Below are 144,179 nucleotides of genomic sequence, written 5' to 3' on the forward strand. Positions count from 1 at the left end.
TGTGACTAAGTCTCTTCCACCCAAAGTTAATTTTTAATGACACACTTTGTTATGTGGGTCCATAGGGGGCCCTTAGTGGCTGTGCTTTAATAAAGAGAGTCTCACTGCTGGCTCCCTTCTGAGAAGGCTTCATTAAAACCAGTGACGGGAAGAAAAAAATAAGGTCTTTGAAGTCCCAGATTTGAGCCTATCTAAACTTTATATTTCTCTGTCCATCTGTCTGTCTGGTATTTTATGAGTTTATTTTCATTTTTACTTCAATCCTCGCAATAAACAAATAAGATATATTGAAGGACAGATGAAGTGACCCCCTAAGGGCCACTTCATAACTATAGAGGAGTGAGTGTTTGTGTTATGTTGGTCCATGGAGGGTTGAGATAGAAAGACAAGGTGCACATACCATCAATCTTCATCAATAATCCTTCATCGTTATGATATCCCAGCTCATCAGAACAACCGTCTACATCTCTCAATGACAAAATCAGTAGACGTATGACATTGCTTTTGAAGCTGAACTCCTTTGATTACAAAGCTGCAAACAAAATGTATATATTATATTTAATGTATTAATCAAATGACTCCCTATTGTGGGAGATGAGACCCGAGGCTGGTTTCATAAAGATCTTAGTCCAGTCTTAGTTTGGGCTGGCAAATTTCTCAGTTGCATGAAAATAGAAAATAAAGTAAATAGTAATTCTCTTTTTTTGGATATTGGTTATATTTGTTTTGAAGCTAAGAAGAGAAAGTAGAAACTGACCTCCCGGACTAGAGTAAATCTCAGACTGGCTTTTAGTCCTTGGCAAGAACTTCATGAAATATAAGGCTGCAAACCAGACGCCAAGCTGCCTTCTTGCTGTTGGACTGGTCAGTAATGTTAGCTGGCTTGCTATGTCTTCTGTTGTTGCACTCTTTGATGTTTGGCTGTGTTGGAAAAGTTGCTTAATAATATCTCACATAGTGCTTTAAAATTAAGTTTTATTTATGGCATTTCAATGACTATATTTTCAATATGTAACAGATTCTACAAAAGTTGGAGATATTTCTCAGCAAAAGTGGTAAAATAGTATAATCCTTACTTATTACAGTGTTATTGCACAGATTTCCAACTGAGATGTCCCTATATCAATTGTCTCTAAAAACTCAGATGACGCTACAAAATAGTTCTAAATAGCAGATTATGTGAAAAGTGAATGATTTCAGATAAGTGAACCTTACAGGACCTGCAGGAATTTCATTGTATGCTACTATGGAAACAAGTGGCCTTCAGTTTCAGTGAGGATTGGTCAGAGGGGGTGAATCATCCTCGCTGTTTTAAATGAAGTGAATGGGCAAAGTGCCAGTTGAAAGACAAACTAGCATCACAGCCATAGCCAACCAGTCTGACTGTGTTTAACTGCTAGCACGAAACCTTATCCGACATCCTTTTCCTCCAAGTCAGTGTAATCTACTATTAAACTACTACTACTGAATAAAGTTGGGTCATGTAAACTGCAAAAAAAATTAGGTTAATCTCGAGCCTGGGCACTCACAATATTAGATACTGGTTGCTCTACCTGTTTTTAATGATGCAGAGAGAACTTTGAAGTTGAGTGGAGCTGCTAGTAATTGTTCTCTATTGCTGTGAAGACTTGTACTTCTGTTCCCTGCCAGAATGAACACCTGGCTCTTGGCTTGTCGCTATAATAACCAGGGGAAAAAGAGGCTGCAGCTGTGCTATAGTCGTATTTAGCCTGTAAATTAATAAATATCTTCTAAAGGCTACAACTGCCTTTAATTGCTGAAATTGATAAGACAGCTTATCGGATGTGTCTCCTTTCTCTTCTCCCATCTGTGAAAAGATGTAATTTTCTTTTCCCACACTTCTCCATCAAGAAAATAATTACTGAACAGAGTGATGAGAAAACTAAATGAATGCTATCAGTAAACTGGGGGAGAAAATATCATTATTTCTGGACTGGACAACTGAGTGGTCTAAATGAACTACCATACATGGGACTAGTTAATGCTGGTAAAAACAACGGTAGCAATAATGGCACATTGGAGCACATGATTCTTCATTATAACCTAGCCTTTGGTAGACTCTATAATCTCATGTAAATCTCCGGCATGGCCAACATGGGAATTACAGAATAATTAAGGAAACAACAGAGGTTATTTTATGTCGCAATTACAGAGCCATGCCATATTTCTGCTATGGTTTGGAGACATAGTGGTGGAAAAAAATCTGCCTAAATCAAAGCCCCCTACTGAGGTACAGTCAGTCATGTAGTGCAGGGTATACAGAGTAAATTCTTTCTACAGTAGCCCAGAACAGACAAACCCAAAACCTTTTGTGTTTTGAGGCCACCGTAGCTTCTCCCTTGAGGTTGGAAGGGGAGGGTGAAATGAGTGAGGTGCAATCTGCAGCCACACCACTAGATGCCGCTACATTCTACACATTGAATCTTTCAGCGACAATGTGCAAATACTACTGCTCCATTTTTGGGTGAACTAAATGTGCAAGAGAAGTTTCACATGTTGGCATGGGCCGCTTTAAAAAAAAGTAATACGGGGGCATAAATTAAGAGTAGACCACTTCTCCAGGCACACTATACAACTAGGTACAATAAATTCTACAACAGCATTTCTTAAAATTACATTTTTGTGTTTTGTATATACAAGTCTCACTGCCTGCTGAAAGTGAAAAAAAATATAAATCATGCTTTTGGTAAAGAGATCACAGACCAGAATTTTACTGGTGGAATCTCTGAAGCAGCTGTACTTCAGAGGAAAAATGTTATGGATATTCAAGCAAACACAAGGAATGACAGATCATTCTTTACTATCTTCTACACTATAAAGCAGAAATTCAACAGAAAGATGTTTTCTTGATGCCCATCTTTCTGCCTGCTGGACACAAGAACCACTTTTGAGCTACACTTTAAGAAAGAAAGAATAGACTTAAAGAAAAGGGTAATTTATGATTTTCCAGGTAGCAGCTTTTCAAAGGATGAAATCCAATTAGCCATCTTCTCAGAAGCTCTTTTCAAAATTACAAAAACATGGACACTTTTATGTCAATTATGCTAAAGAATTTCATTATGCTGCAGGGGACCTTTTCAATTTCAATTCTTGATCTTTTAGAAGGATATAAGTAATTTATAGCGTAAGCTCAGTAGTAGGTAATGATCTAACAGGGGGGCATTTGAATGATACCTGTGTGTGCTAAAGCGGCCGTGTTCTGTGTACTCCATTTGTTTCATGTAATTTTGCACTCCTTCCTCACAGGAGGGGAAGAGCTCATTGCAGTGTTCTCCCTGTCTTTTTCAATAAGCCCGGCACTGTCGACTTCTCTTTGACTCAAACTCATGTGTGGAGTGACTGTCAACCCGCCAAGGCCCATTCACTCCAGCACACACCACATCAAAACTCCCTGTGCTCTGTCTGCATCACAGCTCCTCCCCAGCTCACTCTCAGCTCACAGTCACGTTCTGCAGCTTTGAACTTGAATTCAGCTCACCTCCAGTCTCTCCCCCACAGCCCCTTTCCACTTCCCCATCCCCACTCTCCTCCCAATCTTATAACCACCCTCCTCCTTCCCTCCAGCTCCACTCGGGGCTACATGATAACACACTTTGGAGGGAACCGCTTTCCCCCAGAGCAGCCCAAACTGTGAGCATATTCACTCCATCATAACAGCACTGTAGCAAAACTGCTGTCACGCTGAGTTTGCCATGCTAATGTGGCTCTAGGCGCCTCTACCCTTCCCTTAAAGTACTGTGATAGAGGTGTGTGGAGTGTTTTGTGGGTGCTGGAGGGAAAGGGGGTTGTTTGGAGAGGTTAAATGGCACAATGTATGGTTTCAGGGGTGAGACAGTGAATGTATGGAGGATTGGGGGGAAAGAGGCTATGAAGACAGTTCCCACCGAGGGAGCAGTTGGTCTTATAGCTGAGAGCTGTTTAATTCCCAGCAAGGAAAAATCTGCTCTGTGAATGGCAAAATGTGAGAACATTGAAGCTAGCTCCTCCTGTTCTCCGCCATACACCCTATGAGAGGGGTGAGAGAAGAAGCTTCAAAGGGTTTGATTGACACCTGGTAATGCTTTGAACTATGTCCTTGGACTGTCATACGGAAAGACAGACCCTCCCTTTAATCACCCACTTACAAACACCATGTATCAAGACAGATGTACTCAGATGGTACCAGCATCTCAGCATCGCCTCGCTCTTATCCCAGCATGCACACACCAACACGCACATAGACGCACACAGCGTGTTCTCTGCAGCAGCTACAGCAAGGGACTGATGAGACTAACAAGGATCTTACCTTCCTCCAAATGAGCAATAACTTCCTACTGGCAATGTGTTGCAGTTGTAGGCAAAATCATTGCGACACCAAGGAGGGAAATCAGCCAATTAGCATTACCACATTTTTCCAGGTTACAGGCTCCCATTTATTCAAAGGCTGATTCCTCCTGTTTGCTTTGTCTCTAATGTTTCATAAAACTGAGATGGTGTGTCAAAGGGATGGTGGCTGCTTTGTTTCTCATGTATGGGGTTCAGAGACCTGTCACCTTGTAACCTGGACTAAGGCCACTCCGTCCAAGGCTAACAAGTCATTAATTAACATGTTATATCTTGTTTGCAGGGTTGGGTCAGATTAAGTTGAAATGTTACTGAATTGGTTATTGTTAAAAGATTGCCATATTTTAAAGATGTGATCAAACATGTAATCAAGTAATGCTGGACAATATGACTTTTTACACAAATTATCAAATGTAATCTGGCCTGTTACTTATTTTTGTAATCTGGTTATGTGAACTCAACCAGGCAAAATTAACTCAAAATAGGACTTAAAGCATTTTTAATTAATTTATCTGACTGACTGATTTGCACAACAAAAAAAACTGAAGGAATATGTATACCCTGTTGTGACGTCATCATTTTGCAGGGGTAGTCACGCCATGAGCTGTACAGCAATGTCTCCCAATGGAGTCTTGACACGGTGGTGATGAAAAAGTGAAAAAACAATAGGTGAAGATCTGGATGGATGTGATGTGGAGAAGAATTTTTGATGAGTTCGCCAGAAGGACTCACTGGACAGCTTGTTCTGATCAAAACTGGAGTTGGGTCGCATGTGACAGTGAAATGACATCTGACAGCAACAGTGAAAGTGACAGTTTGACAGCGATAAGATGATTGGCTCACAGAGGTTGTGGCAAAATCTGATTGGCTTAAGTGAAAAGTGCGTACACCCTCAGTCAGATTGATTTGGAAGTGGGAGCAGGGGCAGATCTAGAGAAATATTCATCGAGTGGCAATAGGGAAGCATGGAGACTGTTAGGGGTGGCAGAAATATGCTGATTTTATCGCAGACAATCACATATATCAATATTTGTCTGGAAACCCCCCCAAATGAGGATATTTTAATTTTAAAACACTATATTATTTTAAAGCATGGAATAGAAATATCTAAAGGTGGCATTAAAAATCAATAAATAGTTTTATTTCCAAATCTTCAGACATTTTTCTAAATACATTGACCTTAAGACTATCACAGTATGGCAGTAACAGATCCTTATATTATATGTGTTAATTTCTGTTTGACACATTCTTTTTTTTAATGAATCTTAATGAATGTGTTAAATTTAACAGAATTTGACACCAAACGAGGATGGCAGCTGGGGCGGCAGGGCAATTAGTTTCGCCCCTGAGCAGGATAGGACAAGAAAATAATGTAAATCAATAAAGTAAGCATGGTTACCCTTGACAGTTTGTTAAGTTTTACAAAACCTATTTAGTAAAAAAAAAAAATATTCAACATCTTTCAGTGGCACACACAGTTTTCTTCCTCACCAACAGCATGCAGGACATCGAATGGCTCTGCATCAAAGGTCTCAACCTCATCTGCTCACTCACATCAACTCTTCTGCATCACTGCTCAGCTACTGCCAGTGTCTGCCAATAGTATTTTTCTGCAAATAATCTAATTTTAATCTTCAGTTGGTCTCCTATAGTTGAACTGTAGCTTTAGATATAGTGCAACAGTATTAAGACTCACATTGTGTCCTTTCTATCTCCATACGTTGACATGTGAGGTTCCCACTTCCATTGTCTGTGTGTTGGCTTGATGTACAAGTAAAACCAGAAGAAGGTCAGGAGTGAAATCAGCCATCAGGTTGTTGGTGTGATGGAAAATAAACAATTGTTAATTCATGTTGCTGATGAATAAGTGATCGGCTCCAGCATTGGGGGCCAGGCTTAAAGGCACGGGGCATATGGGGAATGAGGAGGGGCACAGATGCTCCTCGGGGCCAGAGGGCTGATAGGCAAACTTAAGAGGGACACAGAGAAGGGGAGAGGAGACACTGGAGCATGAGAGAGGAAGATAGAATATGAGGCAAAGGCAGAGAGAAAAAAGAAACATGCTTACCCCTGCCTCAAAAGCCAACTCTGGTCCCACTGTGCAGAACTAACCCTCTAACTCAGCCCCCGAACCCAGCCTCTGAAGTGCCAGTTCACCTCAGGGGCCTGAAGAGATGCTGCTTTAAGTAGTCTGCCTCTGAGCATCAGGTCCTGTCCTGCTCTGACCTCCAACAAAAGTAAACAGCTCAAAGAGGAAAAACTTCTGACAAGACTCGCCTCATGGGAGTGGAACAAAAATACAGACAACACACACACTGATATTAAAATTTCCATCTACCCCATTTAAAATGCCTTTAAAAATATCAATGTTCATAATCACACACTGACATGTACACACACACACATACACACACACACACACAAATGTACACATTCTGCAGAGCTACCCCTGGAGCATTGAGAGGATCTCAGCTCCATCTACTGGTGGCATTGTGAATAAGATGCTCCGCTGTGGCTGAGGGGAAGTAAACACCAACTCAGTTCCCTAAAATCATTTTCTCCACCGTCTTTGCCAAGCCTCCCCTTCCATTTGCACCTCCTTTAAGCCAAGAAACTAATCTGACATGATTAGTTACAGTTTGCCAGTGCAGCAGCACGGTATCTTTTATCATCCATAAAGACCTTCTTTTATACCAAAGGAGGAGGAAAGTAGTTTCAGATTAGATTCGATCCAAAATGTGATATCAGACATTGCACATGGTGATGCCTGTTAATAAAACATGATTGAATGAAACAAAATCCCCCCCAAAATTGAATGATTTCCACCAACAGAGAACTGGCTCTGTTCTGGTTCATGCACCTGTTAATAAAAAAAAAGGGATTGGAAAGTTGGTTCCCAGCTGGGACAAAAAAAAAAGAAGAAGCAGGTTTTCATTGGGAACCAAAGCAAAGTCTCCTTTTATTTGGAAATCTCCCTCTGGAAGATATTAGAGGTAAAGTAATATTCTCTGTGACAAGCAAGCTGAAATTGGTGTTAGAAATGGTTTAGTGTCCCTTTAATATAAATAAATGAATCACCAAAATAAATCTCTACATTTAAAGTACTTTCTCAATGTTTCCTAACATGACACTATACATTTCTTCTTGGAGGTTATCGTGTCTTTGACGACAACTTATTAAAAGAGTTCTTCGAGGATTATTGCAGCAAATACACGCCATACAAAACAACAGTGCGACACTGGAGGAGGTTTGAATCTGGTATCTCAATTATTTTGACAACACTATGTAGATGTAGTACTATTTCCAGTTACATTCTGCTGGCAGTGTGCTTTTCCTATTCTTATCACTGCCGACAGCTGAACAGCAGAATAATAAAATCTATTGTGCAGCTACTTGTAACTGCCCCTCCCAACAGCAAGGGCTTGTGGGCCATTTCCTCAGATTAAGTTTTTGGTTGATGTGGAAAAATATTGCATGACACTCAACATTTCAATGCAGGGGTTTCAGATAACATTCACAGAATATTTACACAGGTAAAGTGGGGGACGAGATAACTGTCTCTCTGAATCAGCATATAGCAGTTATGAGTCTGTGTATGCCTGCATGTGTTAAGTTTCTCCTATCATCCTACAATTACTGACAAATACATCACTTTGTTATCAATGGACACAGCTGCTCAAGGGCTGATTGTAAAATGGTAATAAGCTGCAAGGACCTGCAGAGAACGGTGACAAGACAAATCTTCCTCTTAGGAACGTCTTTTTAGAAACCACAACGTGGTCCCTCACCGCCACTATCTCCAGCTAGATCAGAAAATGAAGTGCGGCTGTACAAAGTGTAAAGCAACACACTGGTCGTCTTTATTATACATGATATAGAGCAACAACACAACAAGCTCTAAGAATGCTGTTCATGGCAGGATTTTGTCTCAAGGACGTTAGCTAATTTGTGTGCATATGAGGGTCTGCCTATTCCTTTTCTGATGAAGAAAACATGATGTACTGGTGGAGCAGAAATTTCCTTGATAACATCAAACTTTGACATCGCGCACACACACACACACACACACACACACACACACACACACGCAGTAACAGAGGGAGGAAGTGAGGGGCTAATAGCTTCTCTAAGGATGAGATCCAACCTAATTTACGCCACGCAAATTCCCTGTGGTGACTGCACCTACAAGACAACCATATTAATGTTCAGAGTGCATCTGTGGTTTCATGGAAAAAAATTAACAGTACATGCATGTTGCCTTCAGGGACAGAACAAGACTACAGACATGTGTACAAAGAAAGAGGGAGAAATAAAAACCAAAAAAGGGGGGAATGAGAGACGGAGACATCATGATGTTCTGTACCGGGCTGCGAAAAATGCTCAAATTATTCTTTTCGTCTTTTATTCACTACCTGCGGGACATCCTGACTTACCCTCTTACTGCTTTGCTCCTAGTCAAACTCCCTCCCCTCTCTCTCCCCCTCTCTCTCTCTCTCTCTCTCTGCTCCTCTCTTGCATTCCCCTCATTCTCTCATTTCCCATCTTATCATCCCCATGTGTGATATCTCACTACGGTCATGGCTTCACGAGTGATGACTTATTTACATAACGTACAGTGCAGTATTGGGGGTGGGGTAAAGAGGCAGCCTTAAGAGCATTAACATGTATGTTTTTTCATGATTATGATTAGCGGTAATTATGCACTGATGGAAGTAATGTCCATTTGAGAAATTAACTATGCAGATATTCCTTATTTAATGACTAGTAAATGGATTAGTGCCATTACATTATATAAGGACACTTAGTTTAAAAAGTAGTTCACTGTCAATATCTTATTATATTTTAAAGTCATAATGTGATTAAACATAAAACGTTGGGTTCAAAATGTATTCAATCATGACATTATTTACAAACCTATTTTCCAAAGAATGAATTCACAATTTAAGCATTTTCAATTCTCTGTTTTATTCATATGTTTCAGATTCTCATGGGTTAGTTAGGGTGAATTGGCTTGTCTTTATTTCAGGTGGAAGCAAAATATTTGATTGTGTTTACCGGTCATAATCTTGTGCTACTGAAAGGTTAATGTCATCACGCTGTTTCCAGTCCAGACTTTGACGTTAAAGAAGGCTTTTAACCACGGTGCAAATCCAGCTTGTGGGGAAATAAATCATCTTGAACAGCTTTTCCACTGCACATGCTATAGATGTGATATGATATAGATCCTGGGGAAGGATATCTTCAGGCTATGTTCCCACCGACTAGGAGAAGTTATCAAGTGAAAACATTCATGTATTTCATATAATTTTACACATTGACAGCTGTGTGAATATTGTAAGCTATTTTCTTTGCCTCAAGGTCTTACAGTCCAGTAACCCACCATGTGATCAATATTACACTTGAGTACGTAGAAACATGAGCATTTCTTCAAATGAACTTGAAGAACTTTTGTTTATTGCTTATGCTAATGCATCTGCTTTTTCTTCGATAAATGAAAATATTTCTTTTTAATCATTTTACGTTATTAAGTTTTACAAATTGTTGTTCTGGAGCTTTCAATCACATCACAGTGATCTGAATGAGCAGATGGAGTTTGCTCATGGATTGTAGAAATACACATTTCCATTTTTCTGCACTTTAAAAACTTCTCATCCATGTTGGCTAAAAGCTCAAATTCACTCTTGACCTTAGAAACAGCAGCTGAGAAAACACCTGAGGGGTGTTTCTTAAAACCAGATTACCAGTTTATTTCAGTAAATCAGGATTATTTGGGGGAAATTCTGTTTCATTAAGGAGGTTTAAATAGCCTGATCTACATTACCATGGAAATTTGGAAACTTATCTCGGGTACCAAGGGTAGTTTCCAGGCTGGGCTTTACCTCAGGCTGAACCAGTGTTATAATCAACACAGTGTTTCTCCAAAGTTCCTCCCTGCAGGTTCTCCTTTATTGCTGATCTGTGAAGATGAAGTCCAGTACTTGTTGCGTGCTTAAAATCTGAGCTCATATATTTTTCAGTCTAATTTGCACTGTATTCTAGACAACATACGTGTTTTTAAATGCATTGCAATTAAAGGACCAGTGTGTAGGATTTAGTGGCATTTAGCGGTGAAGTTTCAGATTTGCCACTAACTAACTGACCACTGCTTGCATCTGTATCTGATGATCTAGGAATGAGAACCAGTTGCGAAGTGTGTAGGATCTACAGCCAGTGTTTGACTTGTCCATTTAGGGCTAGTGTACAAACATGGCATGTCAACATGGTGGACTCCATGGAAAGCAACACACAGCGTCATAGATAAAAACATCTTCCTCTAAGGTAACATTTTCCTATATTCAGGTGATAATTCACTAATGAAAACATACCTATTAACATTATATTCCATTTTGGCTTTCCAATGTTACACAATGGACCTGTAAAGCGAATAATCAACTGCAATTGGCTGACACATTTTCACCATCTGATCTAATTTTGAATGTCACTTAAATAAAAGTCTTTTGAAAAATACAAGAAGGGCAGACAGCCAATCTGAATGATTTAAACAACACTGTTACCACAGAGAGACACATATGTCACTTGTGCAAATCAAGCTAATAGATAACTTTAATTTCTAGAAAATGCTAATAGTCTTGCTGTCAAATAAATTACCTGTCTGATGTCCTATTGGGTCCTGAGCTCACCGCTGGTCTACAACCAATAATTGCAGTGGTTCTTTTCATGTTTGCCGTTATGTGGTGTTGCTCAGTGGCTGGGAACTTTCTTCACTGTGAAATAATCAGTGCTTGATGCTTTGAGTCTTCCTGAAACAGTTTGTTAGGCTCATTCAAGGGCGGCTTTTCACAATAAGCCCTGAAACACACCTCCCAAGGTCCTCTGTATGGACAAACAAGGTTAATATAAGAGTAAATGTGAGTATATATACAGAAACAGTATGTCCAGTCTATCCTGCTGCAATTCATGGATGGAGAGTTTCACAATGGGAATTCAGAGGTCTGTAACAATGCAGTGAATCAGATGTGTGTAAATGTCAACTGCCTATTGTTGACTAACAGTCGATAAAAGCAGACATCTGAGGCATTTGGTCTTGTCGAGACCTAAGTCTAATTCAATAATATTCACACTTTCTGAGCAATTGCTATTGATGGCTACTGATGGTCTGACAATGAGCTTGCACGCAGTCTGTTCTGTAGATCTGCTTCTGAAGTGCATCAAGCACTATTTTTAGGTTGTTTTTTAGCTTTTGGCCAGCAATTCTTCAGTACAGTTTGATACTGTGTTGGATTCCCATGTGGAGGTGAGTGTATAAGGCTCCCCCGACAGTATATTTTGTCCACTTTATTGCACAATTTTCACAAAAGAAAAAATACACAAAAGCTCAAAGTAATATAGAATAGTCAGTGAAATTAATTTAAGTTTTTTTATTGAACAAACACTCACAACATCCACATAACTCCAAGACTGAACACAGGCCATGGTATTGTTTGTGATGTTTGATGAAATGGTGATTAATATCTTGGCTGGTAGGGTTCTCCAGTCCTTGTGGCATGTGGTTAATAAGCGGGCAACAATTTCTTTATAAATAATCCTCTTAAATTAAGACCAACACCGCAAGACAGTGTACACCCAACTTCACTCTCTCGGGGTTCGCAGAAGATCCCTCACTCGACTAAAATTACTTTTAGGCAAAGGGGAAATTAAATAGCAACTTATTACACATATAAATATATATATAAAATAACAGTAATGTGCTGTAAATGATAAAAAAAGTAATCTTCATCTGATTTCAAGGGGAATTGAGACTGTTTCATACCCAGATAAAAGATAGTAGTAGCTTTAAAGCTGTAGTAGGTAACTTTCATTAAAGAAAATAATTTAATTCAAAAGACATATTTTTCTGTGTCCTGTCAATACATGAGACATGAGAGTTAATCTGTGAAAAAATCAGGTTCCTCTGGCTCGTTCTAGCACTCCTAATGACATTTGCAAGAATCCACTGGGAGTGAACGAAAGCAACCAATCAGAGCTGAGAAAGATATAAAGACATTTTGGGTTGGAGGCTTGAATTTAGTTCATTGTTGAGTCTCACTCCCAGAGTCACAAAAGCATCTGTATTTGACTCCCAGGAAATCACAATCAACATTCAACACAATCACAATCAACTCTTTTTCTTGGCTCTGATTGGTTGCTTTTGTTCAGGCCAGGTGGACTTATGCAAATGCCATTAGGAGCACTACAACGAGTCAGAGAATCCTGATTTATTTTCTCACAGATCATCTGTCTCATGCACTCCTGTCAGGATATAGTGAAAGTTTCAGCAACTAAGACTGAAACTAATTTTATATAACCTACTGCAGCTTTAAGTAATTAGAATAACCAAGAATTGTGTGTACAGAACTTAAGCTTACAGTATCATAGTCATTATTTTTATTTGTTATTAGAGCACCTATTGCAGTGCAGCATGAATCTCCAAATGTCATGAGAAAAGGTTCAGGTCTGTGTGTTTTCAGATTCGAGGATGAGAGTATGATTTTTGTGCCAAAACACGAGATCCAAATAACTAATTCCATTAACCTTTTCTGCAGTTACAGAAGTAGTTGCCAATTCATAACCTATACTGTATGCTAGAAGCCTCATCTCATTTAGCCAACAGCACAGGTGTTTGTTCCTTTTCCAACTGTCCTGGCCTTCCTCTGCCGGGTCACATAACACCACACAGGCAGCAAGGACCTATCTGACAGGTGCATTACCCAGAAATCCCCTCTCACCTTGTTTTGTGCCTCTGTGTCCCTTCGGTGATGTACGTGTTGAGGCAAAAATATGTATGTGTCGCTAAGCTCCCAGCTGTGTGGGTGGCCCTCAGCCCTTTAACGCTGTCACTTCTGCAGCTAACAACAATCACTCTCGTCACTTACCATAATTAGAGAGGGGACTAGATGTCATGTCAGTCTGCCCACACTGTATCTGCTGTCTGCTGTGTCTGTAAATTCAGAGGTGTCACACATGGGAACTTGTGTTCTGTTCCATCTGCTGGAAACAAAAGGTAAAATGTATGATCTCTTGAGAACAAAGGTCAATTTTGATGACAGCTGTGCTAGACTGTGAAAAGTTCTGACAGCACTGTTATTTATCCTCTGCTTTCTATTGTCTAACTTTGTGCCAGATGCACTGATACCCAAAATTTGAAATTACAATTTGGCTTTGCTATCACTCGTATCAACTCTCACAATGCTTTTACTTGTCTTCCCTGGTAATATTTCTGGTAGTATAATGAGTTGCATATTGCACACATTGGACCTTTAAAGAGACACATTGCTGTATTTTAGAGAAGAAAAAAAAAACAGGATTTCAATAATTTGGTCAATCAAATATCACCTGAAGCAATTTTGTTTAACCAGGTTTAGCTACTAACTACTAACCCTGAGCAGATAAACCTCATGACCTCCAAAATACTGGCTCCAGCCCTGCTTGCACTTCGACATCAGTGGTGGCTTCATGTTTGGAAAAGGGGGTCGCATTCTGTCTAAGTTAACAAAACTGACCCTATGGTGTTTTGAAAAGCCTACACATAATTTGAAAAGTCAACCGGACATCATGTCATGATGTAACCTCTCAGCTGTCGTTTCTTCTCCAGAACACTTTGCCGTGTGTGACCTTAAAACTTCCATCAGGTGCAGCCTGACCCATGTGGTTAGACAGTTGGTGAGGTTGACAGTAGCTGGGACCTTCGCCATCCTGATGTCTGCTCATGAGATAGCTTCTGTCTTACCTTTACCCCCTGACACGTCTACAGGAAGGCATTCACTTGTTAATCTCATCTGTGACCACATGCACTTGTACACTGTCCACAAACTTGTGCTTACAGACAAAAGTCAACGATCATAGAGAAATATATTACTGACATTGTTGAGTTGAAAGAAATTGCAATATATGTATATGTTCCAATACATATTCAATTTTTGTCAGTGTGTTTTTAATATATTTTAATTACCTCAACACATACACATCTGAAAAGCCTTGAAAAACAAAAAACATGACAGAAAGCAACAGCAACAAATTAATATTTGCCTAGTGTTTAGAATGCAGCACATCTCCAACCAGGTCAGGCTCAGCCAGATGCTCATGAATACAGTTGTAACTTATGGAAGGGAAGTTATGTGTGGTGAAGTTTTGGAAAGCTCAAGGTCACTTCCTGTTTATTCGCACTTGGTCACATACTTGCTGTCAAGCCACTGACTACCTTGCTGACCCCCCCGTTCTAGCTGTGGCATATCAACATGACAGTTACTGTATTTCATTTTATATTCATTTGAATCATCATTTTTGTTTTTCAAACCTCATTAAAATTGAGAGGGCTATTGTAGTTGACTTAAATACTTAAATCTCCTTGGACTGTCGTCCACTGATTATACAAGGTTATCACACAAATAGACAAGTGATAAAATCAAAGTAATTTAACTAATCATTCATAGACTATAAAAACAATCTCACATTGCCCCCTCAGTCCCTCAACAACTGCAATCTGTCAGATAGTTTGAAAAGAAAAAGAAGAGTCTCAGTGCTGCTCAAGGTGACAAAAGCAAATGAACAGAAACTGAATTGCACATTCCTCAATGGGTAAAACAAATTCAACAGAGTCACTGTCCAGACCTTAAAAAAGGTGCACATTTATCACAGTGGAAATGCATAGCATGAATAGGTAGGAAATAGATGCCTTTGTGGATGTGTTGCAATTAGCACTGAACTTTTCTAAAGCCATAATTAGTCGGTGTCCGTTCTCACTTGCTTTATCCTCTCTGCAGTATCTTTCACCAGGTTCCGCAGGAAAAAAAAACCCACTCAGTAAAAAGAGAAGAATGGCAACCAAAAATAACATTTTCTTGTGATCATTAAAATGAGAAAGTGGAGGAACAGCTGCTTACAACAAAATAAACACATTAACACCAATGCTCCACAGTGTGCAATCAGAGGCCCAAAGAGACAGCTGTCCGCCTTTAATTACAATGACGTTCATCTTCTCTTTCAGCATTCTCACAACTTTCTAGACTTCTCTGATCTTATTTAGATCTCTGCGCAACATAATTTTTCCCTGTGTTGCTACAATATTATTCAAACTATAGTGTAATACATTTGTCCTTATAGGAAGGATTTTCACATAATGCATACTGAAACAGTCTGCTAAGCATAGGTCAGTTAAATTCTGAAATCAATATGGTTTGATATTTTGGGTAATACACTATATACACTACCTGCCAAGAGTTAGATGAGAAGATAGATACCACTCTCAGTGCTGTCCATTACATTTGAAGCTACAGCAGTTGGTTAGCTTAGCTTAGCATAAAGACTGTGAACAGCAAGCCTGTCTCTGTTCAAAGGTTTTTAAAAAATCCATCTACCAGTGCTTCGCAAAACTCATTAATTTACATGTTTTATCTCATACAAAAACTGAGGCGTACAACTCACAAGTTGTGTGTTTAATGTGAGGGACATACTCTTGGCTGAGCACAGTGATTTCCTGCTGTCAAGCTATATTTTCAGATTTAACTGACAAATGTTGAGCGGTATCGATCTTCTCATCTTACTTTCAGCAAGGAAGCGAATACGTCTATTTCCCAAAATGCCGAACAAAATTTGAAATCAAACTTAAAGAAACTTAAATTTAACTTAACTTAACTAACTAAATAAGTATCATATTTTTCATATTTTATTTCCCATCAGCAAATGCACAGCACCACAATCTACCACAACCTCCTCCTCATTTCCACCTCATTGTTACGACCTCTTCTTCAAGTTCAAAAATGTCGGGCTGAGATAATTTTATGAGGATTTTAAGATAGCGAACCCCACCCATTCTGTACTGTTTACCATTTTTAAAGAGCACTGTCTCTTTGGCATACATGTTGGCTGACTAACACAGGAAAAGCAGATTTTAAAGTTTCACAAGTTTCCCTGGGGTCTATAGAAAAGGAATGTGCTTTTGTGCAGCATATTGTTCCAAGTGAAAAAGCAGCCAAACGATGAACAGAGAGAATGACAAATGAGGAAGCGGCCTGTGTTTTACAGGAATGATGCTTAATTACATACAACGCTACCATTTAGAGTCCATTGTCCTGCCTGAATGTTGGCAGGCCTCAGCACAATGTGTTGACTGCATCCTTCCTTTCTCTTTCTTGATTTGTTTTTCTTCCCCCATTTTGAGGGTTACACAGCATAACCATTCTGAACCCTTTATAATTTCCCCAGTAATCAGTCTGTTCTTTTTTGTGGCAAAGCTTTAATCAAACATCTCATAGCCTCTACCAGCCAGAAATGTGTTATTCCGATAGAAACACAAAAAAGCATGCAATTACTCCCAGAGGACCTGTCCCTCCCCTCCGCTACAGCTGCAGAAAAGAGGGCACTATTCCAAACACGTCCTCCTCCTCCTCCTCCTTTTTTTTTTCCTTTCTTCTCTGCGTTGGAAAATAACATCACCCAGCCAAAACCGTAATGACAGACGATGTAAAGATGTGTTTAGTAATGTGTAGAAATACTCAATAGAACAGTAGGTTACTGCTCCCATCCTCTATGGAAACATCACCTTGTGATAAATAATGAGGATTTATCCTATAATTGCAGATGTCATTTGAAAAAAGGTTAACATTTGCAGTTTAAAATGATTACCCCAACCAAACAGTCATGATTAAGGTTCGGCCATCTAAGACTAACAATTCAATATATAATTGATAAACAGTTACACCTACAACCACCTACACCATGTATCAAGCCATTTTAAAGCAACTATACTGATAAAAAGGAAAATCATAGAAGAGGTCCTGTTTTGGTGGCACTGCATCAGAATTATCTCTAATATTCTTTGCTCTCTCCTGAAACATGTAAATATTAACTTCAACACCAACGACGGTGGGGGAACACAGGGGGGCTTCCAACTGACCCACACTGCAAAACAACAAGAAGATGTAAAAAGCTCAGTGCTCGCAAAAAGTGGAAGATGTAAACTTCTTCTGTGCAGAAAAACAAAAGCACACTAGAGCACAAACTTATATAGAGGACTGCATTTATAGCTTAGTGCTCTCAGCTCCAGTGAGCGAGCACTGGGCTTATGCATTGCCTGCTGTTGGTAATTTTACACACTACATGCTCTGTGTGAGCTGTTGTGGATTTCTGTGCCTAAGCCTCAGTAAATCTTTTAAACTTTCTGCAGACCTGTGGCTGTACCTCAAACAGACGATAGACAGATTATCGTTATTATTTTTCTTATCGGAAAATTGACATGTTTTCTCATATCATGTTTAGAGAGACTGTTGCCTAGGAGTACAGCTTTCTATTTGCTAGAAAAAAACATCCAGACAGTTGAGGGTGGTTTTCCCCCAAGCAACCATGTAACAGCTTTGACATAAGCTTAATATGGGGTTGTTTTGCTTGCTCATCTCGTGGTGAAGGTAAAAATAGACTTGCAGCATTAGCAGCTAGTGTGAGTCAGAACCATATTCTCATTTTTATTCAAACAGGCTTTTTTTTGGTGTTATTTTGGTCAAACGGCTATTAAAGTTTATCTGGTGTTAATTAAAAGGGTTGGCCTATTATTGTGATCACTTGGAAGACAAACATCTTAAAAGTAAAAGAAAAGAGAAAGATAAAATATATATATATATATATATATATATATATATATATATATATATATATATATATTGAGAAGTTAAAAGGAGAAGAAAACTGCTCTAATGCATACTCTATTAAACTATGGAAATAGTGACATGGTGAGGGAGCTCCTCAGGTCAAATATAAAGTAAACGTTACAGTGAGTAAGTGGCATAATGCGGGGTCACATTAGTACAAAATTAAAGTATGCTCTTGTAAAGATACCTATGACCCAACCCCACATATAACTACTGTTTAAACTATGATGTGGGAAGACCATATCACTTGGTTTAGTCTGCATGGTGTCGCTTTATAGGCTGTACACTGTGTGTTTTAAACGTGCTGCCCGTGAACACACCCCCAGCGTGCTGTCTCAGCGGTAGATTCGGATTGGACAGGCTGCTGGCGGAGGAAAATGGGAGACGACCTGGGGGACGAGTGGTGGGCGCACGAGGGTAAATCAGGTACCTTCCTTAACTCCACTATCTTTCATTTTTAGTGTTTCTGAGACTTGTGCTCCCGGAGGCTTTGGTGTATTTCCAAAAAGCGAACTTTTAAAGTGGCAGACGCAAGAAATATCGGTTGGCTAATGGCTAACTGTAAGCTAACGTTAGCGAGCCAGCGATGTCCAGTGAGTTGCTTTAGCAACGTTCTGTGATCCGTTAACGTCAGTTGCCATAGCGACTGTGTAAAACACAAAGTAGCGGTGGTTAAGTTGCTGTGTGGTTTAACTCTGACTTGTTGCGACAGGGAAAGTTAGCGTTGGTAGCATCAGTCGTTACAAGCAGAAGGCATGTAAACACGTGTGTGTGTGTGTGTGTGTGTGTGTGTGTGTCATCACAGAGAATAGTTTCGGTTTGTGTTCCTCTAACTTTGTCTGTCATGCCGCGTACCTTCTCCTAAACCTCATATTTAGACTTACACATAACTTATTTCTGCTGTGCCCATCCGGATCTAACTTACAAACATCAACAGCAGAAGTTCTTGCATAGCTTCATACACTCTGCATACCAACAGAGGGCAGCCATGTACTTTAAGGATTACTGACCCCATTGTGCTGGACAGTGCTGCTGCGTTACCGAGCAGGATTCATTTAGATGATGTGGAGGAGGTATTAAAGTGAAAGTTTTATATTCACCTTATTCTGACATGCACACATATTCTCTCTCTCTCTCTCTTCTCTGTCTCTCACTTACATACACACTCATGTATTTGGGCACATTTATGCAGAAGAGGACAGTGATTCTGGTAAATAAAATGTGATTAATATAAAGTGTTTAACAATTATTGGCATTTACCATTATTGGCCCCAACTGCACTAATCCATATGTTTAATGATATTATAGCCTCTGTACATTTTACATATACTGTCCTTTTACAAGTGCTCAGTTTTAATGATAGTGAGATATGGTGCTGTAATATGGATGCACCCACATTACCTGTTAAAATAAATGGTCTATGAGCTGTCAACCTGTTACATGTGAGCAGCAGAATAAAATTGACATATTTCAGATTGGTGTCTGGCATTACTAAGAGAACAACTCGTTTGTAACACGTCTTTTATTGTTGTGGAATCATTTATTTTTACTACACTTGATTGACATACACTGATACAACTGTCAGTTGTTTGACTTATTAGCTTTTGTTTCTGTTTTTTGTTGCAATAACCTCATACTGTCTAGATATCTGTATTATATTCACAATCCTTAAATATGATTTGCATATTTTTATAGCAAAATTATTTTATAACACTGGGCTGCAGTGCTAAACATGTTGTAGTCACAGTCCTGCTGGGCACTCTCAGGGTCATTTTTTCCCCTGTATGCACTGAAGGAAATTTTCCGTTTCTCTGTCCTGTATTGAGAGCTCGGTTGCTTCTTCTATTAGTTACTCCTTTGGTCTTGGGAATCCTTGTTGGAACAGGCTTCTTCAGCGACACTGGAGGAATCTGATCAAAGAAAAGAGGCATAATTATCTGGTAGTTAGTTGTTCACTTGGTGTTCACTCCTGCAGATGTATTTATTTTTTTGTGAAGCATTTGTTTGTGCAAAGATGTCTCAGTTTTACACTTTTAAAAGTGGAACATATGGCCTTTACCACCGATCTGGTATAGACGCTATAGCACCATGGTGCAATGGGCCGTGATTACAATGCATTGCACACTGTATGAATGACAAATATTGTGCTTATTTCCAACTCCAATATTGGAAAAATAATCACCTCCGTTTTCCAGCACTGGCACAAATTGCACTCAAATATCTATATGCTCAATGCAGCAGTATGGACAGCGAGTGGCTTCTCAATTCTGCGTCTCACATCTAGGATGTTCTTAGAAATAGACTGAGCTGCAGCGAGGCAGAGAGGCTTATCTTTGTTGCTTTCTTTATTTCCCTTACAAAAAAGGACGAATAAATAACAACAACAAAAAACAACGGTAGTGGCATCGTCTATTGGCCAAATTGTTATCTTAAACATTGGTATCAGTCCAGAATTTCACAATTGTTGCATCCCTATATAAAAGCATACCTATATAAAAGCATCCATACAAAGCTCCAGCCAGTTGTGCTGCACATGTTTTGCCATGCAACAAACTGACAAGACAGAAAAGGAGAGTTGAAGTCTGATAGATAGAGGACGGGACTGGCTTTGAAGCTTTAAGAATAAAGAGTAGATTCATGAGAAGCAGTATTACTTTTAAGGCGATGGGTCTTGTGGCTAAACACTCACACTAAAGACGAAGATTCTCACGGGGCCTCTGTCACGCTACAGTCTGTCCCAAACTGTCATCAAATGCCTCATCTGGCTTCCACCTTGCCAACCGGTGATGTCAGTGTGGTTAATGGTTCTCCATGTTTGTCATCATATACCTGCTATGTCGGCTCTATACCAGCCTCTCCTACCACAGGAACCCATATGTTGTCCCCCAGTACTGTCAGATAGTTTCTTATTTCGAGGACACAACTTTGGCAACTTGATAGAATTTATTTAAGCTATGCCTGTTGGTCTCTGTGGGCATTTATATCTGCCACACTATCTAACCATATATTTTGTGGTGTTGAACTTTCCAAAAAAAAAAGATCTCATGCTTGTTGTGATTAATGGTTTAAAACCATGAATGCTGTGATTAAGGTTTCAGGGTTGATTCTAGTCTCCAATTTATTTAAAGGACTTGGCTGGCCTAAATACAGATAATAGTAAAGTCAAGTCAGTTTATTTATAGGGGACTTTCAGAAACAACAAATGTTTACCAAAGTGCGTGACGGAAAGATGAGATTATTTGATGATTATAATCAAATGAAAACACAGAGTCAAGAGGATGTAGGTACATTTTTAAAAGCCTAGAATAAATTCTTTAAATTGGTAAAATTGAAATTAATTTGGTTCCTGTTGGTTAATTTTTTTTCCCCAAAAGGCTCTCACATCTTGGAAAATCCATCCCCTTTAATCATGTATGAGGATGAAGGTAATTACATTGAAACAAAATATTTCTCCAAAATCAATTCGCTATACTGTTCCTCAGTAGTAGGCTCACCTTCAGTTCAGTTCATTCTTGTTTAAACAATGTTGTGATTTGATGCACATTTTTATTTCTCATTATATTTGCCGACTGTATCCCTCTTACCTTTTTAATATTCTGGATAGATATTTTTCCTTTGCATGCCTTGGAAGATGCGATGTTTTTTAAAAAAAATATTTAAACAAGTTTTTTGTTTGTGTGGGATTATTTTCTACGTGACACTCAGACCACTGACCAGTTTTCCACTTGTGTACTTTCCTGTGTCATGTGCATTTTACAAACAAGAAAATCAGAGTAAACAGTAAAAGTAAACAGGAAATGTTCATAAAGTAAGCAAATCAACTATTTTATACCAACTATTTACAACTTAATGTGTTGTAAAATGATGCTGCGAGAAACTTTGCATCATTAAGAGGTTTAGCTAGATAACATGAGCTTGATGCTTTACCTGCTGCACACAGCAAAGTGTCTAACAAACCGAGACTGACCAGCACTGGCATGCTAATTGCTGCTCCATGGTTGCCTTGTGATTTTAAAGGGGTTACCAGGTTTTTCTTTTGACAGTAAACAAGTAAAAAGGCTGAGGAAATGTCTAAATGGATTTATGCAAAAATGTAATTGTATATCATTTGTCAATTTCAAATATGTTAAGGGTCTGATCATTACAATTTATAGTCAAAATAGAAAAAGGCTTTTAGTAATCCATCCACCATAAAACCTGAACAGCTGCACCGCCACTAGGTGTTCCGAGTTTTATTGTGTCAGAAAAACATGAGCTGAGTTTTCCAGTGCACACTTGAAGGAGGTTTCACACTTACACACACACAGTCGTGAGGAATTTTGCTGTGGTTGAGATAGTGGGTGACTAAATTTTTGTGTCAAACACATAAACATTTTCTATCCCAGTAATTCTTAGTTGTCTCCCTCATCTTGTGGCAGAAATGAACGTAATTAACAGATTAGAGTCCACCAAGTGTTTGATGTGTTGTGCTGTGCACTGTGGAGTTGGCTGTTGTGCATTTAAATTGGCTAGCAACCTGTTAGCTGTGTTGTTGCCAACCCTATCTCAAAAGTATTCAAGGTGAATAAATAAAAACAACACAACACTTTTAATGAACAGAAAAAAACATTAATGAAACAGAAAATGATCAGAAAGCACATCACACATTTGGTTGCTACGATATCTCACTTAGCTTTCATACTAGAAACACATGTCATACATTCAATAAAGGGTTGATTTGAAGTCAGAAAAACTAGAGACAGACTAACTAGATCAAATAGGGGTTACAAAGGGTCTTGTAGGACAAATACTACAAAGCATTTATTTGATGACTGACTCAAAATACAACAAACTGGGTTGTCATTAGAGGAAATGTATTGTTTTAATTGTCTAGTCTGGGAATGTGACTGAGAACATAATACTGTATGTTCAGAATATATCCATTTTCACCTAATCACAAAGGCCACTTACTGTAATATTTGAGGAATGTGAGGCTGAAGAGGTAGCAGGGGATATAGTGATGCTACTTGTAATCTTGCCAACACCTTTGACATGACAGCCATTGGCGAGCACTTGAGTCCTTTGCTCATGTCGGAGATAGTATGGGCCGACAGGCTGTGGGATGCTGTGGGTCATACCATTCAGGGACTGGATATATGGGCTCCCCAGATGGATGTGGATCTTGTTATCGTCTGAGGTGATGATACTGGGACTTGCGTCGGTGCTGTTGGACCTCTGATGCTGCCAGCTGTTCTGCCGCTCCGGTGTCTTGCTGAAGACAGTCTGATTGGCAACTTCTGTTGGCTCCGGAGAACAGGTCCTGAATGTCACAATCTGAATGGGGGAGGTGTTGTGGTCGGGTGTCACAGAGCGTGAGGAATTTGGACTTAACACCCGAGAGATGGGTGTTCCGTTAAGTGGGGAGACGGTGCGGTCAGGGCTGGAAGGGGGGGGTTTAGTATTAACTCCAGACAGAGCTGAGTTCTGGATGATGGTAATTCTCTGCTTAGGTGAGGCCCCACTCGTTGGAATGACGGCTGTGCTGGTGTAGGATGTAGCTGTGTCTCCGGTGGGGCTGCTAATCTCGAGTGTGGCTGTATTGAGTATATGGTGCGGTGTTACTTTGATGTGCAAGGGCTGCCCTGGAGTGTGTGTTAACATCATCACCTCTCCATTGACTGTTTGGTGCATATCTATGCCATTGGCTGAATGGCTCCTGTATTGGTTTATGTTATTATTTGCACTGTTCAAGCTATTGAGGTTGTTGACAAGAGAGCTTCTTCTTTTTATGACTTCTGTATTATGGTTTGGGTCCTCATCCTCATTTTCTTCATCTAGTTTCTCGCTGTGCTCGCTGTAGTCAGGAGGAAGGCTACACTGCTCAGTTTGAACCTCTTTGGTGGTCTGATGAAGGTCTGAGAGGTGTTGTCTACTTGCACCAGGTGTACAATTCTTGATTTGTCTGTACCTCTCTAGCTCACTACTCAGTTCCTTCATCTCTTTGGCCAGCTCTCTGTTCCTGGCTTCCTGCTGGGTCAGTTTTGTCTGCAGGGTGGAGTGATCCGTCTGAACCTTGCAGATGGACTCCTCAGTTCCCATCAGCTTCTGTAGTTTCTCCTTCAAGGTGTCTACCTCCCTGCCTAAGAGCCTGGACTTAACCTGCTCCTTCTGAAGACGGCAAAGGAGAAGGTGTTCTTGGTTGACCTCCTGCTTCTCTGCCTGGTCATACCTGGAAAGCTCCCTCTTTGCCACCTCTAGCTCCTCTGTTAGGGCATGGGACCTTTTCTGTTCATCCTTGAACCTCTTTTCCAGGGACTCAAAGTTCTCTTCTACCATCATTAGCTCTCCCTCCAACATCTCTTTATCCTGTAGTCTCTTTCGCAGCCTGTCTAGCTCCTGGGTCAATTCTTTGACTTTGTTGTCCTCTGTTTGGCAGTGATGGTTAGGGTTATTTGGAATAGAGCTGTTTGTGTACTTCTCTTCTTTTTCTTTCCTGTTTTCCAAGACCTGTAACCTTTTCTTCATTATGGTTATTTTACTGTGTAGCTCTCTGTTCCTCTCCTCCTCTGTTTTTAGTCTGTCATGGAGCTCATCTTTTTCCTTCGCTATGCCCTTAATCCTTTCCTCTAAATCTGCCTTAGACCTCAGTGTTTGCTGCCTCTCCTCTCTCAGTCTTTCTGTCATTGTTGCCAAATTGCTGTGCTCATTTCTCTTGCCCTCCTTTCTGTTGAGTTTTTCCTCAGCCTGTCGGAGCCTCTCGGCCATGGTCTTTCTGTCCTCCACCAACGCTACAGTCAGTGACCTGAGCTTGGCCAGGTCCTGTCTAGTCACTGCTTCACTCTTTTCCAGTTGGCCTTCGATGGCCTCTAGCTCTCTCACCCTAACTTTCAGAGTGTCAAGCTCACCCGACAGCATCTTGCTAACCTCTCTTTCTCGATCCAAGCTGCCCTTCAGAAAACTGCAGTCCTGTTTGCTCTTACCTAAAACCTCCTCTATCCTGTCCAATTCGTTAATTCTGCCATTGAGTTTATCCATATCAACTCTCAAGCTACGACAGTGGCTTGTCTCCCTCGCTAGTTTGTGGTCCAGGTCTCTACACTGGCCCCACATGCGCAGCAGCTCCTCATCCTTTCCCTCCATTTCCTCTACTCTTCTCCTCAGTATCTCAACCTCTGACAGCAGGCTTGGGGCTGTCATGGTGTTCTGGCTTTGATTGAGGATGGAAACTTGGTTATGGTGCTCCACCTCCAGATGCAGGGATTTGAGCTTCTCTTTTTTTGCACTGGGGTGAGCAGCACTGACCTCCCGCTCGATGTGGTCAGTGATGGCTTTCAGTTCTTTGACACAACGCCTCTGTTCCTCCAGCAGCTCGCTCAGATACTGTTGCTCCTTTACAACCAGCAGTGCAAAAGCCTTCAGCTTGGTCAGCTCGTTCTTTAAAGTTGATACTTCTTTTTCACGTTTCTTCTCCTTTATCTCCTGGTATTCCCTCTCCTTTACAATTAGGAGCTTGAGTCTGTTGAGAGAAAAAAAAAAAAACATCACGCTGATGTCAAACAGAGTGTTGTGGACTGGATTTATTGTGTAATTGCCTTCTATTTCAGCCTCCAAGGCCACATTTTCATGTTTATACTTAACCTCTTGGCCACAACCTTTAAACACTAATAATTTCCTAAGTTGTGTATTTCCAGCATAAACATTTATTTTCGTTTTCAGAATTTGAGTCACAGTTTCCTCCCTACTCAAACCTCTGCAAAAGCTAGGAATACTTTTTCTCCTTTGTAAATCTCTCTGTGTGTATATCTAGTTAGTGTGTGTGTCGGTGTGTTTGTGTGTGTGTGTGTTTGTGTGCGCGTGTGTGTGCGCCTACCTGTAAACCCTAAAACATGTAAATATGTCTATGTATATCCATGTTGTTTTGCACTTCTTTCCAGGCAGCATGCGTTCTATAGTATGTTTTGACTATCATGGCAGATGGTCCCTTGGCAGGGAGTGTTTGTTAATTAAGAAGTTCCTCTACCCTTGAGTACCCTCAACACTGCACACAATCACCCCCCTTCTGTGCACATCGAATACCACCCCATTTCCAGCTAGGAGAGGCAGGAATTCCCCCTGGTTCCATAAGTAATTACAGACGGGCTAGATTTACCAAGTGCTGTCACTCACATTTCCCCAAATGCATACCAGCAATGTACAAATGCAATACACGCTGTACATTTTGTGTCATGTGTTATTGCGACGTTGAGGCACATCAAAGTGATCTCTCGTCAGTCGATTTTTACTATTTAGAATCCGTCTCCTCATGTAAGTGCAACTTTTTTCTGCTAGTGTTGCATACTGGAGAGATCCAGTGCCGACATTTAGGTTTACTGGCATTTATGTTCTTTAAGTCTGCATATCATGTTTTCCATATAACTCTGTAGATGCATATATTCCTGTGTGTTCATATTGAAATGTATGTGAGAGTTGCTATTTATTTGTGGATAAAAAATTTTACATTTAGAACATTGGTACTTTTTGCTATTAAGATACATATAACTTACAACTATAATGTGTGTGTATGTGGGTGAATGGGTTAAATTAACAAAGATTGTATCTTCCGAAATAGAATTGATGAGAATTTATTGCTCTAACGCACAGAACAATTGCAAAAGTGAAAATTAAATGGCATAGGTTTTCAGTGTAAATGTTTCAAAGTAAGACATAGCTCTTTAGTCCAGTCCTCAAATATACAACTTAGGTACCCTTTGAAATGCACACTTTTGTTATTTTGTATCAACATAGCATTGTAAGACATTCTATCTATCAAACCTTTGCAGAACTGGACAGTACTTACTTTGCCTGTAACCTCATCTTGCAGTTAAAAAGCAAACTTTTAGGTGAGTTTTCAGTTTCTAAATGTACATTATATATTTTTGCTCTTCACCAGCTTTGACTGTTCCTACCTGTGCTGTGCTGTTGGCTGTTTGAAAATCCTCAGAGAATAAATTGTCTCTAGTCTTTCACCTCTCCCTTTCCCGGAGATCCCAGTGATGTGGACATTCCATCCGGAAAACCAAACATTATGAGAAGTGCTCTGCACACTGAGTCTCACTCGCAGTCAGTGGCGCCCATTACATCATCAGCAAGTCCTTATATGGGACTGTACAGGCTCTACTGCTGTGTGTGTGCGTGTGCATGTGTGTCTGCTTGTGTGTGTATGTATGTGTGTCTTTTTACTGGATTTCAGCCCATTCCAAATGAGGTCATTGTGTTGCCATGCCAAAGAGGCTAATGGGAAGGACAGAGTGTGTGTGTGTTGGTGTGTATGTCTGTCTGTGTGTGTAGGTAAAGAAAACTAAAGCTTCAAACACAATTCAAACTGGAAAGGCTAACACTCTCAGTTTCCAGGATTAGCCTAGGCAAACATGTTAACTATGCTACCCAAGTGCTGGGACTAACTTGGCATGTTGTATGAACTGTAGCTCATCTAGAAGTATGCATATGTTGTCTGTGTGTGTTGTGTTCCCATATGTTTTAAGAAGAGAAACATGTTTTGTGAGTCGTAGCTGCTTTGCCTGGGGCCTGATAACCTGACTGTGAGATGACATCATCAGTTCATCGGTCCTCAATTACATCCATATGTCTCTCTTTTGCGCACTCTCCTCTCTACGCTGCTTCTCTTTTTCTTTTTCTCTGTCATTTTGTTCTTCAGCGTACCTTCTTGCTTTTAGATATAATTTTTTTTTATCTGGTATTTTTACCTTTCTCTCGCCATCAGCAGTGTCTTATCCCTGGGTTGTCCTATACGGTGTTATTCAAGTCAAATCTATGTGTTCAGTGGAGCAGGGAGAGAGGACAGATTATACTCTCATTGTTCTCACTGGTAGTCTTGCGTCTTACAAGAAGAATGAGAAAAATCATAATTGAAAAATAAATTATATTTTAGCTTGCTCGATGATCGTACTATCAGTGATGCAGGAGAAAACAAACAGGTCTTTGTGTGACACATGTTCCCCTATGGGAGCACTTACTGACACTATAGCTCCAAGTTCCAGCTTTCACTTGAGAAATATACCTCTGGTGGTATTTCTTTCTGTCAAGCAAACCCATCCAGTCCACAATTAAAGGAGAACTATTTCCCCTGTGTCATGTTGTCATCACACAAGAATTTACAGCCTAAAAGACACACTTAAACTTCACTTTTTAGACATTTATGTTCTCAAGCATTTTAACTCCAGGCATGAAAATCCATGCAGCTTGTTCATATCTTTAAAGGAAGCAATGACAGCTTGCGCAATAGCGAATAACATTTGTGCAGCAGAAAAGACAGACCATATTAATAGACGTGGACTTTCTAATGCTGAAAGAAGGGCTCACGTAATTAAACAATTTAGATACATGTTAGAAACTATAACAAGCACACAGTTTATAAATGTGCAAACAATGTCTTCAGCAGCTCTTTTCTAACACAACACATTTTATAGGAGGAAAATAGTTTCCAAGCATTTTAAAGAAATATACTCATCTTGATCAGGTGTGGCTTTGACACCTTTTGTTTTTATTGCAAAGCACTTAAATATAAGCTTATTAAGCCAACAATTTAGTCAAAAGTTGAGAGTTGGCAGGGTCCAAAATGAACACCCACCAAGCGCCAAATGCCGGTAAATTTGGGGTTTGGACGGAAAATAAAATGGTCACTGGCCAGATGGCCAGTAAATAATTTGGAACCACAGTGTAGGGCCAGGTTTATAACCTGACTGTGCCAGATGGTTTGTTACACGGAACCATCTGGGAAGTCATTGTTGGAAACGGATGGGCATTTTCAGTAAATACTCGGCATTGGATAGATGATCTGTCTACTACCATCTATCACAGAGGAAGAGAAAAGTCACGAAGCTCAGTGTTTTTGCAAGCAGTGGTGTCTGACTGATGCAGGAGGCCCGAGATCCTGGGGGAAATATGAATCTCAAAACCATGATGATGATTTCTCAGTCTACCTGGCATTAGCAGTTGATCAAAAAACCTAATTTTGGAGGTCTACAGCAAACACTATATCCCAAATAAACTGTGTTGATTGTGTGTTCTAACATGTGAATTCTGTCAGACACTGTATGGCCTTGATCAATCTGGAGTTACTGACAGCAGTTACGTAAATTAATGATGTAATGTGTATTCGGCGCCTTGTTGGCATTCTTTTTAATCCCTTAATTGATTGATTAGAACAGTGACTGCCTGTTTTAAAGTCAGAGATCACCCTGACTTGTTTTTGGTTTGTAATGGCAATTACTTGTCATGGAATGCACTTACAGTAGCTGTTGCTTATGGTAAGGCTATCGTTGAGGAAGGTTATGATGATAAACTTTTCAGATAGGGGTTGATTCACCTTTTGTGGTGTTGTTGAAATTAATTACATTATACTCAGCTGCATTTTTAATATTTAGTCGACCCTCACTGATATAAACTGTAACCTTTTATGAATGTAGACTTTGCAGGGCTATTCTGGTTTTAGCTAGTAAATAAACTAGATGTGTGGTTAAATGGACTATCAAAACACACAATGTTATCTCCGACACAGGTTTAAAAAGGTTGCAACACTGGGAATGTCCCAAACTAATTTAGATTTTCTGATGAATCTTCATCGTAATGGCTATATATTTAGTTATTCAGGGTATGGTAGATAGCCATGGAAAGTGTGGTTAATAAATCAACCTGCTCAATTATTCTGCTTTGACCCTAAAGACTCTTTTGTAAGAAAATGTCTCAGTAAGATCAGATATTTTTCTGGTTGTGGAATGTGAGAAAGAAATCCTCCTCATTCCTTGCAATTCCTATCCACAGACCAACTCCCAAACCAAACTCATTTCCTTAGAGGAGGGGTTGGCATCTGAATCGCTTGTCCTCAATTACAAGCATGATCCGATCCCTCAAAGGCATTTCCAAGAAAACCCTCAAACATTGCCGATGTGTAATATGCCCCTTATATGAGAGAGGAGCACTCTGTTGTCATAGCTCCTATTTTAATCCAGGGGTGTAATTTAGCGATATTGAGTTCTTTTAGTTGCTGCCTTTGACAAATCCTGCAGTTGTACTAAGCACTGCTGTACAGGGTCAAAGAAAACACACATTGAAAGAAAAGCAGCTGCTCAGGCAGTTTGTCATAGCATTCTGCTCTTCATTTATCAGCACATTTAATACAACTGAAAGAATGACTAAACTGACCTCATATGCTCGGTATAGCTAATAAATGGGCCCAACAGCTTGTGATCAGAACAGCGGTTCTGCTCTGAAGGGATGCACTGCTAAACTCCTATGGTAATTTATGCACATCTTCCTGTGACACATTATTGGCTGAGCTGGCAGATGGTGGATTTGAGTGTAAGGGATGGACAGAACAGCTGTGGGTTTCCGCTACGGCACAGCCAAGTTTACTTTATCCTTTTACTTTGAGCAAAATCTACAAAATGTTTCCTCCACCATGTTTAACCAAGCCAGAGAGCTTTTCTTTTTATTGACTGCTTCTTAGCCGTGCTAGCAATGCATGCTGGCTCTAGGGATGGCAGTGTCATTTTGTCTGTCTCTTCGATCGGTCCACCACTTTGGCCCAGACTGGAATATCTCACTTCTCTTTGCATTGGTATCAACTTTAACTCAAGCCCCACCAGCATTCATGGTCTACAAGGGATGAATTCTGATGATGTTGCTGGTCCCCTGTAAAGCTGTCACTGTGAAGCGCAAGTTTTGTTGTTTTTTGCTAATTACTTTGTGAGGGGTACAACAGGATAATGTTCCATCTTAGTGCCTGCTTCTACTACTCACCTGCGCTCTCCGCCTCCTGCCTCCTGGGTCTGTGACCCTGCTAACTGGCAACTTTCCGTTGAATAAATTTGCCAGTTAGTTACCATATTCAGCTTAAAGTTGTCTGTTAACAGGGTTGCTTGTGTGCAAGTGCACACAAACCACAGCTGTTGCAAATTGTGATTATTAGCGGACCAATCTGCGTTTTCTACTACAAGACTGCTGGTTTTTCCAGAGCGAGTGAGGCGGAAGCTACACTAGTTTTTCTTGTGTGGTATTGTAATCCTGTGAATACTGAGTAGCACTGCATTTTAGACAGCGCTTCTGCTGTATCAAGTCTCTTCAGCCTAGCCCACTCTGGGGATGCCTTAGTCAATAGTCAGGGGAGTAGGGCTGTTGTGATAAAAGCAATAATGGACCCAATAATACCCCATTATCACCGTTATCACAACAGCCCTAGTCCCCTTACTTTTCCTCTAACCCCTCCATGAAGCTGGCATTTGTGGTTTTGAGTGAAATATCTCTATTTGATGGATTGCCATGAAATGTGGTACAGACATTCATGTTTCCCTCAGGATGAATTCTAACTTTAGTGATCCCCTGCCCTTTAACCAGCACCATCATTGGGTCAAACTTTAAATTTGTCCAACACTCAGTTTAACTGCCTGGGAATCAGACAAATCTGCAAGGTCATATTTTACTTGCTCTGGTAGATACGTCAATCTGATATTTTCACATTACAGATGACGAAGAAAGACATTAAAACGTGGTAGGTAGACTAAAACATTGATACTCACTAAGATGTGTTACCACCACAGGCACTGAACTGGAAAAAAGGGAATCTTTGTAGTTAAGAGTCAATTGACAGCCCATGTCACATGTTTTGTGGCTCTGTTTGGTTGTAGATCTATCCAATTGGTTCCAGAGGCATTCTGATTGGCGCCCACTGATAACACCCCTTGGAAATAAAAATGAATCGAGAGATACATTATAAACATGATGCTTACTTTGGAACAACAGCAGCATTATCACTGTGAGCATGTTAGCACACTGAGTACAGTAAGTAGAGCCTCACAGAGCCACTGGCATGGCTGTAGACTCTTTTTATTTATTTATAATAATTTTTAGATCATCTGCATTCCTTTCCTACATCTATAGCACTTACTGATGGTGTATTAATGAGGGGCTGGGGAGGGAGGGAAGACATGATAGAGTTTAAAAGTGGTTTGTGGGTGTAGGGTAGAGTGTAGGGCTGGGCGATATGGCTTAAAAATAAAATCTCAGATTTTTTCACACCAAACCCGATTTACGATTTTAATCGGTTTTTTTTGTAGACTGTTTTTTAGCGGGTGTTTGTGGGCTGCGGTCCTGTATATCTTGCAGAGAGCAACATTTCTCCCACTTGGCTGCATGCCTATGTTTGAGGTGCTGGAATAAATTGGTCGTACTGCTACCTTTGGTTGCAACAGCTTTCAAACAAACTTTGCAGTGGGTCGTGATTTGTTCGCTGTCGGATGCCACAAAACCAAACCAGTTCCGAACAACCGACGACACTGTGCCTTTTTTGGGGACGAGCTCATCCTGGCTTGCTGCCATGTTGTGTTTATCTGTGGAGAGGCGGGGGGAGTTGTGGAAGTTCAAGAGAAAACCGATTTTAACTAAAAATAAATCGCGTTTAACTACAAATTCGAATTAATCGATAAAGTCGATTTATCGCCCAGCCCCAATAGAGTGAGTAAAAGGTTTGTGATTCAGAACTCAAGTGAACAGATGAGAGCATGGATGTCTTTTGTGTGTTGAACATGTGTGTGCGGTTAATGCTGAGACGCTGCCAGCCCAGTGACAGACCATAGAAAACACACACAGTCTTAGAGGATGTTCTGATATCTGAGGTTGGAACAACCAGATTGCTGCATTGTGATGTGCAGATGTAATCGTCCTTTGACACGCAACAGGGATCATACTATGGCATAAAGTGATTATACGCCGTGACTGGAATTTACCGTATAGCTCACAGCTGAAGCAGGTCATCTGCTCTGCACATGGCACCTTGTGGAGCTTCGTTCGCAGGAAAATGAAAAAGAGAGAGGGGTGCTGATTTTAAGCCAAGCTGAGTGGCTCTCTTGGCTCAGAGCATATGCTTTGAAAAGAAACGGGGAGGGAGATTTGAAAGATAGTTGAAGAGGATTTGGAGTAGGAGTGGAAATTTTTTCAGTTAAATATTTAGGCTACTGCTGAGCAAGATGTAAGAAGGACAGGATGGAGAGGGAGATAAAAGGGACAGGCGTATCGTCATGTGCCTCGGGTTGTTTACCCTGTGGATAAATGCAAGCATTGACTCAGCTCAAACCTATTTGTGCCGCGCTCAAACTAAGTTGGGAACACAAAGGAGGAGAATATAAACTCTTTTTCAAGTGTTCCTTAGAACAAATATAAATATACACAGGCATAGCTATGTATGCTCATACGCTTGTGCTCCGTAGTATTTTAAAGGGATTCTGATAGAAGTGACATTAAGATTTTCACAGGCAACAACATAGAGGTGATCTTATGTTTCAGAACAGCACGTCCACAAACACATTTCCAGAAGATTTGATACTTGATATCAAAGATTTTTCTCGTCTGGCGGGGCTTCCTGTTGGCCTGTGAGCCCACTAGGGCTGCTCCAGAAAAGTCATTTATTTGAATATTAAGTCAAGAAGACCGAGAAACAACTTCGGATTTTGTCAATTGAATCCCTGCACTTTTGTTTGAGTCCGGTACAGCTGAATTGATTTTCAAAAAAGTTGCAGATTAATGTTCCGACAATGAATTAATTGTGTCACCAAAGGGAAGATAAGAAAAAGATAAAAGTTGAGAACATTCAGTTACTTTTGTCTAAGACAAAGAAAACCCTACCTGATATCCCAGACAGTCCAACCTAACATTACAACATCACGATTCCATCATGCTTTCAGGCCATACTTCAGTTTATGTGACACGTCAAACTGTGATGCTTTAGACCTGTGTTCTTAAAAGGAATTCATAAAGGAGGGAAGGCAGGGGGGATGAAAAACCTCTGTGTTCAAGCCGTCAGAAATGTACGAGCCACACAGGGTTCACCACAGACATGCTGTCTACTCATGTATTAATCATCATTAGTCCAAGATGAACCACAAAGCCTTTATGTGTGCTTGTTTAGGGTTTCCACATTGTATTTGAATAGACAGAATTCTAGTAAACTTAATCACTCTACTGGCTTGGCTATTTTTGGTGTTTAATTGCGTGTGTGCCTGTGGTGGATCAGTAAAGCGTTTTCATTTTGGCACACTGATGCAGACAACTAGTCTCCTCCCAAGGCTGCAAGCCCAGTGCGGGTCCAGTCTCTACACAGCTAGATTACAGAGTGGACTCGGATGGTACATGAGCCGAGACAACCAGGGACTCGAACACAACAGCCCCGTTGTGGGCCTCAAATTGCATAGGAGAACCAGTGACCACCTTCTTGTCAGACCTAGCTATAGCCATAGGCCACATCTAAATGTGCTCTCCATTTGGGAAGGGAATCTTTGTACCCACCAGCAAACCCTCAGCCCATTTACTAAGTTTAGAAGAAGGCTTCATCCTGTGCAGTGTGGTGCTGTTGAATTGGGCAGTAGGCTGCCAGTTCAGACCGTACATGTAATTGCATGTGAGTGCATGTTTATGTGTTTACAAGCGAGAGTGAACAGAGCCAGGCTGGCCGCAAGGTCTAACCAAGTCCAGGATGTAATGGACTGTGTCTGAGTGGAGTAACTCTAAGTACAGTGTTGAGGTCACATACACTCGGGTGGTATGCACTAGCCAAGAGCGCCTTTGCTCTTTCACTCAGCCATGAAGAGCATTACAGGCCAACATAGACTAAAAGAATCTAAGTCTGCACAAGTGTACATCACAGAGCTCAGATCTGGCGTGCTCCAGTGTGCTGAAATACTTTAATCCCATAGCCTCTTCTACACTAGCTGTAAATCCTCATCTATTTACATCAGGAGGGATTCTGAAAGGCACGGATATTTCTACAAGTCTAGCTTTAACGCAGGCTACAAATTTAGTGGGGGCAAAATAATTTAAATGTTGTCTTTGCTTAGGCATTCATCTGAACCTTGAGGGTTTGGTGCACCAACCTCTGTCTGTCCTGCTCCAGTAGCGTGTTTAGGCAGTTGCTCTTATCAGTAAAAGCTCTGTGGCTCCTCTCTTGCTCCTGTAGCCTCTGTAGGGTGCCACTGTGAGAGCGGGACACCTCCAGGAGCTGCTCCAGCATCTGTTCGGATGAGCGCTTCTGGGCCTCCACCAAGTGGTTGAGCTGAGGGGAAGAGAGAAAACAACATAGGGGCCTGTGAAGAGGAAGATGTCAGTGCACCTTGAGCCCAGACTAAGGAAGTGCCTGCATAGAATGTATGTAATTCTTGTTACTGTAAAAGCCTAATTCCAGGGTAGTTTGCTGCTGGACATACGTTTTAAGGGATAATTTCACCCAATTTACACTAGTAAGTTTATTTTTGATGAGCTTTTGAGATTTAAGATGTGGAATATTATTGAAGACCTTGAAACAGACCTTGCTGCAGAAAGTTTTCATTAAAAATGTGTTCTCCTGAAAAATAAAACTACAAATAGGGAAAGAAAAAATCCTTAAGTTTACAGATTTATAATCATTACAGGAGAATATATATACAGCACACGTAACACCTGTAGTGCAAAATAACAAATTTGTGCAATGATGCGGCAGTAATAGATGCTCTGTTGTCAGACAGTAATGTATTCACCTCGTTAAATTTGATTATCCGCTCCATATGGTGTCTAGTTTCTTACTATTGGGTCTTGGTACCTCAGCAATTGGTTTTTTGTACACATCCTGCAGGTGGTACTGCTGTGCCCGGAGGGAGTCTCTCTGCAGGGCACGGAGCGCCTTCTCCGGGCCACTGAAACCATATTGGGCCCCCAGTAGAGCTGAATCTGTCTTCTCTGATTTCAGCACAGCAATTACCTCATCTCTGGCCTAGTGTGACAAACATTGAGGTAGAACATTGGCTTTAACTTTAATATCTAATGCTCACACTTTGTGCAGTTTACGTGACCTTTAAGTTTAACATGAGCTAGATTCAGCTACAGAATGAATGTGTACCCATGATGTGAACGAATCGTCCTACCTGCAGTTCTCCTTCCAGAATACTGAGCAGAAACAACAAGTCATCACGGGACAGATTGTCTCTTGTGTGTCTGCCCTCCCACCTCTCTCTCTTGTCTTGCTTGTTGACCCTCTCCATAGTGTTTTTTTGGGGGGGGCTGCTTGGGGTGGAATGGAGGCTCTGAGTTGTGTTTCTTTAGATCGTATTGATTACAAGAAAGCGCTTTGCCACTTTTGCCAACCTGTTGCATGGCTTTAAGTCCACCTAGGAGGAACTGGAGAAAGAGGAATGATTGGAGGTGGCAGCTGAGCATGGCGACAAAGAGAAATATGTGCTTCCTATCAAAAGAGGTTAAACAAGGTCATACATCGTGTCTTAGCAGTACAAGTGGTTATTGTGTGGCCTTAATAAGCAACTGGCTGATGCAAATTATATAAACCTTTATGGGCTAATCCAAAGTCAGAAGGCCTCTTGTCATAACAGTTAGTGTTACTGAAACGGATAGGCCTGTGCCTGGCATTACTTTGTGTGACGCTTATGTCATCTCATAGTCTTACTCCTAGCACATTTACAACAATCACTGTCAGCTTGGCAGACAAAAGGACTAAAGGTTTCCAGAAAGTAGGACCTTGATTGCTGACTATATGAGGGCGAGATATGTGTATGTGTTTGTGTATATATGTGTGTTATTGAAACAAATCACGTCAGCTAAACAGTGTTCGCAAGCCAGGTTTCTCTGACTTGATGTTCTCATCCCATATTTAGAGACAGAAAGCAAGAAGGTTCATATTAGTGAAAGATGATGTAATCCCCCTGCTCTTCAGCTCTGCTTTTCTAGTCCAAGCTCTCACAGTGGCCGGGAACGCCTATTATTCCCTTGCTGTTGGTCAAGTTTCTTCAGATAAGTAAGTAAAGGCCCTTGCATTGGCCATCTTGTGGAAAAAAGCAATTCAGTAAAATATTAAGAAATGTCCAGAGGTGTGTATTTCCACTGCAGAATTGATTAAAACCTCCTTTTTACTGGTGTTAGAAATTCTGTTACTTAACAGGAAAGCAGTGAGACTCTTTCCCTCTCCCCCCCCCCCTCTCCCTCTCAGTCGTTCCTTCTCTTACACAAGCACACATATACACCGCATATGCTTGCTGTCACCAGGGCCTGAGAGCAACCTTGAGTCTCTTAACAAGATGAACACTGGTACATAGAGGACAAACGCTGAGCAAGAAAAAAAAAACACCAAACAGAAAGCAAGCCATTTAGGCTAGCTGGTTCAAACTGAAGCCAATAACACCTTCAGATATTGAATCAGTTTGAGAGTGTTGGCTTACTTAATAGATGGAGTCTGCATAGAAGTATTTTCTCTTGGTCTCTGTGTGGAAAGAAAGAGTGACGATCTCAGCCTCCCTCCCTTCCTCTTGACACCCCCTCTGTATCAATCAGGAAGACAGATGAAGCTGTCTTGGCTGTCCCTGCGTTCCTTTACTCCACTTGTTTTTCAGCGACAGGAAGGGATGATGGAAGCTCTTAACACAATTGCTGTTAAGTTTTCATTCGGTCACTTTTAAAGTATCAAGACTTGCTGTACTCAGGAATCATACTCACAAAACGGAGTCCCCACAACATGCAGAACTACTCCCTAATATATTTTACTCACGCTCAAAATGATTATATCTTCTATTAATTTTTTATTCTTTGTCCAGAGACCCAGATTGAAGTTAAGAAAATGGTTGAGATACATCATTCATCAGTTGGGTTGAATAGGTTTAGCCCAAGGTTTGGTCAAGATGACGGCACACAGTGGAGCTGATGCGAGTTGGTAATCTTTGGCACATATTTTCTCTGGTGGCCTGGGCCTGTATTTTATCTGCCCATCTGATGTTGCTGTTAATGTGAGCAGCAAGCCAAGTCATGTGCTTCCATGTCCTTTCCCTTCAATTGATTAATGGTGATTGGGTCTGAACACCTCACAATTCTCTCTCTCTCTCTCTCACCCCCAGCACACACACACAGATGACATGAGTCAGACTGTGTTCTTTCTTCAGTGTGGTCACAGTGTCTAGACAAGCACACGCATACTGATGTCTAACCACACTCCCACACGATGCCAGGCATGTGAAAATACCTCTAAACTTCTGGCTCAAAGCCAGTGTCCGCCTTAATAATGGTTGCCAGGGTAGCCCCACTAAAGACTGTCCGCTGGCAGGAAGGTTGGCAGTCGCACATGTGGCTGGCCGCCTTTGTTTATTTATCTGAACACTACCCAGGGGCGCTTGCCTGCATCCCTCCCGCCTGCCATGGTCTACTCAAAAGGGCACCGGCTGCCCTCAGAATAAACCATTAACACTTCCAAAAAATAATGTCATTTATTGGACTGCCTCCCAACCAAAAGAAATGCTCACATACAGGTGGTATCTTAACAGTAAAGTAAGGAGAAGTATGGTTATGTGCTGAGACCATTGAAACACCAGTTCTGACATTTTCGAACCAGCTTTGTAATCAACAGTGAACCCAAATTGAGGTTAACTATCAATGTATCAATAAAGCTCTAAGAAGGACTGTCTGTCCTTTTTTTTTTTTTCCTGGTTTTTATTTTAGAGTAATTAATTATACATTAAGGCTCCAAAATCAGAGCATAGAAATTGGCTTTTTGTTTCACACTGACTCTAATTCAGCATGGCACAACTCACACTAATATGTCTCTTTCTAACCCTTAAAAAAGACTGACCCAGAGACAGACAGTTTGAAGACAGGAGTGATTTTTCTTTCATATTTTCTAGTTTTGACATTGATATTAATGCTTTAGAGGAAAGCTGTTTTTCAAATTCTCACAGAGCATCTTTATCTTCTGTAATGTGACGTATTTGGTTACAAGATGTAAGGGATTTAAGTACAATCCTTTATAGATGTGATTGGATTACTCAAAGTTCCTTTGTGAAAACAGCAATACGATAGGGAGCTACAGAGACATCCAGAGCTGTAGGGGACTGTTAACCTCCCTCACCTGTATTGTTAGATCAAGAGGAGGAGGATATGAAATTAAATACAAACACACCACCAGCTATGATATTGCTCTCTTTCCTACCCTCCAGCTCAAGTCAGTCAGCGGTCAAGTGTGTTGTTTGTTTTACACATGTTTAGCATGTAACAAGAGATAAGTTAACAATTACACATAGGGACACTGGAAGTCAATTGTATTTATATAGCCCAATATCACAAATCACTCTTTTGCATAGCACACAACACCCTCTAAAAAGACACCCCAAAAAAAACCCTGTATAGGTCCAGTGTGTAACATTTAGGAGGCTCTTTTGGCTGTTTTTATCTACAGACGCAGAGAGGGAAAGACTAGCACAGTATTTTTCCCCCTACTGAATGTGTCCCGTAGGAGCAAACAACCTGGACCATGGCCCCCAGGTAATTTAAGTTTAAGACCCCTACTCTGGCTATTCATTCCCCATGAGCAGCTCATATCCACTTTATATCCACCTGTCATGGGAGGCTGGCTCAGTCTGTGCCCTGGAGTTCTCTTTCGTCTCCAGTTTCCAGGGTCAAGTTGGCACAGCGCTCTGTAATACGCATTCTGTATTGCTGATGTATGTCTTGGCACAGGCACAGTACTGCAGGCATGGTTGGTAAGAGTGTTGTAACAGAGAAATTATACAGTACGCAGGCCAGCTAGAGAGAGCGAGAGATGTTGAACAACCCATAAATTTATCACGTCACTAGACATGCTGCTATTGTACTTTATAATTATAAGTGTGGTTAGGATACACTCCAGAGATCAGTTGGGTGTGACATTTGATACCACCTAGCCAATCTTTGACTCACTTATTTTTTACATTGAGATTTTCCTGACAATTTAGTCATGTTCATGATCATTGATTTGTCACCTGAGAAGGATTAAGAAATTACAGCATGCTCTTGGAAATAGAGCAGCTTTTTTACAACTGTGTGTGTCTTTCATATAGTAAGGAGAATTGTATAAAAAGTTATTTTCTTCATCACCCCCTTTCATTATTTGGGTGGGTTTCGTTTAATGTGCCCGACAGAAGGTGTTAATATTTGAGTATGGCTTCCCTCCCCATTTTATTGCCATTGATAAGCTTTAAGTGCCAGATGTGACAGTGTTCCTGCCGTCTGTGCTGCTTGAAGTGCCCAAGGCTTTCAAGACTACTTAATGTTGGGTTTAGGGTTGATGACAAACATTTCCTTATGATATAGATTCCTTTGAAATCTTCTTTTATAATCGGAACCTTTTGAAGTGTTTTCCTACACACAAGATCTGTGAAGGAAGAACACACTTCAGTGCCATCAGGTACGCTGCCATATAGCTGTCAGTGTTCAAGTGATCTCTGAAGTCTAGATTATGGTGGCGTTGGTTGTTGAACTGAAATAAAATACTAATCTGAATATTAAGTAGTATAGTAAGTTTAATGTATACTAACTATACAGCTAGACTTACCATCTTAAATATACTTTTAGTCCCCTTTCATAATAAATGTATTTGGTAATTTGTTTTGTATGGCTTCATTCTTGTAGGTGGTCTTTCCTACATTATAGTTACTAAGGTTTATAAATCAAATGGTAACCATAGTTGTGGAAAGCAAAACAGTGAACATTTGGCAGTCAGTGTTGTAATTAAATATGGTCTACATTGTTTTGTTATGATATAAGGTTTGTCCTCTAGAAGTTACTTTTGTTGAGCAAGACTTCCTCGCTCATTGAATAATGAAGATGTGAAATTCTACTATCTACCATTGATTTTGTGTGCACTGGTGTCTGTGCTTTTGGACAGGCATGCATTTTTCACACAAACACATTTAACCCCTATCCTCACTCCGATATCAGAGGCTAGATTCCACATGTATTGCGTCAGACGCTTGTGTTTGTGATTGATAGAGAACGAAAGATGGGGGCAGTGTTACAAATATCATCCATATGATATCTGTTGTTGGAGAATTTAAAAAAGTGCAAGAGAGGATTGGATGTTAAGATAAGAATTAGGTCTGTAAGGAAAAAGCAAACGGGGAGGGAGACGGTTGTAATGATAGTTATTTAGAGAGAGTTATTTAAGCTGAAGTTTGGCAGCCTAAATAATTTTTGGCCAACAGCAGTGTCTTCATTACATAAGTTGCAACATGCTGGCAAGGCGAGGTGAAAAAAGAGTTTCCTTATTTGGTTCTTGTGAAAGCTTAAAAGCTTGGAGCTATTTACATAGCCTCATGTCTCTGATTAGCACCTCCTGTGTGACATCATTAGGAGCTCCTATCACACTCTGCCAGCCGGGATTGGCTTGACTCAAACCTGTGAATGTCAAAGCATCCCAATATGTTAGGGGACTGACATACATACAATGAATGACGAATAGAACAGACTGGAAAATGAAGTATGTCACTAGAACCAAGTCAATTACGCTTTTACTTTTTACCAGACTTTTGGACTGCAACAGAGAAGAAGACCAGCTGTGACATGACAATACTCACACATACTCGCACATATCCAAAGATCTTAGAAAGATATGCACACACACACATTCAAGGTCTCTCCTTACTGTATACTGCGTTATGTAAAAGAATTCATCGGCGGATTGAAATAGGGACCAAGGTCTAGACTGCACTGTCCTTGAACATTAACCTTTGTTTTACTTTGGGGAACTTCAGGTCAAGTAGAGCCGCCTGGCTCAAATCAAAACCTACATACTGTTGAACACCTGTTTCTCCTGAAGATAATTACTGTGTAACTGTTGGTCATGATACAACGTAAGTAGATAGTTTTGGGTGTGCGTTGTTTTAGAGCAAGCAGTCAGAAGGCATTTGATTTACTGATTCAAATTTCATTAGTTAATATGGTGGGAGTCTGTGTGTATGTCGGTGTAGTACACCATGCCTGTTATAGGAGGTGATGTCCTGCTTTGTATATCCAAAACATCGTTATAAGAATAAATAGGTAATTCAAATTGGCCTTACTGTGCATCCAATACTCCCTCTGCTGGTGATATTCCATCCCTGCACTTCATCATGTCTAAGCTATTAATCCTATTGATAAAAAGGTTAAACGTCAAACCAACCCTAAGAAGACCAATGATATAACAGCTAAATAACAGCTACCCCTACCTCCCCTCATTTCAAGGATCAAAGAAATGTATTTATCATTACACAACACAAGGTGGTACAACAAAATGAAAGTCCGTAATCCCTTCATGCTGCAGACAGAGAAAGATAATCAAATTTATATTAGAATATAATAAATAAAACATAAAATAAAACAATACAGTTGCATACTGTACATACATATTACATGGTTATTCTGTATATACTTACACGTATACACCCATCAAATAATTCTGCAGTGCATCTTTTGAATTTCCGTCTGTTGGAATGTGAACATCACCAGCAAAAATATATTTTTTTCCACATAAAAAAAAACTTTGTGTTTGAGCACCAAGCATCATCGATTTAAACACATCCTCCGTGTCCTCTCGTCTAGCGCTCTGTAAGCTCGGAACATGGTCCGCCCGTCAAGTGCTTGGAAGCTTGCCCATCAGCTGCAGCGTCTGAATGCAGTGTTGACATGGTCAAAATCTCCTGAACCAGTCGATTTGAGCAATTTTAGCATAGCCCTTTAAAATCAAATCCAGTCAGACATCATTCAATCAACGATCTTTCAGCAATAAAGCCCCCCCAAAAAAACTGATTAAAACAATTAAATACAATAAAACAAATGTAGCACATTTGAAGGCACTACCGGCCACTGCATCCACATGCCGAACCGTTGCCATATGTTACCATAACAAGTTAGTAGTAATTAAATACACCGTCAGAATGTTACGACTGAATGGGTTGAAGAACAAAGTGTCGGAAGCCAAGGAATTTGTAACCAGACTGGTATTCTGTTCTGCACTATAACCTGCTTGTTAATTTTGTGCGTGCAGCCTAAAGTCTCCATTGATTTAACAATAACATATGTTCAAATTGTGGCTTTAGAGAGGAAGCTGCAGGCCTCCAAAACCAATAACTGTTACACTCACTCACCCGCACGCCCACACCACTCCCAATATCAGGCAGTAGTAGATATCGTGAGATGAGTTATTGATTGTATAAACAAGCGCTGAATTGGTTTCATGGGAAGTATCATATTGTTTTTATAGTAGCACATAACAAACATACTATACAATATCTTTGGGGGTCGTCTTGGCCGCTGTGTAATGGAACATGTTTGTGTTGCAGGATTAAAGGTTTAATTGGTTTGTCTTATTCCTCTGTAGAGGAAAAGTATTATGTTTAATCGGACTTACTGTAGTCCGTAGTAAACTGCTGGTAATTAAGAACTTTACTGTGGGTCATAGCTGAAACAGTTTTAAGCTGTTGTGTAGGCACTGTGTCAGCTTACACAAGTGAGCACATCACCCTTAAAAACGAATAACTAAAGCTGAGTGCTTCTTGTCTGGAACTGTAACAATCAGCTGTTTCCTGGAAAACAGTCGATTGATCCTCATTACATCCAGTCAGTGCCATTGACCATCCATTAAAACCAGTCACCTCTATTGATCACACATTAAAGATGACCGGGCAGCACCATTTCCCTGCATCGGAGCCCTTTCCGTAGCGCCTGACCTTCATTGATCTATGGTTATCTGAGCTGTAAGCTAATTGCCCTCTGTGTGGAAGCATACTCTGTCCCTCCTATAGACATCTGGAGCCACTGGTATGGAGGATATTGGGAGTAAGACTTAAGGGACACTGAAGCTATTGACCTTCTCATAGGTCAATGTCTGCTCTCCTCAGGCAACACTTTAGACTTATTGAAACAGGGTTCTCCGTGCATCTTCTAGAAGTAGGCAGCTAAATCAGGTGCTTCTCATTTCAAGGACAGCAAACTTAAGACTTGGCTTGGTTTTCTCTCTACTGTTTTTTTTATATCTATCATGCATTGAGCTGACATCTGTCAGCTCTGTCACAAGCTCCATTCATTCACTATCCTTTTATTCTTGGCTATTTATCTGTTTCCTTTCTTTACTCCCTGGGAGTAAGAATTGCTAGAGTCCCTGATAGTAATTTATATTGCAATTTAAATGGAGTGTATTGATTTTTACATTGCCTGAGGTATTGCATTTGGCATCGATCTGTGAATGCAAAATTATGCAGGTACTGAAGAGAGATTTTCTTCCCTTTCACTTTGCTACTACAATATCTGCACAATCCAGTGCTATCATGTCCTTTTAAAGAGGAGTGACAAATAAGAGAAAAAATTAAAGGTGCAAGCAGCATTGGGCGGGACCTTGCACTCCATGCAGGGCGTGCTGCAGCCGCGTCACGTGCCGTCGTAACACGTGCGGACCATAACATGAAAATCTCACGTAAATCAGCTCAAAATCGCCATGCAGCGTTTACTCCCTGTTGCCAGTAGGTGGCGCTCTCACTACATCTGACTATTGTCATGTAGATGTGTTCAGGGCGGGACTCATATCAAACACGTGAAGTTTCATTGAGATTGGACCACGTACGCTGAAGTTATGAGGAGGTGTTCAGGGCGAGACTGTTACAGAATATATGAAGTTTATTGGAGATTGGACATTGCACACTGAAGTTATGAGTGCTGTTTTATGGCGAATCGGCTGAACTTGACAAGTCTTCACTGGCACACAGTTTGACGTACAGTCACAAATAGCTCAACTTTTCATCTTGTTTGTATCAACACAGAGCACAGCACAGCGAACTTTGACGGCACGCCACAGACACGCCCTTCAACGTACAGTCTCAAATAGCACAACTTTTAATCAGCACCATTTTATGACTGTACTGACCAATTTTGAAGTAGATCCGATAAATTCCCTAGGAGGAGTTTGTTCAAATACAACGCAAAAAATCTCTGAAAAAGGCTGTGAAATTCAACGTGGCCAACTTTGACGGCACGCCACAGACACGCCCTTTAACGTACATGCACAAAGAGCACAACTTTTAATCCGCACCATTTTTTTACTGTACTGACCAATTTTAAAGTAGATCCGATAAATTCCCTAGGAGGAGTTCGTTCAAATACAACACGAAAAGTTCGCTGAAAATGAAAATGGCCGACTTCCCGTGGGGTTTGGGGTATGGGTCCAAGAGGCTTTTTTGTCTTGGCACCTTACACGTGTCTACCAAGTTCCGTACATATCGGTGAAACGTGGTGCCGGGGCTGCTTTTTTAAAATCCTGTTTGTAGCGCCCCGCTACAAACACAACAAACATGATTGTTGGTATGTGAGCTTCAGGCACCACTCTACACATGCCCTGTGATTTTCATATTCATAACTATTACGGTCCCGCACAGTGATTAACAGTGCCACCAGAGCGCCACCTAGTGGCGGATTGTTGACACATTTTTTAGAGAGTCTCCAGATGCTACGTGAAAATTTTTGTGCGAATCGGACCAAGCGCATTAGAGGAACAAGAAAAGGTAGTTTATGGACATTTTGTGCTCTAGCAAAGAACCATTATAGGCGGAAGTGGGCGTGGCCTATATGGAGAGATTCAGCTCCATTCACCGAACGCATGGATACAAGCTTTTTGAATGTGCGACAAACGCTGCGGGAGTTATTAGCCTAAACGCGATTTTTAATGATAGTAGCGCCACCTAGTGGCCGACACGAAAGCGACGCATAGAATATAACATTTTTCACCATGCCTGACCACTTTGCCAAATAAAATTGAGTTTTTGTATATGTTCAGGGGGGCAAAAACGCAGTCAAAGGCGCTAAAAATAATAATAATAGGTAAGAATAATAAGAAACATAGCAAATACAATAGGGACCTCCAGCGGTCGCTGGCTCAGTCCCTAATTAAAGAATAGATGAGTGTGTACCATACCATTAGCCATTTAACCAGAGAACGGTAGAGGCCTTCACAGTTAAAAAATCTTAACTCAGTAAACACCTTTTGTACCAAAAAGCCCCCTTTGACCACTGTCATTAAAATATTAAAGAAATACCTTTTGGAAAACGGTGTTCATCCCTCTAATAGTGTCCAGATCTTGTATAATCTATACCCAGAAGCACTGAAGCTGTTGTGGCAGCCCAACACCTTCCAAAGACATTTTTATTTTGTTTTCTTTGTCACCCATTTTATGTCATGTACGTTTTGCTGTTTTACTGCAGCAGTGATAGCCAGAACCAATCATCTCACACCCTTGTTATTGATCAGGTAGGTGCATCATCCTCAGCTCAGTTTGCTTGCTATTAGAGGTGCACTTTGTGTTTGATCAAGCAGTGATATGTGCCGCTCACCATGCATTTTTTTTGAGCCTTTAATAAGTCAGCTACTAATTACAGACAGATTGCATGTGCAGATTGGATGACTTTACATAAGTCAGGCCCCCGGGCCCCTGTAAATTTTGGAGCTCCACTAATAAATGTTGTGTTTCGACAGCATTTACAAAGATGAAGGAAACCGCAGCTAATTTTCTGTCTATTGCCCCGAACCAAAGTCTCAAACATTTTTAAGTTTGCTCATGATGGGACCATTTACTGTTAATGACAGCAGTGCCAGTGAGCAATCTTTAGGCGTTGTACCACCAACCTTTGTACTATTTTCACCTTCTCTGGGATTAGTCTTACGACAAAGCCTAGCATATCAGTCTGTTTAAATGGTTGGTTTACCCAAATAAGCCAAATTACAAAAAAAACACATTTTCAGTTACCATTAGTAACATCTAGCTATGCAACCAACAGTTTGGATTTCAGTCGGACAGGTTTTGAGATGTGTATGTCTGAGATTATTGCCTCCACTCCACTACAATAAAGGGTGAATGGAATTTAGATGTTCCTCACAACACAGAAAGTTTATATCAGCAGCATTTCTTTCTAGAAACGATGTCCCTTATAGTGATTATCCACTGGACATACACTTTCCACTAATGCAGTGGTGGTCATTCAACTTTATATTTACTTTGGAGGCTGTAGTTCATGTGTTTTTAAATTATGTTGCATCATACCAAGAGGTATTTCTAATACTATGCCAAACCCATTTATCTTAGTGAGAGTAGACTAAATAATACGAACACCTCTCAGATTAACTGAACTGAGCATTATAACCTTCAATAAAGCAGATGTATTCCATGGCTGTTGCATTACACTGCATGAGTTTTACTTAGCAGTATATAATAAACTGGCAACTGAATACATTGTTCTTTGTAACCCTTTAATAAGCATCTATTTGTAGAGTCCTCTCCACAGTCATGTCATGTCAATTGCAGTACTGTCCCACAAGAGGAAAAAAACCATTAGCCCTCTTGACACCTTACAACCTCTGTGATCTTACATTGTTGACACATTCATACAAAAATATGTGAGTTATTTCCGTTTTACTGAGTGAGTAGAAGCACCCTGTAGTTGATGAATTATCCAGATCGCCCATTCCCCTACATAACACCAAATCAAATACATGCTGAATCAGCTACTCGTCGTCACCTATAGTGTTGTTGAATGGCTCCTTGACCAGTGTGTTAGGCTTGTCTTTGTGCCATTGGTGAGAATAGCAATGTGGTTAAGCTTTAACATCGGTGTGGCCGCCCACGTCAGCAGCTTCTACTTATCTGAGGGTTTCGTTAACTTCTGAATCCACAGGCTTATTGTACTGTAGAGTATTTCACAGCTCATTGAGCACAGAGCAGCAATGTCAGGTGACTGCATTGTGCGTTGTCACCTCAAGCATATAGATTGTGCCTGTAGATGGTGCAGAAGTAATTGCAAAATAAATATATATATATATATATTGTTTTTTATCACAATCATAACACTTTACCTTGCTGCTTTTAACTAAATGAGGCCAGCCTATACTGCTACTTCCTGTATAATACAATCTCTTTATCCCTTTCACACTCAAAGCTTTATCTATGAAGAGCTTTATACCTTTAGGACAGTTGATCGGTACCATGTTATTACAAAGCGCTCCTCTTTGGTAAACATGAGTAAAGTAAACAAGAGTCAGATCCTACTGGTGAATACCAGCACTAGCTGAGAAAAAACACTTACCTGCTGCAGGACAGGTGGACCTGGACCGCTCACTGGTCATACATAGGCCCGTCCTCCTCACCTTGGTAATTAGTCTTCCTTCTTCCCCATGCCCTCTGTTCCCTAATGTTTGGCACCTGTGTGTCCTCACTTTCCTTCCAACAGTCCAGAGTGAGAAAGCAATGAGTACAAGCAGAGAGAGAGAGAGAAAGAGAGGGGACTGGTTTGCCCATCAATAATGGGGGTGGTCTTCCAGCAGGCGGACTGTATGCCTGGACAGATGACTGTAACAAATAAGGATGATGGTCTTTGAGTGAGGGATGAAGTGGAGAAGGGGTGTGGTTATGGAATGATGAACAGAAAAGGACCTGCAAGGGGAAATAGGAGCGCATGAGCAGACTGAGGTCTCTCATCCATCCTTCATATTGTCTTTTGATGTGGACCTCCACTATAATGTCCCTGAGGAAGAGTTGTAGAGGGAAAAAAAACACAACAATGTGAGGAGGGCGTGATAATGAAAATTGGATGAATCGGATCGTGGGATGGGAAATTAGGACGGGGACGAGGCGGGAAATTGGGTGTCAGGTGGTGTTACTTTTGGGAGCACTCTTGGCCTGTAGCCGCACTGTGGCTGGTCAGACATATGTTCAAGTGTTGTTCATCACTGTGTTGTATTGAGCTCTCATAGGTGTAATAGGATCATTTGTTTTGAAGTGTTGCTTCAGTATGCTACACACACAAAATGATGCTGCATGCACACAGTGTCAGCAGGATGGGAAGAATAGGAAAACCTCCCGTTATTCCGACTCAGGAGTGTTCACGCATGGTTACCCCCTCTGTTAGGCTTGTATCACACCATTTAAACAGCCTAAATTAGCTTCTTATGTAGTGTTATGTATTTGGAGCAGTTTGTTAAAAAGTAAAACCAGAAACAAACAAACCTGTGTATAGCTCCTTCTTAAATGAACTGAATCTTTAATAATAATGACAGTATTAGTGTTAAAATTGGATATTAATTGCCAGCAGTGGTGGCTTTGCAGACGTTGGGTAGGAGATGTTGTCGTATTACAAGATGTGTACCATCTCGCAGCATCGTGGTAATATTACATGTAGAGGTATGAATTTCCTCTCAGCCTGCAGCCAGCCTTGGAAAAGAATCTTCCTGTTTCATCGGTGCAATGAAAAGGTTTATCTCCCGAGAAGAGGTCAAGGTATTAAGGTATCTTACTAGATCTACCAGTTAAAAACCCCTTTGGTCTCAATGCCAAATTTGATCTCAAAAGCTTCTTGTTAACATAATATCCGTACTGATTTGTCAGTGCTGTTATGATGTTCTTTTGGACTGATCCTCACAGCAACCGTTAATGGGATCACTACAAGTTAACATGATACATGTATTTAGATCTTTCCCAATTGATGAAATGATCTTTTAATGTTGTTTGTGCTACATCCTATGTCTCTATATTGTTGAGCTTACTTTTAAATCATCCTCCTTAAATCAGTGAGTTCACAGCAGGTGTTTTGCATTAGTGGTTAATGCTATAATACCTGTTTTGATGCTACTGGTGAGAAGTACAACATGCTTGAAATCCCATACAGCTACACATGAGCAGATTTCTCTGAAGTAGTCGGACATCACCACACTCAAACTTCGGCTCTTAAAGATACATGACACATTTCATCCTCAGCCACTCAATAAGAAATAGAGGCGATGTCAACCTGTCTGTTCTTCGATATTGAAGGTCCACAGGGAGAACTGCAAAAGTGTTGGTAAAAACATCAGGAAGGACGTTACAATGAAACCCACACATTTATTGCCAAGTTCACTCTGGCATCTGTTTTTAAAGTTAAAGTATTTTGAACAAGCATGTAAGTATGCCAGAGGGTCTAAGCATGACCTCATAGCATGAGAAGAGAGGTATGCACAGAGAAGTGGTAGCAATGGAGAGGCTAAATATAACCAGATGCTTGGCTTGAGGTCTGCTGCATTGTTGTTATCTCAAGGGAAGTTTGTGTATTTCTGCTTTTCTGTAGTGACTGAAATGTGCTGCCGGGACTCTCCCACCTGATGAGCGACCTACACAGTCCGAAACTGTGGAAAAGCGGATTCATAAGCTTCTATCCACGGGGAGTATTTCCTCATGGCGGTTAGGCATATCAGTTATTGGCAAAGCCTTATTCGGGCTTACCTGATGTGTTTGTAGCTCCGTGTTGCCTCATCTTAATAGTTTCTTTATCTTGCACTACTCCCAGTTGTAAATGAACCTATAAATTCAGAATTGTAATGAGGGAAATGTTCCCCTATTTTTCTCAGATGCATCTGAGGCAGAGGAGGAGACGCAAGAGAAGCAGCCAACAGAAAAACCAAGCACACAGACACAACCAGAGAAGAGGAAGAGGGTAACGGAGAACACACTCAAGGCCAAGAAGAAGAAAAAGAACGATCAGGTATTTTACGGTACACACAGAAAAAAAATTCTTCAGACCCACTCCGTTGAAATTTCCAGGATATTCTTCTGTTATCAGGAAATGTATCAAATTAATTTCACTACCTGTAATGCTGTGTGTCTAGTAGAGACGGAATAAAATCAGTGTGTAATAAACCAATGTGATGTATTGGACTGGATGACAAAAAAAATTAATAGCCAACCCTTTTGATAACTAATGAAACGTCATTTTCAAGCAGAAATGTCAAAAATTCTCAACGTGATTAATAGTGAAAATAATCATTGACTGTAGTATAATAAATGACGTGTTACAAAGATTGTAACTTCTTATTTCTGATATTACTCTTTTGACAAATTATTACAGATCAATTTAGGTTCATAATATAAAACGTATTTAAAACACTGGTTAATATATATCATATAGAAGTACCTTGTCTGAATTACATGTATTGTTTTCACAGAAAGAGTGTATTATTCCTCAGAAGAAAGAGACTGAGGATGAAAAGTCAACTAAACCCAAGAAGAAGAGGAAGGTGAGTGTGGTGACACCTGCTGTTGCAAAGAGGGACAACAGTCACTGGGGCTTCGTCTGTGAACATTACTTTACATCACTATATTTTGTCTGCCAGAAGAAGAAGAAGACGATTACAGATGTATTGTCCTCTTCGGAGCCCAAACCAGGCTGTTCGGCAGACCTGCAGAACCTGGTCACGCAGTACTTTTCAGACAAGCGCTCTGTGATCGAGCAGGAGGAGCTCAAACTGCTGGGTGAGTGAGGGCAAAGCCCCCTTTAACTTTGAACTTAAGTCAATATCTGCTGATGTGTCGATTCACCAAGGTCACCCTCTGCCCCTCCGCATCTTCCAGACTCCTGCTTCCTGTCCAGTAATGACTTAACACACACCCTCTCCTCGTACCTAAAACAGGGTGAGTGGCGTTCTAAACTAAAATCTTCCATTAGCTGTTCACTTTTGAACTCATTCTTATTCCCTCTTTTTCCTGTTGTTCCTAGTTTGTCCCAAGTGGGCCAAGATTCAGAAGCAGCATACAGAAATGAGTTCCGTGGTCCTGCTCATCGTCTGTAGCTCTGCTCTCCGAACCATTGAGCTCATCAAGTGAGCGACACACCCCTGGCCTTTGTTGAATTTCCTACGTTACAACTCTTTAACTGTATATTTACATAAGTGCTGTTTGTTTCATTCTCAGGCAGCTGACAGCCTTCAAGGGTGGAGCCAAAGCCATAAAACTATTTGCGAAACATATCAAGGTACTAGAGATGACGGTTCGTTACAATACATGAGGTATGTGCACAATAGTTTCCTCAACAGCTTTCTTTGTGTATATTTTGTCTGTACAGATAGAGGAGCAGGTGAAGCTGCTGCAAAAGGGCGTCACCCACATTGGAGTAGGGACACCTGGCAGGATCAATGCGCTCATTGAGAAAGGTACGCGTGGGCCTGACATTGCTACTGGTATACTGCAAAGTGGTTGAGGTCTTCTTATTCTGTGAAATCTCCTATTTTTCTCCAGAGGGTTTGAACTTGAAGGCGTTGCGATACATGGTTCTGGACTGGAACTGGAGGGACCAGAAGCTCCGGAGGATGGTGGACATTCCTGAGGTGAGCTACTGCTCCCTGCTGGGCTGAGAGGATCATTACAATCGTCATGATTTTATCAAGTAGTTGAGGATATTTAAATCCTACCTCCATTAAAAAAATAGTTTTTTTTTATTGTTACTTCACTTGGATGTTTGAGCTTCACTGTGCAGAATGAACATCATTTGCATATTCACTGATACTTCCAGATAATTCCATACTCAGTGAGGGAGGAGCGGCAGATTTGAGATTTTTTTACAAGATTATTGAACTTGAAAAAGCGTATAGGACACTGATTGTTATTCAAAGCAGAGCATTTTTTAAAATCTTCTAGCAACTATTTATCTCAGTGTTACAAATCATATGTACATGTCTGTTCCAGGTCAAGCTGGACTTCATGAAGCTGCTGGAGAGTGGTGTCCTGAATGGCTGCAAAGAAGACAAAGTCAAAATTGGACTGTTTTAACTGCACATTGTAAACGTTGCTGTGTGCTGATAATCCATGCGAAGCCTTGATGTTTAAGGCTACATACTGATGTTCCTCACAACATGCTGAAGGGGCCTCATCCTGTTTGTTTTCCCCATTGTGTCTGTGTGAAATCTGTGCTGTGCTTTTTACTATTTTCAGAGGCCGTGTCAAATGTGCGGTGTTGTTTTTTCACTCTTGTAGTCCAACGCGATGTCCCAGCGTGATGGATTGAATAAAAGGACTCAGAATGAAACCAGCATCCTTCTGTTTGTTTAGTCTGACCTTGGGAAGTCCCTCCTACTGAGAATGTGAGGTCATTAGTTTACTTGCACACTAGGAAGTCACATTTATCATAACATCCTTTGATAAAGCGTTTTTAAGGCAGCACGAACGGGGCATGGAATTAACAGAATATCTCCTACAGCAAATTAGAATAAATATATCAAACACACCCCTGTGTCGTTTTGATGTGAATAAACAGAAAGCTGTGTTTGTCTCCGAGTAAAGAAGCAGTAAAGAAGAACAAAACAGAAAGAGGTAGTTAAGTAAAGGATTGTGGTTAATAAGTAACAGGCCACAACGGTCTCCCCCACCCTGCAAGGCCTGCTGGGAAAATCTCTTGGCAAGTAGAGTTGTGTGTGTGCGTGCAGAGAGATATCGCTGAAATAAAGAACAGGAAGAGAAGATAGAGCAGCGCCGTCTCTGACACACTTTTTGGCTCTCCAGCTGTACAACTTCCTCTTCTGTCCCCAACCGAAGGTCCCCCCTCATGGGCAAAGTGAAGGGCAAGTCCGGGCCCTTGGCTCGGAGGCCAGACAACTCGGCTTTCAAACAGCAGAGGCTACCTGCCTGGTCTCCCATGCTAACAGCTAACACTGTGCTGCCATTCTTCTACTTTATGGCTTTGATATGCATGCTGCTGGGAGTATGGCTGCTTCTCACAGTGCAGAGCACACAGGAAATAAAGGTGAGTGAGTGTTTCTGGAAACTACACATGCTTATTTATCTAAGTTCTTTATATGTGTAAATGGAGTAAAATACATAATGTACAAAGTGTTTGTGTGTGTGTGAGAGAGAGAGAGAGACAGACAGAGAAAGGAAGAGACCGATTGCCCTTGTGTGCAATAAAAAAGGGAGTGACAAAGAGAGGAAAGATCCAAGGTTGTGCTCTGAGTCAGGTAAACAGGAACAGTTTATTCACAATTTATTCTACTCTTTCATGAACTCTCTCCTGTCTTCTCAGCTGGACTACACAGAGGCCGGGACATGTAATATATGTTTTGAAAAGCGAAAAAATGTGAGCAACGCAGCACAAACCTGCAGCTGCACGGTGGTGTTTTCCATTGACAAACGATTCAAGGTAACAGTCACTAAGCCTGACAGCACAGTGCGACAAACCAGTCTCAACCTGAGGTCACTTACAGGTTTCTTTATACAGAACACAGGAACGGTTGAAAGCTTTAAAAAAGCCTGCAAGTGGACTTTGAGTTAAGATTATTTTGTCAGACTACCATATCAAAGCTTAAGAATGAACTTTCACACTCAATATTCAACATGCTCCATTCCCCACTGCTTTCATTTCTCGTCCATGCTGTAAAGCTTAAAGACAGAATTAAGCCTAGCAGTCTGTTTGTACACCTACGCTGATGATTTGTATCCTTCTGTTCCAGGGAGATGTCTTTTTCTACTATGGCCTCCAAAACTTCCACCAGAACCTCCGCAGATACATGGACTCTAGAGATGATGGACAGATGGTTGGCAGGAAGAGAAAGTTAAAGGTAGCTCCACAATATTTTGTATTTTTAACGTTTATCACAGTTACGCATAACACTTTTTACACTGACATAAAATACTGCAACAAATGCCCCTTTTTGTCCCTAGATAGCTGGTTAGAAACTGAAATGGTACACTGCTTCGTTCACCTTTTGATGGAGTGGTGGACAAAATATCAGGTGTTTTACGTTAAAGTAGTAGCAGTAGTGTAAAAACGCTCAGTCATGCACACTCTAATAAAAGTACAGCAAAGTGTACAAAATTAAAAGTAATATTTATGCGGCAGAATGGCCCCTCAGTGGTAAATTATTGTATAATATTGTTGACTGATTGGTGGGGGGTGAAGCTAATTTTAGAAACTGCATATACTGTTGGGTAGTATAATGAAAAATCCTATTTTGTGAACTTATCATGTGTTTTGCATGTAAAACCTGAATCTCCAAAGTAACCATTAACTACAGCTGTCACATTAATGTAAAGTAAAAAGCACAATTTCTTCCACTGAAATGTGAAATAAAATTATTATGTAATTATATCTAATTACATAAATATAAAAAAATATGCAAGTACCTTAAAATGTACAGTATTTGATAACAAAAGTACACCACTGCTTTGATGTTTATTTTGCATTGTTCAATAATCTTGAGTTTCTCCATTAATCTTGTTTCCTGAACAGAACCCCAGTTCATACTGCAGTCCGTTCACAAAAGACCAGAATGGACTCCCCATCGCCCCCTGTGGTGCTGTCGCCAACAGTATCTTCAATGGTAAGCGCCATTCATAACACACATCATCGCTCATGACATCCAACCTCCACCTTCCTCTCACTGGCCTCTTTACTCACATCCGTTCTCCCAGACTCCTTCACTCTGTATCGTGGCTCCAGTGGTCCTCGAGTTGTAGTCCCTCTGCTACGGGGGGGCATCACCTGGTATACGGACAAAAACGTCAAGTTCCGCAACCCAAAGACAGACAACTTGACGCTGGCTCAAGTGTTTGAAGGTAACGTCGATCAAGCGCAGAATCAGGGTTTCAGTTTTTAGTCGGGTAAATTCATGGTGTCGATTTGTGATCTCTGCATAGGCACAGCACGGCCTCTGTACTGGCACAAGCCTGTGTACGAGCTCGATACCCTCGACCCGACCAACAATGGCTTCATCAATGATGACCTGATTGTGTGGATGAGAGAGGCAGCCTTCCCCAACTTCAAGAAGCTCTATGGGGTTTTATACCGAGCCGAGGAGCCCTTCACTAAGGGTCTGCCAGCAGGGAATTACAGCATCGACATATCCTACAGTATCCTTTCACCGCTGTGTTTTACATGGGAACTTGGGCGTGGGTTAAAGTAGGTTGTCCTGTTGTTGTTACCTTTTTTTTTACCTGCTGTTAAACCATTAAACACAAGCATAAGCACAGAGACTATTTTAAGACTACAGGCTGGTCTTTTCCATTCAGATTCTCTCTGCAATCACCTATTTTCAGCCTTGACCTCTGCCCTTCCAGACTTCCCTGTGCAGTACTTCCGAGGCAGAAAGGAAGTGGTGCTGACCACGCTGACCTGGTTTGGAGGTCAGAACCATTTCCTGCCCATTGCGTACCTAGTAACCAGCAGCCTGATCCTACTGATAGCAGTCATCCTCACTGTGTTTTGGTGGAAGTTTGGAAAGAATGGGAAGAACATGGAGGAATAAAGGGTGAAAACGTGCTCTGGGATGGTAAAAAAAAAAACAAGCAGCTGAAAAGTGGTAATTTGTTGTGCTGCTTTTAGATCATCGCCGACAAGAACATTGACGCAAGCGAACGATGGTTAAGGAAAAGATACTCATTTGGTACAATCCCACAGCAGCATGTGTTGGGAAACCAATGAAGAATTAAGTTTGACATCTGGAAAATTACGTTCCCTATCAACTAAATGACCCACATGTGTTATGGTTTTTATTGGGATGATGTTGCTCTGAACAACCCACTGAAAGCAGGGTGTGTTAGCTCAGGCTTCAAGCTTTCTTTACATGTTGATTTTACTTGATGCATTTTGTTCATGTGCTGTTTATTTATTATAATAATTATGTTTAACATTACAAGAACAGCCACTAGGGTTGAATAACGAATAACTACACTTTAAAAAGTGTATCATAAAATACAGACAAACCCTGTAACACTGATTCTGAAGATTAAATAAAAGGTATAAAGGTTTTTAATTACAACATTCTTAAGGTTAGCCAGTGCAGCTAGTGTTGTTCCAATGTTCATGTTCCTATATGGACCCACAGATGCTAAGAATGATGCTATTATACATTATAAGACAGCCAAGCTCTGTGAGGCTGTACTTAGGCACAGTAGTGTTAGCATGGTAACATTTGTCAGTTAGCACTCTACACAAAGTGCAACTGAGGCTGATGGGAATGTCACTGGTTTGTAGGCATGCAGTCACAGATTGAAATCAGGGGATTACCAAGATTATTTCAATTCATCCCGAGGTGGACGTGAATGTGTTTGAATGTGTGAAACCATGAATGTCTGTTCAAAACTCCATCCAGCTGAGATATGTCAGTCTGGACCAAAAGACTCAAATTCATCATCTTAACAACTGATTGAGGAAAAGATGCTTAATTATCAAACTACAATTTTCTGTGCTTGAATTATAACTGTGAAATCTGTAAATGTCAGCTACACGTATGTACACACACACCTTATGGTGTAGAATATTGTGTTGTTTTGATGACCGCTAAAGATTGTAATAAAACATTTTCCTTTTAAAACTCTTTATTTCTCTATATACAATCAGTGAGAGCCACATAAACACAATCCCTCTGTGACCAGGGAGCACCAGAACTCTGCGTAGATTGCATTGATTATTGAGCATAATCAAAGCATGATTGGTGGCACAGCTGTGTGAATAGCACCTTCCCCGGGCAAGGTCGTTATTCTTTCAATGTTATAAAGCAGCTTGTTCCATTTTTCTCCATCTGCCCTCTTGCCACAGAGCGTTAGGTCGGATTAGTACCACAGGTGGATAGGAGAGGAATGCAGTCTACCGGTGCTACAGACAATGACTGAACACACCCTACTACAATTATAACAAGCCACATCAAAACCAGTCCGAAACACACAAACACACAGGACTGAAGTATGGAAAATGGCCTACCACACATACAGATTGTTGAAGCACATAGATACAAGGGAGGAACAGCTCAAACGCCAATTTCAACGAGACAATCACCACGACGCGCAAATAATCTAAAAGTTCATGACAAACACACAGGAAACTCTACGAAATCATCAGCTGTAACAGATTTACCCATCTACCTCTTTTCTCTGTACCTTTTTGCTAGGACATCATCAGCTAACTAGGGCTATAAAATCTTTTTTTTCCTACATTAAGACTGCTTTAATGTTTATTTGGTTAAACTTGTTGGCACAGTTGTGAAAGTTGGCTCTGTTGTGAATTAACATTGCATAAACAGAAAAAAAGGCAACATTTGGTCTTTGACGTTACAAAAAGTTTTTTCTCTTTGGGGAGTTCACTGGAATCAAATCAGCCTTTTTTAAAGTTAATAAATGCAAAACCTCTGACAAGTTTAATGAGAGACTACTTAACTGTCAGTAATTTGTTCACAACAGTGCAACCACAATTCTTTGATCTGTAATCAGTGAGGGGTAGTGGTGGGCTATTTTTTTTTAATTAAAAGAGTTTCTCCTCATCAGCAGGATGTGAAAATAAAAATAAATATCAGTAAATCATCTGAGAGTTTGAACAGGTTTGCAGTAATGGAATTACTAGAACTATACACAATTTCAAGTCATGCTTTTTAAACGAAGTAAGACAAAACGTACCATGGTAAGCTAGAGTTTCTCTAGGAAGGAGGAATTCTTTGACCTTGGATGTGGGGTACTTGATGCGACATGCAATTCATTCAGTTAGATTTCTGAATGGAAATCATCAGGCACATTGCAGATAAACCTGGTTCAGTATGTAACAGGATAATAATGAAATAATGGAAATCACAGTTTCATAGAATGCAAGAACTACTAAGGATCACAGAACAGGGACAAAGTCTTTATCAAATAGTAGTCAGCTTTCTCCTTTTCATCCATCCATCCATCCATCTCCACCTCTCACACCTGGCACGAACACATTCATTGTTGTGGTTTCAGTGATAGGACTGTAATGGCACTACACAAGCAGATTTTTGGCCATGCAGAAACATTTAGGCAATACAGACATCTCCGGATGAATCTAAAGCTAAGGTAGTGTTCATTCAAGACTCAAGCCCAGGCTCCAGGGCTCACAGGTTCACACCTCCTCCTCCTCCTCCTCCTTAAACAACCTCTGCATCTTTGTCCATTGGGTTGCGTTGGCAGTGAGGGGAGAGGGGAGGGGAGAGGGGGGGGCAGGTTAAGGCCATGTGCATCCAGACTCTTCAGCTCTGTCCCGTTGGCTTCTGAGTGCTACTCTGAGGTACCTGATAGGTCAGATCCTCAGTGGGCGTGACCTGTCCAGTGGCGTTCTTGGGCGTGTCGTAAGCCGACCTCCCCGAATGGCTGCTGTCTGTCCGTGTGTGCAGGGAGGCCGGCCCAGCGCCCATGAAGCTACACACTGTGGAGGGCTGGTTCAAAGAGGAGCCCCCTGATGGGTGGCAACCCATATCGACCACAATGGGTGTAGCGTATTCAGATCCCGAAGCCGGCAGTGGTTCTGCGTAGGCGTGGTATACGTCCGGTGAGATGGGAGCGTCGTACAGGTCAGGATCTGAGTATCCTGGGTCGGGCCCCTCGTCTGGTTTAAAGGTTGACCGGGCACCTAATGTTGTAACACCACTCACCAGGGGCTGAGCATATTCTGAAAGAGAGCGTCACAGTGTGTTAATAACCAAGGATATCTTGTCTTCTTTATTGCATTTACACTTGCTGCAAAGACTTGCTGTGAAGATGATTTGACTTTTCGATGATAAGTGATGAGACATTACAAAAAGGAAATACTAAAGCAAACCATACATAATTTACACTGACACTGCATGTTTTCACGTAATTCTATCTACAACTGTTAGTGGCTGTAATGTCCTGTAAAAAAGGGAAGAATTGCTGCAATAAAGGAGGAGAAAAAGGGGAGCACAAGCTGGTGTAAAAAAGCAGATTTCACAATATTCAAAGTAAAGGTTTTGCAAGGCAGGAAACGAGTTTGTTGTGCCATGAGGACACTCAAACTACATTTCAATGACAGGCACTGAATGTAATTACATCATAAAAATTGTTTTTTAACATTTAAAACTTAACTTAAGACACCGGATGCATCTCTCAAGAAACCCAACTTGTCTGAACACAGCAAACCACCAAACAAGTTGCTTGCAGTAAGAAAGAACACTCTGTTACTTTGTCTTGGAACGTTGTTTACCTGCAGGTTCGGCATGTAGTCTGGGTACGGCACCTCTCCCAGTAAGCCGGCCCACCTCGCTGCTGCTGTACCGAACTGAGTCCTCAGTGTCCACCACCTTAGAGGGCAACAGCTGCTTCATGCTCTTCCACCAATCTGCAGCAGAAGCACAATGAGACGCACTGTGAGTTGCACTGGCACACTCTCAGTTATACACATGCAGGCCCTATCAGTCTGTGCTACAGAGAGATTATATACCTGTGCGATCCCAGTGAGGGAGATCGTATGTTCCTTCAGAGCTCTTTTTCCTAAGAAGAGAGAACAATACAGTCACGTTTTCAAAGGGGATTAGTAGGGGATTAGTTTTTCCTATGCATGATAATGAGAGGCCATACCTGTTCCTCCAGTGCCAGGCACAAACCACAATCAAGATGATAGCAGTCAGAACCATGACCAACACGGGAACCAGAACTGCAGCCAGCGCCACATCTGAGAGCAAAAATACTACAGTAAACACCGGATGACAAACGTCTCTTTTAACTAACTTTTTTTTGGCACAAAAATACACACCTTTGCCGGTGTGAGGAGGCATAGTAGTGTTTCTGATCTCTGGGGTGTGTGTGGTTTGACCAAGGTGAGGTGGGCGTCTTGTACCCGCTGGAGGTGCAGGATGATGAACGGGGTGAACCATCCTCGGCCCTGGCCTCGCTGTCAAGAAAAATATCACATTTTTAGAAGAGAAAATTCTGAATTGAATTAGAACTTCTGATTCTCCTTTTTACGGGACATTTGAATGAACCTCCTTCCACCTACTTGCGTGAATTTGGCAGCCAAGCAGCTCCAACTTGAGCGCGATTCTCTGTTGCCATAGGGTTGGATTTATCCTCACGAAGCGGGCCTCGATTGGAGGAATGAAGTTATTCCTCACCTCATGCAGGTAGTTGATGTTGCCTTGGAACACCTACCGGAAAATTAAAACAAACGCTCTTACTTACGCCAATTAATACAAATAGAGCCAGGGAGTAGCAGTTTCGAAGAAAAAAAGTTCAACATAGCAATTTGTGTTGTGAACAAATGCATTAGAAGCCATAAGCTGATTATTTTCAAACTTGGCAAGCTAATAACTGCACTCCTCCACACAATGAGACCCTGTGAGAATCCCAGCAGAGAGCAGCTCGTAGACAGCAGTTCCAGTCGAACATCCCAGCCAGTAAATCCATATCCATTCATTATTAATGCCCAAGTGTCCTGACTTGTCTACCACAGCACTTAACTCAAACCACTGACGGCCCTCACTTCCTGCCATAAACATCTCTTAGTCAATAGCAGTTGCTATGGAAACAGTCCAAGTACATGTCCCTGCAGCCTTCTAAAGTGACATTTTTGTCCATTTGCACTGATTTGAAGGAAAAAAGCCAGTGACGTAATTGTTGAGCAGGCAGAGTTTTATTGATTTGGTTATTGTATTACCTTGTCTTGTGTGGAATTTGCTTCCCTGTAGATGTGCCACTCCTGTCCATTGTTACTGTACAGGACCCGGTATGCTGAAACATAGTACTGGTATTCTCGTAGGGTAGATCCAGTGGTGATGATACCTAGATGAACAGACAGCAGAAGATTTGACGACCTGGGAATGAGACTCCAGAATGGCTGACCCCCCATCTTTAAGCACAAAGTAGAGCTGAGGCTGATGGGAATGTTGTTAGTTTTGCAGGTTTTTGGTCACAAACCCCTATTTTGATCTGATGATGGTGATGAAAAGTCAGGGGATGAACTAAGTGATTACAATTCATTCAATCAAAAATTCACAGCATTCCATTCAACAGCTGTTCAGATATTGCACAAAAAGCCAAAAATGACCTGCTGGTGACACAAGGGGAAAGGTCAGGGGTGATCATGTGATCACGTAAGCCCACTAGTCGTGTGACTGAATCCTGCCATACTGTAGAGAGCGTTGCTGCACCGTGTATTAAGTGGATGTGAGGAGTTTCCGCATGCGTTTCAATATTTTTGGCGAAGTAATTTAAATACTCGATAATCTAAATTTGCACATCGTCAAAACAACAATGACGATATTATCGCAAACGATATATATCGCCCACCTCTAATCACAGGTATGGTAAATTAAAGATAGAGGTTTCACTGTACAGTGATTTCAGTGAGTGTATGTTTGAATATGAACGTATGTAGCCATGTACCTGTGATCCTCTTCTCCCTCTTGAGATCGATCTGCAGCCACTGCTTATGGTCGCTCTGAGAAGGGGCCCAGGGCAGACCCGCCTTTTTAAGGCGCGCCCCTGATGGAATCCACACACTGTTTTGACCGATGACGTTCCACTCCCACACAGAGGAAGCATTGAGCTGAGTGTCCGCCACACCACCAGACTCCAAACCCAGCTTTCCGTAGCAGCCTGCAAGCACAGAGAGGCACTTACCATCAATGACAATATAAAAGCTGAATGAGATTCAGGTTGCCTTAATGTTTTTTTGTTTTTTTTAACATGTTTGTATGTAAATTACTGTAACTGCATTGGAGTTTTCAAGTCAGGTGATGAACTATAAGTTTGTGTAAAAGCAACAGGTAATTCAGTCCAGATTTGGTGCTGCAGATTAATAATTACAGACATGGTTTACACTCAATTAAAATTACAGCTGACGATAATAATTGCATTTATTATGCATAACTATTGCAGCTCCCAATGGCGCTTCAGAAAAAAACAAAGGAGCTCACCACTGGTCCTGAAGGTGAAGAGGCTGTTCGACAAAGTTCCTCTGAGGAGAGATGCGTAGGATTAGAGGATCAATTAAACATCAATCAGTCCTTCTAAGGCGAATTTAGTAATTACTGACTGAAAAGTGAGTGTGCTGTAGTGCCTAAAGCTCTTACCCAGTGGACGTGACATTGTTAGCCAGTGTGGCCTCATAGTGAGGGATGCCTTTACTGTTGACCACGGAGATCCTCCCTCCCTCAGCGTTAGACACCACACCTGCGTGGACGGCTGCCACACACAGAGGAGAGGACTGCAGGATGAAAGGAAGATGAGATTATGGGACACTTTTCTTTTTCCATTGCAACAAACAGCGCCAGTAACTAAAGCCAATTTCCACCACATCTGATGAACTGACAATTGTTGTTGTCGTCGCCCTACTGATTTGAAATTCAACAATCCAATCACATCCTTGGATTCGTTTTGTAATCGTGGAGGAAACTAGCTCACAAGACAGACCCGCTCATATTCAGCCGGAAATATTCCTATTACTTTGATTTAAAAAATTTGATTTTGTTTGTTGTAAGTCTGAGGCTGATGAGTCAGCATGATGTCAATTCTCTGTAGAGAGGATACTGATGTAATGATTCACTACCGGCGGCATTCCTGTCCAAACCTGCCACCACATCACTGAGAAATCGACAAAACCCAATTACACTTTGGTCAAAAGCTGCTTTCTGTGAACAGCTGGTGGACTGAGGTGGAATTTTATTACTGGAAAAGACCCACACTGGAATCAACAGCTGACAAGATTGTGGGAAAGCCCAGAGTTACAAGCACATATACACACACGTGCAAGGCAGTCAAATGCTGCCACAAGTAATCAACACTTGCCCCGTGACTCTTAAACTTCCAAAAAGCACACGCCACATCCTAAAGAGCGCCATACCAAACCACTAACATGAACACAAAGCACGGCTCCAAACCGCCGCACCCTGCCTCCAACAGAGGAAACCACATTAACACATGAAATGACACACACATACATAGATATACGATAAGCCAGATGTGGAAAGATAGAAACCAGTACATGGATCACAGTAAGAAACTCCAGAAACCGATTTGAAAATTTGAGATTTGGTTTGGTCTGGGTGGGGCAGCTGATCCCTGTGTGATACAGTGTAACCACATTACGGCCTAGTGACAAACACACACACACACACACACACAGACACACACACACACACACAGACACACACACACACACACACACACACACAGACACAGACACACACACACACACACACACACACACACACACACACACACACACACCTAAAACACAAGTATGAATGAATCACTAGCACACATACACAAAACCTAAGCATGCACACCCAGAGGTTTTCTCCAACTCCTCATTCACACTGACTCAACTCTCGAGCTTTCTGTGTCTCCAGAACACACACTCAACACACAGCTACGCTCAGCGCCCTGTTGCAGCTGGACTGGATTAAAGGGTTATTATTTTCGGCCAAATTATTATCTCACCTCCCTTTCACCCGCTGACCCTGCCCCTCCTCTGTTCCTGTGGGGCATATCACTCCCTGAAGCACACCCCAACGCTCCTCCCCGTCCTCACTTCAGCCAGCAACACCCCTCCCCTCCCGCCTTCAACGAACCCCTGCGCTCCGAGCATGAGGTCATCAACCAGAGACTCGGCGCCCATGACCTCACGCACAGCGGGGGTGCTGTGAGGTCATCAGTCCAGGACTCTCTTACCACAGAGCAGGGGCCCGTTTACACAAACAAGATCTTACTGAACCAAGCGGAAAGATGTGCAGACTTGCAGCACAGTAAAGAGTGGCGGCAGTAAGAGGCTATGAAAACATGAGTAAGCAAATGCTGATGGTCTGGTGGATCCTGTGGGGTAACAATGGGGAAAGTGATCAAACAGCAGGAGACCACTGGGCACGGTGACTCAACTGGAAATGTTATACTGGAGCACAGCGGCTACCACAATAAAGAAAAAACATGCTGTATGTATTTCCATACACTGCGGCTACTCACCTCTCTGTATCCATTAGGTATCGTTCCAGAAATCTCCTCAGTAGATGTCAAGCAGCCGGCTGGACAGTATTTACTAAGAAGACACACACACACACACACACACACACACACACACACACACACACACACACACACACACACACACACACACACACACACACACACACACACACACACACACACACACACACACACACACACACACACACACACACACACACACACACACACACACACACAATGAATATCAGACAGCGTGATCACTGCACAAATACCTACACAAAGCAAACATTATTTACCTGAACTCTGCCTCTGGGAAATCAGTTCCTTTGTCCAGGCAGGTAATTAGATCTGCAAAAGGCAAACAGTGTCAGAATTGGTTTCTCCGCACGCTCCTACTAACCCGTCACCCCTTTCTCTTTCTGTTTCTCCTCCCAAATGTGAGGATTTTATGTTTTTCTCTGTTTTATATCGTAACTGAATCTCTTTGGGTTCTAGGCTGTTTTTAGATACCACTGGTTTTATTTTAAATTGAATGTATTTAGGTTTTGGACTGTTGGTCGGACAGAACAACACATTTGAAGATGTCACCTTTAGGTTTCAGAACTTGTGGTGGACATATTTTACCATGTTTGACATTTGATAGATTACATGACTATTCATCAATTAATCAAAAAGATAATCGACAGATTAAGCAATAAAAATTGAAGATTATCATTTTCATTCCTTGTTTGGTTGTTAAAATAAAGAGAAATAAAATGATACTTAGTATCATACATGATTGAGAAAAACAACAAATATTCATGTTTGAAAAGCTGCATCCAATGGACTGTCAAAACTGTTGCTGATTAATGTTCTGTCAATTCACTTATCGACTTCAGCTCAAATCCAAAAATATCAGTCATACGGCACAAAAATGTGTGTGTGGGCGTTTGTGTGTGTTGGAGGTTCCTTATGACATTTTTGTCTGTACGCTGCTGGTAATTCTATGTGAACCTAGTGGGGGTGGTCAGTCTCGATGAGTCTTGACCACATTATCAAAAAACCCATTTATCTGGTACGCCAACCAGTGAGTCAAACTGACAAATAACCCCAACCACCGCGAGTCGCCATGGTGACTGATTTACTTAGCTGTGCAAACTTTCCTCCCACGCTCATCTGCATGATCGGTTACATGACAAGAAAAACACGCATCAGTTCTTTGGGGGGACAAAACTCTTTGGGTCCGTTGATGGCCTTGTTTGTCTTCCACTGTGATTCACCCGCACAGAGATGACCACTGAGACAGAATTACTACCCTCACACGTCACTGCCTTCCTCCTCTTGTGGCTTCAATTATCTGTTTATCTGAAGTCACTGAAAATGTTCCACATGACAAAGCAGAGCCTTTTAAAACTGTAATCACACAGTACTCACCAACAACCTTCTCATTAAAGAGAAAATGCACAGATTTTAGACTAATGGATGTGCCTCAGTGTCTCATGGACTGGTACACACAACAGCTACAGTATTCTTATACGAGATGAATTATGTCTACACCATCAATTATCAAGATGTCATGTACAAAAGTTTGGTGGGGAATTCTTAGTCAGACTAAAGTCTTATTGACTTATTCTTTGATTAGATCAGTTTATTCATGCAAAGGTCCTCTGAGGTAAAGGCAAGGACACGGATGTCTGGTGTTTGTTTGCTATTTTGTTATCAGTACCAAAACTTAGATGATTGGCACGTTTTATTAAGTGTACTGGTTGCAGAGGGATCTGCAGAAAGTATGCAAATTATGCTTGTAGTAATAAAACTATTAGTCAACTGGCAGAAAAAGAAAAAAAAACAACAACTTGATAACTTTGATTATCGGCACCAGTGATTTAACAATTAGAAAAATGCCAAAATTCTCCTATTTCAGCTTCTCAAATGTGAGGATTTGCATTTTTTGCTACATATTCTATATCTTCGTAAATGTATTAATTTATTATTTATTTATAGAGTGCACAAGCTTTGTTAAGCGTTTTGCTAGATCTTAATTAAAGTGAAAAGTGAAGATAATATAAAGCAGGTGGCTGGTCTGATTATTACTGTAATTGCAATGGTCACACCGTGAGGGGAAAATAGTTTTTGTAGACTAATCTGATATGAGAGGACTCCTGCAAAGAACTTAAATTTTTCTTAATCACTGTTTTGAATGAAAAACACTTTAAATTAATCTGATAGCATTCAAATTAGACTTGTGCTATGTACAAAAATGTTATAAGCAGCTCGGGCGTCGACTCAGTCATGAGTCCAACAAGCTAAACTTCCATCAGATTAACTTAAAGAGATATGTCTGAAGGATTATTAGCAGCCTTTTCCACTAATATGATATGACATAAGAGAAGGAAGCCTTATAATAAACCAGAAAACATTATTACTTTCAATTACTCTCACTTCCTCTTGCATCTAGTTCCTGTTCTCTTCTCAAATGCTGTCTGACTGAATGACCTGTCCTTATTCTCCTCTCTGCCACACCAGCCACGGCAAAAAGTCTCAATTCACATTTTGCATTTAGACATGAAGGGCTGTAAAACTGCAATGTGACAAAACCCAGACTCTCACACACTGAGAAATACTGTTAAGTAGGGGTAGAGAATTCTTTTTGCGCACACACACACACACACACACACACACACACGTCTGTATTCAGTACTGTCTGTTCTCGCATTAAACGGGGGAGGAAAAAAAAAACAATAATTTGAGACGATGACCGATGCCCACTAGTATGACGACCCTGCACACTGCAGCTGGAATTCCAGATATGTGGCTGATCTTATCTCCTCTGTGTGTTAAAATATCATTACTGCAAAACTGCAGACACAGTTCCCCATTCAACTCAAGTCATCTTTAGCTGCTACTCTTTTTTTTCTTTTTATGAGCTGCAGACTCTGTTTGCTTACAGACTAATGGGAAATGTACGTAATTGTCTTTCATCCAATAATATACGTCGGCCCTGAAATGGAAGCACTGCGACACATTAACAACAGAAATTACCGTTCCATTTGATAAAACTCATGTTGTGTTTCCTGAAACGTTGTTTAGAGATCCACTACTTAAACCGAACATGTGCAAAGTCGTTTTTAAAAAGACACCAATCCAAATGTGCACAGAATAATTATACGCAATCAATCATATACACAGACACACACACACACTCAATCATACAGTTAAACCAAACAGATGCAAAAAACTCTCCATCTCACCTCAAAAAACACATTTGGTAAGCCACAGTTAACAGTAACATGGACAGTGCACCACTGTTGTTTAGACTGAATTATCCCAACAACTATTAGAGGGATTGGTGTTACATTTTGTACATCCTTCTGACTTTGGTGATGATTAATTCTAGTGCCACAGCCAGGATCCAAATTTGACTTTGTGCAAGACTTGTTTTATTACCAAATACCTGCAGTAGTAATAACATTGCCACCAGCCTTAGCTGTACTTAGTTAGTCCTAGTAATAAGAACATGTTAGCATGCTAACAAGTCAAATTAAGATTGTTAAAAATACTTGCTACACATCAGCATGTTAGCCTAACTCTTTGTCTAATTCTCCTGTGATGATTATGATGTTCCACATGATCAGAGTCCACTCGGATCCACTTGTGTATTAGACATTACACACAGCCCCAAGACCCAAAGCAATTACAACTGGACCTCACCCGGCCTGAAAGAGTATAATTTGAAAGCAGACCCGTAAAGACCTTTAATATCGATACATTTCCTATATTGTTGTGTTTTATAAAATGCTGCTCTAAATGACTGTTCATGGGTTTTATGAAATGTTGTGTTGTGTTTTCTTCTGAATAAGTATCATCATGGTAGTGTCAGTGTCAAAACATTTGTGAGCTCCAATTTCCATAATTTCATGTTTCAACATAGAAAAACAAACCTCCCTAGCACAGGATGAAACACAGCTTCAGGAATTCCTACAAATACTTAGTATGAAACTTCTGAAGACCCAAAATTGCAGAGTGGTTGAGCCAGAAAGTTTTTAAGTGAATACAAAGCTGATATATGGAGAGATATTACGTTTTCACACAACAGTGATGCGACAGTTCACAACACATTATCTGACCTGTGTACAAGTTGTTCCAGTACAATCTAATTACTTCAAAACAGTTAAAACTTTGGAGGTGGTGCAGAATGAAACAGCTGTCATGAGACTCACATTAGACTTTGACACACACACACACACACACACACACACACACACACACACACACACACACACACACACACAGTCTCCAAAGCAACTCTTACGCCAAGGGCCAAAACAGAAATGTAACCACGCTTGACAATGAGATGACTTCAAGACAACCTCATTCCAGACTGCTACACCTTTATCACATGACCCCACCTCCCCTCCCTGCAGGCTGGGACCTAGGGATGATCAACAGATTAGACAGACACAGGTGAGTGAGGTGAGAGAGTGTTACCTGTGTGTTCAGTGGTGGAGTAGGACAGGTAGAATCCACGTCCACTGTAGTGGGTCCCACTCATGAACTGGACAGTGACCTGGTTGCCAGTGGACTCGATCAGCGCTTTGATTTTCAGACCCAAACCGCAGTACTTCACTGTTGAGCAGCCACAGGACAAGACACACGAGGGACAAAGAGGTTCTGGTTAGTTAAGCCTGTTTAGTTTAACATATGACAACATACAAGCACTATATTAGATATTAGTTCCGTATTTTGTTGTTGGTGTAACTAACTTGGCTTTACACCTTTCACATATTCTGGGACAGGATGGCACAGCAGAAATTTGAATGACTACACTCCTCGATAAAAAATAATATAATTGTGTATAATTGTGATTTGCACATTTTAGTTTCTTAAAAATTATTTTAACAACTGCTAACAGATTTTCACAATGCAATTGCTGGGGAAGCTGGTGACAGATTACAGTGTCAGGCTTATTCAGTACTACATAGAATGCAATTTAATACTTGTTTCAGGATCAAACCGGACAAAATATTAGAGTATGATGGAAAACCAGTGAGGACGATATGGCAGAGAATTATTTATTATTATATCAATTTTTTATATGATGGATGATTAGTATGTGACAATAATTCCTAATAATATTAAATTAAAGCCACCGGAACCCAGTGTAGCATAAAATGGATGGCTGGATGAATAAAGCAATGAAAGGTCCAGTGTGTAACATTTAGGAGGATCTATTACCAGAAATGGAATATAATATTCATAGTTATGTTTTCAATAGTGTATAATCACCTGAATATAGGAATCTTTATGTTTTTGTTGCTACAGTAGGGACTAGTTGTAGCTCTAGATAGGGACACTCGTGTTTTTGTGCGTTCTGCAACCACTATCGTTTCTCCTTCGCGCTTGGAACAGGAGGGTGAAGCGAGGGAGTTGCGGTCTGCAACTACATCTCTAAATGTCACTAAATCCTTCATGCTGAACCTGTACGTTTTGGTAAAAATCAACATTCGCCAATTACGAGTCAATGAGATTTCTATCTACTGTAGCCAGCAGAAGTGAGGCTGTTTGCTACAGGACGGACGATGCTGAATGAAACTCCAGGAAAATGGATTGAACAGCCTCCTGCAGCACAACCACTCTCACAACATCCCACTATTAGTTTATAAGTATATCATATGCTCTGACAGTCTACAGTAGGATACATAATCATTTTATAACTAAAATGAGAAACTATTTAGGAAGACTTTTGTAAATTAAATGTAAAGGTCCACTATGTAAGGTTCAGTGGCCTCTAGTGGTGAAGTTGTAGACTGCAGCCAAATGAAATCCCTTAACTCAACCAAACACGAAGGAGAAATTACATTGGCCATGAAATTTGCAAAAGGCCCCATCAAGAAGCAATGTTTGGTTTGTCCATTCTGGGTTACTGTAGAAAGCAGTAAAAACATACCTATGACTATTGTATTCAATTATTGTTATTGTTATTATTATCAATAGATCCTCCTAAATACACACTGGAGCTTTAAGACTCCTTAAAATCTTGTTTTTAAAAATGCTTTAAAAATGTTTTTTTAAGACTTTTCAAGACTTGCAAGTGTTATGTTTCATTTATTCAAATCACACTAAACAGACGTGAGATTTTCCCTAAAGTTCCAATCCAGCCTTTTCACATTGCCATAAAAATCAATCAAGAAAATACAATCAATTATTATCAATTAAATTCCTCATCTACAGTTTATTTGTATTAATATGTACATCTATAGGTCTAATATTTAGCTTAATTTCCATCACCGGCGACTCTCTTTGGAAGTGTGCCGGCAGCTCAGCATGAGACCAACTGTGACTGTAGGCTTATCATGGGACCGATGCATTGTCAGTCGCTGCATTTACAAGAACTTGAGTAACCTGGTATTATATATGAGTTCTTATTTGTCATCAAAAAAAAAAACAAATACTTCAGACAGAGAAAGTATGGCAGTAAAAGCAGTGCCAAGTCTAAAAAATCAATTAGGTAACCTTAAAAATGCATTAATACTGAAAATAAAACAATAATATTAATGATGAAATTCCAAATAAGTCTGCTTACACAGCTTAAAGGTAGGCTATTTGGAAAGATCTGGTAAGTACCTCTTTAGGCTGCACAGTATATATATTTAATATATCTTTAATGAAATTTAAAATGTTCCAATGTAGTGCAGGTTTCACAGGAAAGGTTCCTGCAGCACATGTTAATATGTTCTCCAATTTCCTGACATAACCTGATTTCTTCTGGGCATATAAACATAGACAGCGGGGGAACTGATGACATGCACACAGATTGGGGGAGAGCCAAGAGCCAGGTTTTTGTCATACATGTTTGTCTGACCTTGTCGGAAGGCAAATGCGTTTATAGTTGTTCTAAACGGCCACATTTGAAGGAGGCGTGAAAAGCCAGTCATCACAGAGAGGGGTTAGAGGTGGTATTGTTTAAATATGACGGTAGCACACATTTTCAGAAAGTGTCTCCTGTTGGGCTTTAATTGTTCTTGATTGTTCACATGAAAAGGGACTTTAAAAAAAGAGAGAGAATTCAAACCCTGGCTCCGTTCTCACTTCCTGGCAGTTCGGCCAATTACAACACGATGTGTGTGAATGTCTGTTTTTAAAAATTACAGAAAAGTTTGGGCACGGCCACAACCCTCTTTCTAAAGTCGGAAAGGTGTGTGTGTGGGGGGGGGATTTACGAAGCTATCTGACAGCACAAAGAGAAGTTGTGGTGCAATAGTAGAAGAACGTCCTCGCTGTGTACGGGTAGTCTGATGTATCTAAACATTTTCATTTTTGATAAGAACTAAATCAGTCCAAGTCCAGTCTAGTATCTGCTTGTCACTCTCACCAATCTCACTCCTCTCGGGCCCAATGCCGTTGTAGAGGCGGAGGTAGTTGACCTGGCAGTCGCTGTCTTCTATGTCCAGCTCAGCAAAACGAAAGTGGATCCTGTTGCCTCGGGGCACACTGATTTCCCACTCACACACCGTGTTGTTTGGGTACGTCCCCGGGTAACCCAGAGAGGACAGAGTCCCACTACTGGGGCCAAGTACACTGGGGCCACAGCCATCACCTGCAGAACAACACAAACACACAGCTTCAGCACACACACACACAAAAGGATGCCAGTAATAAAGCACAGACGGAGAGAAAGCTGGAAAGACAACAAGAGTTTTGTTTAAAATCAGAATTTATGAGACAAAGTTGCACGAAAAATTATGTAAACTGGTAAACATGCTGTTCATTACCCTTTCATTCAAATGTAGTGCAGATATCAAGAGGGTTTAATTATAAGGCTAGTGCTATTCTTAATTTTTCACGTCAACAAATCCTTCTATTTTTAAACTGGGGGTCTCCACACTATTGAGAGGAATCTACCTTGGAGCATATATGCTTGTTCTAGTATCTATAAATGTTACATTAGTGACACTAGTTCCCTTTAGCACACACAGAATGGGAGTTGGCCTTTTTCTTTCACACGGCTTTGTATGTTTGGGGATTTGTTTACGTGTCTGCAGGTTAGTACAAGTAAGTGCACTATAAATATGCACTTGGCTTTTCATCTCTAAAATGTAAGGGATATCTGAGGCGGTAAGTCATAAATTCAGTCATAAATCAGTCAATGATACAATTAGTCGATCAAAAGAAACCCTGTTTATCGACGACTATTTTTATAATTTATTGAAGTTAGTAAGAAAATACTAAATAGTCTTTAGCTGCAGTTTCTCAAACGTGAGACATTGCAGCTTTAGTTTGTCATGTGATAGTAAACTTAATAGCTTTAGGTATGTAATGGGACTGTTAATCGAGAAAATAACTGGCAGATTAATCGATAATAAAAGTGATAGTTAGTTGCAGCCGTATTTTGAATAAAATAAAATCGGTCAAAATGAACCCAATGTAATTAGATTCAGCAGAGAAGTTGGCTTTTGGTTTTATAGACACAACTTTTGGCTGTTCTGACCAAAACATAAAATCTAAGAAGCAGAATCAAATTTTAATTGTTTTTTCTGCAGTTAAAACCCCACACTTAACATTTAAGACAAATTTAATGAATCTTGAAATCAATTAAACAAAAGTTATGAGCTCAGCTTTTTTTTTTTTTTTTTTTTTTTTTAAAGGAGAGGTTTGTGTGTCTTCTGAGCTGTCAGAAAGCAGACACATTGTGTCTGTTGATGCATTGGTGGACTCAGGGCTCTGAGATAACACTCAACAGTCACGCTTCATGGTGCTAAGTGGATGTTCTGGAGTTACGTAAGAGCCTCTCAGTGGACACTATCCAGATGAACAGGACAAAAACAAAGCTGCTCTCCTCACTCTGACTCACAAATGCTGAACAACTGCATGGCATTCAGGAGGAGTTCAGATTACCTTCCTGAAGTTACCCCTCATGCTCAAAAACAAACCAGAATACAGTGTAATTCAATCAGATATCAAGCCCATGGTTTTATCATCAGATCTACCTACTGAGAGGACAAATACCACTAGATAATTCATGTGAAAAACTCCTGTGAAATTTACAATTATGACAAACTGTGTCCACGTGTTTACACTCATACCCCCACTGCTACCCCACCCCCAATGTCTGACCACCTGAGGTTGACTGTAAGCTCTAAAAACCTACCAAATATTCGTATTTAGGTACGATATGGTGTAAAGTAAACCCAAAGCAATCAAAACATATTGAGTTAGCCGTGGTTGTAGTAGTGGGTTCACGGTAAATTTGAAACTGGGCTACCTGGAACAAGAAACAAGGCCACAAGCTCCCAAGTGTGCTGTTGTCTCGTACACAGACAACTTAAACCCAGACTCCATTTAAAAAGCTGCTAATTTAAAGGTAGCTCGCTTATCGTGAAACACAATTGAGTAAAAGATGGTAACTTTTAACTTTAAACAAACCAGTTAAAGCCACATGTTAATTCAGAAACCAACTGATCCACCAAGCAGCAGTTATTCCTTTATAATCTCTGTTTTTTTTAAAGAACCGGTTTGCCTGGTTTTACTGAACCGTCCACACACACACACACACACACACACACCATGACGGGCGGCGGCAAGCGGCGTAAACCAAGCGGAACTCCACGTACACACGGCCATGTAAGGTAGGTTAAGTTTCGCGGACAATAACAATGCACCGTGCCTTAAAGGCTTATCTTATAAACACCTAAAACTCCCGTGTTCACACTTTAAACCAGCATGGCCGCATGTCGCCGCGGTCACACTCGGCCCCTCCAGTTGTCACCGCAGCTGTGTTGGCACCAACCTTTCTGCGCTCGACAGCCTTCCGTGGTGAGAATGATGAGAATCGACAGGACGAGAACCCCGGCCCCTGTCGGTCCCCTGCCCACCATTACCGCTCTGCCCATAGCAGCCTGCAGTCTGAATGCATAATGCTCGCTTCTGGACCGGCTCAGGCACCGCTTCAACCTGTACCGAGGGAGGGAGGTCGGGGAGGCAAACACTAAACTCCTCGAGAGCGTGTCCGCGTGTGGTTCCCTCGCGAGGATATCTTTCCGCTTGTCGTTTTAACAATCCAGTGGTTAGCGACACTCTCACTATGGAGGTAACTGCTCCACACACACATACACACACACACACACATACACACACACACACACACACACACACACACACACACACACACACATCCAAGCTGTGGAGCTACTTCCTCCAATGAAGCTCCTCCTCCTGTATCTGGAACTGGGCAATACCCGAGTCCCCCAAGTGGGGGGATCTGAGATCTGAGAGTAAATGTTTTTCCCAAAATTAAATTATAATAAGTAATATTTTTATAATAAGTTGTAATATTACAGAACTAAAATACATTTTAGATAATAAATGTATAGAAGGCTATTGCATGAGAAAGGTTGTTGGTCCCCTCATGTTTGAGTCTATTTCTTTTCTCATTTAATTTCACTGTTCTGAATTATCTATAATAATTAGGTTCTTTCTGATCAAACAATAACTTCAGGGCGTCCACGTGGCTTATTCGGCTAGTAAGAGTTTCTTGTAATTCAGACTTTTTCATAATATTACACATTTTTCTCTCAAAATGTTTTTGACTTTATCCTCAGAATGAAAATCTCATTCTTCATCCCTGATCTATTCGTAAACTTAGGCATTTTCACATTAAGCACTTCTTGTGAATATCAGAAGGAAAATAAATTAATTAATTAATTAAATCAATTACTCACAATGGAGAAGATTTGTATACAGTTGCCCACTTAAGTTTTAAAAGTTAGAGGTTGTCATTGTGAGGACAGACCTTTTTCAAGACATTTTGACATCACAGTAAGATAATCACAGGTACAAATAATGACATTATTGACGGTTCAATTCCATGTAGCTGCTTCAGGGTCCTGGTATTGTGCGTGCTGGCTCACTGTCATGTTTACTGGGACATGTTGGATAGAACAGAGCCATTGTTGGTGTTATCAGTAACACCTGTGCTTTTCCTGCTATGACATGTCTCTGCATGTCTGCTGTGAAAAATGGCCTGTTGTTCCAATCCTATTTCACAGTGTTAAATTATTGAGCAGTATTTGCATGTTGTAAGTGGCGCTGGGTTTTGTGAATCAAATGTCATTATACAGAAGCAAATTATAAAAACTGTATGTATAAATCCAGACAAAATACATACCACACACACACACACACACGTCTGTGTTTCTGTTCCTTCTCTCTTCTTTTTTCATTCTCTTTTCGTACTGTATATGTTTAAGCTCATCATTTTTTTTTAATGAAATAAGATACACCCTTACTGATTGGAGGATTTCACATAGTATATATATTATGAACAATGACAAATAATATAACGACACACATGCTGCTTGTAAACTGAAAAACTGAATCCAAATGTTGCACCCTCATTTGTACATTACACCACTATTTCTTTTTTTAATCTTTTATTTTATTCTATTTTATTTTAGTATGTATATGATATTTCCTGTGTATGTTTATTTAATGTAATTTATAAAGACATTAAATAAATACTGTTTGCCTGCCAGCAAATTTTCCAACTGCAGTCCTTTGGCAGGCAAGATGTTGTCAAACCAATTGATATTTATAGTATATAAATATATGGTAGGCCTATATTGTGTGTGTATATATACAAAGTATGGTCTTTTTATTGTACTATCAGTGTCATGGCCATAAACGTTTCCTTCAGGATTACTTAATAAAATCATATTTTGTCTTTAAACACTTTGATGGGTAAAATGAGTAAAAGCTGTTGTTGTTGTTGTTGTTGTTTTAAATTACACTCTTCTCTATAATGTATACAAATAAAAGTATGTCTTACAAACCAGAAGCACAATGCTTAAATAAATATGAACTGATACTTTCCATCTGTGGTGAATAATAGCAGTAAAATCAACCTAATCACTGTGTTGTTGGTCATTCTCTGGGACTTATGCAATGATTCCTGTGTGTTCCTGGAACTCAGCTGTTTTATAAAGCATGCAGATCTATGTGAGCTCGCTTAACCTTTACACACCCACCATTTATTATTCCATGTGTTGTCCTTTCAGCTGCGAGCCTCTTTTCTGTACACCCAAATCTTGCAGAAGAGACTTATGCCCTTGGATGTTTTAAAGGCAACCCAATACAGAGTTATTAAAGCAGGACTGTAAAGAGAGAAGTTGATTGGGTCTGATTAATGACTGGGTGGCACGCATCACACAATACGCCCGGGCTTTAGCTGGACTTGTCAGAATAGCCAAGCAGTACATTAATGGGAAGAAATATTCACTTTTTATTGTTCTAGAATACACCCCCACTTGGAAAAGAGCTTGGATGTGATGCAACTGTCAGAGTAACCAATAGTAACATGTAGCAACAAACACAATTTTTAGCCTGTAGCCTGTGAGTAATATGTCGAATGATTCAGAGATTTTTATTCTGGATGGATGGGCCGCTGTGTGTGTGTGTGTGTGTGTGTGTGTGTGTGTGTGTGTGTGTGTGTGTGTGTGTGTGTGTGTGTGTGTGTGTGTGTGTGTGTGTGTGTGTGTGTGTGTGTGTGTGTGTGTGTGTGCGTGCACACGCATGTATGAGAGAGACTGTGATTCTACATCTCCATGTGCAGACTGAAGGCAGACGTCCACAAGAGTGTAAGAAAGTGTAATATTTGGAGAAGTAGCCAGATAGTCACTCATGCTGAAATTGTCCACATTCTCTCCCATACACACCCTCTGCCTCAGTCTTTTGTTCTTACATACCCTATCTGTATTTTTATGACACATTTGCACGAGGGGAACTCCAGTTTATTCACAGCGGCAGGCTTGCTTATCAAAATGTTCCCCTGAGGGACATTCTTATAAGTTCCCTTCAAAGTACAAAATAGTTATGCTATTATTATATAGCTATAACATTTTTAACCCTCGTGGTTTGTGGATGTTGGCTTTACTTCCTCATTGTTTGGAGTCCCACAGACCTCAATGTTGTATGTGTAAACAACAAAATAAAAAATTTTCTTTTGTTCAAATGTTTTTCTTTGTGTTTGACCTTATTAAAACCCAATGTATGGAAGTAGTGACCTCTCACTTTGCCACAAACTGGGTTTGCACATTTGATGTGAAGATGACATACAGAAATGACCATAAAGCATCATTAATAGGGAAATATTGTATGTTTTATGTGTTGTTTGTATTTATTATGCAACAAATGCACTCAGTGGCGACTATCAGGTACACCTCTACCTGTGTAGCTCTGCCACAAATTCTACCTTTACAAAGTTTATAATGTTCCATTTTTGCTGACATTGTAGTAAATACCCCTCAATATAATGAGAGGTATTTCTTAGTTTGGTCCTCCCTAGTTACATACACAAGGGGGCAGAATATGTAAAAACAACTCTAAAACACCACCACTAACTATGACCTCAATGCTATGACATATATAATAATAACACCTCTATGACAGCGTCAAGAAAAATGTATCATTATAGGCATCATAAAAGTAAAGTAGATGTATTTTACTGTATTATATTTTACAGGTCTTTCTAATAAAGTGGCTACTGAGTGTATATATCATATCATATATCATTCACAGACACAGAAATGCACTGTATGTGATGCTATATAGAGACATGACTTGTTTTTGAGGTCAGTTAGACCAGAGAGACTGTAATTACTGTATACTGTAATTACTTCTCATGAAATTAGGTCTGAGGCATCAAGTTGATAAAACAACGTTAAGTATGTTTTTTTTAGGTTAAACTGTCAGAGGTGTTGATTCAGTGTTACATGTGATAATTTCTGTGGCTTTAGTTTATGGTGGTGTTATATTGGACATTGTACCGATTTTCTAATATTATATCCAATAAACCTTGCGTCTCTTCAGCACATTTCTCTACAAATATCCATCATCTTAAGGTATTCATTGCAGGACTATTGTAATGTATTGCATTATTCCAGCCCTTGTAAAAACGATGATATAGTCAGAATTCCACCATAACTTCAGACTTCATCCTCTTCACACTTAACATCGTTATACATGTATAATCCTGACATCATTTTCAGGCCTTTAGGTTTTGCCTATACAAAGACTAGTAATTGTGTAATACTTTGAATTGATGTTGCCTTCAGTTTGCTCGGTATTGGATTTTACTGGAAGTAAAAGTCTTATGTCAGTTACAGATACGTTATTAAGTGTTTTCTTGTGTTTTGGAGCTAAACAAGGGCATTTCTGAACTGGGTCATTTTATGATACTGGCTAAAGAGCTATTAAATTTTAGCATATTAACCAGTTGTCATAAAGACTATGCTAAACTGTTGCAGAGAGGACCTCTGCTGGAAAGCTGCATGTTTCGTGAGAAAGGTAGTCCAGTTCCCTGCTGAAGTACAGCAGAAACCAAACTGGGCCACTCTGTGGTCAAGTATTATAACAAGTTGGAAACAGTTGGTTGGTTTTTATGTTAATCTTCTATGTAACAGGAGCACCCTTGCTGTTACTCCCTCACTGTCTCACACTATATGCCTTCTGTCACCTTCGGCATATACAGGCCATATTGCACCTGTAACTGCTACTCATAATTCATATCATTTATTTACTTTAATGCAAGCCAAAGCATCGCTTAACACTCTGCATGGTTAAATAATTGCGTGCGGGTTTGATAGTGACGGTTAGTTGAGGTCTTTCTTTTCGTTTCCCATGTCTGATGAGTTGATAGTCAGTTATTGAGAGCTTAGTCATCACATGCCTGGATCATGTCTTTACCTGCTGGTTCCCACTGTGGGCAACAATCAGCTCAGGAACCATACAGCCAAGCTTCCCTGCACTGTAGGTTAGGCGACGCCACAAAATCAGGATCACCAATATTTATACCCAGTTTTTATTATTAAAAATGACTATTCAATTTTATAGTTTCCTATCATGTATAGGGGAAAGCCATGAGAAAGGGAAATTCCAGTGTTAGAGCAGGTACTTTCCAAAAGAAGAACAGACAGGATTGGAAAGATTACCGGCAGATGAATCAGTAATATTAGAGATATGATGAATTTTGAAAGATCCGGTGTGTAACTTTCAGGAGGATCTATTGGCAGAAATGGAATATAATATATAAAGGTATGTTTCCATTAGTGCATAATTAGCTGAAAATATATATCATTATGATTTTGTTGCCTTAGAAAGACAAGTTTTTATCTACAGATAACATGTCTACATGTGGAACTGCCATATTTCTAAAGTAGCCCAGAACGTAAAAAACACACACACTGTCTATGGGTAGGGCTTTTCAAGGCCGCTGTAGTTTCTCCGACATGCACAGCTCGATGCCACTAAATCCTACACACTGGTCCTTTAAATAATCAACACACATGGACAGTTTGTCCTTGTTATATGAGGAAGTCATATGGCCTGAAGCAAAAAATATTGTACTTGTAAATATTGTACTTGCCGCAACAGGCAAAACTTTGCAACATCTTGCCGCACACAAAAGATCCACGCTTCCTCAAGAAGCACAGTCTGTTCTCTCCCTTCCTGTAGATGGCCTCAGTGTTGCACATTTAAATGCCATGCATGTTAAAACATGGGACAGTTTGTGTTTGTGTTGTATGTTAAATAACAAAAATGTTTATTTAGTAAATTCTCTCTCTTACACTGCACAGCAGCAGAAGAGAAGCAAATTATGCATACTACATAATAACAGTATTTATGTGCCCAGAATATGAGTCTATATTAAGTGCCCACTCTGAAGCCTGCATGTAAACCTTTTAACTTAACTTTTTTTTGATGACATCTAAGTGGTATAGTAAATAATTGTTGCTCTTTGTGCCAGATCATTTAATAAATGATTGCTCACTAATGGGATTAAAAAGCACAGTCTTGCAGCCACTGAACACCAAATAAAAGCACTACAATTTAATGTTTCAAGAATGAATGGCCTTCAGTTGCTTCTTGTACAACACGGCAACCTTTCATGGACATACACCAAAGAGCGTACGGCACAAGGTCATAAGAGATGGTGTCCTGCTGAGAAATTAATGGAATTTCCAGCAAATGTTTGAAGTCTCAGCGTGTAACTGTTCTTGACCAGTCAGCTTGAGAAGGTCAACAGATACAGGGGAGACCTGATTGGTATTCTAACACACTCAGTTGTAAAGGAAAGACTGGACTTTAAAGAATTCAGCCAAGGTTCTGATAGTGACCACAGGTTCAAGAGTTTCCATGGCGACTCCATCCTGTGACTGCTCTGAACGCAGGGCTGTTTTACACTAGACCTTCATGATGAGTCAAGATCGGATGATAGGGACATTCAATATTTTACTAAATAAATGGCTAGGAATACATTTTCGTAATGTGTTGCTTTAAGTATTTTTTACAGATCATCTGTTCTGGAGTAAAATGTGTGCACTAAATAATGTCTCCACTGGGAGTCAGTATAGCGCATAGATAGTAGCATAGTGCAAATCATTGATCTTTAAATTATATTTTCCCTGTTCCTCACCGATAAAACTAAAAAAAAAAAAAAATTTATCATCCAGCTGTCTCACCAGAAATGTGTCCCAAAATATCTGCAAAATAACCTTTGGTTTTCTGTAAGGTTATGTCCTAATAATGTTTCATACCAATGGTCAGAGTGAGGACCCATTGTCTTCCCCCTGGCAGCAGGTTCAGGACAAAAAAAACTCCACAGGCATTTTGTGTGTGTGTGTGTGTGTGTGTGTGTGTGTGTGTGTGTGTGTGTGTGTGTGTGTGTGTGTGTGTACATTAATACATCCACAATTATATCTTGAAAGAAACCATTCCTCATGACTTTTGATCATTTTGATACTTACATACATATATTAAACTAAATATTATTTACCACCATTCAAGTAATACGACTTGGACTGGAGTATTTTCATATTGTTGTCATTTTGCCTGTTGATTGTTTTATTGTGATTCCCAACACAAGATTGTATAATGAAATACAGATTAACGGTTTTGTACAGTTTTTCCTCTAATGTATTTATGTGTTTCTGTCGGTGTAGGGATGTGAAAACAAATTGTCATAATCCACTATAAAATGTACACGCACAACATACTAAGTTCTCCTTATGAAATATATACATCACTTGTTGCAGCCCGGTTTGGGTCACCCTTTGAACTTTGCTACGTTTTTGTTTAAGTTACATTAAGTGGTTTCTTTTTGTTTCAACTCAGATTAATGCGTGTGATCCACATGATTATTTCCCCTCCTCAGATTTATGTTAAACATAATCAGTGTAGCTTTGGTTATTCAGATAGTAGAAGCTGTTTCAGTCAGTGGCTGAATCAAGTGTTTTCCATACATCTACCTTTTGTTTGTGTGCATGTGTCTGAGTATATGTGAGTTATGTGTCATCCTCCATCCATCATCACAGAAGTTAGGCAGACTAACAGTACAGTCTGAGTGTGTAAGGGTCTGCGGTTGTCTTTTAGCGATGTGGAAGGAAACGTGGTTTTCTAGCTACCGGTTTGTTCCATATTTTTTATTCCATTAAATAAACACATGTGACTTGATGAGTCAGTCTCAGTATATCCTGCCTACCGCCTTATGGGAGATCATGGCTGGTGGTCCTACGCTGTATAACCATTAACCACAGTGTCTGTTCACACCACAGCAGCACCCTCCAGTGGGACAGTCGACATGTGTACATACATCACATCCTCAGCTTCCTACATACCTCCTCACACAAATACACATTTTATGGAAGACAAACCAACAGCAGTAATCAGACCCGGCACACAGATGGTTGTCTTTTAACTTGGAGAATTTGCTGTAGGTTTCAGTGGGAACTTTGGGAACAAGCTCTTTTTATCTGAAAACTAAATAATCACCAGCAGACCCTCCAAACCAGGGATGACTGTAAATGATGGGTGTCATTTTGCCTCAGCTGGGATCCCATCTTCGCTGGGAATACATGCTAATAAACAACTGAACAAGGAGCTCATTCAACATTAGCTGCTCACTCAAACACATGCAAAAAACAAAGGAGGCATTACAACGTGATTAATGATATACTAGATAGTGTTGAATGAGTAAAAACTGGTACAACATTTGTTAAAAACTAAAATATATATATCAGATTTAGTGTCCTCCTGCTCCACTTTTAGTGTTAAAGGAATAGATTGACATTTTGGAAAATATGCTTATTCACTTTCTTGCTGAGAGTGAGATGAAAAGATCAATTTATATCTGCACATTCAATATGAAGATGGAGCCAGCGGCTGATTAGCTTAGCTTATCCTAAAGACAGGAAAGAGGGGGAAACAACTAGCTTCCAACAAAAACGGGAGGTAATGCAGCACTAATGAACATGTTGTATTTTGTTAGTGTAGTCCTTATAATAGCTGAAATGTATAAATGATAATAATGGTCTTTCAGTGGTTTATATGCAGGACTATTTCTTGGCCTGGTGCAGTGACATCTAGAAATTTCATACACGGAGATATGCACAGCAATGGCATTCACAAAATAACTTGTTTACTATTTAAATGAGATCGAAATGAATAAATTATTTGTTGAAAGAAGAAATATTGTACATTTACACTGTCTCTCTTCTCTTCCTCCCTCTCTTTCTTTAACTGCTTTTTCTGATTGCCCTCCAGTATTTATTGTCAGCTTGAACAAATTGTGTTTATTCATCAGGGTTATACAATCTGGTGCCTTTTCAGCGGAGAAATAACAGAATGTACATCTGCCATTCAGAGTCAGATACAGACACACAAATCAATTGCTCCATCTAAAACATACATGATAAAACTGATAAAAATTGATAAAACACCTCTCAGCACAAGAGAGAGGTTTGGCGGTTGGACGCTGGATGTAAAGTTATCTCTATTTGTTTTTGGAGATTTAAATTTGGGTGACAAAATGCCCGATTGGCCCATCTGACACATATAATCAACCTCAGAAAGCAACTTTAACTCTTATGTTTATCAATCTGTTTTCCACTATGTAGCCCCTATTTTCTAGTAGCAGGTAAAAGACAACAGGTCTAATCATAGATCCTGCTACGGATCATGGTCAGGTCTAACATGACCTCTGACCTCTTCCCTGGCTCAGTGTTTACTCCGATTGAACAGGAATGTGTTTCTGTTGTATATGCTTCTTTTCTGTGTTAGCAGTGCCACATGTCACTCACATACACACCCATAAATGTGCAAAGTGTCATAAACACACAAGCAGTTTGCAGTTTTATTTAATCATATAGAGCTGAAACAGTCATTGGCGAGTAATTGGCGACATTTCAGTCAATTATCAAGCAAAAACCCCCAAAGATTGTCTGGTTGCAACTTCTGCTTCTGCTTTTGTCTGTTTCTCTGCTTTTCTCTGTATAAGCATTGTTAATTATGTATTGGATTTATGGACTTTATCTGTGGCATATTTTTTTGACTGTTGGATGAACATAATGACGATGTCACCTTGGACTCGGGGAAATTGTCATTTTTAACTGCTTTCTGACATTTTTATAGACCAAACAATTAATAACTTTGTTTGTCCATTCTGGGCTACTGTACCAACAGGGGGGTTCAACATAGTGGACTCTAAGGTAACGAAAACACAGCGATTCTTATTTTGAGGTGATTACACACTAATGAAAACATAACGAATATTATATTTAATTTCTGAATATAGATCCTCCTTTAATCAACTTGCCATATCTGTGTTTCTGTCTATAATCTTCAATTCAATTAGTAAGAGGTTATTTTGTCTTGTATTTTGGTAATTACTGCTGTGCAGAGAAATAGAAATACATTTACATAAAAATACATGCTTCGTGAAACAAAGAATTCTGGATTTTTGTTAACACTGTGCTAGAAGAGTGTTGGTTCAACTGTATGGTCATTTTTAGGCTATTTTTGCTGTTATAATGTATTAATGTATAATGTGCAAGTGTTTCTATTTTTCTGGTCTACAGTGGTGCATACATTTACAGCATGTGATTGAGGTATTTTAATGCAACAGGCTGTGGTTTTGGTTTGGATCTGGGACAGGAGTTGAGTTTAATACTTTAAAACTGCGAAATACTTTTTAAACTGTGGGTCTTCTACCTTCCTAAGTGTTCTGCTATCCAGTCTTGGTTCAAGGCCCAGAGCTATTCTAGTGGCTGAGAATCTTGGACCTGAGCTGAGCTAACTCTGTCTGACTGTATAGGATCCAGTCTTGGCTTTCTGGACACATTCCTTGTCCAGGTGCTGTGTATTTTCTTTTTCATTCTGCATGAGCACCTCGTGTAAACCTTTCCAGGCCAAATTCATTCATTATTCAAACAGACGATAAAAGATTTCATCTCCCTGGCACCCAGCCCAAGACTTCATTCTTTTAAGGATATTCTGGTCTAACCTCTAACTCTGCCCATTTAACCAGCTTCGGAAGAAGAATGGAATACTTAATTTAAGGAAAAATGTGTGCTATTATTTGTTCTGGAACCAGTTTTTAATGGGGGAAGAGAAGCATGTTTTATGGATGTTTCATCTTCCAAGACAGAATAAATAAACTGCAATATCTGTACTTTCCTGAGGTTCAAAGGTCAACTTGTAGGAGGTCCGTCTGGCCACACTCCCTTGTACTGTATATGGAACATGTTTGCATGTGTGTGTGGTCTAATGTTTGCATATATGTTTCACAGAAGCTCCACTAAACATTGTTTACAATGCAGGTTTTATTGTAAGGTCCCCCAAGTAGCAACAAGCAGTCCAAGAATACATTAGTGATTGATAGATAATCACAAAGAGGCACCTACACAGTCAGACAGTAGCATGCTGCTTCTGGTTTCCTATACGTTTTATGTCCATTATTGCTCCATAACTTACCCCACATTCTCTCTAAAGTGAAGGTGCCAGTTGTTTCAAGAATAGAGCAGCCTCTATAAATCTCAAAATAAATAACTTAAAGTGAATTTAGCAGCCTGACCTTTAAAGTCCAGTGTGTAACATTTAGGAGGATCTAACAATATAATATACTATGTTTTTGTTAATGTATAAGCACCTGAAGTATCCTAATATTTTTACCTTAGTATTTTTTCATCTACAGACACTGTGTGGACCACCATATTTCTACTGTAGTCGAAAGCGGACAAAACAAACACTGGCTCTAGATAGGGACGTTCATGTTTTTTGCCCATTTTGAGGCCACTGAGTTTCTCCTTCATTCTTGAAAGGGAAGGGTGAAGCAAGGGAGTTGTAATCTGCAACTACAACTCTAGATGTCACAAAATCCTACACACTGGCCCTTTAAAAAAATAAATCTCCAACAGCAATTGCTAACATAGTCCAAAGCACATAGAAACAAGCTTTCACATTTATTCTATTCTATCTTGCCTAGCAGTTTCAGTTTTCTTGGTGATATTTTGAGAACACTGAAACTTCTGCCACCAGCCCAATGTAGTAGAGGTATATACTGTACATTAGGTTTGTTGGGCTCAAGCAAACTAACTAATTGATATAACTGACTAAACAGGATAATCCATAATCCTCACAGTAAAGAATCTGTGTACCTTATTGTGTGTAACTCATTGGCAGTATCCACAGACTGATAATAATAACAATAACAATAATAACAACAACGACAGGAGGTCAAATGCAAAAGAACTAATAAAATAAAATATAATAAATAGCAAAATAACGAGCATTGGGTAAGTGTCCTAAGGTGCATGGTCAAATCCAGTGCTTGAAAGGCCTAAAGTGCATAAGTAGGTGGCCACAAAATGCAGGGTGCACTGCGTCAGGTGGTACAGTTTGATACAGGGCAGACATATTGAAGTTTAGAGTTTTATGGTTTTCCTCCCCTGGGTGGAGTTGAAGAGCCTCATGGCGTGGGGGAGGAACGATCTCCTAACTAATTCTGGATCCTATATTGACAATGACAATGTGAATTGGCCATGTCTGGCTAATTTCTTGATTGGTGTACCGCTGTCTATCTGGTCTAAGTTTGTTTCCAAGCGAAGTCTATTGAAAATAAATCATCATGTTTCTGTAATGGCAATATTGTGGTTTACCTTTGTATGGTTCATCTGTTGATACTTCCCTATGAGAAGCAGAGTTTGACCGAAGAGATATTTTGGTTTTGGTGGTGAGATTGCACTCCAACTGAGAAGAGGACAGTTACAGCTGTTTATAGAACCTGAGATCCAAAGATTGTTTTTGGCATAGACATCAGCACTGTTGGAACTGGTTTGGTTTTCCCAAAGCCTCTTTTGTTCATTGTGTTCTTTTGTTATAAAACCCACCACCTGACAAAGATTTCAATGAGTCTCCAACTGGTTTCCTCTCATGCCTGTCTTGACATACTTGACTGATGATGCCTGCAGGGTTTGGGAAAGAGACACAATTCAGTGTGATTTTTGTTAACATACAGGAAGTAAAAGCTTTTCTGAAATAACAGAAAACAAAAGACAAAGTAGAACAAAAGTCTGAGGACTGTCAAATTCCATCTGCTTTTATTAAACCCTGGTAAATTAATTATTAATTATTACCTCCACCACCACCATGACCACAACCGCTACTAATAGTATTCTGGTACCAGCTATTTTCAGTTGAACATGCTGTTGCTACTAGCAACTACTGCTACTGTTAGTCCTACTGCTGCTGAATAAGAAACCACTAAACAGTGTTGCTGCCACATTAAAAACGTATTCATCTGAGTAACATATTATTAATAGTTATTGCTGTTGTTAGCAGTTTGTTTTAGATGTAGTACAATGAAACAACAATATCAGCTTATTCTCTATTTAAAAAAGCAAGTCACTATCATCTTTAAACTCACTGGACATTCTTCCATCTTTTTTTAAAATATACTTTTACCTTTATTGGACAGGACAGCTATATGGGGATGATATGCAGCAAAGGGCCACAAGTTGGATTCTAACCCATGGCTGCTGCAGCAAGGACTCAGCCTTGGTACATGAGGCGCCAGCTGTACCAGATGAGCTATCAGGGGCCCCCCATTCTTTCATCTTTAAGCAGTCTGACATAAGCACAGACCCCTGTCATGAAATACATGTCATTTAGGTTTGTGTGCATAAAATGTAAACAAATATATTGGCACCAACAAACTATTCAGAAACGGTTCCATGTCACAGTTTTGAAAATAGATTTTGGCTGCTTTTCTGTCAAGCATATTATACCTGGCATGCCTGCCTGCCATGTCAGAGCCCATGGTTTGACATTTAATGATGGCAACAGTGTGTGTAGGGTAGAATAACAGAAGGTAATGCAGTGGACTGCCTAATATATGGGCCATTTGGGACTATGGACTGTACATTAACTGTTCTCCCCTGCTACCAGGAGTGCCAACATTTACAATCATTATACAGATTATTTCAATTTGTTCTTTCAGTCACAAGACAGATATTAAATAGTTCTTTTGTGTAAGTGCACCGGTTGACATAAACCATGATGTATGGGTTGGTTTCAGAGTATGAAATGCATTAAATAAAGTGAAGCAGACGGTAAATTCACTTATTGTGTGCAGGTTGGTTGTATTATCGACACGTAGCACTCTGTCTGACTCTGTACTTTGGCTGAGTAAAAGTCAATAGTGGAATCATTTTTGTTTTTGGGGACAGAACTTTAAGAAGATGAAATAATTTGTCGTCATGTTTTCATCATGCATTAAAAGTAAGATCGAGGTTATGGCAGACACACACATTTACCTTGATACATATATTATTTTCCATTAACACGTCATGATGTTTCTCTTTTAGAGAGTACCAATAAATTACAAAAATTTAATGATTTGGCTTAGATGTTCCAGTGAGTACCATAAAGGAGGCATGGCAAACTGCTGAAGCCAGAGCTGTCTTGTCCCCATATGCTATATCCCAGCATGCTATCTGTTTGTCCCAGGTCAACATTGAGTCCTATGAACATTCCACACATACTAACACTTCACTGCAGAATCCCCTACCCACAATGCCCTTCAGCAAGCACCTGTGTTTATGGCCCAGTACCTCACCCTTTCACCTAATGGGGAATACAGCTTTATTTTTTAAATAAAAAAATATAGAGGAGAGTCAGCATTGTTATTAAAGCTTGTATCTTAGGACCAAAGTCAACACCCAAACATGCATGTGAAGATATATGCATACATTTTGTGTGTGCATAAAATTGTCTTTTAACTTCCAACTTTTCAGCACCTAAATTTTGCAATGTGTGTGTAAGGGCATATCAAGGGATGGAGTTAGCAAAGATCACCAACAATGACAGCGGTGACTAATGACTAAAAATCCAGTGAACCTTTGTGAACAATTGTCAGACAACTCTGCAGAGCTCCAGAGTCTCGTCATTGGTTAGTGGACTGTTAAATGAATGAGATGAGAAGCTGGTAGATGACTGTTGTTAAATTCGGCCTCTCTAGCTGTTTCCAGTCTTTAGGTAAAGCCAAGGTGACTGGCTTCCGGTTGTAGCTTCATATTCAGAAGACAAACATAAGAGTGGTATCTTTTTAGTATGAGAGATTGTTGTAGCAGTTGTGTCTGACAAGTTTTATTTCAGCAGGAAAACAGCTGTGAATTTTGTGTATTGACAATAAAATTGTGATATATTCGACCATTGAGATCGGGACCATGGTTGGGGTTAGGGAGCATCTGTTAAATCTAGCAGAGGAGGTAGGATTTGTACACAGAATGACAGGAAATGTTGCTTGGGAGGCTCGTTTCTATGATGGAACATCCTCTTGCCTTTAAATTCTCTTTAGACAGAGCGAGATACTTTAGCAAACAGTTCATAAATCACAGTGTAGACTGTTAGATCTAAAATCAATTCATCTGCACACAGTGTGCAAGATTTGGCACAAAACTACGAAAACTATTAATCACGCTAAGGCTAACAACAAAACATGGACTTGTGAAGTCCATTTGTGTATGTGTGTGCTCATGTCTGACCGACTCCTTGTTATGAATTTATTTAATTAATTAAGTATTCTTGGTGAGCCTAATTAAAAGAAAATAACCCCTGTTTTTCAGTATTTATTTATTTATATTCCAATGCCAAATGTCAGGTGACTGAGTGGATATTTATTTTTATTTTTATTTTTTAAAACAGATATGATATAAGAGTATCAGAAGAAACAGAAAATCGTTTCATTACAAACACCACAGGAGAGAAGGGCAGACAGGTGATAAGACAATAAAGAAGAGAGGAAACAGAGTGAAACAGCTTTTCACATGTATGACCTTTTACTATACCACTTTATGCCTATGTACCCTCCTCTACAGCAGCAAATATATTTATCCATCACTCACTTTTCTCCCACGCTGACCAGTAACTCAAATGTGACAGGCATCTACAGACTGTCTGCCTCCCTCTGACATGTCTCACAGTATATATCACTCTGTCTGTATATCACGATGTGCATGCAGACGGGGCAGTAGTACCATAGTGTGATGAGGGAGTATGTGGGGTTCTGTACATATGTGTGACTGTAGGGTATTTTGGATCATCCAGCATGTGTGACTTTACATTCCCATAAAGATTCCCTCCAATAACACAACCTTTTCACAGGGGTCACAATAGCAGGAACATATTAAAGGAACAGTTTGCCATTAAATACAAATTCAAATTAAATTTTCATGTCTCAGCCATAGACATAAAAATGGATGTAGTCTCGGTGAGGTCAACCGTAGGGTTCTGAAGAGCTGTTCAGTGTGAAGTTCAGTGTTTGGTGGCTCTGGCTGTTGTCATCTGGGTCGAATGAAGTCTAGTTACCAGTTTGTAAGATTTTGTCGCATCTAGCAGTCTAGTTACAGATTACATCCGGATAGCCGTCCTATTCAAAGCATGTAGGAGAAACTATGGTGGCTGCCAAACTTGTGAAAAACACAAACGTTCCTATTTAGAGCCAGTGGGTTACTGAAGAGTCATGGAGGTTTAACATGACAGCCTCCGTGGAGGAGGAGCCGTTCCCTCTGTAGAAAAAAAAAAAAACACAAAGATTTTTTACAGTATTTTCAGGTGATTATACATTTATGAAAACATACCTATGAATATTATTTTCCACTTCTGCCAGTTGATCCTCCTAAATGTTACACACTGGAAAATGTTACAATCTGGATCTCTCAGTCATAACTCACATGACTTGATTATAAGATGACCCTTATAATGATATTAAGAGAATAAAGTCATAAACTGTTAACTATGGTACTGTAACTATGATACGGCATAAACGCTGCATAAGTATGGCAATGGAGTCGGGACGTGTTTAGCTCAGCTCAGTATGAAGACTGGAGGTATCAGCCCTATGGATACTGTATAATCTACTGAATCTTGTTTGTGTACATATACAGATATATGAAAATTACATTTTTTCATTTAGGTGTAGAAATTACAGTGCACAGCAGTAAAAAGGCACTTAACGCCAATAAAAGACAATAAAATATATGTAAGGTTATGCCTTACACATATATATTATTTTTTTATACAAAAATACACACAAATATGTGCACAGATGTACAGATGGCTTTAAAAAACAAAAATCAACCTGTATTTCACAGGTAGCCAGTGCAGGTAGTCAGTGAGAAGTCTCGCTGCAGCATTCTGCCCAAGCTGCCCGCGAGACAAAGAGAACTGGCCAACACCCAAGCACAGCGAGTTGCAGTAATCAAGCCTTGAGGAAACATCAAGAAACATCTGACAAATTGAATTCATTCTGTTTGTTTTTGCTGTCATGTCAAATATTTAATTTGGATAAACTGTTTTTCTAGTAGCCCATGAGAGAGAGTGAGCATTTTGAATCCGACTCGACCCATAAAGCAACCTCATACCTTGTAAACGATGGCCTTCTCTCTCGGTAGAGTGATGTCATCATTGGACAGCCCCGGGTGAGAGACTGGAATGTTACAGCCTGTTGATTGAGGCAAAGGATTGTGGGCCGGGTGGCTGCGTATGTGTGCTTTTTAACGTGTGGAATGAAGAGACTATGGAAGAGAGACTGTGCACGTGTTTGTGCATGTGTACGCCTAATGTGTCTGTATAGGGGCTTTGCTGCAACACTGCTGTGTGAAGACTTGACTCAGGACAGGCCAGCTGTGAGCGGGGGAGTGTGTGGGCCGCCTGTACGTTCACAGCAAACTCACAAAGCTAAATAAGCCCACTACTCACTTAGAGGCACAGACATATGTCCAGTAGAATGAATACATGATTGTAGCCAGAGGGTTTGCGTTGCTAGCCAAATTCCCTGGGTAGACTGAGTGGAGACCGTGGTGCTTGGGGTCATAATGACTGGTCATGGTGGTTGGGCCCAAACCATGGGAGCCTCCAGTGAGGAATACATCACATGTTTAGTTCCACTTTGGGAGAGAATTAGCCAAAATATGTGATCAAGTAGTTTGTGTTGTCCTTAACCCAAATTCTGTAGTAAATACAAATACTGTACATATGACAGATGGCAGATCATTTTGAGATAAAGTAAAGGTTATGGGATTTTGACCTCATTGGAACGCCTCCCTTCTTAAACCCCACAGTGTGCATTTGTTTCATGGGATGGAGGTCTGTAAGAGAGGGAGGTGGTGGTACAAGTCATGGGAGCCCCACTGCGTGAGCAATGAGGTTGTTTTCTTTAAAAACTGAATAACAAACCTCTGGCCTTGTTGGTGTTGAGAGGGGCATTTCTGAAGTGACACGGGGGACTCTTAAATCCAGTGATTTATTGCCAGACCCTAGAAGGGGGCAAGAAACGAGAAGTACCCACCCTGAGCGTAGCAGGTGTGGGCTGATGGCTGCGACAGTATGGTCATCATGATGAAGGGGTCAGGACTAGACTAACTTTATGGCAACTATACACCTACAGTAAAGATGTTAGTAAGCCAACTACGTAGCCAAGTAAGGTTCATACTGTATGTTTTACTGCTTAAGTGTGCAGTTTTAAGGATATTTTAAATAAATATCAAATAGTAGAGAGAAAACAACCATCACTTTTAAACAATTACCCCATCTGTGAATATGACAATGGTATTATCAACTGCTATGCCATGTGGTACTTGGGTACTGCTAATGTTAACAAGTCATTTTTGCTTATTTTACATCCTAGAGGATTTCAACTTGTTAAGAAAAAAATGTAAAACAATATTATTATCTTTAAAGAAGACATAACAAAGCAAATCATGGTATGAATGATCTTAATTCTTGGAAATTCTTGACTGTACTTTACTGAGCTTAATGCTAATGGCAGCATCCTAACATGCTCATAATGATAATGCTTACATCGTTTACCATGTCTGCCACCTTTACCGTCTTTGTTTAGCATGTTAGCATGCTAATATATTCTAATTAGCACTAAACACAAAGTACAGCTGAGACTGATGGGAATTATTTCAACAAAGTAATTTAGATTTATTTTTCTGGGCACGATGAATGCCTGAACCGAATGTCATGGCCCATCCAACAGTTGCTGAGCAATATTTCAGTCCAGACCAAAATGGTGGACTGACTGACCGACATTCCCATCACTAATGCCCGGGCACAAGCATGGCTGAACATAACTCAATAAGAATGAGATTTATGCAGTGTGTTGCCGTTGCAGTGGCCATGCAAGCATGATTTGTGTAGCATACTTAAATTATTCTTGACATAGTTGAGAGTTTCTTGGTTTACTACCCACCATTGTTCATGTGTGGGGTTAGTTCAGTGTGACCTATGGGGTCAGAGAAGGAAGGTCAAGGTTCACTGTTCTGGGCACTGGGGCAAAAGTTCAAAATAGTAAAAGTCTAAAAAGAAAGAAGCTGATCACACACTTGTTGAAAAGCATTGTGGGTATAAGCCTGATTTACTTGTTGTCTGCTGAAAGAATCCCCCAGCAGCTGGATGCCCATGGGTGACATCATGAAGAGGTAAATATTAACTCAGCGTGAGATCAGAATCTGGCAAGAGGGACATAAATATTTTCAGACTATATTTAGGTAATTAGTATGGGACACTTTCAAAAAAAAGAAAGCACTGGTTCTGACAGGGTAGGTAGTATATAGCCTGTTGTTCTCATGTTGGTGACACTGATTTAATGGATCATGAGTATTTTTGGGAGATTTCTGGCAGGTCTAAATTCCACAGCTCTCTGTCCCTACAGTCGAGGTGACATGGACACTTTCAGATGTTTACTCCTGTTTGCACTGCAAATTCCAAGATTGCCTCATGGTGAAGAGAGAAAGAGTAAGGAATGTAGAAGCCTTACAAACTCAGATGCCATAAACTCATCTGAATATGTGACAGGACTCTGGGATAGCAACTCTTGTACTGTTAAAAACAGATTCTTAACAGTGAGTTACTGTGGTGATGGGTTGATTGTCTCTGCTCTATGACTGTAAAATGTACATTTACAGCTGTGCAAACATTAAAAAATGTATCTACAGTTTCTGTGAAGCAGAACCCTTGCTGGGACCCTGTACCTCTTTGGACACCAAGTGGATGCATTCACAACACAGAAGCACACACAGTTTGAGAAGTGGAGGTCACAGAAAATGGTCTGTGAAAGTTGGAGACTAAGGGCAAGAGATAGACAGTGATAAATGGCAGATTGGACACAGATTGCTCTGTAAGTTACAAACACATCTAATAAGAACACTTCAGCACCTCTAACACTTCTAAATGCCATTCTGTCTGCCATCTACTTGTTTGGACTATTGATAAGCGGCATTTATAGTACGGCCAAATGAGTGTTTTTGTTCAGCGTCTAAGTGGTGCTCCACGGGAAAAACACAAATACCTAGTGTAACTCTCATCGGGGGTTCTGGACAATGTCATGCATAATACGCATCATAAACTTTCTCAGGGCACAGAGGAGGCGTGCCAGCTGGTGGGAAAACAAAGACACTCTGTAGTATATACTGCGTGCAGTTCTGTGTTTGGGTAAGTTTGCACAAAATATACGGGCAATCGTTTATGTGTGTTAGGAAGGAGTCAGTTAGGAACCATGTCCTTTTATTCTCATGTAGCAGGGAAGAGCATTGTGCGTCTGCCTGTTTCTCATGAGGACTTACCCATGCTTCTACTCCCCAGACCATAGACGTCTCCCACATGCCCACTGCAACTTTACAGCTATAGCTCTTACTTTAGTTCCTCATACTTAAACGTATGGTTTATACATGTTCATTTTTGTTGTATGCTACAAGTGACATACAAAACACACAGCATAAGTGTTGTATAATGTACATAATCTGCATGAAAGCAGCAATAAACATTTACATTGTCCTGGTATAAGAGTATAAGAGCTCACTTTCCTTTTAGCTCGGTTTTTGCCTCCACCAACTCCCGTGGGAAATACTCCATCATGTTCTCCAGCTTGTTGCTATTTTTTTCTGGCTGATGTTTGGTGCAGGACAGGAAGGGTACAATGGGGTTATCAGAGTTTTTTTTCCCCTGAAAACAACTGTCTGCTTGGGCTGGAAATTATGCTGATGTGAGCAGTGAGATTCAATCAAAACAGGAAAGTTGCAGTAAAACCAAAGCAATGACCTGAGAGGTGCTGATATGCTCTGTAAAACTGAGGGGAACTGCTGAGTCGGGTGATAATTCTCTGTGAATTTGTCATTATGCGTGACCCCTTTCACATTACACATTTGTGCTACTATTAATGTAAAAATGTTGATTAGTGCAGCTTTAAGTTAACTATAAGAACAAATTGAATGCTGAGGTGAGATGAGTTGAAGTAGGGTTTTACAGTATGGAAATGACAGAAGTGAGAGAGGCTACAGTGCTGTCACATGCAGCAGCATACAGTACAACAGGTGCAGGCCGGATGGTGAGAAGCAGTTGTGAGGCCCATTGAGGCTTCATTAATGGAACAGGAAGAGAATTGAAGCACAAGGGCAAACACACACAACTCATTACCCCTTGGCTATCGTGTACCTTTCACACCGCAACTCAAAGTGTGTGCCTGTGTGTGAGTGTGTGTGTATTGCATTTATTGCATTTATATGAGTTTGAGTGGGCGGGTGGGGAACAATTACAAGCTGTGCTCCTTAGAAATGAAAACTGCATATGATCTGAAGGTTGTGGCTTGCACTGGATACACAAACATTGTGGCATTGAAGCTAACAAATGGCTTTAAACTGGTCACCTCATCAATGGAGGATGACATCATTAGAGCTTTTCCACACATATACAAGACAATAAAACAAAAAGAGTAATGTTTCTCACTGTGTTACATACACTGAACATTAAAAACCCAAATTTTGAGACCTTCATCACAAAAGACTGACAGTCCTCAGCTGTCACACACCGAGAGCAGTAAGCTGACTAAGCTGACACTTGGCTGTTGGAGATGCAACAGGACATCCACCCATTTACACCACTGTGTCACTTCGGAACCACACGCACTCACCGTCCCTCATACACACACATATTAAACCACCGTCCACCAAGACACACTGCTGGCCTCTGTTCTGTATCTAAAATCACAAGAACAAGGAAGAGAACGATTGACGCAAAGGAAATGAAAGAGAAAACACACCGTAACAGCTGAGGTACAGTGCAAAGGGGACATGCTCTATGTACATACCTTATAATATTTAGTGGCTGGACACGTCAGAGTTACTAAGTTGTTGTAGACAGGTGTCAAAACTGCCCTGGAAAGTGTCCGTCGTCACACACCAACAAAGAACCTCTGAGAAAAAGAGTATTTTTAGTCCGTGGCTGTGACTGAATGCTCCTTCTAAGTGCTCATCAGACCACTTTTCACCACGTTTAACGCTGACAAATGTTTCACACTGTTGCTATGACAGGTGTAAAAGTAAGGATGTTATTTTTCCTTCTGCTTCCAGACAAATACTGATGTTGAATTTAAACCAATGGAAGATGATCATCAAATGACTGACACAGAAATATGGCAAAATAGACTTTTTTATGTGTCTGTGTACTATATTGAAGTTTTTAAATAAGAATAATACTTTTAATCCCAATGGATAATCAAATATGCTATTTTTAGTTACAGTGCCACATCCAAATTTTACTTAATGGTAATAATACATAAGTATTTACAGTAGTAAATATACTAATCTATCAAAAGTTACAGTATCGATGCATTAATGTAAAATGAATACACTGTAGTTGTAGCACCCATTCACTTGAATTAGAAAGTGTGTCAAAACCTTCGACTGGTACATATATTGTTATGTTCTGGACATCCATTATGTACACAATTATTCATTCAATACACTTTTAATACATTTTATAGACTAGTGGGACAGCTGTTGATCAGTTGTCGAGTAATGACAAGTTTGTATGTGTGTCACATGTTACTTTTTGAAATGGAGGCCATGAGCTGAGACAGGAGGTAAGTCACAGGGACACAGACAACCGTTGACACACCTCTGAGCATCTGTGTGATTCATTTTTGTGACAACCGCACTGCTCACGTTGTGAAATACACAAGGGAACATCATTGGAGTAATGTTACCCAAATAACAACATTTTTAGTAAGGGCCATAATAGTGCGATGGAGGTAGTGACCTACATGTTACTCCGGAGAAGGTTCTCATGTGCATTGCAGTGTAATGTAATGTAAGATTAGAAAGCAACTCTTTAACAGCATTCATAGCATGTACTACATCCCACTGTGGAAATGTAGGGTACACCTGCCCTCGAAGTGACAATGTAAGTAGAGTAAGATTTTACCAGGGGGAAAAAACAGAAAGCTGTGTGACACAACACATTTTATTTAGATTATGTCTTTATAGTAAATCAAAGGAAAGAAAAAGACTTGTTACAAAGTGTATTAAATATAATGTCTCATGTTCATAGTGAGATAACCAGACAAATAATTCCCACAGCAGGGCTGCACAATTGACAACATCAGGTAGAGACATAGCAAACCAAGAGTTTCATTGCATTGATAACTTGTTTATTTCTGAATATAACAATAAAACCTTTAAATCCAGGGCGCCCGGTTAGCTCAGTCGGTAGAGCTGGCGACCCATATACTGCAGCGGCCTGGGTTCGAGTCTGACCTGCAGCCCCCTGCTGTATGCCATCCCCCGCCCCCGCCTGCCCGCCCCCAGCCGTCCCTGTCGAATAAAGGCATAAAAAAACAAAATAACTTTAAAACCTTCGAGTCCTTGAATCAACATACCTCGACCAGGGTGTGCAGGAACCCTAGCAGAGCGGAGAGAGACGCTGAAAGCATATATAGACTTACTAACAGGAATTTATTTCTAGGACACTGATGTGGAAATTCACCCCTTGACTGTATGAGATAGAAGTATCACAGCCACAGACATCTTCATGTCCTGTATTACTGAAGAATTTGCTATTCATAACAAAGAAGTGTTCAGTAAAATCCAAATATATATTTTGTTCACAATTCCAGTGAAGAAAACTTCTTTATTTGACTGTTAAATCTAAGGTTTAATTACAGCAAAACATCATACTTGTTTAGGTCATATTTTGAATACTAAATCTTAGTCTATAAAGTACCTTTGAGCTACAGCTGTCAGAAAAACTGAATTACTGAATTGTCATTAAGTGTCATTAACAGAAAGGTAAACATATTTAGTTGCTTCTCTACTAAAAAGATCATAATGATACATTTAAAGACTACATAACAATATATGACATATTTACTGAATTTGAACAATGATGCATGAGTATGTGTGTGTGTGTGTGTGTGTGTGTGTGTGTGTGTGTGTGTGTGTGTGTGTGTGTGTGTGTGTGTGTGCGCGTGCATCCTTTTTTCCCAGGTGTGTGCCAGGACAGGTGATCTTAAACAACCAGCTCCAGTGTGTCTGGCCTCATACACAATTACTCTTTTTACTGCACATAGTGGCCCATAGATCACAACATTAATGAGGGAAACATTCCTGTTTATCATTGTCATCCACTGTGGGCTCTCAGCAGGGGGATGTGAGCGTGTTTTGCCACTATAAATTATAACTTTTTGGGAGGTTATATTTACTCTCAGTCAAGTCTCCATCCCTCCCATCTCTCTCTCTCTCTCTCTCTCTCTCTCTCTCTCTCTCTCTCTCTCTCTCTCTCTTCCACCCACCGGAGTGGCTCCACCCTCCAGCAGATATAAACTGTGTCCACAAGGTGTGCGTCTGTTATGAGCACATATCCCAGGGTTCCTTCTGTGTGGTTGTCTGTCTGCCTGCTATTCTGTCTGTTAGTCTGACGGCAGTGATTATTTCCTCATAAAAGGCGACTCACAAAGGTAAGCATGGTCCTATTCTCACTATATCCTGTGTTTCATACAGTGTGCGTTTGATTTTAATTATATTATCAGTTTATTTATTTTATACAAGTATTTTCTTGTACATTTGCCTGAAAGTTGTTTTATTGCCTTTAATGAATTGTGCACTCTGTGAGTTCAGTTGTCAGTTGCCGCTAGCCTACATACAATGCATCCTATACATCTTCTAATGAGTAAACTTAAAGTTTGGTTTCATTGTAATTATAATATGGCAGGAATGCATGGCAAAAACATTTGATAGGCTGAATAGGAGCTTATTATAACATTCAAAACAGCACTTTTTTTCACTTTTTTATTTGACGTATCCAACCTTAGCTTTGATTAAAGCTTCAAACAGAAGCTCTCATTTAACAATAAATGTGTCATAGTGACAGAAATTAAATGTGATAGCTCATAAATATGGCATTAAGCTATGGAGTTAGCATCTTTTTTGCACATCATCTTCCTGGAGTGAAGCTGGCAGAACGTTTCCTGAGCTAGAGCGGTGTTTCCCAGGCTGCCACTTGCACAGCATCCCTAGTTCCTAGTTTGCTTTCTCCAGGGCTCCAGAGAGTTGAAGTATGTGCTGTACATCCATCTGTGTTAGGATGCCTGTGCTGAGGGCAAATATGCATTCAGATGTTTACTGTGCATGTGTGTGTGTATGCAGAAAGCTGAAGCCAAACTGTCAGATGAATGTGATGAGGGCAAGGGCAGCAGTTTGGTGAGAAGAGACTGCAGAGCAAACACTGTCTTTTCTCTGAGCAGCTCTGTCTCTAATGCTCTTTCTCTGTCATTACTCATCTGTTTGGTGCCTTGTCAGTCACAGTGGCATTTGAATGATTCGCTCACCAAGACATGAAATCTTCATGACTTGGTTATATTCTGATCCAATATTCAGAACGTACAAACTGAGGAAAAGATCTCAGGGCTCGTAAGTTGAGCTTATGATGAGCAAACACGCGTCTTCATTAGACAATGTGGGTTTTCTGGCCAGCCATCCTGTTCTGATATACAAGTCAAAGCATTTTACAGAGACTACAGTTCTTTAGCTGCATGATTATAAATGAGAACAATATAAGGAAATATTTTTGATTTTGGTGATTAGCTGTAAACATGTAGCATCAGCACAGATCTGCTAGTCTCCTCAGAAAAATTAGATCAAATGTCTTCTTCATGTTATTGGCGTGCTCTTGTTTTTATTATTAATACATAGTTTTGTATTTGCTGTACTCTGGTCTGATCTGTGTGCATGATGTTCAGGGACCTACAGTAAAATACACATTATATTGTGTGCAAATTAAACTAATAAATTAAACTAAAACTTTTTTTAAGCAATAATTTTGCATAGAGTGTCTTTCATCCTTTCTTCATTGATTTTACATTGCATCATGGCACAAAATCAGTGTATGGAGTGTGTGAAAAGTGCTACAGAAGACCTTCAAATATAGCTGGTCCTGTGCACAAAAAGTGACCATTCAAATAGAGTGTGTGTGTGTGCATACAGGATTGTACCCCTCTGCATACATTATCCAGCAAACTTCAGGAATGCACAGGACAAAAGGACCCAATGAAAAGCAAGAATAATGGTAGAGGGAAAGAAGTAAACACGTTGCTCATTTAGCTGCACAGCTGTGGCAGTGTGTGTGTGTGTGTGTGTGTGTGTGTGTGTGTGTGTGTGTGTGTGTGTGTGTGTGTGTGTGGAGTAGCTGTATCCCTCTGGTTTGTGTACGAGGTTTGTTTGAACGAGGACGTTTGCTGCACGACTTGAAGAGGTGTTAATTTTATGAGGTGTGCTTTGTGATAAAAGCTGCGTTTAGGGAGCTGAAGAGCTGCAAATGTTTTTCCCTTTCACTGAGAAACCACAACGTCAGGGCACTTACCAAGATTGAGTGCAAGAGTACTACTGGCTTAAGGTTAAATTTGTAAATGGTTTGCGGTGTAGGGAGGGAAGGCAGAGTGGTTTTCCAAACATGTTCAGTGGGATTTAAACACTGTTTTGGTCAGGCTGCCTGTTAGATGCAGAAGGAGAAACTTAAAGACCTACGTAATTTGGCCGAATGAGTGACTAGTTTTTGTGCTAAATGCTTCTGTAATGCTCCTTTTCTCAGACACGCACAAGCAAAAGTTAATACACATGCACGTGTGCTCATGAAAGAACACTTAAGCACCAAAAGATTTATTGTTCGAGCTTAAATCTTTGAATTCGATTAATACAATTTGACCTGTCACATCTCATCACTCACTACAGGCCTTTCTGTAGTGCCTCTCCCTGCTCTGTTAACAAGGTGGTTTAAAGAGACACACAGTCTCGGCCTCTGACTTCCACCCCAGCCTGCAAGGTCACTGAGTGGCTTCAGGTCACTGAACGGGGCTGTCTCCAAAGGGAGAAAAGGGCCGGCAAGGGCAGACAGACTCGAATTGAGGCAGAGAGTGAAGATGGTGCAGAACAGGCATGGCTCTGTTCACACAGGAAGAAAGGGAGACGGTGTGAGGAGACCGGTCTGTATCTGACAGAAGAGAGAGAATAGACAGATGTGTCTGGAGACAAGGGGACAGACACAGAGCTAATATTTCCATCTTAGTCTAATGCATGAGAGGAGAGATAAAAAAGTCCTTTTGAGGAAGTGTTGCACATTGACTGTACGAGTTTGGCTGCCCTGTCCCATCAGCTGAGCTCTGTCATTGTGTGTGTGCATAAGCAATATAAATCCAGGACACCAGAGACAGGTGTGTTTCCATAAGTGAGGAATCAGCCAGCAGCTCTTTACTCATTCCAGTCCAACATTGTTAGGTGTTGGCTCTGATGCAAATTACACCAACTTATGGAGAAATAAACTATATCTTTTACATTAGTTACATTCTGTTGGGTCTCAAGGCCTAACAATCTCTTTGTAGTTACTATTTGTGCCTTTAATTCTCTTGGCTCTAACGCAGAATGACAATATGATTACAGTCTGTCTTCCCTTTCCCCCAAAATATGTCAGCCTTTGTTACTGAAATAGATGAAATCATTTATTAATGGCTCCTAAATCCAACTTTAACTCTTGAAACTAAAGCAAACCTGCACCTTAGAGCTTAGCATTACACAAACCTGTTACTGTTTCAGTAACTTATATGTAATAATAAAAATAATAAATATATTAAAACATTTGTAGTTTAAATAGTCAACTTTTTTCTCTTGTTCTTTGCATTGGGCCTATTTTAAAATTACATTCCTCCTTCAGGTTTGAAGCTGCTTAATGTCGATGTAATGTAGACCTTCCTCCTGGCATGTAATGGTAAATCAGCTGAGGTTCATATCTTGATAGCCTTATTCTTCCTTTATACATTTGTTCAGGGGGTTGCACAGCTGCTGCGGTTTTAATGAGATGCTGGAGATTTCAGCTTGTATAAACCGCAGTAGTCGACACCTCAGCTTCTGCTGGTTGAAGATTGACTCAGCAAAAACAACATCTTACAGACACATGATGCCCGTGAGTCCTCTCGCGTCACACACCTGATGGTCAATTTACTGTGTGTCGTTTATGTAAAATGTCAAAAAGATGGACATCTGGAAGTAGTCGGGGAAACAGAGGCACACACACATACACACACATTACATACATTGTAGACTGCTTTGAGGTTTGCTTATTTTTGAGACTGTCTGGGCCAGGCAGGACATGCTGAGAGCTCAGTGGTGTATGACCAGCAGCCACACATGATTTTGGGAGCAGATGTTGAAAAATTAGGGTCGTAACTGCCAATATTTGTACCTCCTTGTCCCCCTGGGCTGTTATCTCATGGTTAATGTGTTGGGTTATGTTTGAGTGACAGAACTCTCTGAAGGCAACAGGATGTGGCAAGTGTGAATAAAGCAAAAGAATAATATTGTGCTATTTCACTCTGATTAGATAGAGACAAATGCGTAGGAATATACTGTTTACTAAATATACTATATATATATATATATATATATATATATATATATATATATATATATATATGCATTTATAGCCTGAGCAAATTTGCAATAGTTGTAAATGAAAAAAAAAAGTTTTAGGCACACTAGTGGCATGGCTGACAGCAATGTCGGGTCACCACTTTTGTCCAGACTTTCTCTATCTCTATCTCTGAATCTTTTTGATGGATTGTCATAAACATTTGGCCATCTATGGTCCCCAGAGGATAAATCCCGTTGACTTTTGTGATCCCCTGACTTTTCCTCTGGTGCTGGTACATGCCTGATCACTGAGATCAGAAACGGTTTCAACTTTGACTGTAATCCATAATGGCACAAATCGTGTGGTTGTTCTTTGGTCTACAATTTTTCCAGTATGTGTGCATGTATGCCTCACAAACAAACCAGTATGGAAAGGGTGTGAACTGAATGACACATGGGTGACATCTGCCTCCCATGAAAATGTAGAACATGGTTGCTGTTCCTGTTTAGTCACTGTTACAAATAACTGCTTGTCAGAGAGTCATCAGTGAGCCAAATTGTTTGACACCAGAGTGTGAAAAATTAAACAGTAAATTGTACAGATGTGAGAAACAGCTCACAACACGCTACTCATGCCATCATGACTTCTCACAGCTGTGGTGCTTTTATATATGACTTCATGTCTGACATCTGTATAGCTGCAGATGGAGGGATGACACCACCGTTTTAAAATCAAGTTATTTTGTAGGATTTTTTGTTAACCGCACTCTTCTTTCTGTCTGTGTTCTCCAGTAACAAGTTAAAAGGTGGAAACTGCTGGTTAATGTTTATGTCAGAGTCTGAAAGTAGTTCTCTGGAGGCAACACTTATGCAGAATAATGTGTTGGAGAGAAGCACACCAGGTAAAGACAGGAGGTGTTTCCATCACTCTGCGGTCGGCATGACAACGCTGTGGTGTTGCTATGTGACACTGAACAGGCCCTCGTTGTACGGTCTCTCTGATCTGTAGTCGTAAGTTTTGTCAGAATATTTCCAACCCTTTAAAAACACCTATACATGAACGCACACACACACACACACACACACACACACACACACACACACACACACACTGAGCTGGGACGTTCCTAAAAGGTAGTATTATTTTCTTAAACCTTTTTATGTGTATATATATATATGCACACACGTTCACACATTTCAATAATGATTTTGATGTGTCAAGTTGTAGATCAGATCTAATTTTTCAAAATAGTAGTATTTCCATGTTCTCATTAAGAGATGAGGTACAGATGGGAACATTCAATTGTATGTCTGGGCTCTCGTGCTCTTAAAGCCTCTCCATGTTGCTGTTGTGTGTTGTGGAAAATGGAGAAGAGCGACTGTGTCTGGCGTGCTATTAGATAGTGAGTGAAAGTTTGATTTCTCTTCTTTTTCACAAAACCTTAAAACTGGCTTTTGAAACACTTTTGATGGATTTCTTCTTTGAATATTTGTTGGCAAAAGTGCGTCTGAATATTTAATCTGACAAATGTCTTAGCATCAATGCACCTCTTTCTACAGCGTAAATATAAGTATATAACCATCCGATTGCTTATTTATGTCCTCAGGCCACACACTTCAAATGCACTCCCATCTTATTCAGCCTCTTAACAAAGCAGTATCCATTCTTACTATTATCTCCATTGTAACAGTCTGGGAACAGTGACGCAGCCTCACACAGACAATAGAAAAGGCTTGGTGCTCAGGTTAGTTTGTGTCACACCTTACACTCAAAGATCAATCCTGTTCATTTTCTTCACTTCTGTGTACAGACCACAACTTCCGCTCAGTGGGAGAAAATAGGTTCCAGTTCTTGTTGGGAAAACTCAGTGGCATTCCTCTGGCCTCTTTGGCATGTCTGGCTTCTAGGGAAACTAAGGAGGCTTCTTTCAAAGGCCAGCAGTCATCGGAGGAGACAGTGGCACGGCCATGTCAAAATCACCAGTCGACTGAGAAAAGGTCAAAGGGCAGGGCAGATCCAAAGAGCCAGTGATGGAGTGGACACTAAGGATGTGGTTTAGGATGTGAATTATAAAAACCACAGATGAGTTGTAATAAAATTGGGACTGGGATTGCAGTTGAACCTGGATGGGGAGTGTGGCAGGAGATGAGTAGACTGAGACTAGGATGGAAATGGCACTTGACTTGAATGACTGAATAAAATGAGTGGACACTCAAAGGAGCAGCTAAAAGTGAGTTATTCATTGACTGCAGAGCCAAAGAAAACCCCTTTGCCGTGCTCCGTCACTAACCATTTGAAGCAGAAAACCTAGGGACTTAAGACATAAATAGGAGGTCTTGACTGCAGAACTGGAGCGCAACTGTGTTTGTTCAAAATGAACTTGTTGGACCTGACGTCTGAATGCAGGCCAAAATCAGACATTAGACAGGCACTATCGAAATAATTGATTCTTCCTCAGCAGTGTTACAAGTCCTGTTTTTGGATGTGTGTTGCCTCTGACAGGCAAGTGGCTTTAGATGTTTCACAATACTCCTCCCTGTATCCCCTTCTTACTGGAATTACTGTGTCATTAATGAGATGTTTTGTTGTTCTGGGATATATTTTGTGTGTATTTCAGTGCCTGACCGAATATGTTGCAATAATGCAGGAACAACAAGAATGCTCTTATTAATACCAGAGCGAATGGTGAGCACATCAGTGAGTTAACTGGGAGGTGGAATTCAATCATCTGCATTGTGTACATTGTCCTTACATAAAAAGAAATATGTTCTGTAAATATGCGCTTATCAGTACAGTGACAGGACTGCACACCTAACCTCTGTAAAGCTGCAAGGTGCATTGCAGGGAAGTCAGAAAGTAGCACTGATTATTCATGTACCTAAGCATCTTTAGTCAGTTGGCCCAAAGGTATAATTATTAATAATATATTTACTATATTATTTAAGTTTCAGTCCAAAATATGGACATCAAGGGAATTGAAAATAATATTCTGTGTGACATTTAGTGTGGCTCCCTCTTGTGGATAATTATAATAAGTGCAGTTTATCCCAGCATAGCCTGTGAGAGTGACACATTGTGTGTGCAGCAAAGCATTAACAGTGTACCATATACATTTCAGCTTAGGCTCATTATTTGTTGCAGAACACCATATCAAAAGCCAAGATGTATCACTGCCTTCATAGAGTCACTTAACGTTTCTGAAACATTTGGTAGTTAAAGGGAGTTGAAAGCTGAATATGGTCTTATATTTAAGAATATATCATCTTTAGCAGGATTTTGAAGAATTCCCAGCCTTTTCCATTCAAGTCCAAGTGATTGTTCAACTTTTCCTTAGTAGAAATATGCACGAAAGGTCTGCCAAAGAGATCAGTCCAACATAACTCAAATAGATTTTTGTTGATGATTTGTTTGGCATTACTTCATGATATAGAATTAGAAAAGGTACTAAACGAAATAACAACAAAGCCTAACAAAGGCTGACAAATTTAGGCTTTAAAACATGAACAACAAATGTGTTTAATAGAAACTTTTCAATGGCTTCCTGTTAGTGATACAATTTATGGTGGTTTCATTGAATACTAGAATAATTATTATAATATTAATAATATTCAGTTTCACACTGGTAGAAATGCCAACGGCAGTCAACTGTAAATTGCATAGACTTAAGCAGCCCATTTATTTCAAAGTTGAGCAGAAAAAGAAATGAACAACTTTCTGACATGTGTCTGCCTATAGCAATATTACATTGTTGACACACAGCATGTCGTTCCAATGTATATCCTGTAGAGGGAGACAGAGTGTGACCTCCCATTGCCTGCATTTGCAAATAAGGTTGTCCACTTGATTCATACACCTGAAGGTTCCTGATCAAGAAATGCTAAGCAGCTACAATACCAATGTTTGATTTACCAACTAATATAAAGGATTTAAAAACAGATGCAGCCTTCCCTCATATCTTGTCTTCTCTACTTTCCATACAGGTCTCGGCCATGCCTCCCCTCCCTATCCCCCTCTTCCTGACACTGCTACAGCTTCTAGTACTTACTTATGTGAGCGGTGGGGCATACTATGGACACAAGCAACACCCTCAGCAATACCAGCCGATGCAGCACCTCCAACACATGGGCATGGGCAAAGAAGGCTTTCCCCAGCAGCAGTACCTTGGAAAAGAGGTGCCCTATATGCAGTATCCCCAGTACAGGAAGGAGCTACCCCAGATGCCCATGCACAAGGGCAAAGAAAATGCTCGTAAAGGGGGCGGCTATAATGGTGGCCAAGACAAAGGTGAGAAAGTCCAAATTTTCAACAATCTTGAAACATGTGACATGACCTACTGAAACATGACGAGGGAATGTTTCTTTATTTTGAATGGCATATAGTAAGTTATTTGTTATACTGAAGCACCAGGGAAGAAACAGCTTTTGGCAATTTCTGGCAACAACCAAAGCTTTCCACAGATTCATCATTTCTGGTTGAATATTTATCTCACGCTTCACAGGTCAGACAATCCCTAGTGGCGCTGAGGGAATTCCCCAAGGAGAGCCAGGACCAGCAGGGCCACCTGGGCCAGAGGGACCATCAGGGCCTCCTGGACCTCCAGGTAATGGACAGCCAGGACCTGCAGGACGACCCGGACCTCCTGGTCCACCAGGAGTGCCTGGAGTGGGTAAACCAGGTTTGTCAGGACAGCCAGGCAAGCCAGGGGGAAATGGTGAGGCTGGACCACAAGGAGAAATGGGCCCTAGAGGTGAAGAAGGGCCATCTGGACAACCAGGGCCTCATGGTCCCCCTGGACCACCTGGGCTACCAGGAATAGGTAAACCAGGGGTACAGGGATTACCAGGCCAACCAGGGCCTAAAGGAGAGCCAGGTCACAAAGGTCTGCCAGGACTTCCAGGATTACCAGGACCCAAAGGAGACAAGGGGATGGGCCAACCAGGACAACCTGGTCACAAAGGGCTCCCAGGGCTCCCAGGCCCTGCTGGCCCAAGAGGGCTGCCTGGTTTCGGAAAACCTGGGTTAAATGGGGCACCAGGACCACAAGGACCACCAGGAGAGAAAGGACATCCTGGAGAGCAAGGACCAGCTGGGCCACCTGGTGAAGGAGGACAACCTGGCCCACCAGGTGTACCTGGTCAAGGAAAACCAGGTCAAAATGGCTTACCAGGACAGCCAGGCATGCCAGGTGGGAAAGGTCATCCAGGACCACCAGGTTTGCCAGGAAAGCCAGGACTGCCTGGATTTGGTAAACCAGGACTCCCAGGACCAAAGGGAGACAAAGGTATGAGTGGGCCACCAGGACCTCCAGGAACAAAAGGAGATAAGGGCTATGGAGGACTGCCTGGTATGCTTGGACCTCCTGGACCAAATGGTCTACCAGGTGCTCCAGGCCCTATGGGACCCTCAGGAGGTTTAGGTGCACCTGGTCCTAAAGGAGACTGTGGAGAAGGAGGACCTAAAGGGCTTGATGGAGCTCAGGGTGAGCCTGGTCCTTCTGGTATGCCCGGTAAGGATGGTCTGCCTGGAGAGCGTGGAGAACCAGGACCAAGAGGTCCACCAGGAACAAGTGGTCCCAAGGGAGAAGGTGGGCATAAAGGTCTACCTGGTACCCCTGGCACTCCAGGCCTTCCTGGGCCAAAAGGACAAGGTGGGTTACCTGGTGAAGGGGGACCTCAAGGTCCTAAAGGAATCCCTGGAATGGACGGTGCAGCAGGACCAATTGGGCCTCCTGGTCTTCCGGGGCAAAAAGGAGACAGTGGTCCACCTGGTTCACCAGGCATTGCAGGTGAGGGGATACCAGGTCTTATTGGTCCCATAGGACCCCCAGGAAAAGATGGCTCCTCAGGACCCCCTGGACAACCAGGTCAGTCCGGCCCTCCTGGACCACCAGGCCCCCCAGGAGAACCTGGTCTTTCTCCCGACATGGCTGGAGTCCTCTCTCAGATGGGCCCTGGACTAGATGGTGTTAAGGCTGGTAGTTATGGTAAGAAGGGCAAGTATGGAGGCAATGGGGCAGAAGTAATGGGTGCCAGTGGGTTGGAAATGCCAGCATTCACAGCTGTAGCAACAACTCCCTTTCCACCTGTGGACACTCCAGTTGTCTTTGACAAGCTGTTGTACAATGGTCGCCAAAACTACAACCCTGAGACAGGAATTTTCACCTGTGACATGCCTGGAATTTATTACTTTGCCTACCACATTCATTGCAAAGGAGCTAATGTGTGGGTGGCTTTGATGAGGAACAATGAGCCAGTGATGTATACATATGACGAATACAAAAAGGGTTTCCTAGATCAAGCATCAGGAAGTGCAGTATTACCTCTACAACCTGGGGACACTGTATATATTCAGCTGCCCTCAGATCAGGCATCAGGACTTTATGCTGGGCAGTATGTGCACTCCTCCTTTTCCGGGTATTTGTTATATCCGATGTAAAACACAAACTCCAGGGAGAGAGAGGCTTCAGTGGGAACAAAATGGGAGCATATTTCTGTACAATATAAAACATAATCATAAACCAATTTAGACTGAGCAGTCTTGTTAATGTAAAGTCAACAGACTATTGATCTTGTCAGCAGAGATGAGAGAACAAGATAAAATATCTCGAGGAAAATCTGAGGTATATGATGGTATGTATATACGGCAGCTTTTATAGTGTATAGCCTTATAGCCATGTAATTGGGAGAGCAAAGATGTTTTCTTTTACAGCTTTGAAGGTATAAAAGAATGTATAAAAAGGAATTCAAGAAAGGCATTCAAGAACAACCAAAGATGGCTGTAGATGTATTTTCATACAGAAGATTGCAAAAAGAAACGTAAGAGTGTGAAAACATGTTAAAGGAACAAGTGAAGTGTATGTAAAAGAAAACAAACAATTTTGGTTACACTGTTGCAACAGTGTCAAACTTTGTCCCTTCACCTCTTCAAAACTGGCAGCTAGCCTACCCCATGTAGGGTGAAGAATGTGAAATACAGTAGAACGTTCATTTTGGGAGGACATTTATATTTTCGCATGCATACCTTTATATAAGTACAGTTTTTGTCTCTCTGTTGATGATGGCAAGGATGTAAAATGACTTCTTGAGAATGAAATGCATTACAGCAGTACATGTTTTAGAGGTAAATGCACTTCTGGTCGTGTAACCTGCAGACGACATTGATTTTTGGGAAATGGTTAATTGTATACAATCTAATTCAGATTTTCAATGTATAAATCTCTCAATCATCCCTACTGAAGAAGAAAATGCTAAATACAGTGTGGGATTAACCTAAATTACTTTTACTTCAGGTGTCTGAAGTACATATTCTAGGGACAACTTTTAATGGCAATGTGCTCACTTATAGCATAGCACAAGAAAGGTTAGATGGTCAAAATCAAATAATCTCATGCATGATATATGTTGATGACTGACAATTGCTCCCGTGAGTGAGATTTGAAGAGTAAGAATGTAATATGAATTTAATGTTTTAATGTTTGCATATAGGTCTATGGGTGTAGTGCTGTACAGAAAACATTTTTTTGTGCAAAAATGCAAAGGTCAAACAAACACGCCATATTACCCTGAACTATGAAAACCACTCCATACACTATGTTAAACATTACAGCACAATATACAGCAAAGTCCACACTATACAGCATTACGCAGGTATAAGTGATAAATGGTAAATATCAGAAAGCAAACAGATGTAACTACAATATAACACTCAACAGAGATTAAGCAGTGTTGATCTCAAGACTCTAAATTTGATTACTTTAATTTAAAAGCAAATCAAAATCATTTTAGTAATAAGTTAATATAAAATATATCCTTACTTACTGTTTTTAATTTAAAATTCAACCAATTATATTGTGTAACTGTTTTGTAAGCCTAATCCATTTTTAGTTGGAATGGCAGTATAATTATACATAAAAAGGTGTCATATTTGGAAAACACAATTATGGATTGCTGTTTTGAAACACTTACAGCAGACTTGTTATGAAGTCCCACTGGTGTGTTTATTTGTTTAAATGAGAACACCAAATTAAGTTCCACAGCATCCTTGGTGTGATACATTTAGTGTGTCCTGCTGTCACGTTTATGGGGAGTACAAAATACATTTGTATTGTCTTGAAAGTCACAGCAATTTTATAACAACAGTTCTGTCAATAATTTATTATTTTATCTGCTGGTCCAGTACATGCAGTGACAAGGACATACAGCATGACAACCTTTTAAAGGAAAATAAATGTATATTTCTCCTTTTAACCATGGTGCTATTATTGTCGTTGTAACCAAAGATTTGATCTTAATGTTTGTTATTGTCCATGTTGTTTTTTTCTAAATAAAACTGTTTAATTAAAAAAACTGTTGTTGTTGACATTTCTATTTCTGAGCTCACAGAAAGCATATCAAACCCATTTGACTAAGGCTGGTAAATCATATCATAACTGCTTCATTACGTTTACTGTGGGGGGGTTTTCCATGAGAGACTGTAAGAAAGGCCAATTACTGAAAAATGTCGGCAGGATTGTCGGGTCACACCCATACTGGTTGACACTTCAAGTGTGATTTCCTAATGGTAAAATAACCTGGTTGATGATCAATCTGAGAGCTGGATACCATAAAAATGTATAAGGTAAGTCAATGTGACATGGATGACATAGATGCTCAGTAGTTTTTGCTGTAGTTCGACCGACACACCATCCGCACTGACCCAGCTTCAAAACCACGGGCGTATTAAGGGAGGAAGAGATGCTGATGCTGAGGTAGGAGGTCCCTGGGTTGAAGAGAGTCTGCGCTTGCGCAGAAATATTTACATCCATCTGTCACATCTTTTGTTAGTACAAATTCAAACGAGGAGCTCAGCCAAACGTTTAAGACATACGCCACGGTAAGCATTGTTAGTTATCATATTTTTATGTGGTTGTCGTCGTTATTGTAATCTCTGACAATAAAACGACGCTAGATTTAACACACAGTGTGGATCTGTTTAAAGGTAGAGCCGAATAAGGTCAGCTAGCAACAGCAGCTAACGCGCTGACTAGGCTGCTACAACAGCAACACCTAGTCTGCCTTAAATGAGTCATATTCTGTTTAAATGGTTATTATCACCATACAATCAGAGTTAGACTACGGTCTGGTTTATTCTGGTTGATTTCATGGTATTGTTAATTTTCTCTCCCCTCTGATAACATCTTTGAATGTCTGTAGTATATTTTGGCTTTGGACTGCTGCCATTATAAATTAATTTGAAGACATCACCTGGGAGTAAAGGGGGGGATTGTGTTGGGGCATTTTTGCACTGTTTCTGGACATATTATAGACCATATGATTATTATAGACCACACAATTAAATAATTAAAATAATAGTTGCAGTCCTTGTTCTGTTTTGTGTTTTGTGTGTCAGGTTTCTGTCAACATGACATCACGTGTTGGCCCCAGAGCTGCTGGTACCAATGGAAGTGAGTTTAAACACAGAGAGAGAGTGGCTCCACAATACCAAATGAGGTAAGTAGCCGTTATCTGTACCTGATGTCGGCCATTAAATATGAATGTTTTCTCTGAACAGCAACAATAGCAACAAGGATCACTAATACACCTCGCTGTCCTGTTATCCATTTTACAGTGCTTCCCTGAAGGCAGAGGTACGGAAGTTAAACCTGGTCCACCTTCTCATATGGCTGCTGGTGGCGGCACAGATGACTGTCAGCCACTTCCAGCTTGTGTCACATGACACTGTGTCCATGCCGTACCAGTGGGAATACCCCTACCTGCTCAGCCTCCTCCCCCTGCTCTGCAGCAGCCTGTCACTTCCGAAGAACAATATCAGTTACCTGGTCATATCCATGATCAGCGCAGGGCTGTTCTCTGTGGCACCTCTCATTTATGGGGGAATGGAGATGTTTCCCGTAGCGCAGCAGCTCTACCGCCATGGGAAGGCCTACCGCTTTATTTTTGGGTTCTCTGCAGTGACTGTTATGTACCTCATCATGGTGGTTGCTGTTCAAGTACATGCCTGGCAGTTGTATTACATGAAAAAGCTGTTAGACTCATGGTTCAACACCACTCAGGAGAAGAAGAAGAAATAATGGCGTGAAGGGAGCTGTGACTGGGCAAAACTGTGTTTTCATCTTAATTTATACTCAAGTTCTGAGTTTTATTCATGTTTACTTATAGAGTCATCATTATCATGTAACATCATATGTTTAACGCCAGTATTTTCGGACATAAATTTAAATTAGAGTAAGATGTACAATTTGTGCAGGAACCTGGATTTTTCATCACCATTATTTATTTAAAGCAGATGAAGGGTGTCTAGCACACACAACCGGGAGTGGCATCAAAGCAACATCTGTAAACATGGCATTCAATCACTTTACACCCTCTTCATCACTGAGTATACTAGACTGCAGTTTTTCTCCAAACAGACAAGTAGGTCATTTAGGACCAGGACAATGTTGCCATGATTTGAACAGAATAGCTGTAGAGGTGTTTATACCTTTACAAGTACACCAGTGAAGGTATGAATCTTCCAACGTATACATTTTGCTTAGAAATTGGGATTGTATGTGTTAAAAGAAGTAGGTTTTCCTTTCCTGCTGATGTGCTGATGTTGTCTGCTTCATTAGGTCTACCTCTCACAATATATATTTTATAAGACATTACAAAAGAAAGGTGGTAATCTCGGTAACTGCCTGTACTGTTATGTTTTGAGGTAATCTCATTCAGCATCATAAAGCCAGTTTATTAAGCCTGTCCCATGAATAAATTATGCATTGTCAACTAAATAAAAATAAAACAAATGCTGTTAAACTTGCTACAAGTCTGATGATATTTTCAATTTGGTGAGTCAATCACAATCACAACGCACTTCGTCCCAGATGGTCTGCGGCTGCGCGCAACGAATGCCACGTACTGGTTGACGTTTCCAGTTCGGAGGACACTTCCTGATGCTGGCACCCGGGTCTAGCTAGGCTAGCTAACAGATTTGATTTTCACGGTTTGGGGAGACCTGTGAAATACAGCGTGGTCACGTCGTCTGATTCAGGTAAAAGACTCTCTTTTGTTTGGGGTCCAGCTATAGTATGATTAATCTTTCGTCGCACACACTCCCTGTTTGAGTGCTATGTAACGTTAGCTAGCTAGCAAGCTAAGCGGTTAGCTTCCGAGCTAGCTAACTACATTACGTTCGCTAGCTACGTAGGGAGCTAGGCTAGCTCTCCCAAACAGGTGTCGGGACTGATTCTTAGGAAGTTACTTACAAAAACACAACTTCCTAATCTTTTCTGATTTGCGGAAGGCAAAATTGATAACGCTACAAGTTAGGAGTATGCTAACCTAGCTCTGAATGCCTGTTAAAGTAACGTCAGCTGTTAAAAGTTACTCAGAAAACCTCTTCTTCCGACTGACTGCTTATAAAGTGAAATGAAGACTATTACACTGCCACTTATGGAGACTGTACAATGGGGAATCAACTATATTATTGCTGTTTACTCGACATGTTTGGATTATATTGTCGTCAGTGACACGGCCTAGCAGACCTGAGCAGTCACATTGACAGATGACTCTGCGATTGAGCTTGTTTACCACTCAGCGTTAGCTTCACTTGTCATTTGACAATTCAGTTTTAAAACATTTTAAATCCCGATGCAGCAAACGTTAATTTGGTGGATAGACATCAGCTTGTTGTTGTTGTACCCATTCAACATGACTGTAACGTTATGCTAAACGTTAGCTACCACACAATCCCTAGCATCCAGCCAATTATTCATCTGGCTAGGTCAGCCGTAGCATTTCGGGAATTAAATTCACTGTTGTATGCTATCCATCCCAGAACATCAGCAGCTAACGTCATAGTTAATCCAGCTGGTCACTACACAGCATCAATGAGAGACGTCAATTTATCACAGGCTGAGGCTAACTCATCTGAATGAATGTAAGATGTTAAGTTACAACTGGGATTGCATACGAAACCAAATCTGTGAGTTTCACCTCTCTAGCATAGAAATAATCCAAAGGTTTGCCTGTAAGATCCACTAAAGATATTTGAAAGCTTTAATTCTCTTATCAAAGTGGGTGATGTTTTGGGTCAAAGTCTGCGAGGATTTTCTATAAGAGCAGATAATAGAAAGGTTGGTGCCACATCACTGGGTGATATTTGACCCTTAGACTCTGCAGTTCAAGTGAAACTGTGTGATAATGTTACTACATAGATATAGTGTTGATAGGATCAGTAGAGACCATGCACGGAGATAGCTTCATTGTGAAAGGTTGAGGGAGACTGTGAGATCAGATCCTCAGAAGAGAAGCTCTCTATGTAATCTTAATGGTGCTTTTAAAGAAGACAATAAAGCTCAGTAACAACATAGAGGAGCAGCTTATTTAAATGTAATCTCATTGTCATTGTTAAAATAATAACCACATTCTAAAGAGGTCAAAACTCCAGCAACAGCTTTATCACAGTTTCTTCCTGGGCCTTTATCAGGGCCATAAACACATTTAATCATAAATAACTATCTTATAGCAACCACTTCCCCTGAACTGTTGACCTGCTTACCTGACTCCTCAATTTGACTATCATGATAAATACAATTGGTTGTCATTATTTTATTTAATGTTTGAAAACATTAATTAACATTATTAATTTAAATCTTTTATTGTGAGCAGACTGATTGTCTTGCAGTCCTAGTGTGGTGCAGCATTTTGCTGACATTGCAGTGTGACACGGCTCTATTTGTTGGTTGTTTTGAAAATCTGCCTTTCCTCTGATACTGTTAAGTGGTGGGAGCAGAAGAGGTCGGACGGCACCATGAACGGCCAGCTGGACCTGAGCGGGAAGCTGATCATCAAAGCCCAGTTGGGCGATGACATCAGACGCATCCCTATCCATAACGAAGACATTACTTATGATGAGCTAGTGCTGATGATGCAGCGTGTCTTCAGGGGAAAGCTGCAGAGTAATGACGAGGTTACCATCAAATACAAGGATGAAGGTGAGTCAGGCCCTCTGTCCTAATTGGTCTTAGGGGTAAAAGTGTGAATGTTGAGATTGACCTGTTTTCCTTACACCAGATTATTTGTTATAAAGTAGTGTTTAATACACGATACTGATACTAATTACTTGATCAGGTCACTTTTCACTTGACAGTGTAATTTCTATAAGGGAATACAGTTGCTGTATTATTCTTAAAATATTGTCTTTTCCCTTTTTCTAGATGATGATCTCATCACCATCTTTGACAGCTCCGACCTCTCCTTCGCCATCCAGTGCAGTAGAATACTCAAACTGACTTTGTTTGGTAAGATGTTAAAGCATTTCCTTTCAGTTGCTCTCTTATACACACATCCACAGTGAATTGTTTCTTAAAGGAACCCAAACCTATTAAATCATGTGATAAACTGTAGCCCAAGATGTCTCAGGGCTCTTACAGCAACCCGTCACTGGAGGGCAGTCCAGCTTATGTTTAACACAACAAAAACCTCAGCTCTTCTCTATCCAAATGAAAGTTGTTTTCACTGCTGACTAATTTGGGTTGGAATTTCTGTGCGTTTCGTAGCGCGGGTTCAGCGGACAAGTGACAGGCGGTAGATGGATGTATTTACAAAAGCCCTTTGTGCCAGTTATACCGGTTCCCAATCGTAATCTTAAATATGTGCCAGCTCAGCTAAATCCACATTCATTATGTAGCCATGTAGCTATGTGACTTTAGGCGTAGGCCATAGAAGAATTAATTACATTTCACAATCAGTTAGCCTCACCCTAATATGTCAGGTTGAAGCCTGTTTTTTTTTTTGTAGTAACAACATGTTAACAAACTCTCTCAAACGACAAATAAAGATTGGACTGGGACAACAGGCAGAGGGTGAACCAGCTGCTGCAAGGCTGGAGACTGGTGGTGTTCCTGTGGGTGCTGTGACCCAATGCCCACAGAGGAGATTTCACAGACTGGATCAAGTGAAATTCACCTTTGGCTTTTCTGTAGGGTCTTTCCGTTATGTTGTCAGACACTTTTAAGAACAGTCTGAGCCAGTCAGTGGCAAAAACAAGCACTTTTAATGGACATATTATGACGGTTTGCAGTTGCCCGAAAGAATTGTGTTGCATTCTTCCTCAATACTGGATCAAATTCAAAACAAAACATAACAAAACAAGACATGGGAAAATTAGGTCCAGGATGAAAAATACTGAACCCTGTTACCCTTTAATGGTGGACTATATTCCATCCATCCATTAGCTATACCCACTTGTCCTTTGAAGTGTCAGGGGCTGGAGCTGACATTGAATTGTACTGAGCAGCCATGCCATCTGGGACAGTTTTCTTTCAATCATAGCAAAAGAAATACATGGCCAAATAAGGCCATATACACAATCTAAATCTGTAAATGTCAAAATACAACTTGATGTTTAACTGATTATATCTCCTGGTACTCCATTTACACATTACATGTGTTTCTCTTAATGTTCATAAGTTATTCTATTTCCTGTAAATGTTACTCATTTAAAGGGAGACTATGTCCCATTGTTGAACTGTTTGATAGTCTAAATTGTGCCGCAGAGCTTTCTCCTTCCTGCCAGGAAATAAAGATGAAGTAAAGATTTACCAGTATGGTAATATAGGCATAAATAAAAATGTTGCTTCCTCCCAATCAAATCTGAGTCCTGGCTCACTGAGGGTCATGACCTCACGTGGAACTGATATTCTTAGACATGTGTGGAGATTTAAAGCAAGCTAGAGTAGCTGAAATCTTGTGGCAGCCCTGTGTCTCAGCGAAGAGCCTTATGACCCCATGCATCTCTGTTCAGCATTATCCACTCAAACAGAGAAACTGGTGAGAAAAAGGAATGTCTGGCTCCAATCTCCATTCTCACAGTCGTTCTTTTACGATGGAAAGTTCACTTCTTAACGCAAATTTGTAGAGGGATAGTACGTTTTGGAGGAAGGGTAGGGTGACCCATGTGGTGCAGGTCACATAGTTTTTAACATTGTGGATAATTTTGTCCTGTGTTTCCTGCAGATTGGCAGCGTAATAATGGACCGGTTGGTTTGATTGATGATTTTATTTCATAGTAAGCATGACAAACCAGTTCCCTCTTGCCCAGAATTTTTCAGCTCCATTGTTAGTTAAATGCCTAGCTGGCAGGGTGTGATGATGAAGCTCCCTCTGTCAGCCTGGCTGCTATTGTTAATGTCTTAGTGGAATCAACCATGTGATAGATATAATCCCAAGTATTCGGAGTGTGGAGCCAAGAGAATTGGAACAGATCATCATTCATAATGGCCACATACTTGGTGAAGAACAGCTTTTACAGACAAATAACTGAGAAGCAGAATTCACGTATCCACCATGTCTGTTTTACGTTAGCAGATGTTACTGTATAATACAGTACTGTCCTGTTCTGATGACCAACTTTCCACTTAACATAATTAACAAATTAAAAAACATTCAGTCTAATAGAGTGAACACCAGGTATGTCCTTGGCTTCATGGGTGTATTTAACAACATTTTGCCTCAGTGTAAAGTTCACATGTCCCTCTGGTTGCAGTGTCTGTCAGTTTAAACACTTATTTGATTTGCCCCCGCTCACTTTTCTTTGGTTTACTATCTGCTAGGTTGTTGACACATTTCTGTACAGTGACCCAGATATTCCTGGGCTAGAACTATAACACCAATCGAGACCATGATCTATGTCAACGAGCAGCTCAAGTTCAAGACAACATTACCCCAAGTGGGAAATGATTGTAATTGATGGGATTCAGATTCAGTAATGTATAAAAAGGCTCCATTAATAAAGTTGTGGACTAGGGGATTGTTGTCTTCTGTAAAAGTGATCAGGAGTCAAGTTCTATCCAACGCTCTGCTTGAGGTCTAACACACAAATGAAGTCGGCTGTGCATAGATGGAGAAATGTTTGGCTTTACTCTTACTATTACTTTACCGTACTCCCCAGAATAATAAGGATCTGTCATATTTTTCTCATTTGTGTCCTCCTTTCTTCCTCTCTCACTATCTGCAGTGAATGGTCAGCCGCGGCCTTTGGAGTCTAGTCAGGTCAAGTACCTGCGCAGGGAGCTCATTGAGCTCAGGAATAAAGTCAACAACCTCCTGGACAGCCTGGAGCCCCCCACAGAGCCCGGTCTGGCTGCTACCGCACCGGACAGTGGTAAGGACCTCCATGCACACACACATGCACAAGCACATGCATGTTAGAGCTAGACCAACAAATCAGGTGATATTGGTCTATTGCAGTATCAGTGTATATGTTGACCTACATACCAGTTTGGGATCATTTCAAAACAGTGTCATCATTTCATAGTTTTTCCACCAGAGAACAACAAGCTCCTCTTTAAATTGTTGTAACATGAGAGCGCATAACTTGTGCTTATTGATGAAAAACACCCGCAAGTACTTAGATTTTAACTAGTGTGTATATTATAGATGTTATAAACCTTTTCACACAAGTCCAGGTGGTTTGATTTCTTTTCAAGTCTTTTTTTAAACCACAGTTTTTGTCTCTTAGAACTCTAAATCCCGCCGATGGGAATCGTGCGGCCCGCTAAACAAATAACAGTTGTTCATATACCGCATGCTCACTGCCAGAATCATAAGATCTGTATCCCACAGGGATACTGGCACTGGACTGAGACAGTGTATATGGGTCAGTCATTGTTGGAATAATTAAACTTTTTTTTCCTATGAAGATTTGTCTGGAATTATACATTTGTAGCTTTAATTATATACCAGATACATACTGGTTCTGTCCAGTTTGATTGTGGTCACTCACACCCACACACAGACGCACATCCCAAGCTTAAAGACGCCCATGTCATCAAAACTGTGAAGCATTTACATGAAGAACATGTGCGATCATTTTGCAGTACGGTTGTAGGCTGCTGTACTGACTTTGTGCTGCTATTTGTAATTCAGTGGAAACTGTAATTTTATGCATTTTTTTTTAATTCTGCCCTCTTCTGAGCAAGTACATATTCGTATGTGATTTGGCTGGAGTTAAGGAGTGAAATAAACAGGGATAATCTGTATTTTGCAATCTGGCACCATGCTGAGACAAATAGGTGGATTTTTTTTGGAGTCAAATGCAGGAGTACAATCAAGGTCTTTTATGGGGCTTAAGGACTGTTTGTGAACTACACTCAAACCCCCATCCCCCTTGGATTACATATTTGTGCTAATGGTGTAATAACAAATCTTTAATCAACACAAACTAGTGCAAAATGTTCAGTACTTGATTTTAATTTTTTCCACATTTCATCTTTGGTCTCTGCTCATTCTTAAACATTTCTCTGGCTGTGTTTCTAGAATCAGTGGATGGACGTGAAGGCAAAATGGTGGCAGCAGACCACACAATGAAACATGCCACGCCAGTCAGCGCAGCCAGCATGTCCGCCTTTGACCCATTAAAAAATCAGGACGAGGTCAGCAAGAATGTCATCTCTGCTTTTGGTTTGAGCGAAGACCAGGCTCCAGGTATTGCACGCTATCCAACTGCAAAAAATACAAGACACTATTTATGTTTTCTTTCAATGTATAGCCATGTAATGACTTCATATCTCTGTCTCAATCTGAGTAGCTCCCCCAGCAGTTGCACCAGAGGAGCGCTCAGGAACCCCTGACAGCATTGCCTCCTCCTCATCTGCAGCCCCTCAGCCAGGAGTGCCCCCCCAACCACAGGCTCCCTATCCTGGAGTACAGCAGGGCCCCCCAGCTGGCATGGATGGTGAGGCACATGCAATATTTAATACAGAATAATTGGTGAGAACACACATATTCTGAGGCAGGTCTGTGTTTAAAAGAATGCATAATGGGGTAATGTCCTCATGACCACAGGGAGTTGGAGACCCTGCAACATGGGTGCTTAAGCATTACACTTTCTTTTACAGTGGTCCTGTGATATGGGACATTTTTCCAACATTACCACCAACGTAGACTCATAAAAATGTCACCCCCTGTTGAGCCAGTTTGAATGTGTTGCTCTAAACTACAGAACCAAGCTCTTTTGTTTTCCAAAGAGCAGTTCTGTCTGGTATGATTTGATTTACAGGGCAGGTAGTAAAACATTCTGCATTTGTAGTATTGGTTCTTGCAATAGATGTAACAGTCTACCACCCAGACAGATATGTTACTGCCCTCTGAAAGTTTTGCCATAAGTCAGTCGTAATGTTTTTAAGGTGAAGATTTGTATGGAATTAAACACATGCATAGAAGCAATCTTTAGAAGAAACAATATCAAAAAAGCTACCAGCTGCTTCCCCTTTTACCTAAAACGTAACCATTAGTCGACATACGCACACAGCCCTGCAGTAAAAACCATAAAAACAAATTAAAATGTGTAAAAACTAAATCATAAACACTTTAAACTGCAGTTTTTATTATTATAAACATATTATATTATGTTATATATATGAGTTCAGTCATGCCCCAACTGTGGTCATGCACATGCAGTCCACACACACACACACACACACACACACAACTGTGACTAAAGGATTTACTCAAAGAACATGTGCAGCCAGTGCCACAGTCAGTGTAGACCTACTGTATGTGAGATGTAATTTCCCAGCACGCTTGACTGTGTCCACTCTGAAAATAATAAAGTTGTAATATATTATATGTATGATAGACAAGGATATAGGAATGCAATAATAATACTCTACTACCATTGTTTAGTGAGCCGTGCTGTGTTAGTGAGCACCCGAAATGAAGGATGTCCCGTTGTCCCAGGGACAAAATAAATAGCACCTGGGACACAAAGATACAGTGTCTGGGACAATTCTGGGATAGGGATAGGGTTATGGAAAATATATTGGTGTAATTGTCTTGTGTTCACATTCTTAAAATGTGAGCCAGTGTTGGCAAAGTTTCAGACTGTCTTAGCAAAATTATTTCTAAAAAGCGACTAGCAACAAATTTTCCATGACTTTATCCAGCCATCACAGAAAAGGTGAGAAATACTTTTAAATATATTATATTGTAATTCATTCTTATGCATTCTGCTCTTCATAATCACAGTCAATGGGTCTTCTGGCAACAGAGCCAGGGTCTCTCCCTCGCCTCTTGTGCTGTCAGTCAGTAGGTGTGGCAGATGGGGCACATTTGACTTTTGACTTTCTCTCACTCTTTCTCTCTGGATAAGGGTGTTCCTATGTTTTGTAAATAGTTTGTTTGACCTTTTTTCCTACTCTTTCTCCGGTGTTCCCATAGCTTTTATGTAAATAGTTAAATAGCTCATTTGAGCTTATAAATATTTAAATATTTAAATATTTGTTTGACCTTCTCCCTCCCTTTGTAGATTTTTTTAAACTTTAAACATACAGAGTCCCTAAAGCAAGTTTGTATTCATTTGGCTAACTAATAATAATGATGAAAGTGTGTGTATGTAAAGTTACATCCCCGTATACCAGAAACAGGGTTGTTGCAGTCTGCAGTGATGCATTGATTGATCAACCAGTTAAAAATAAACAAGAAACAGTAACTCATCCAGTGACTAAAAGAATGATGAAAACTAATTGTGGCCACAAACACCTAGTGCAAGGAACAACTAAAAACACTTCCATGGTGGACCAGAGTGTGGCAATGAAGTGATGTGAGTTACTGAAACATTATCTACAACGTTATTGAACTATATTCATTATATAGAATGGAGAGAGAAGAACCGTCTGAAAGCAGGAAACAGGACAGTTGCAGGACATTGAGGAAAAAAGTAAATTTTGAGCCCTGGCTGTTAAATTCCTCTTACCTTCTTTTTATTTCTCATTGGATCACGCGTAGTATCAATTTCAGCTATTAGATTAGTTGAAGTGTAATGGAGTGGAAGAAAACAGAAACCAGAAAAATGAAAGCAAATAATTTTAATTAAAGGAACAAATTGAGGAGGATAACAGATGGGATGAATATATAGTATCCTTTTTAACCAATTTAGATTTACTGAAGTTTGCAGTTCACACATTTCCAGTTCACTGGGTGTACTGTAAGCAAACACTTGTTTCTTGTTTTAGGGAATCAGATCCATTCTGCTGTTGAAGCAGGACGGTTCACTGAATGAGAAATGATCCTCTAGTCTCACCACTGTGGAATCTTAATCAACACTGTGTAAACAAGAGTATCCATGGAATTAAACTTTATCTTACTCAGCAGACCTGACCACAGCTCTCTCCTGTGTGAGATCTAAACACACGGACTAGATACAGATAAATGAATAAAGGATTAGGCAGAATGTTGGCAAAACAAACAGGACTTATTTTACTCAATTTTCTTAGCACAGTACCACTCTGGGATCCAGCTCAGGGGAGAAAATGGTCTTCTATGCCAATCTTGCGTTTCCATTTCCTTTATCCTGAGTATTTCACTCAACGTGAGGGAGTTCTCTGGCTTGTTTCTCCTGTTGTTGTGAGTAAAGGCCCAGGCAGGTGCAGCCACAGAAGTGCATATCCTATTGTTTATCACTTTGCTCGAAGTGGATTGGATTGTTTTCAGCTTGTGGTTTGGCCTAGCTGTAGGAGGAGACCACTGGAGCAAAGAAGATCCTTTCTTTTTTCGCACGCTGTGAGAGCAGTAACTTTGTCTCAGAGTCATCACCACACCTGCAACACTGAATATCAGCACACATGTGTTATGACTACTTCCATTTAACTGGTGGTTTGTGGTTTGGCCTGGCGTTGCAGGGCCTATCCAAAGGGCTCAATAAGAGTTTAGTTTATCCGCAACGAAGACTTCTTCAGTCACTGGGTTAGCTAGCGACACATCATGTTGCACACAAACAGCCGACTAAACTGCAAGATGTTCATGGTTCTTTATTTTCCTTCAATTACACAAGGACTGGGAGAAACAACAGACTTTCTTGTCTAAGAAGTCACTCGTTCTTGTTGATTTGATGTTTGATTCTGATTGATTTACAGACTTTAATGGATTAGGAGTATACACAGATTCATTGTCACAGTAAATTACTGTACCAGATATAATGAGTCAAATTCACAGGACACACCTCCCACCAACCTGAGTCAGTTGTCAGCTCTTTACACAATATGATTCATTTGAGTGTGGAAGCTACTTAGCAAGCACAGGAAAAATAATGTGTTTCAGATAGTGCTGTCAAACGATTAAAATATTTAATTGCGATTAATCGCATTAATGTCATAGTTAACTCGCAATTAATCACACATTTTTATCTATTCTAAATGTCCCTTGATTTCTTTTTGTCCCATTATTTTTTTCTCATTTTAATGCTCTTATCAACGTGGAAAAGAGGATCGGCTTGCTTTGTGCAAATGTTGTTTTCATTGAAACAACATTGGCATATACTGTAGTGTTCAATTTCACACTAACATTCTCACTTGGAGCAAATAATCTCTCACACAATGTAACACTGTCCATCAATAAAAGGGTGAAAGAAATGCTTTGTCACACAAACAGCCCCTTCAACAGCCCCTTTCTATTGGATCAAAACAGGGCGATACAAAATAAAATTACAAAGTGCACATGTAAGGTAAACTAGAACTCAGCTTTTAGTGCAGTTAAACAATGGCCAAATACTTTTCTCAAGTTTGCTTTGAACATAGCAGTCAGGCTACTGCTCTTTATTCACCAGAGGCTCAACCCAGCCTCTTATTTCAGAAAGAGTGAACAGTAACGGTTACCAATAAAAGGTACGCCTACTGCTACTTTGCTTTGAGCCAGTTACTCAAACAGACAAGCCTGTTGACATTTTCAGACAACAAGGAATCCATCCATTTCGGCGTCTCGCGCTCGCCATCCACTCAAAACGTAACGTCTACTACTGTGCGTGCGTGCGTGCGCGCAGCGTGCCTGTTTTGTTTCTGGTCTAGCTAGATCCAGTTTGGTGTTGTAGTTTTTCTAACGTTACTAGTTGTTGCAACAGCATGTGACAAGAAACTACAAAGTGTGCTAGGCGTTAATCTCGCGATAAAAAAATTGACGCCGTTAAAATGGGTTTACGTTAACGCCGTTAATAACGCGTTAAACTGACAGCACTAGTTTCAGATTATGAAGGCTACAGCTGTTATTTCATGTGTCAGATGCATATTTAGTGAACAGTTACGTAAATATATAATATATCTATCTGATTGGACTCGGATTGGAACTGGGGCCAAAAAACACTGATCGGTACATCACTAGATAAAATGTGGAACCCTTTATCCTTCAGCCACTCCAGGTGGTAGTAGTAGTGCAGACTTCACCAAATATGCCAGACAAACATTGACAATTTCAGGATTACTGTATTGTAAATTAATATGACTATGTCCCATTTTGTATAATTAATTGTGTTAAATAACTTAAACTTAAATTTAATATCATTTCAAACAAACACATCTGGAACAAGACAGATGGTGTGATGAAGGAGAGCTTGAGCTCATCTGATAAGGTTGTCTAACAAAAACTGGATGTCAGGTATTAAATAGGCTGTCCACCCATTAGTGTGGAATTGTTGGAATTTTCTGGACCTGGAGCTGCACTTTGATCTTTCCCCTGTGGAGAGAGACAGCAAGTGAAAATATGATCCGTAAAGTATCGTTATCATACACATTGGCAGCTCTTGCTTGATGCAGTCTTGTAATCTTGTAGCAGGTCATTAGATGCATCTCCTAGCCCAGCATAGCAACAAAGAGGATGAACAGCATCCTCTCCTTATCCATTCCTCACGCTTTCCCTTCTTCACCTCTTCTTACTTCCAAGGCTGCAGATGGTTTGCACACAAAGACATTAAACTAGATCTTACACTGCCTCCTCTCCCACTCGTCACTCTTTGTCCTCACATTATTCCACTCTCTGGTTGCAGACTGTTTGTCAGTATGACAGCCTCAAGGCAACTCAGAACAGCCAGTCGATGCACAAGAATTTGTAAAAGTTAATACGTGAGGTTGGATGCCAACTGAGCATGTGTGGCCATTTAAAGGTAGCCTTAAGCTCACTTTTAATGAAAGCTTAGGTTACTTGTTACCATAAGAATGCTGCTAACAAGATCCATAAGAAGATGGTAAAGATTTCGAACCCATTGTTTGTCGGAGATGGAGATAGACCCTCGGCTATAACTTACTTCTGTGCAAGAAAGACACTGTAAACACGTATGTAGCAACGGCTCAAACATTACCTTGAGGCACTTTATCAGATGGGCAGACGGGTGTTTGGTCTGAAATGTTTATTTAAAAATAGGACCTTGGACTCCTTCTTGAGGCATGTTCAGAGGTCAGCAGAGCTACAGCCAACTGTTCTTTCTTCCAGTGAACATCATTGTCCCAATTTGTTTTTGTTTTTTTTGTTCTCTTAAAGAAACGCAGGTCTGTCTTCAGTGAGCCCCCTAGTCCTCTCTCTGTCCCATGTGCGCTTAGCAGGCTCATAGCTGACCTCTTGGCTACACTGGAGTGAAATGAACTCCCCAGGCCAAAGGGCATCTTAACAGCCTTGCATCCTTACATTACTCTTACATAACACTCATGATGGATTACAGACTGAGGAGAACAGGAGCCAATTTAACACACATGCCATCTCACACAATAAAGACCATGGCGTTCATGTTAAAGGTGCTGTCAGTGAGATAACAGATGTTTGCCACATCACTTCAGTGCTTATAAAGAGACACTAAAGAGGTGCACTGTTTCTAGCTAAATATTTAGTTATCAAGTGTCTGCCAGATCAGTGCCAACTTGTATGACTTGTTTTCTGGCTGCTGGTTCAACTGCTTGGACTACATATTGGATACAAAATAAGATCGAGTTGTTTCTAAGTGCATTGATGTTCTCTGACAGTACAGAATAATCCGCCCATTGTCTCTTTTCAGCTTTGCTTTGTTCAGATTCTCAAAAAGTGTCACAATATCAGCCCTCCCAAAGAGTGCAAAATCAGCACCAGTTTTACCAGCATTTGAAAAACCAGCTAACCCTGGTGCGGCCCTCTTTCATTGTACAATCTCTCTTTGTGCTTTTCATGTGTCGTCGCCCCAATTTATATGCCAGGCAGGAGATTTGGGAGTTAGGCCTTGTTAAGGACTAACATTAGTATGCTAAGGCTTTGCACGTTTGCTGAACATTCAGGCTTTCAATGGAAAACTTGATGAGCAAATTTAAAATAACAAGGAAAAAAGTTTCCATGTTTTTGTAACACAAAAAAGATGTGCAATGACGTCACTGTCAAGCAAAATATTACTGATTACTTGTCATGCTGCTCAAATGTTGTTAATGAGTGTAACATGATGCTTTCTTGGATATTCAGAGGCCTTTTAAATAATTACTATTTTAGGCACGTCATTGAGATGACTGGAGTTGAAGAGATGATGGTGATGCTGGTCCTCCACATGTGCACGTACACAGTGTGGAGAGGTGAAGTCATAGTTAATAAAAGTATAAGAGGAAGTCACTGTCTGCAAACACAGACATGTCTAGAGGACAACTCCCTGTCCTGATGCAGCAAGTTTCCCTGAGCCATTAACATCTGTGTGTCTATAGTATCTGGACAGTGCATGCATATGTCAGCCTCAGTTCTGAATGACTGCACCCTTTACTTTGTGTGTCTGTGTGTTTATGTCTGCTCAGGCACCTGCATGGTGCTCTCTCGCCCAGAGCAAATTCTTACTGTAATGTGCCATCGAGGGATGTCTGTGGGTACTGGGCTTTTAGCAGCAAATCGTTGTTTCAAAGTGGTTGCAGCTGTTTTCGTTGAAGCAGTTGTGTATTATTCTGTCCAGATGCACAGGTGTTTCCATGAAGATACAGAATCTTCTATTTATTTTCTTCATGCATCTTTGTATAGCTATCTGATATTAAACAATTGCCATCTGACTGCATTCCAGCCATATGTTAAAAACTGTAACTACATCCATAAGTGGTCTATGGAAGTAGCACTGACCTTGATTTGCATGTAGTCTGGAAAAATGACGCATTACAATCAGATTAGGAATCGTAGGAGATGCATGTATGTGGCTAAGTGTAAATGAAAGTTTATTAAATCACATCTGGATTTTATTCAGACACGAAGTGTAAACGGAGCCATAAATGTAATGGATAGTGGCTCATATTTGGTATTAGATATCTTATTTTTTTTGGTTCTTGTGTACTGAAAATGTTTGTCCCTGTCTCTTCAGGTCAGGTGTACCAGCAGTACCAGGCTCCAGGTGGATACCCGCCTCAGCAACCAGGTGCCCCACCGCAGCAGCAGCAGTACGGTATGCAGTACCCTGGTAAGAGTAAAAATGGTCAGGATTTAAAAAGAAAAAAGGTAGCTGCTGTGTTGTGAAGTAAGGTGGCTCTCTTTCCTTATTAGAGTGAATTAAAGAGACTCCCTCCCTTCCTCCCTCTCTCTGCAGGATACAGCACTCAGCCCGGAGCCCCTCAACCTGCCCCCCAACAGCAGCAGCAGCAGCAATTTCAGAACTACGCTCCTCCCTCCTCCCAGGCTCAGGCCCCTGCTCCCGCTCAAGCTCCAGGCTTCCAGGGTGGCCAGCAGCAGCCTCATCCATCTCAGGCAGCCCAGCAGTATCCACCAGGAGCCTTCCCTCCCCAAAACTATACCTCCCAGGCCTCCCAGCCTGCTAACTACAGCCTGCCGCCCAGCTCTCAGCCCGGCACAGGGTACCAACCCCGCCCGGGATACACCCCTCCTCCAGGCAGCACCGTCACCCCTCCACCAGGAGCTGCTAACCCATACGCCCGCAACCGCCCCCCTTACGGCCAGGGCTACACTCAGCCAGGCCCTGGATACCGGTAAAAGAGGGTAGCGGATGTTACTGATCCTCACACACCCCTCCAACCCCTACCCTATATGTGGCTCCAACTGTTTGGCGTTGGTGCAGGAAATATGTTTTACTGCTCTGTATCCCCCCCCCTTACAATTATCAAGTCCAAATAAGAAACAAGCATCTCCCCCAGTCTGATGGTTAGTGTTTGTATTCTGTCTCTCCAACATACCGCTCTGTTCTGGCCCCGGTGTATGTTCCTTGTGTTATTTTTCCCGTCACCACCACCTCAGTCTGCTCTGCCCTCTTGTATCTGTCATTGTAAAAATGTAACCAGATGTATGCACACACCTGGGAGACCAAAACAGGCTGTTGCACAAACTCTTGTTTTAGGTTGTTTTTTTTTTTTTTCATGGTAACGCTTCATTTTGCGAGATCAGCATCCACATTCTTCATTTATGTCGCACATGTCAGTGACAAACATCTCAGCCGGTTGTGTTGAGTTAACTGTGTATAGATGCATTCATAAGACACTATCTCAATGAAATGTTACGTTTTTGTTGTGTTCTTTTCTTCTTTATTTGATCAATTTCACCACCATGTCGGTATTAATGATGTGTCAATGAAACTGCCCCATGTTGGGAACACTAGCTAAGTGATGGCTTATGGGAGGTGTAGATCCCAGTGTCATGAAGAAGGCCTCGTTTGTTTAGCTTGTTATATCACCTCCAGTAAAGCTTGCTATTCCTCTCTTTATCTTTATCTTATCACTGGTTTTTACTAATAAATCAAATTCCACCTTCAAGTGAGATTAGTTGTTTATGTATAAACTGTAACATTTTTTTCTTGAACCTAATAAATGATTGAGACCCAGCTGGAGTCCTTTTTTGTTTTGATATTGTGTTGCTTTTGGCCCAGTGCTGTCTTTCTCTTAACACTCCCTCTCTCTCCTTGTGGTTTCTGAGTTCATGTCTCTGTTAAGTTTGGCTTGTCTCTTCCTCTTCTCCCCCACCCAGATTTGGAAAAGTGTGGTAATGCTGGTATTCCTATTTTGTTTTCCTGCCTGTGGGTTGTGGTTGGCTGAGACATGTGGCATGCGAGTATGTGGCTCGTCTTTCATGTCGAACTGTCTCACTGAATGAGAAGAACTGAGTGCACATGGTTTATTAAGGATAATTTAGATTAGTGTAATTAGCGTCCCTCTTTAGCTGGTCTGTGCCAAGCTCTTATTAGATGTGTTTGTCCACCCTTAATGGTGTGCAATATTGATACAGTTTGCACAATGATAGGAATCTGGTTAGTGTCAAACCTCTGGAGTTAAATCCCATATTACACACTTCATTCCTATGTGTTCGGTCCAATTTAGATCAGAAATTAAAGAACCCCTCCAGACATGTATTGAGACATATAAACAAATAGACTACTGGTAACAATAATGTGTGTTTTTTCTGGGGAAAAAAAATTATATATATATATATATATATATATAATTTCCACATTATGTCCTTAAAAAGGCATTTACTCCTTCTAGCTGCTATCTATGAATATGCAAATTTGTTAATTTCTGAAAACACAAGATGTCTCTTACTTCACTTTGAAGTCCATTTTAGTGTGTGTACTGGCAGTTTCTACATCACACTTGTATAAGTTGCAAATTGGACCAGGTTTGACTAACAAAAAATGATGTCACAAATCATGCTCGTAGGCCCCGCCCCTTAAAATCCAATTTTCAATGAGCTCAGAGAAACTTTCCACTTTCAGCAGATGAATGTGAAAACATCCTTCTACTGTCAAACTGCACATACATCATTCTGCACAGTGAAGCTCGGACAAACAACTGTAGGAACTAGAAGAAAAACATTTTGATTGGAAGGGGAGTTTAAGCACAAAAACACCCTGCCAGTGACTATGCATCATAAAACCTAAAGGAAACGTTTTTGGGAAATATTTTTCAACTTTCCTGCAGAGAGAAGTATGAGGCTACGCCAGCTAACGTAGCTTGGCGTAAAGACTAAACGAGGAAACAGCCAACCTGGCTCTGTCCAAAGGAAACAAAATCCACCAATCAGCACCACTGTAGCACACCAATTAATATGTTATATTTGTTTTTTGTGCAGATTAAACAAACAAGATATGTGTTGCTATGTTTTGCTGACTGAGCCAGGCTAGCTGTTTCCAGTGTTTGTGCTAAGCTAAATACAGACATACAAGTGCATAAGCTTTCCCAAAACGTCAACATTTTCCTTTAATATGAGAGGCATTGAAGTCAAATGGAAATGAATATCAGTAAATATAAAAACAAGATTTATTACTGAAAACATACATGGTGCATCAAAAACAACTGCAGTCATGACAGATGTGGAAAAAACCTGGTAATGTCTCTCCAATGATTAATAGCTTTATGTACACGTAGTAAATTTGAACACAACAACATAAATTATGTCATTTGCTTATGTCATTTCCACCTTGAAGCTCAGTTTATTTATTTATAATTTTAATATTTTATTCTTTTATAAAATACAGGACAAGACTGCACGAGCATTACAAATACATAAATCTTTTGTGTCCAAGTGACCCCATAGAAACGTTGGGCTCAAGCTTTGGTTTTCTTACAATAGATCAACAATTTGGCTAAAGCTGTTTCATCTTTTACCTGAAATATATCAATCTACATGATCCCTGGTATACAAATTGTATTTCACACCATATACATATATGAACAAAAGTTTAATGCTGTGCAAACTGCAACTGCTAATAATCCATTAGGGCCAGCAGAAGGTCAATTCCGCATATCGTATCTTACATAGTCCAAATGTACGCAATGAAAGTATGATTGGCACCTTTCTCTACACAAATGCATGGGTGCTCAATGACATGCAAGTATTTGGAACAATTTTTACTTTCTCATCTCAAAAGCCAGAGCACACACAGAATATTCAGTAACAATCCCCTTGATAAATAATATCATACAAGTTATTACACTTTGGGAGCCAGCTTCCCAACATTTTCTCTGTGATTACTTTATATTCAACATTTTGGTTCACTCAAACTCCTGCATTCTTTCGACTGTTGTGACATTTTTGATAAATACAGAAATTAAGACCAATGTTACAAATGCAATCGAGGTTGGTGACACCTAATAGCCCTGTACAGGTTTCATGCCTGGGCGAGAGTCGAGTTCAAACAGACAGACCCATCTACAGTCTCCATGGTAACATGAAAGAAAGGCCCACCTCCCCTCAGGCCTAGTCAGGCATCCTCTTCTTCCACCAAGGAAGTCACCCTTCCTGGACAGCCTCGTGAAGTCTTACCACTTCCCAGGTATGGGTGTGCCGCACTCGTACCAGCCTACATAAGTAACATGTGACTTCCCTCCAATCTCTCCAAAGCTGACAGGCTCCTGTCTCATCGCTCTATAAAACCCTGGTACAAAGACACAGAGGAGGGATAAGAGTCTACATCACTAAAGACTTAAAATGATGATGATATTAATGGTTATGGCTAACCAGAATACCTGGCCTGCTTGGAAGCTGGTCAGCCATCATCTGGCTACCGGTCCGTCCATCCAGGAAGGAGTCCACAAACTGACAATGGTCCTCACCGTGTCCCGTCTGATCTCCGATGTTGTAGAACTTCCCTACAGAGGAGGCAGATGGGCAGATTTCTGATATTTGGCTTGTATTTTTGACATAATTTCAATGTTTCATTTCATATTTATTGTCAGTTTTATTGGTACATTTTTCAGGTGCATATTTTATTTTTCACTTTTCATTTATTTATTGAGCCATTGTATTAAATAAATTGTTTTCATTTAGTGGTTTGGGAGGCTCCCAAAAAAAGGTCCCCTTTGGAATATTTGTTTTTGACATCATCATCATCAACATCTGGGGATTTATAAAGTAATCTAATCTTCAAATGTAACATTATTAAGACAACACAACTGCAAATTCATTAATGGAGTTACCCTGAACAAGCCCAACCATTTTTGGGGGTTCTATGAAAACCCTTTAAAATAACTGAAGAATCGCATGTTCCTCTCTGGATTTAGGCCAATTTGAACCCCTAATAATAATGCAAACACATGCACTGTTATCCTACAACAAGGATGTTCTCACAGAGCTGACTTTTTGGAGACGTAGCGGATTTGTAATTTGCTGCTGGCGCCTGGGGGCCCTAAGCAGCTAATGTTTCAATCTGTAATTACCATGGAGAGAGTCACTCAGGTAGACCTTGTATCTCAGGGAGTTGCAGAGCTGGATGCCCACAAACTTTCGGTACCAAGTTCTCTTCACATATTGCTTTCCGTTGCATTCAGAGTAGGCGTCGGATTTAAACGGGAACTGAGTCCAGATGGCATCTTTGCCTGTGAGGGAATTCATTAGAATGTATCTGTTATTTGTTATCTCTATAAACAAGATCCAAAACTAGTTACAGTTCAACATTCTGCTTAATTTTGCCAGAACATATTGATAAGAAGAGAAAAAGATTCACCTGAAACATTTTCGCTCACTCGTGGATCCGCTACAAACGTGAGAGAAAGTTGCAATGAATAACGTCATCAAAACAACTTATGATCAACACACAAGCATGAGACATCTTGAATTATTGTGCTAGACAAACCCAGACTTGTATCAGAGCCCATTTGGCCTAGTATTTACAATGTTCAGCCCCAACAGGCAGCGCTTTGATTGCACAAGGGCAGGAGGCCAATTAAGCAAAGAATTCCCCCCTCAGTGTTGTCATTGTGAGTTTAAAGACATGTGATCAACTCAGGGCTGTGCTTCAGCTGCCCTGTGATTGGTGCAGATTTAGCTTTGTTCAGAGCGCTCTGATCACCAGGTGGATGATATGCCTCTGTTAGAAATGAGCCTCAGAGGACATCTGGTGAGCTGACAAGACCCTTGAGTCTTAATTATTCAGACCCCAGTGCCATGTTGAAACTATTAGCCTAACAACTGCCTAATGGCCCACCTTCTGAGATTCAAAGCAATGCTGATCACTGCCTGATAGTTAGCAACGTATACAGTGGCATCAACATGCAACTAATTAACCTCTTCTATCAGAGCAAACACATCAGGGTTTATCAGGAATTTCCTCTTGTATGACTTTAGTGGATTAGATGGTTTGTAAAACTTGCCTGATTCTGTGCTAAAAGTCACAGGATCACTGGAGGGTCCTGTTCCCAGCTCATTCTTTGGTGTTACTTTGAATTCATAACTGAAATAAAATAGAAAAAAAGGGAATAAAAGGCATAATTCAAACTTTCAGGAGTTTTCAGTCTAAATTCCTTCCAACTCCAGAACTGGGACGCATAATATTTTCACGGTTAAGAATTGGTCTCACACACAAAGACATACACACGCACACACTCGCACACAGGGCTGATGGTTATTCCACGTGCTGCGTTCAGATGTCCTGGCAATAGTTGGGCCAGCAAACCCAGCCCAGGGGAGGGTTCTGGTGAGTTCTGAGACTCCAGATGCTAAGATCTAATTAAAAACTCAGTGACCCTCTCCACCCAGATTTCCTCAGCTTTTGTGTCGCTTTGGCCATTTTGTGTTTGCAAAACCAAACATAATCACTGCCTGTGCTGAAAGAGTACAAGTGATACCTTCAAACAAAGCACACTAATAGCTCTTCAGGGACATTTAATACTCTGCAGTGACCTGTACTAATGTAATCAGCCAGTTAGTTCAAGCATACAGTATTTGTTAAAGGTGCCCCTGGGAATTTCTGCCCAAACAAAAGAAATGTTTACTTTCAGTGTTAATCACCAAGACACATTGTCTGTATCCTTGAGGTCTTACAAACACAATGTATGCATTTTTCAGTTTTCAGCTTGAAACCCATCCATGTTTATTAGCAATTAGCCTTCACTGCCTTTGTATTCACCTGTTGATCAGTGGAATAGTGTGACACCACACAGGAATATGTATTACGTCACCTGTGTGCACATGGGCACTAAGTCCATCCTCGTACGCTTGCACAACACAACTCACTCATAGAAAACTGCTACATAGTGCTACAAAAACTCCACCGGAAACATTTAAGCAAAAGGTTTATGTAAAAAACGTTAATGTTAAATGTAAATGTGAACCTTCCTTTTTGACAAAGGTTTACATTAACATGACAAATTGTCAAAGTCACCTGGATGTTCTAGCCTCCACTGACACGGATGCGCCTGTGTGCTGGCTGGATGTCAAATGTTTGCCAGAAATGACTCTCCTTGATTTTAAATGTGATTCTCTGATGGAAGTTGCTGGAAATGATTCAGCTCTTCCTGGATGTGTGCCTGCTACACCTGCTAACAGCTGGGTCAGTGAAAAGCATGCTGACCCTTTTCATGAGCAAAGTAACCCCCCTTGAAAGGTTATTCCAGTATTTTTAAACCTGTTATTACATAGGCTATTTTGGGGTCTAAATGACTAATAGGTACAAATAGTCTTGGAACTGGTCCAGGAGATCAGCCTCAGTCAGCAGCCTAAAACTGGATGCAGTGTCAAACGTATGTCCCCTGAAAGTGATCTTACTCTAACAAAAAGGTCTGTCTCTGTAGAGATACTTTCCAAGTTTGTCACATACTTGGAATAACAATCTGAATAAGTCAGGGGCAAAAACAAGCACTGTTAGTGGACGTACTCTTGACAGGAACAATTGCCCCTAAGGACTACATTGCAATCATTGTAGTCCATTTTGCAGCTGCCGGATACTGGACCAATTCCAAAACTTCATTTAGACCCCAAAATATGTAAACATAGGACCCAGTTTTAAATCACTGGGTAATTACCCTTTAACCAGAGGTGAAGCTTTGAGGAAGAGGAAGAAAATAGACACTCCCTTACCATACAGTTCTGCTGAACCCTCAACATCCCGTGAGGCCGTTAGCAGAACCAGAGCCCAAAAAATAGCCTGCAACCAGCCGCAGAGCTCTGCTAGCCCAATTCCACAATAATACCAACTACGTCATGCTTGACAAGCAACTCAAAATGAAATCAGAAGAGGCAAGGAGACAGAAAAACGAGCTGCTGAAGAAGAATGCGTATTTTCATTCCATTATATCCTGCGTGTGTGAATGCTTATGAGAGTTTAAATATGAGGGAATTGTGAACAGTAAAACTACCTCACATTTTATATGGTCACCAGAACAATTTGAGCAGAAATCCACCAATAACATAAGGATGAAGCAGTCAGAGATCACAAAAGAAAGCCTAGCCAGGACTTCGGAGTATGCCAAAAAGACAATAAATTGTCTTTGGTCCCATACCCATGAAAGGTAATCATCATGAGATGTACAATAGGCTTACTTCACTGAACTACTGGTCAGCTTGTTATTAGTGAGCAGGGATTTGGTTTTGTGGATAACTGGCCTTCTTTCTGGGTCCACCCAGACCTGCTGAAAGCAGACTGCGTTCAGCCTATGAGAATAGGTGCCACTACTTTATCTAGGAATATATACTAGGAATATGTCAAGTTTGACATCAGGGACCTAGCTTGGCAGGTAAATATAGGGCCTGCTAGGGTTATAGTTTATAGGATTTGGAGTCCACTAGCCTGACTATCAGACTAATAATCCTCTGTTTGTTTGTCTCTCTCCCTACCTAGTTTCTCCTCGTATTAACTTTGCATTCTGGCTTCTCTGCGCTGGACCATCTGCTGTCCTAGGACCTCTCTCTCTCTCTCTTTCTCTCCGTTGGCTGTCCATGCCTCATTCCAGATGTTTGGATCTGGATCTTTGTTCTCCAGGAGGATTCAGCCTCTCCTCTCGTCTCTCTGTCTCTCTGTCTCTCTCTCTCTCTCTCCCTTGTGTGCATGTTGTCCTTGTCTCTCTTTCCCTCAGTGTGTTTGTGTGTGTTTGATCCTCAAAGGATAGAGGGTGTAGAGTACAGACTGTGATTTGTGATATTGGGCTGTATAAATAAATTTGACTTGACTTGATGATACACAGTGAGAGTACCTGACCAACTGGAAGACTAAAGGAAAAATATTTGAAGGCAGCATTTTTCCATGACATAATTTGTCCGACAATAATATCACAAACCTGCTCTCTGGTTGGAGATTCTCCACGGCTGTGTGTGTCTGGTTGGTCGTCAGTATGGACACCTCCTCTCCGTGTGGTCCTTTAGTTTTGGATACAACTTCATACTCTGATAAAGGAGCCAGAATATCAGTCAGCTTTAAATAACACAAATTTAAACTTTTTTTATGACAGAGATGTGAAATCTTGAGGCAGGATATTAAGATGTAACATTGAAAGACTTCCAAAGCACCCAAATATGATCTACCTGTAATCCAATAAAGGTATACATGGGTTATATTTTAGCTTTACTAATGGTTAAAAAGCAATTTATTAATTTTGGCTGTATTCCAGAAGGTAAATGGTCCCAAATTGGAGGGGTCTAGTTAAAAGCCTTTATCAAGTATGGCTTATTTACATTCGTACAACCTGCTGAGTGGGAATGGACTGAAGAGCTAATTTCCCAAAGCAAAACTAGACTTGCAAGCAAGTGTAACGGGGTCCAAGCACCCTGACGCAAAGCCTAACCCAGAGGCTCACCGGCCTGAGAAGCTGAGAGCTTCACTGAATTTAAATCACAGATCAGTTGTTCTTTAAAAATGTCAGCCTTTTCGTTTACCATACCTCTGGTTTCATTGTCAGATTTCTGCCAGTCAAGAATGACGAAAGACGGGCAGCCCTCCACAGTAACCACAGTGAGGTTGGAGGGAGGTATTCGGGGAGGACCAGTGACATTCTGATCGCTGCCCTCCTCATCAGGGAAGTAAGAGAGGGAGGAGGTGATAGAGCATGGCTCATCTGGCTTCTTATCCGTCTTGTAGATCACATGGGGAGCTGTACACAGGCGCAATAAAAGTAATTCCATTATGCCCACCACCCTTTTCATTCTCATTTATTCATGTAGTAGTATCGAGTAGTGTTGCTAGAGAGCTGATGATTTCAGTGATGAAGAATTTTAAACCTGCAGTGGAGATGTAAATCGGGCTTACCTACAAAGCGCTTCTTGCCCATGATGTCTACCTCTGACGCAGGCATAGGCCTGAATATGGAGGAGTTTTCATTTATGTCAAAACGGCTGCCTGAAAAGAAAGCAGGAGAGTGGAGTTGGTGTTAGTTTGATGTGCCAGCAGTTCCTGGCAGCTCTCTCTGTCCTCGTTTTTATAGCTCTGGCTCAGGTCAACGACCAGCCAGGCCAGCACCTGCTCTGGGATGCACTGGGCTCTTTGTCTGGCTCTTAGAAAGTGTTCTCCTTTCTTTTCTCCATCTTATTACAATACACACCTGCAAAATGCAAGAGGCTCACTAATATCCCCTGATAATTATCGCTTTCATGCATTGACTCAAAGCATGTACAATCACATATTATCCTCTCATTCATGGAGGTCTTCCTCAGATACATGAAAAGTTGTGTCACTCGTACTGTTTACTGCCGGGGCGGAGGTGGTTGTCTGCTGCCTGCGCTCTTGCTTGGGCTTGGCTGTGACCTGAGGGAATGGCTTCAAGATGGAATCCTTGTCTCCTTGTTTCAGGTCCATGGGTTTATCTGAGGACAGAGAGCAGGAGGAGGAGGAGGAGGAGAAGAGATCAGTTCTTCACCCTGATCATCTGACTCACAGTCATACACAGTTGTGATCCATCTGCTCTGGCCATCCTCACTGAGCAACTCAGTGGCCTTTTCCTGGCTGCTGAAAGATCAGAGTTTGCTTGTTCAGTAATATCTCTTGCGCTCTTTAAAGAGGAAAAAGGTCTGCCAGAATACATCTACTGAGACCAAAGATGCCCAGATGCTCAGAACCATGCGCTTACTCACACACACACACACACACACACACACACACACACACACACACAACACACACGCACAAATACTGGCTTTGTCTGCATTGTGGAAACAGAGAGAAGGGAAAAAGATAGAAACAAATGACAGAGAGAACAGTGTGAGTCCAGAAAAGAAGTCTTAGCAACAAGACTGCTGAGATGAGTCATAATGTTAGGATGAATGCTGTTTTGGTCACATAAGACAGTGGTTCTCAAACTATAATGGAGGGCGTAGAGGCACTGCAGCCAACACTTGACCTTGTGGAAAAATGTGTAGTGGAACTAGAGTTGAATAACTCTGCTTCATGGGACTAATAAATAAACAAGTGTGCTTTCACGCTAGCAAGGCTATGGAGATTAAGCTCAGCAGGCTTCATTCAGACAACAAAACAGCAAGAAAAATACAAGATGGGCATATCATTCTCACTGAAGTTAGTTCTGTTTCAGGTCCACTGTCAATATAGCAAACAAGATTTGTGTCGTGTGTGTCTTCACACAAACTCTGACAGTTTGGGGGAAACTTAAATGAGATTGACACCACTCTCATGTCTGCAATAATTATGAAGCTACAGTCAGCAGCTAGTTTAGGTTAGATAAAGACTGGAAACAGCTAGCCCAGCTCTGTCCATTGGGTAGCAAAATCCTTCTTATCAGCACTATAAAGGTAACTTTTTATATCTTGTTTAATCCAGATGAAGGAAGTGTATAAACCATGGTCTTCAACCTGCAATTTCCCAGCTTGGGATCAATAAAGTATATCTATCTAACCTCGGTTCTTCTCTTGTTTCTTGGCAGAATTTGATACGTTACCTTTCATACAAAGCTAGGTCAGCTGATTGCCCCTGCTTACTGTCTTTTTGCTAAGCTAAGCTAACCTGTACCTGGCTTTAGCTTCATATTGACCATACACGAGACAGACATGAGAGCGTATCAATCTTCGCATCTAACTCTCTGCAAAAAGCTAAAATAAAAATCAACTATACTGTGACTTGCATTTTTAACAGATCGAAATTCTTGATGTTTCTCGATATTATTTCAATAAAACAACAACTTGGCTTATATGGTATATAACAATAATATGATCAATGGTTGATAAAAATGAATTGGTTTACAGAGGGGTGGGATAATTATTTTCTGCATTGAAAGGGAGGGATGAAGGAAACATTTGAGAACCACCGGCTAAAGAAGCAGCTTAGGTCAAGCCTTCCCTAGACCTACTGTTGTGTGTACAGTAAAGGTGCAGTAGTGTTTAGTGTGGTAAGTACAGCCATCAGAATTGCCCTCACCATGGTCACTAGGTTTCCCCACCAGGTTGGGTTTCTTGTTGACAGGAATAGAGGGACGCAGAACTGCAGGGAATTGTAGGAAACAAGAGTCCATTTCAGAATAAGAATCACATTGAAACAGAACAGGTGGTCGGCACTGAAGGAGAGATACAAAACTGAAAACAACTGTTTTTGGTTATTTTAATAGTGCAATAATGATGAAAGACTGTCAAAAAGGGAAATATTTAGCAGGACAGAAGACCACAATAATACTGTGTACTAAAAAATGAGTACACAAACAAAGGCATAATACAAGCAACAATAAAGCACATAAAAGCCAAGCAGATTGCATGTGAAATGCTGAAATGTCACTTTGTGAAGTGCTTGCCATGGTCTATGACTAATATAAACCATGTCAGAGTTTAATAACCATGAAACTATAAACCAGTGCTTTAAAGACTCACCCTAAAGCCCCAGAAGAATAACTGAGGAATTTAAGAATCCTTAGTGAATCCTAAACAGAAAAGTAAGGTAGCAGGTCCAATAACTTTATTTAGTATGGTTCTGACTCTGTTCTATGAAAAATTATTTTGGATATGATGCAGATTGACCACCAAATTTTCCACAAAATTCCTGCACCACAGAGAAAACAATAAAATAAAGATCAAGCCAAGCTGTCAGACAAAGACCAGATCAGTTTCACTATAAACTGCTTTAATAAACACAAGGAATTAATTTGCTTTAGTGGACTGGATAAGTAATCACAAGGAGGAGCAAAGCTTTGGAATGAAAACACCTCAACTACAAACTGTCAAACTCAGATTTCTTAACACGGGGGTTCTGCCTTAAATAAACACTGTTAAAGCAGTCTTCCTGAATATTTGTTGTAATATCTTAGAGGATGTGGAGAAGCTCTAGGAGGCTTGACACATCGAGTTTGCTTTACACGTTTCATATCTTGAGTTGCTTAGGGGTAATCCATTTTGATTCTTGTGATTCATTTCCAGAGCATCCACTCCCTGCATCATTTCTCACTTACTTATCTCAGGGATTCATTAATGGTCATTCTGTCAACAAGATACTGTAATTTTCCAAAAACATTTGTCTTGGATTTGTTTCCTCTTTGGAGCTGACCTTCTCCTGGTCAACATAAATCAGTGATATCTGGAATCTACTCCCAAGAGAAAAGAGTTGAAGCTATCAAGACAAACTGAAACAACATCTGCCAACAAGCCTCACTGATTAACCCTGAGAATATTTCCTAAGAGTGCCTCTGACTCATACATGGTATAACTGACAGCTAATGGCAAACATATGTTCATACACAAACACACATGATATGATGATGCAGTAATTTAAATGCCAGCCTGAAGATTTACAAACACAAAAGACAGGGTTATGTGAAATGAAGGACTGACAGCTCAAGAGAATGATGTCATGATTAACTGGGCAGGAACTAAGAACAAGCCATCATGATGTAATCTGATAAGATAATAGTAATATCAACAATATATACGTAAACAATATGTCTACAATGTATAAAATATCATCAGGTCGATGTTCTACGGTTACTATAGAGGGAGCGTTTGGTTTGCTCTTGTACAATAAACCCCTCAACCAGAAGGCATAGTCTCTGATCTGCCAAACCCCTCAGATATGTGATGTAAAACAGCAGCAGTGGTGTGAGTGCTGGTTTCTGTCAGATAACTTCCTCTTCAGGACAAGAACGTAAAAATACTTGCAATCGAAACACGGAGACTCACATTCAGTCCAGAAAAATATTCCCACTGAAATACATACCAGTGTCTCACATCACTGGGGTTGTTGCTTTTTGCAACACACACTCAGATTTCATGGATGGACACTGTCCATTACACACCTGCAGTCCACTATAAGCAAAGCTTTGAAACAAATTCAACTTGAAATGCCAATATGAATTCTATAAAACTGTTTATATAAACTGACACCAATAGCAAACTCCGTTCCAGCTTTTGGTTACAATACAAAAATGCAGTGCTGTTTGGTATAAGTAATAATGATAGATTTATTTGCATGTAATTTACTTTATGGGGGCAAGAAGGTGAACTGTGTCGCTTTGTGCTTGGGTATGTGTGCAGGGTGGCAGACAAAATGACTATTCTTTATTGTAGAGCTGCTTCCAGAGAGCCTTGTGACTCCTTGAAGACCTCTGAAACCGTCAAAGTTTCCAGAAATAACACACACCAGCTGTGACATGGGACTGAAGCACAACCTCTTTTCACAACTCTAAACAACAAGGAGTGAGCGGAGCGTCATCATTAATACATGTGGTCCAGACGTGGTTTGTTGGGAGATGGATTCAATTACTCCAATTAACTGAGCCTGCCTGGCAAAATGGAAACAATGTGATTGACCAAAGAAGGGTAAACCACATTCACCTTTCACAACAAGCAGGCTAAAGCTACATTCAGACTAATTCAAGCCAGTTCCTGATTACAGGTCCATATGTGTGGTAGACTAAATAATGTGGAGAGGACAGGTATATCCCAAAATTAGAATTATATATGGCTTCAGTCTCAGTCAAGTATATGCTACTAGGACTACACTGGACAACACAGACCACGACCAGACACAAAACATCACACTGACAGACAAGTTGTAAATCACAAAGCATGAGAGGATTGTGACAACAGCACAGATCAGTGTGACTATGTGGGACGGGACATAACAGTGGCTCTTGGTTAGTGAGTGAGGAACGCTGAAAGGCAATTATCTTGATTTGTCTTTACCAGGTTTCTCTTTGGACCACACCACAGGTTTAGGAAGAGCAATGCCCCTATGATGCGCCCGATCGGCTGTTGGAGGGAGAAAAAGGTCTGTTATAAAATGTTTTGTGTCACTGTGGCAATCACACCAATCCCAAATAAGAAGAAGGTCAGAAAGAAAAAATGTTTGTCTTGCTTTCTCACTGTCCATTTTCTTACTTTTCTTGCTGTCGAACGTCAGTGACAATAAAGCTGGAGACTTGTTTGTGTTTTCAACCTGGTTTTACAGATGTTCTGGATACAAATGGATGACTTACATAAATTCTATCGTTTGACATTTCTCATTCTCTCTCTCTTCTTCTGTAACTCTTTGGGGAGTGTGTTTGAGAGAGAAAGAGAAAGAAAAAGAGAGATTGGCTGTGGCGGCTGTACTGTCTACACAGTGCTTGGCTTGGCATAGTTGGTGTAAAATGTGGTGTGTCCTGGCCAGTGCTGTGGCCAGACTTCCCATCCGGCCAGCAAGAGGGACCGTAAATCATGTTAACGATCCTGACCCCAGAGACGCCACTGCTGCTCGTGGTAAAGCTGTGAAATATACACCGAGCACATGTGGCAGAGTGTGGAGGAGAGGAGGTGAAGCAGAAGTTGAGCGAGAGAAAGAGAAATGCACAAGCATCCAAATGTCTATTGTATGCATTCAAACAGATCATTTGCTAAATCAAGAGCCACAAGTTTGTTTGTCTTCTTCTGTAGATGCACAGCTGCAGATGAAAGCGTGAGAGAGTGTTGACAGGAGAGGATAACCTGAGGTAGCTACTTGGGAAGAGAAAAAGAGAAGAAGGGATGTGAGTACTCCATTACCCCCAGGTGTGCTGGAGCTGTGAGAGTTGGTGAACGTCTTGGATGGAGAAATTTGTCGGACCCTATTATGAGTGGAATGAGGAGGAACCCGGCTGCGAGACAGCGTGGTGTTTCTTCCTCCTGAAGGAACTGATGAGCTAATGGGAGAACGAGGAACTTCAGCAATGGATGATCTGATGATGCCAGTACCTAGATGAGCAGAAAGGCAATTGGGGAGGTTAAGGATGATCCACTTTGGAGCTTGACTGCTTTACCTATATGGAATAAATGATAGAGCACATCAGTGAAAAAGAATATAGAAGAGTGGACAATGAATGAAATGACAGAGAGGCATACATGAGATCGAAAGCTATCCAGACTGCTCTGGTTGTGAGTGGGCAAGGGTGAGGTGACTGTGCTGGGCTGAAAATGGAGGCACACATGGAGGCAGGGATAATGATGAAGTGGGGTGGAGTGGTGTAGGGTGGTAGGATGGAGATGGAGATGGGGAAGCAGTGACATCATCCAATGGTTTGAAGTACAATTGAAAGCACTGGGTTCCATGTGACTTGACAAAAGCAAAGATGGTGATGGGACAAACTTGTCATGGTGTTTACCCTGATTGTAACTACCAGCATTCTCTGTAGCCAGGGCAGGTCTTGGTAGAGGCTTGCCCTCTTCTGGTCGACTAGGAGCTGTATGAAAGAAAACTCACTATTTATCTAAGATAATATGTATATCAATATATATTTGACTTTTAAATGGGGCATATCCTACCCTTATCTGTTAAAGCACATGTCATTTTTAAATCAATGCACCTCTTAAGAGTAAATGTTGTGATCATGATATACATGAAGAGTGAAACTTGTTCATGTAGTCAGACAATGCAGAACTTTGACTGGAAGATCAATTTAGATTGCATGTTTTCTATGAACTCTTTACCAATTGAAAACATTTAATCGTGGCTTGGAGGGTTTTCTAAATACAAAATCTATTGAAAGGATAGATTTTGGGAAACTCATTGAGATTACCTGAAAATTCTTATAATATCTTTTTTTGACAAGTTTTCCTTAATTAACAGTACAACTAAACTTTCAGTGAATATGCCCCATTTAAAATGTAACTTTGGATATGGTCTTAATACTTGATTGTGTGGATTGCTGATGGCAAAAAGTAGGGTCTTTACCCGTAGGGACAGCCTGCCTTGGGGTGACCTTGGTAGGATCAGAGTAGGTCCTGGTCTGAGACTGAAAGGGAAGCCCAGGTTGAGGTTGTGGTTGGGGCTTAGATGTAGGGTGGGGCCTGGATAGAGGTTCAAGTTGGGACTGGGTCTTAGTCTTTTGTGTAGGTTGTGGTAGGGAAATGGGTTGAGAATGAGTTTCAGGTTGGGAGAGGGTCTTAGTTGAAGGTTGAGATTGGGGCCATGGCTGAAT

The 144,179-nt window shown here is 40.6% G+C and overlaps 8 protein-coding genes and 1 long non-coding RNA gene across 21 annotated transcripts in view; 6 read left to right on the forward strand and 3 right to left on the reverse strand.

Annotated features, from left to right (window-relative positions):
* The first annotated feature begins 18,338 nt into the window (after window positions 1-18,338).
* Window positions 18,339-52,673, forward strand: cmss1 (cms1 ribosomal small subunit homolog). 3 transcript variants are annotated; one of them, XM_051403849.1, is made up of 10 exons: window positions 18,339-18,449; window positions 50,224-50,357; window positions 50,818-50,889; window positions 50,986-51,124; window positions 51,224-51,283; window positions 51,369-51,471; window positions 51,563-51,623; window positions 51,714-51,801; window positions 51,887-51,975; window positions 52,334-52,673. In XM_051403849.1, the coding sequence occupies exons 1-10, from the start codon at window positions 18,401-18,403 to the stop codon at window positions 52,415-52,417; spliced, it is 879 nt and encodes a 292-aa protein (XP_051259809.1). In that variant the 5' UTR covers window positions 18,339-18,400; the 3' UTR covers window positions 52,418-52,673. The 3 variants fall into 3 exon arrangements, with proteins under 3 accessions (XP_051259809.1, XP_051259810.1, XP_051259811.1); XM_051403850.1 differs by having other exon boundaries at window positions 50,989-51,124; XM_051403851.1 differs by having other exon boundaries at window positions 18,349-18,440.
* Window positions 22,589-27,095, reverse strand: LOC127365589 (filamin A-interacting protein 1-like). The gene is made up of 2 exons (XM_051403833.1): window positions 26,948-27,095; window positions 22,589-25,518 (listed from the first exon to the last, which is right to left on the reverse strand). The coding sequence occupies exon 2, from the start codon at window positions 25,197-25,199 to the stop codon at window positions 22,953-22,955; it is 2,247 nt and encodes a 748-aa protein (XP_051259793.1). The 5' UTR covers window positions 25,200-25,518; window positions 26,948-27,095; the 3' UTR covers window positions 22,589-22,952.
* Window positions 52,674-52,808: 135 nt separating the features above from the next.
* On the forward strand, window positions 52,809-56,952 carry tmem30c (transmembrane protein 30C). Its single transcript, XM_051403846.1, has 7 exons — window positions 52,809-53,387; window positions 53,664-53,780; window positions 54,091-54,198; window positions 54,870-54,960; window positions 55,052-55,195; window positions 55,277-55,489; window positions 55,697-56,952. Exons 1-7 carry the CDS (start codon window positions 53,190-53,192, stop codon window positions 55,882-55,884), a joined length of 1,059 nt encoding a protein of 352 aa, XP_051259806.1. The 5' UTR covers window positions 52,809-53,189; the 3' UTR covers window positions 55,885-56,952.
* On the reverse strand, window positions 56,939-74,496 carry dcbld2 (discoidin, CUB and LCCL domain containing 2). The gene is made up of 15 exons (XM_051403839.1): window positions 74,109-74,496; window positions 71,694-71,918; window positions 68,810-68,947; window positions 64,639-64,690; window positions 64,340-64,412; window positions 62,452-62,585; window positions 62,296-62,336; window positions 61,763-61,975; window positions 61,035-61,159; window positions 60,378-60,525; window positions 60,135-60,272; window positions 59,960-60,053; window positions 59,823-59,872; window positions 59,586-59,720; window positions 56,939-59,033 (listed from the first exon to the last, which is right to left on the reverse strand). The coding sequence occupies exons 1-15, from the start codon at window positions 74,209-74,211 to the stop codon at window positions 58,615-58,617; spliced, it is 2,088 nt and encodes a 695-aa protein (XP_051259799.1). The 5' UTR covers window positions 74,212-74,496; the 3' UTR covers window positions 56,939-58,614.
* Window positions 73,858-77,329, forward strand: LOC127365603 (uncharacterized). The gene is made up of 2 exons (XR_007885234.1): window positions 73,858-73,947; window positions 74,041-77,329. It is a non-coding gene; the product is annotated as an uncharacterized LOC127365603 (long non-coding RNA).
* Window positions 77,330-98,334: 21,005 nt separating this feature from the next.
* On the forward strand, window positions 98,335-110,731 carry col8a1a (collagen, type VIII, alpha 1a). Its single transcript, XM_051403834.1, has 3 exons — window positions 98,335-98,444; window positions 106,366-106,669; window positions 106,884-110,731. The coding sequence occupies exons 2-3, from the start codon at window positions 106,375-106,377 to the stop codon at window positions 108,818-108,820; spliced, it is 2,232 nt and encodes a 743-aa protein (XP_051259794.1). The 5' UTR covers window positions 98,335-98,444; window positions 106,366-106,374; the 3' UTR covers window positions 108,821-110,731.
* Window positions 110,732-111,173: 442 nt separating this feature from the next.
* On the forward strand, window positions 111,174-113,182 carry jagn1a (jagunal homolog 1a). The gene is made up of 3 exons (XM_051403856.1): window positions 111,174-111,256; window positions 111,773-111,873; window positions 111,992-113,182. Exons 2-3 carry the CDS (start codon window positions 111,785-111,787, stop codon window positions 112,452-112,454), a joined length of 552 nt encoding a protein of 183 aa, XP_051259816.1. The 5' UTR covers window positions 111,174-111,256; window positions 111,773-111,784; the 3' UTR covers window positions 112,455-113,182.
* A 73-nt stretch (window positions 113,183-113,255) lies between these two features.
* On the forward strand, window positions 113,256-128,938 carry tfg (trafficking from ER to golgi regulator). Of its 3 annotated transcripts, none has more exons than XM_051403840.1 (8): window positions 113,256-113,413; window positions 115,145-115,358; window positions 115,581-115,664; window positions 118,382-118,528; window positions 119,683-119,850; window positions 119,954-120,100; window positions 127,475-127,570; window positions 127,697-128,938. In XM_051403840.1, exons 2-8 carry the CDS (start codon window positions 115,175-115,177, stop codon window positions 128,095-128,097), a joined length of 1,227 nt encoding a protein of 408 aa, XP_051259800.1. In that variant the 5' UTR covers window positions 113,256-113,413; window positions 115,145-115,174; the 3' UTR covers window positions 128,098-128,938. The 3 variants fall into 3 exon arrangements, with proteins under 3 accessions (XP_051259800.1, XP_051259802.1, XP_051259801.1); XM_051403842.1 differs by having other exon boundaries at window positions 127,475-127,555; XM_051403841.1 differs by having other exon boundaries at window positions 119,963-120,100.
* A 1,408-nt stretch (window positions 128,939-130,346) lies between these two features.
* The window catches only part of LOC127365585 (target of Nesh-SH3), a 30,341-nt gene continuing 16,508 nt past the window's right edge, over window positions 130,347-144,179 (reverse strand). For 3 of the 9 annotated variants that reach the window (XM_051403821.1, XM_051403820.1, XM_051403819.1), the window contains 12 exons: window positions 142,768-142,956; window positions 141,931-141,996; window positions 139,184-139,246; window positions 137,500-137,622; window positions 137,069-137,158; window positions 136,704-136,913; window positions 136,104-136,209; window positions 133,203-133,282; window positions 132,557-132,586; window positions 132,270-132,428; window positions 131,580-131,702; window positions 130,347-131,488 (listed from right to left, as the gene is read on the reverse strand). In XM_051403821.1, coding sequence (XP_051259781.1) covers window positions 131,373-131,488; window positions 131,580-131,702; window positions 132,270-132,428; window positions 132,557-132,586; window positions 133,203-133,282; window positions 136,104-136,209; window positions 136,704-136,913; window positions 137,069-137,158; window positions 137,500-137,622; window positions 139,184-139,246; window positions 141,931-141,996; window positions 142,768-142,956 — 1,355 coding nt within the window. In that variant the 3' untranslated portion in view covers window positions 130,347-131,372. Of the gene's footprint in view, window positions 131,489-131,579; window positions 131,703-132,269; window positions 132,429-132,556; window positions 132,587-133,202; window positions 133,283-136,103; window positions 136,210-136,703; window positions 136,914-137,068; window positions 137,159-137,499; window positions 137,623-139,183; window positions 139,247-141,930; window positions 141,997-142,767; window positions 142,957-143,363; window positions 143,442-143,932 lie in introns of those variants that run through there. The other 6 variants (XM_051403818.1, XM_051403815.1, XM_051403822.1 and 3 more) reach the window with 4 other exon arrangements.

The sequence above is a fragment of the Dicentrarchus labrax genome, unplaced genomic scaffold (assembly GCF_905237075.1).
Source record: "Dicentrarchus labrax unplaced genomic scaffold, dlabrax2021, whole genome shotgun sequence".
NCBI classification, from domain to species: domain Eukaryota; kingdom Metazoa; phylum Chordata; class Actinopteri; family Moronidae; genus Dicentrarchus; species Dicentrarchus labrax.

Excerpts from the sequence above, each read along its gene's own strand:
- cmss1 (XM_051403849.1), top strand. The coding sequence starts at position 18,401 with ATGGGAGACGACCTGGGGGACGAGTGGTGGGCGCACGAGGGTAAATCA. Across the intron at positions 50,358-50,817 it reads AGAAGAAAAAGAACGATCAG|AAAGAGTGTATTATTCCTCA; the intron begins GTATTTTACGGT and ends TTGTTTTCACAG. Across the intron at positions 51,976-52,333 it reads GGATGGTGGACATTCCTGAG|GTCAAGCTGGACTTCATGAA; the intron begins GTGAGCTACTGC and ends TGTCTGTTCCAG.
- LOC127365589 (XM_051403833.1), bottom strand. The coding sequence starts at position 25,199 with ATGACAGCCCCAAGCCTGCTGTCAGAGGTTGAGATACTGAGGAGAAGA.
- tmem30c (XM_051403846.1), top strand. The coding sequence starts at position 53,190 with ATGGGCAAAGTGAAGGGCAAGTCCGGGCCCTTGGCTCGGAGGCCAGAC. Across the intron at positions 53,781-54,090 it reads CCATTGACAAACGATTCAAG|GGAGATGTCTTTTTCTACTA; the intron begins GTAACAGTCACT and ends CTTCTGTTCCAG. Across the intron at positions 54,199-54,869 it reads GCAGGAAGAGAAAGTTAAAG|AACCCCAGTTCATACTGCAG; the intron begins GTAGCTCCACAA and ends TTTCCTGAACAG.
- dcbld2 (XM_051403839.1), bottom strand. The coding sequence starts at position 74,211 with ATGGGCAGAGCGGTAATGGTGGGCAGGGGACCGACAGGGGCCGGGGTT. Across the intron at positions 64,691-68,809 it reads CTCCACCACTGAACACACAG|ATCTAATTACCTGCCTGGAC; the intron begins GTAACACTCTCT and ends TGCCTTTTGCAG. Across the intron at positions 60,526-61,034 it reads CAAATTCCACACAAGACAAG|GTGTTCCAAGGCAACATCAA; the intron begins GTAATACAATAA and ends ATTTTCCGGTAG.
- col8a1a (XM_051403834.1), top strand. The coding sequence starts at position 106,375 with ATGCCTCCCCTCCCTATCCCCCTCTTCCTGACACTGCTACAGCTTCTA. Across the intron at positions 106,670-106,883 it reads TAATGGTGGCCAAGACAAAG|GTCAGACAATCCCTAGTGGC; the intron begins GTGAGAAAGTCC and ends CACGCTTCACAG.
- jagn1a (XM_051403856.1), top strand. The coding sequence starts at position 111,785 with ATGACATCACGTGTTGGCCCCAGAGCTGCTGGTACCAATGGAAGTGAG. Across the intron at positions 111,874-111,991 it reads GCTCCACAATACCAAATGAG|TGCTTCCCTGAAGGCAGAGG; the intron begins GTAAGTAGCCGT and ends TCCATTTTACAG.
- tfg (XM_051403840.1), top strand. The coding sequence starts at position 115,175 with ATGAACGGCCAGCTGGACCTGAGCGGGAAGCTGATCATCAAAGCCCAG. Across the intron at positions 118,529-119,682 it reads TGCTACCGCACCGGACAGTG|AATCAGTGGATGGACGTGAA; the intron begins GTAAGGACCTCC and ends CTGTGTTTCTAG. Across the intron at positions 127,571-127,696 it reads GTACGGTATGCAGTACCCTG|GATACAGCACTCAGCCCGGA; the intron begins GTAAGAGTAAAA and ends CTCTCTCTGCAG.